The following is a 105,235-nucleotide window of genomic DNA, read 5'->3' on the forward strand; positions in this document are numbered from 1 at the left end:
GAGCTTTGAAACCAGAACAACTTCCTCTGACCAGGAAACTGATTCTGCTCCTGCAAAGATCTGCTGGGCCAATCAGATCATGTGGGCGGGGCTTAATGTGGTGATGGACAGAAGAGTAACCGTAGTCATACACGTCACCTGATTAGTTTAAATGTCTCTGACTGGTTGGAGGACGATCCACATGCTTTGAGGAGCCGTCGTGGCGTCCAGTGTTTCTACAGACTATGACCCAGACACACACAGGACAGGATAGAACAACACATGAACATTTACTTTAAAACATTAAACTAAGTTGTTAATGAAGAGTTCACGGTCTCTGTAGTAGTATTAGTATTATATATATTTACATATACACAGGTATCATGTGTTAGTCGTGGTATTAGTTGTCACCTTGTGCTCATCCAGTCCTCCATGCTTCCTCTCCTCAGCTGAAATCTGACCTCGGAGCTGGTGGTTAATTTTAACCTCCAGGTCACATGACACTGACCTGACAGTCACATGACTTCAGAGAGCTACAAATAAACCAGGTCACCTGATCAAACTCTAACAGATGAATAGAGTGTCTGTGTTTTACTGTAAATGACTCGTTTTGTGTCTTCAGCTTTATTCAGTTATTGTTTCACACGTTCCCAAAAATAGAACCCGACAGTGTTTTACAGTTTTTACATTTATTCTGTCACTAAAACACAAAGCAGGAAAAAAACAAAAAGAAACAAACACGTGACACAAACAGGAATATCCGACCGACACCATGTGACCTTTACCCAGCAGCCACCGGGACAACCAGGAAGTCCGGGAGGAAGAGAGAGAGACAGATCAGTCTGGACTGATGATCAATGTTCTGCTGGAGTTGACGGTCTGGTCCGTAAATTTAAACTCAGAGGACAGAACCAGTCTCATTAACTGATTTTGATTGGTTCAGGTTTTAGATTGGTCCATGCATATGACCCCAGATCAGAACCAGCTGGTCACCTTCAGGTTCTGTTGAAGGATCACAGCAGCAGCTTCAGGTTCATCCCAGACGGTTCTGATCCGGTCACATGAGTCAATGGACCCGACAGAACCAATGGGTTGGTTCTGATCTGAAGACAGAACGGGCCCAGTAGATCTGACCAAACAAACCGGATCAGGAGAACAGATAAAGGTGGTTCTGGACCTGGAAGATGAATCTGATCAATGTGAGGGATGATTGACCCGATCAATAAAGTGACTGACAGATACCAGCTGATCTGTGATGACTGATTAGTGTTCTGAAGCAGCAGCGTGGTCCATGAGACTCTAAACTCTAACCAATACTAATTAATACTAACCAATACTAATTAATACTAACCAATACTAACCAATACTAATTAATACTAACCAATACTAGTCAATACTAATGAATCCTGATCAATAACTGTGCCCCGTTGAGTGTAGTTGTCTAGTGAAGCTGGTTCTGTGACGGGTCAGCTGAAGGCCTGTGGGTCGGTTCTGGACCTCCATCGTCCACCAAAGAAAAAGTCAAACCAAACCAAGTTGAGTGTGTGGTCGTCATAGTAACAAGATAAACCTGGCTCAAAGGCAACGAGGAAGCAACAGGAAGTGGACAGGAAGGCCTCGAACAGAAAGACTGGGGGCGGAGCACCGTTGCCGTGGCGTCCTCCCGGGGCTGATGGGAAACCTCCTTACTTGAGGTCCAGCACCATGCTGGCTGGGTTCTCCAGGTAGTCCCTCCACAGGTTGGAGAAGCGACACATGGTGGCGCCGTCGATGATGCGGTGATCCGCCGACCAGCTCACGTTCATGATGTGAGCCCGGACCACCTGACCGTCGGCATCGAACCGCGGCAGAACCTGGAACCAGGAAGTCAGGGAGAGGTGTTAGTGGTGTTAGTAGACATGATGATGTGTTTTAATGGGCGGGGCTTAGCTGGAGGCACCACCCACACAGGATTTCGTTAGCTCTCACTCTCTGAAGTAAATGAAGCTACAGAAGGATCAGCGTAGTGTGTTATTTCCAACGTTAGCTAACTCTCTCGTGCAGTGATCCTCACTATTTTTTTCACAAGAGCCACATTGGCAGTGCAAAATCAAAAGGCGAGCCACTTTTACGACAACATACTAAGTCACCTTTGCAAGTGCATTTCTACATATAAATTGGACATCCCAGAAAAAAGAAATAACACGGCCAATACATTTTCATTTAAGACCAGATTTACTTTAATACTGGGATGAGCTGGCATGCATGTCCTTGACTTTCTTCATGTTGTATTTGTAGTTTGTAAGTCTCTCTATGGCTCTGCACTCCACTATTCGTTACAACACTGTGTCTGTCCGTCAGGTTTTTGAGCTCGTTTTTGTCCCTTTTTTATTAAAAACCGGTCCATTTTGTGTTTTACGCTAGCTAGCGGAGCTTACGTGGCCTGCCTGCAAACGTGCGCTGCGGTCAAGTTTTGTAAACAATGTCACATGCACACATTTGAAAAAATGTATTGGCTGTGTTACCACATAGTGTGTCCCATTTAGAAGTGGCCACTTTCATTCGCACTTTCCGTGATTCAGCTGCGTGAAATGTATTACTACTTATCGCCACGAGATGGCAGTTTAAGTCCGCTGTAGCATTGCCGGTAAAAAGTGGAGCGGATTGCATTCAAAGGCAAGTGGCAGTGTGATACTGTAAACTACCATGCGAGCCGCCAATTATAGCTTGACGAGCCGCGCAATGAGTAACTGTGCTCTAGAGGGAGCATCTAGAAGTTATCTAATCTAGTGACCGATCTTTAGAGGAGAAACCAAACCTACAAAAGACAAAACTTTATTTATTGTTGCTGCACACGCCAACATGTTTGATTTTTGACGAAGGCCTCGGTCCCATCCTTTGATTTTATTACATTTAACCACAGGTTTGGAGCTATTAACCTTACTCCTGTTATCAACACATCACCATGACATGTTGATAACAGGAGCCTCATATTCTGCTCTGTGGTTCCACGGTTCCTGCCTCATCAGATCTACCAGGACCAGGTATCAGACGCACTGATCTGATCATCACTGAAGACAGGAAGGAGTCTCTGAGGACTTCCTGTCTCCTGGTTGGACTCACCTGGATTTTGCCCAGCGCTCCGATGGCGACTTCAGGAGGAAGAATGACGGGTTTAGCGTACGTCCCTCCGATCTGGAGGAGAAGACTCAGGGGAGTCAGACTGAAGAGCTTCATGTTGTTGTATCATTGTTGTTTCAATGCTGTTGTGTGTTTGTGTTGCTGACGTGAGTGTCATAACGTTGTAGTGTGTTGTGTAGTTTTGTTATTGTGTTTTGCTTTGTGTCCCACCAGTCCCCTAGAACTGGATGACTGAGAACCTTCAGACATGTTGTTGTCATTGTTGTGTTGGTGCTGTCACGTAGTGTAGTTGTGGTTCTGATTGTGTAGTTGCAGACTGACCGATCCGATGTTGGACAGGGTGAAGGTTCCCCCGGTGAGCTCGTTGGTTCCCAGCTGACCAGCAGCTCCCAGCGCCTGCAGACGGTTCAGCTCCACAGCAATGTCAAAGACACTGAGCAACTGGACGTTCTTCACGTTGGGGACCAGGAGACCCTGAGACGTGTCCATCGCCAGGCCGATGTTGTGAGACGCCTGGGACACAACAAATACATACCGTCAATATTCAACACATCGGCCATCAACCATCTTAACCATCCACATCAAACAGCAACTACAGCAACCATAGCAACTACAGCAACCACAGCAACCATAGCAACCACAGCAACCACAGCAACCACAGCAACATCACCCATCCACAACCCCCTCACCTTGTATGTGATGTTCTGACATCCTTCGTCCAATGAGGCGTTCAGGATGGGAAAGTGGAGCAGACCAAGGGAAGCGGCCTGAGCCAATGAGAGCACAGCATCAGTGTCAGTACGAAGCATTCAGCCAATCAAAGGCAGTGCTGAGGCCTCACCTTGATGAAGAACGGCATGAAGCTGAGTTTGACCCCGCGACCCTCTGCTGTTGACCTCAGCTCCGACCTCAGGGACACCAGACGACTCAGGTCGACCTCGTCACAGTAACCGAAGTGAGGGATCTTCAGAGCAGCCGTCATTGTTCTCACCATCGACTTATGGAAACCTGGAGGACAGGGGACAGGGGACAGGGGACAGGGGACAGACATCTGTCAATATGAAGCCAACCAATCAATCAGCCCCATCGTGTTCACTCAGTGTGTGACCTCTGACCTTTGAGCGGCTCTGTCACGTCCTTGCCAGTGAAGACGGGTTTGGGTGTAGTGGGTAGAGGTTTCACGGCTGCCGGAGTGCTCACGGGCCTGGCAGCGGCAGCAGCAGGAGCTGGTGCCGGGGCTGGAGTCTGGATCTCCTGGAAGGGAGCCGGAGGCAAGATGGCTCCTGTTTGCTTGGCCAGGAAATTCAAGATGTCCTCCTTCAGGATCCGTCCATCTTTACCCGTCCCCACCACCTCACTGAGCTTAATCTGAGAGACACCAGACCAGAACCAGAACCAGAACCAGGTTAGACACTTCTACCATTGTGTTATGGTGGTACTACAGCTAATTAACACAACACAGCCATCTAGTAGTGACAGTTAGCTTAGCATTGATATGTAGCATGCCTTGGTGACTGGTTTCCCTGGGGAGTTCCATGTGTGAACAACATGGAGGAAATCTCCATCTTCTTCTGGATTGTATAATGATCACAATGGTAGAATGTGATGATGTCCAGGATAAATAAAATGTCCAAAGGTTGAATTGTGTGTACGTTGCCTCCTGTAGTGGAACCAGGAGGATTTTGTAGCCAGATTCACTTTCAAGAGGTAAGAACCCAACGTGGAACACTTTGGGTTCTTTGGTTCTCCACATGTCCAGATGGAGAGTGGGCCTGGTTCTATTGTTACTAGAACCTTTGTGGTATTTCTCTAAACTCTTGGTCCAGTTCTAGTCAAGGGGTTGCTGAATGAGTTCAGAATGATATCATTGCTATCAGGGTGTTTTCTACTCTCTGATCTAGAAGATGTTTTAGTTTATCACTAATTAATCAGACACAATGTTACTGACACTGAAGTCTGACCTATCATAGAGACCAGGGTCCATGGAGACCAGGGTCCATAGAGACCAGGGTCCATAGAGACCAGGGTCATAGAGACCAGGGTCCATAGAGACCAGGGTCATAGAGACCAGGCTCCATAGAGACCAGGCTCCATAGAGACCAGGGTCATAGAGACCAGGGTCCATAGAGACCAGGGTCCATGGAGACCAGGGTCATAGAGACCAGGGTCCATGGAGAGACCAGGGTCCATAGAGACCAGGGTCCATGGAGACCAGGGTCCATGGAGAGACCAGGATCCATAGAGAGACCAGGATCCATAGAGACCAGGGTCCATAGAGACCAGGGTCCATGGAGACCAGGGTCCATGGAGACCAGGGTCCATGGAGACCATGGTCATAGAGACCAGGGTCCACGGAGACCAGGGTCCACAGAGACCAGGGTCCATGGAGACCAGGGTCCACGGAGACCAGGGTCCGTAGAGACCAGGGTCCACGGAGACCAGGGTCATACAGACCAGGGTCCATGGAGACCAGGGTCCGTAGAGACCAGGGTCCACGGAGACCAGGGTCCAGAGAGACCAGGGTCCACAGAGACCAGGGTCCACAGAGACCAGGGTCCACAGAGACCAGGGACCACAGAGACCAGGGTCCATGGAGACCAGGGTCCGTAGGGACCAGGGACCACAGAGACCAGGGACCACAGAGACCAGGGACCACAGAGACCAGGGACCACGGAGACCAGGGTCCACAGAGACCAGGGACCACAGAGACCAGGGTCCATGGAGACCAGGGTCCGTAGGGACCAGGGACCACAGAGACCAGGGTCCGTAGAGACCAGGGTCCGTAGAGACCAGGGACCACAGAGACCAGGGACCACAGAGACCAGGGACCACGGAGACCAGGGTCCACAGAGACCAGGGTCCACAGAGACCAGGGACCACAGAGACCAGGGTCCACAGAGACCAGGGACCACAGAGACCAGGGACCACAGAGACCAGGGACCACAGAGACCAGGGTCAGGAACATGGACCTGGTTTATTTGGTCTGAACCATTTTCAGCAGCAGTCGGTGACTCACGTTGTTCTCTATGGCGAGGCGCCTGACGGCGGGCGTGGCCTGAGTCTTGTGACCTTTGATCTCCTGGTGGGTGTGCTCCTCTCGGGCCATGGCGGGCGTCTCCACTACGTCCTCCTCCTGGATCACCTCTGAACAGCAGCAGACGTTTGAGTCCAGCTTCATCACAGCTACAGGACACAGGTAGACGGGTGGACAGGTCGGCGGCGGTCTCACCTGAGCTCGACTCCGTCTCGATGTCCACCAGCGGTTTTCCCACAAGGGCGGTGGCGTCCACGTCGTAGTAGAGTCTCCTGATGACGCCGTCGTAGCGGCTGGTGATGGTGACGGAGGCTTTGTCACTCTGGACCTCACAGATGCTGTCGAACTGAGACACTTTGTCTCCCTCCTTCACGTACCTGAGGACGAGAGGCTCCTGAAGTCTGGGACTCTTTTATTTGTGTTCATGTTGTCGACCACGTACCACTCTTTAACCGTCACCTCCATGATGCCCTCCCCGATGTCGGACAGCTTGAACTGGACGATGGGTCCTCGGCGCGCTGAGGGGACACCAACACATGACAGACGTCACAAACCGGCCGGTCTGGATCCTCTGAGCCTCCAGGAGACACTCACCCTGTCTCACCCTGTCCTGGCAGGTTGCCACGGTAACTGCATCCTCTCCAGGACAAAACGACGAACAGACAGTTTTTTATTTTAATGGTTGAACTCACCGACAGCGACGTGCAGGGCTCTGCTGCCGAACATCTGGAGGGTCCGGTCACATCTGGAGACGAGCGGCTGCAGCGTTCTGACCGGAGCGTGAGGCCGGAAACACCGGCGCCGGTACTGATGACTCAGCTACCGGGAGGGGAGGGGAGACACTGATCAGAGGTCCGGTCCAAACAACAGACCCAGAGCCAGATGTCCTAAGACGACTAAACATCTGGACCTGGTCCAGCACAGTCAGTCATTAACATCCTCCAGCTGATGCTAAGCTAAGCTAACTGTTGCAGCATGCTAACAGAGCGGTTAGCTCATCCTCCTGTGTTTTCATTTCATTCAGAGTTAGCAATAGCATCCGAGGCTAGCCGGCTAAAGTAACGCGCTGCCCGGGCACGCGCAGAGATGACGCCCCGCTAGCATTAGCTAGCCGTTAGCAGTGAGAGCAGAACAAACGGAGCTGAAACTGAAACTTATCAAGTTTATTTTCTCACCAGCCGCCGGAAAACACTGAAGGAGCCTCTGGTCACCGCCGCCATCTTTACTCTCAGCTGCCCCTGCACGCCCCTCTCCTCAACCAATCAGCGAACAGAGTCTTCCTCTTCTGTCTCTGGCAGCTGTGAGGAACAGCGGCGCTACACTGCCACCCCGCGGCCACCAGGGGAACAGCAGCAGCAGCAGCATCAACCCTTCCCCCGTACAGGCATTTAACAGGAACCACATATGTTCTATCTTGTGTTTAATAACATAACTACAATGTTCTCAAATTCAATTCAGTACATTTTCATATTTGTTGATTAATATTATTCTAAAATACTGAAATCTGTAGCAGCGGAGAAGAAAAGATGAAATACGAAGAAGAAACTCTTCCGTTAACGTAGAGTTACAGATTACATCATGTCGTCTTTAATCCTTTAATTCCAACTGAAAACAGTAAAACATGAACATGTAAAGAATATACGTGACTAATGATCAATAACAGATTTATTTCCTCATGTTTTCACAGACAGAGCCCTGAGTCTTCACGCTGCATTCACTGCCCCTGGGTTTTATCATCATTCCACAGCCGGCTACATTTAAACCTGTCAGCGTGACATAATTGTAGATTTCTGTTTTCCCAGCAGGAGGTGAACGCAGCATTATAACAACCACTCACATAGAAGAAGAAGAAGAGGAAGAAAAAACAGAATGGTTGCCGTGGTTACTGTCCCTGACAGTGGGCGGGGCCTAGCAGAGGATTTTGTGGTAGGGGTGAAGGGGGAGGGACGAGGTGAATGCTCTGATGTCGCTGATGAGTGTGGCGTTCTGGAGCGACGGCGCCAAGGCCGGGAGGAACGTCAGCTCGCTCACCTCACCGTAGGCTGAGGACGGGGCGGGGCTTTGATCGGGGGGGTCGCTCTCCTCCACCCCAAACCCGACAACCTGACAGGAAACAGAATCATCAGAGGCGTGGCTCTCACAGGAAGTGGTTTGGTTCTGACGGTCAAACACTCACATGAACGCTGAGCTTCCTGTTGCTGGTTCTGAGGTCCATGAACCACCGGACCAGGTCCTCCTGACGGAACCGCTTCAGGGCCTCCACCTGCAGGAGACACAGATGGGTTACACACCTAGACCAGGACCGGGACCAGGATCAGAACTAGGACCAGGACCAGAACCAGGATCAGAACAAAGACTAGGACTAGGACTAGGACTAGGACCAGGACCAGGATCAGAACTAAGACTAGAACTAGGACCAGGACCAGGACCAGAACTAGGACCAGGACCGGGACCAGAATCAGAACTAAGACCAGGACAAGGACCAGGACCAGGATCAGAACTAGGACCAGGACCAGGACCAGAATCAGAACTAAGACCAGGACAAGGACCAGAACCAGAATCAGAACTAAGACTAGAACTAGTACCAAGACCAGAACTCGGACCAGGACCGGGACCAGAATCAGAACTAAGACCAGGACAAGGACCAGAACCAGGATCAGAACTAGGACCAGGACCAGGATCAGAACTAAGACTAGGACTAGGACCAGGACCAGGACCAGGATCAGAACTAAGACTAGAACTAGGACCACGACCAGGATCAGGACTAAGACCAGGATCAGAACTAAGACTAGGACTAGGACTAGGACCAGGACCAGGACCAGAACTAAGACTAGGACTAGGACCAGGACCAGAACTAAGACCAGGACTAGGACCAGGACCAGAACTAAGACCAGGACCAGGATCAGAACTAAGACTAGAACTAGGACCAGGACCAGAACTAGGACCAGGACCGGGACCAGAATCAGAACTAAGACCAGGACAAGGACCAGGACCAGGATCAGGATCAGAACTAGGACCAGGACCAGGACCAGAATCAGAACTAAGACCAGGACATGGACCAGAACCAGAACCAGAACTAAGGGCGTATTCACACCAGGAAGGTCCGTTAGTTCACTTGCTTTGGTCCGGACCAAATTTTTTTTTTTTAGTGCGGTTCGCTTTCACACTGTGATTAATTGCAACCGGACCAGAATTTATAAACAAAAACACATGTGCTAAGGTCGTTCAGCCATTGGCTGGTAAACGTATAGGCGGGGTAAAGAAGGAAGCCAAATGTCCCACGTAAATAGGCTACAATGGAGACTTTGCGTACTGTAGGTCTACTTGTTATTATGCTAGCAATATGGTTTATAAACTGAGCGCTGGAATCCCCTCTCTCTCATTTGTTTACTAAAAATCTTATATACTTCTGCATTTTTATGTGTTTTCTCCAGCATTTGAGATATCTGGACATCTGCCCAGATATCTAGGAGGCAGTGTCTCCTCAGAGCTCGGTTAAGCCACGGCTCATCTCTACCTAACCTACCTGCGTTTGTTTGCTTCACGTGTCTCTCTCTGTTGTGTGTGTCACTGGGCTATCCTACATTTCCCATAACTAGTGCAGTGCCCGTCGGAAGTATGTATTCCTATAGTGGGAGCTGAAGAAGATTTTTCAGTTGTGACCATTGTCGTGACCCATGTCTCCTCCCCACAAAGACACCTGCCCAGTTTCAAATCAGCGTGCCACAGACAGACAGACAGACACAAACTCACCAAATAAGTTAAAAGAAATTCTTGATTTATAGATAGATGATCAAATCACTCATGTTTTGTCTGTAAACTGTAAAATAACGTTGAGTCTCCGTTGCCATGGTTACCATCTAGCGTTTGAGCCAGCGCAATAATTTAGAACTGTCATCAGGAAACTGGAAATATTAGAGCGGAGAAAATCTATTTTACCGATATACATTTCTTATCCAAACAACGTCAAACTTAGCAGTGCACATCTTCGTGCCCGTAGCGAGACACCTGCCCAGTTTCAAATCAATCGGGCCAACGGTTCGCGACATATGCGTGCCACAGACAGACAGACACACACGAAAACTACGGGAGCTCGTCAAATCCAAAAAGGTAGATTTTTGCAACTTGGGTCGGATCGAGGTCGGGCTGCTTTCACACCATAAAGGAACCGCACCAGGGTTCGGTAGGAACCGCTCCGAGACCACCTCCTCAGCTGGGTCTCGGTCCGCTTGTTTGGTCCGCACCAGAGTTCGAGTGATTGTATTCACACCAGTCAAAAAGGTCCGAACCAAGCAAGGAAACGAACTTGAGTTCGTTTTAATCGAACTAAACAAGGCAGGTGTGAATACACCCTAAGACCAGGACAAGGACCAGAACCAGGATCAGAACTAGGACCAGGACCAGGACCAGGATCAGAACTAAGACTAGAACTAGGACCAGGACCAGGATCAGGACTAGGACCAGGATCAGAACTAGGACCACGACCAGGATCAGGACTAGGACCAGGATCAGAACTAGGACCAGGATCAGAACTAAAACTAGGACCAGGACCAGGACCAGGACCAGAACTAAGACCAGGACCATCTAAGGGCAGTTGTCGTCACCTCCTTGCTGAGCCGGTCGAAGACGTACTGCTGCGTGACGACCTCGAACCAGTTGCGGTCGACCTCCTCTCCCAGGTGAGCGTCCTCGCACTCCTTCAGCTTGATGAGCGCCGTCACCTGGGTCCTGAAGGCCTCGTCACTCAGAGCCGACAGACGCTCCCCGAAGCTGACCAGGAACTCCTCGATCTTCTCCTCCACAAACTCTGAGCTGGAGGAAGAACAAGAAGGTTCTGGAGTCTTTATCGTCATGGTAACAATGCAGCATCATTACAGTGACGCCAGGCGTGATTCTTGGTACTCGGTGCCAACTCAACTCCACAGACGCAAAACAGAATAAATAACAAAATAAAATAAAATATAGAGAATAGAGACAGAATAAAAACAGAACAGTGTGTGCGGCAGCCGGTTCAAGCCAGAAGAAGAAGCTTTTCACAGGTTTGTCTCATCGTCTCAGGTCGACTCACCTGAACTTGGTGGCTTGTGTTTCCACGGTGACGGAGAATCCCAGGACCCCCGAGGTGTTCCTGCAGGTCGGGTACACCTGGTACCTGGAGGTCAGAGGTCAGAGGTCAGAGGACTTAACTAATGACATGAAAACCTGAGAACATTTAGACATGGTTTAATGGTTCTGTTTGGTTCTGAAGAACTGAACAACATTTTAATGACGTTCATCGGGACCTCCTTTCTGGACTCGTTTGAACCTCGTTCAGACAACCCGGGTCAAACTGGACCACGGTCCGGTTCCGTTACAGTAAGAAGGAACAGATGAGGGTTCTCACCCCAGAGTCTCCTTGGTCCTGAGGAAGTCGAAGCAGGGCTCCTCCATGTGCATCTACCAACACAAACACTTCAGTATCATCTCACTCTGACTGATTCCTTCAGGTATTCTTTGTGTTGGTTACCATGGTTACCGGTGTGGGGCTAAGGCTCAGTGTCTGAGATCTGTTTATCAGTTCACAGGTGAAATGAAGGTCTCTGATTGGTCAAATCTGACTCATAGTTTGATGATTGGATGAACTCACCACCATCAGCTCCATCAGAGCGTGCTCCCCGAGCTGCTTCAGCCCCGACTGGAACACACAGTAACACACGTTAATACACAATAACACACAGTAACACACGTTAATACACAATAACACACAATAACACACGTTAATACACACGTTAACACACAATAACACACAATAATACACAATAACACACATTAATACACAAGAACACACAGTAACACACGTTAATACACAATAATACACAATAACACACATTAATACACAATAATACACAATAACACACATTAATACACATGTTAACACACAGTAACACACGTTAATACACAATAATACACAATAACACACATTAACACACAATAATACACAATAACACACATTAATACACAAGAACACACAGTAACACACGTTAATACACAATAATACACAATAACACACATTAATACACATGTTAACACACAGTAACACATGTTAATACACACAGTAACACACAGTAACACATGTTAATACACAATAACACACAATAATACACAATAACACACAGTAACACACGTTAATACACAATAACACACATCAACACACAGTAACACACGTTAATACACACATTAACACACAGTAATACACACGTTAATACACACGTTAACACACAGTAACACATGTTAACACACAGTAACACACGTTAATACACACGTTAACACACAGTAACACACATTAATACACACGTTAATACACAAGAACACACAGTAACACACGTTAATACACAATAACACACAATAATACACATGTTAACACACAGTAATACACAATAACACACATCAACACACAGTAACACACGTTAATACACATGTTAATACACAATAACACACAATAACACACATGAACACACAAGAACACAGTAACACACGTTAATACACACATGTTAATACACATGTTAATACACAATAATACACAATAATACACATTAACACACAGTAACACACGTTAATACACACGTTAATACACATGTTAATACACATTAACACACGTTAATACACGTTAATACACATTAATACACATTAACACACATTAACACACACATTAACACACGTTAATACACAATAACACACACATTAATATACATTAACACACACATTAATACACATTAACACACACATTAATACACATTAACACTCATTAACACACATTAACACACACATTAACACACATTAACACACACATTAACACACACATTAACACACACATTAACACATGTTAATACACAATAACACACAATAACACACATCAACACACAGTAACACATGTTAATACACATTAACACACATTAACACACATTAACACACACATTAACACACATTAACACACAGTAACACATGTTAATACACATTAACACACATTAACACACATTAACACACACATTAACACACATTAACACACAGTAACACATGTTAATACACATTAACACACATTAACACACATTAACACACACATTAACACACATTAACACACAGTAACACATGTTAATACACATTAACACACATTAACACACATTAACACACATTAACACACAGTAACACATGTTAATACACATTAACACACATTAATACACATTAACACACACATTAACACACATTAACACACACATTAACACACATTAACACACAGTAACACATGTTAATACACATTAACACACATTAATACACATTAACACACACATTAACACACATTAACACACAGTAACACATGTTAATACACATTAACACACATTAACACACATTAATACACACATTAACACACATTAACACACATTAATACACATTAATACACATTAACACACGTTAATACACATTAACACACATTAACACACATTAACACACACATTAACACACATTAATACACACATTAACACACACATTAACACACACATTAACACACATTAATACACATTAATACACACATTAACACACACATTAACACACACATTAACACACATTAACACACATTAACACACATTAATACACATTAACACACATTAATACACATTAACACACGTTAATACACATTAACACACATTAATACACATTAACACACATATTAACACACACATTAACACACATTAATACACACATTAACACACATTAACACACATTAATACATATTAACACACATTAACACACACATTAATACACACATTAATACACATTAACACACACATTAATACACACATTAATACACATTAACACACACATTAACACACACATTAATACACACATTAATACACACATTAATACACACATTAATACACACATTAACACACATTAATACACATTAACACACATATTAACACACACATTAACACACATTAACACACACATTAACACACATTAACACACATTAATACACATTAACACACATTAACACACACATTAACACACACATTAACACATTAACACACATTAACACACGTTAATACACATTAACACACATTAACACACATTAACACACATTAACACACACATTAATACTAGGGGTGTAACAGTAAACATAAGTCACGGTTCGGTACAACAGAAAAAAGCAACAACAACTCACTTCAGCTTCTTTCATTTAGTTTGAACAGACACCAATAAACTGAAAAACTAAAAACCACCTCCTGTTCTAAAGTTAAACACAAATGTATCAGGAAGGTTCTCACACAGTGAACCAACTCTCACATTATAACAGCAGACTGTCAAGAACCAAAACTGAAAATCTCTTGAAAATATTACAGAATAAATCATGAGTGTTTCAGTTCCTCCACCTCCACTTCCAGCTCCACCTCCAGCTCCAGCTCCACTTCCACCTCCACCTCCACCTCCACCTCCACCTCCACCAAACATCGTGGGCAGACAGTCTTTGTCCCGTCCACCACTCGTGTCCCATCACCGTTATGTTGCACCAGGAACCAAAGTGTTCCCACACAGGTGATTGAGATGAAGCTCCACACTTCTCTTAGTCCATCTATGATCCACACTCCCCTTTACTTTTCTTCTTCGTCTGTTTTTCTTCTTCTGTAGTCTAATAATGTTAGAGTCTCATTACCGCCACCTGGACTGAAGGGAGGACTCGACGTGACACCGCGGGACGAATACAAATACCGTTACACCCCTAGTTAATACACGGGAACACACACATTACAACACACTCAGTGTTTAGCTAACAAAACATGCTAGGTGTTAGGCACCGGTCAGGTTGGGCCACAGTGGCGGCGCGCGCGAGTGCAGCGGCTCAGGACCAACCCTCCATGTCTGACCATGCAATCTCGTTATATGATACTTGTATAATATAATGACAAATAAAGGCTCTTTTCTTTAACAGACTGAGATGTGTTCTAGAGACCAGCAGGAGCCTCCACAGTGTGAAACAGTGACACCTGGTCTCACCTGGTAATAGACGGTGACCTCAGAGTTGGCGTCTCCTTTGTTCAGAGACCTGACTTTACAGAGATGATGTTTCTGAGGAAGCTCCACCACCCTGAACAACACGGGGGCCTCTACAGGCAGCGGCTGGAACTGCAGCTTCCTGAACACACAGAGACACTTTACAAGCTCACCTGTCCTGGTTTACAGGTGTTCACATATCATATGACCTTCGTGGCTCCACCTACAGAAGAAACCTTGTTTTAGAGGTGATGTTGACTTAAAGAAAGAAAACTCACTCAGTGAAATACTGCAGAAACTCTCTGGACTCCTGTTGGAGGAAACAACATCAGTGAGATCTCAGTCAGACATGTTGGACATGAAGACTAATGACAATAATGAAATCTGGACGTAGTGACAGGTGGAGGTGGAGGTGGCGGGTGTAGAAACAGGTGGAGGGCGTAGTGACAGGTGGAGGGCGTAGTGACAGGTGGAGGGTGAAGTGACAGGTGGAGGTGGAGGTGGAGGGTGTAGTGACAGGTGGAGGTGGAGGGTGTAGAGACAGGTGGAGGGCGAAGTGACAGGTGGAGGTGGAGGGTGTAGTGACAGGTGGAGGTGGAGGGTGTAGAGACAGGTGGAGGACGAAGTGACAGGTGGAGGGTGAAGTGACAGGTGGAGGTGGAGGGTGTAGAGACAGGTGGAGGTGGAGGATGTAGAGACAGGTGGAGGGCGTAGTGACAGGTGGAGGGCGTAGTGACAGGTGGAGGGTGAAGTGACAGGTGGAGGTGGAGGGTGTAGTGACAGGTGGAGGTGGAGGGTGTAGAGACAGGTGGAGGCCGTAGAGACAGGTGGAGGGCGTAGTGACAGGTGGAGGGTGAAGTGACAGGTGGAGGTGGAGGGTGTAGTGACAGGTGGAGGTGGAGGGTGTAGAGACAGGTGGAGGGTGTAGTGACAGGTGGAGGGTGAAGTGACAGGTGGAGGTGGAGGGTGTAGTGACAGGTGGAGGGTGTAGAGACAGGTGGAGGGCGTAGTGACAGGTGGAGGGTGAAGTGACAGGTGGAGGTGGAGGGTGTAGAGACAGGTGGAGGGTGTAGAGACAGGTGGAGGGTGTAGTGACAGGTGGAGGGTGTAGTGACAGGTGGAGGGTGAAGTGACAGGTGGAGGTGGAGGGTGTAGTGACAGGTGGAGGGGGTAGAGACAGGTGGAGGTGGAGGGTGTAGAGACAGGTGGAGGGTGAAGTGACAGGTGGAGGGTGTAGAGACAGGTGGAGGTGGAGGGTGTAGTGACAGGTGGTGGTGGAGGGTGTAGAGACAGGTGGAAGGCGTAGTGACAGGTGGAGGGTGTAGTGACAGGTGGAGGTGGAGGAGGTGGAGGGTGTAGAGACAGGTGGAGGTGGAGGGTGTAGAGACAGGTGGAGGGCGTAGTGACAGGTGGAGGGTGAAGTGACAGGTGGAGGTGGAGGTGGAGGGTGTAGTGACAGGTGGAGGATGTAGTGACAGGTGGAGGGTGAAGTGACAGGTGGAGGTGGAGGTGGAGGGTGTAGTGACAGGTGGAGGATGTAGTGACAGGTGGAGGGTGAAGTGACAGGTGGAGGTGGAGGTGGAGGGTGTAGTGACAGGTGGAGGTGGAGGGTGTAAAGACAGGTGGAGGGCGTACTGACAGGTGGAGGGTGAAGTGACAGGTGGAGGTGGAGGGTGTAGAGACAGGTGGAGGGCGTAGTGACAGGTGGAGGGTGAAGTGACAGGTGGAGGTGGAGGTGGAGGGTGTAGTGACAGGTGGAGGATGTAGTGACAGGTGGAGGGTGAAGTGACAGGTGGAGGTGGAGGTGGAGGGTGTAGTGACAGGTGGAGGATGTAGTGACAGGTGGAGGTGGAGGGTGTAGAGACAGGTGGTGGAGGGTGTAGTGACAGGTGGAGGATGTCGTGACAGGTGGAGGTGGAGGGTGTAGTGACAGGTGGAGGATGTAGTGACAGGTGGAGGTGGAGGGTGTAGAGACAGGTGGAGGGCGTAGTGACAGGTGGAGGTAGTGACAGGTGGAGGGCGTAGTGACAGGTGGAGGGTGTAGAGACAGGTGGAGGGCGTAGTGACAGGTGGAGGGTGAAGTGACAGGTGGAGGTGGAGGGTGTAGAGACAGGTGGAGGTGGAGGGTGTAGAGACAGGTGGAGGGCGTAGAGACAGGTGGAGGGCGTGGTGACAGGTGGAGGTGGAGGTGGAGGGTGTAGAGACAGGTGGAGGGTGTAGTGACAGGTGGAGGGTGAAGTGACAGGTGGAGGTGGAGGGTGTAGTGACAGGTGGAGGGGGTAGAGACAGGTGGAGGTGGAGGGTGTAGAGACAGGTGGAGGGTGTAGTGACAGGTGGAGGGGGTAGAGACAGGTGGAGGTGGAGGGTGTAGAGACAGGTGGAGGGTGAAGTGACAGGTGGAGGGTGTAGAGACAGGTGGAGGTGGAGGGTGTAGTGACAGGTGGTGGTGGAGGGTGTAGAGACAGGTGGAAGGCGTAGTGACAGGTGGAGGGTGAAGTGACAGGTGGAGGTGGAGGTGGAGGTGGAGGGTGTAGTGACAGGTGGAGGTGGAGGAGGTGGAGGGTGTAGAGACAGGTGGAGGTGGAGGGTGTAGAGACAGGTGGAGGGCGTAGTGACAGGTGGAGGGTGAAGTGACAGGTGGAGGTGGAGGGTGTAGTGACAGGTGGAGGATGTAGTGACAGGTGGAGGTGGAGGTGGAGGGTGTAGTGACAGGTGGAGGATGTAGTGACAGGTGGAGGGTGAAGTGACAGGTGGAGGTGGAGGTGGAGGGTGTAGTGACAGGTGGAGGTGGAGGGTGTAAAGACAGGTGGAGGGCGTAGTGACAGGTGGAGGGTGAAGTGACAGGTGGAGGTGGAGGGTGTAGAGACAGGTGGAGGTGGAGGGTGTAGAGACAGGTGGAGGGTGTAGTGACAGGTGGAGGGTGAAGTGACAGGTGGAGGTGGAGGGTGTAGTGACAGGTGGAGGGAGTAGAGACAGGTGGAGGTGGAGGGTGTAGAGACAGGTGGAGGGTGAAGTGACAGGTGGAGGGTGTAGAGACAGGTGGAGGTGGAGGGTGTAGTGACAGGTGGTGGTGGAGGGTGTAGAGACAGGTGGAAGGCGTAGTGACAGGTGGAGGTTGAAGTGACAGGTGGAGGTGGAGGTGGAGGGTGTAGTGACAGGTGGAGGTGGAGGGTGTAGAGACAGGTGGAGGTGGAGGGTGTAGAGACAGGTGGAGGGCGTAGTGACAGGTGGAGGGTGAAGTGACAGGTGGAGGTGGAGGTGGAGGGTGTAGTGACAGGTGGAGGATGTAGTGACAGGTGGAGGGTGAAGTGACAGGTGGAGGTGGAGGTGGAGGGTGTAGTGACAGGTGGAGGATGTAGTGACAGGTGGAGGGTGAAGTGACAGGTGGAGGTGGAGGTGGAGGGTGTAGTGACAGGTGGAGGTGGAGGGTGTAAAGACAGGTGGAGGGCGTAGTGACAGGTGGAGGGTGAAGTGACAGGTGGAGGTGGAGGGTGTAGAGACAGGTGGAGGTGGAGGGTGTAGAGACAGGTGGAGGGTGTAGTGACAGGTGGAGGGTGAAGTGACAGGTGGAGGTGGAGGGTGTAGTGACAGGTGGAGGGGGTAGAGACAGGTGGAGGTGGAGGGTGTAGAGACAGGTGGAGGGTGAAGTGACAGGTGGAGGGTGTAGAGACAGGTGGAGGTGGAGGGTGTAGTGACAGGTGGTGGTGGAGGGTGTAGAGACAGGTGGAGGGCGTAGTGACAGGTGGAGGTTGAAGTGACAGGTGGAGGTGGAGGTGGAGGGTGTAGTGACAGGTGGAGGTGGAGGAGGTGGAGGGTGTAGAGACAGGTGGAGGTGGAGGGTGTAGAGACAGGTGGAGGGCGTAGTGACAGGTGGAGGGTGAAGTGACAGGTGGAGGTGGAGGTGGAGGGTGTAGTGACAGGTGGAGGATGTAGTGACAGTCGGAGGGTGAAGTGACAGGTGGAGGTGGAGGTGGAGGGTGTAGTGACAGGTGGAGGATGTAGTGACAGGTGGAGGGTGAAGTGACAGGTGGAGGTGGAGGTGGAGGGTGTAGTGACAGGTGGAGGTGGAGGGTGTAAAGACAGGTGGAGGGCGTAGTGACAGGTGGAGGGTGAAGTGACAGGTGGAGGTGGAGGGTGTAGAGACAGGTGGAGGGCGTAGTGACAGGTGGAGGGTGAAGTGACAGGTGGAGGTGGAGGTGGAGGGTGTAGTGACAGGTGGAGGATGTAGTGACAGGTGGAGGGTGAAGTGACAGGTGGAGGTGGAGGGTGTAGTGACAGGTGGAGGATGTAGTGACAGGTGGAGGTGGAGGGTGTAGAGACAGGTGGAGGTGGAGGGTGTAGTGACAGGTGGAGGATGTCGTGACAGGTGGAGGTGGAGGGTGTAGTGACAGGTGGAGGATGTCGTGACAGGTGGAGGTGGAGGATGTAGTGACAGGTGGAGGTGGAGGGTGTAGTGACAGGTGGAGGTAGTGACAGGTGGAGGGCATAGTGACAGGTGGAGGTGGAGGGTGTAGAGACAGGTGGAGGGCGTAGTGACAGGTGGAGGGTGAAGTGACAGGTGGAGGTGGAGGGTGTAGAGACAGGTGGAGGTGGAGGGTGTAGAGACAGGTGGAGGGCGTAGAGACAGGTGGAGGGCGTGGTGACAGGTGGAGGGCGTGGTGACAGGTGGAGGTGGAGGTGGAGGGTGTAGAGACAGGTGGAGGGTGTAGAGACAGGTGGAGGGCGTAGTGACAGGTGGAGGGTGAAGTGACAGGTGGAGGTGGAGGTGGAGAGTGTAGTGACAGGTGGAGGATGTAGTGACAGGTGGAGGGTGAAGTGACAGGTGGAGGTGGAGGGTGTAATGAAAGGTGGAGGATGTAGTGACAGGTGGAGGTGGAGGGTGTAGAGACAGGTGCAGGTGGAGGGTGTAGTGACAGGTGGAGGATGTCGTGACAGGTGGAGGTGGAGGGTGTAGTGACAGGTGGAGGATGTAGTGACAGGTGGAGGTGGAGGGTGTAGTGACAGGTGGAGGTAGTGACAGGTGGAGGGCGTAGTGACAGGTGGAGGTGGAGGGTGTAGAGACAGGTGGAGGGCGTAGTGACAGGTGGAGGGTGAAGTGACAGGTGGAGGTGGAGGTTGTAGAGACAGGTGGAGGTGGAGGGTGTACAGACAGGTGGAGGGCGTAGAGACAGGTGGAGGGCGTGGTGACAGGTGGAGGTGGAGGTGGAGGGTGTAGAGACAGGTGGCGGGTGTAGTGACAGGTGGAGGGTGAAGTGACAGGTGGAGGTGGAGGATGTAGTGACAGGTGGAGGTGGAGGGTGTAGAGACAGGTGGAGGGCGTAGTGACAGGTGGAGGGTGAAGTGACAGGTGGAGGTGGAGGGTGTAGAGACAGGTGGAGGGTGTAGTGACAGGTGGAGGGTGAAGTGACAGGTGGAGGTGGAGGGTGTAGTGACAGGTGGAGGGTGTAGAGACGGGGAGGTGGAGGGTGTAGAGACAGGTGGAGGGTGAAGTGACAGGTGGAGGGTGTAGAGACAGGTGGAGGGTGTAGTGACAGGTGGTGGTGGAGGGTGTAGAGACAGGTGGAAGGCGTAGTGACAGGTGGAGGGTGAAGTGACAGGTGGAGGTGGAGGTGGAGGGTGTAGTGACAGGTGGAGGAGGTGGAGGGTGTAGAGACAGGTGGAGGTGGAGGGTGTAGAGACAGGTGGAGGGCGTAGTGACAGGTGGAGGGTGGAGTGACAGGTGGAGGTGGAGGGTGTAGTGACAGGTGGAGGATGTAGTGACAGGTGGAGGGTGAAGTGACAGGTGGAGGTGGAGGTGGAGGGTGTAGTGACAGGTGGAGGATGTAGTGACAGGTGGAGGGTGAAGTGACAGGTGGAGGTGGAGGTGGAGGGTGTAGTGACAGGTGGAGGATGTAGTGACAGGTGGAGGTGGAGGTGGAGGGCGTAGTGACAGGTGGAGGGTGTAGAGACAGGTGGAGGTGGAGGGTGTAGAGACAGGTGGAGGTGGAGGGTGTAGAGACAGGTGGAGGGCGTAGAGACAGGTGGAGGGCGTAGTGACAGGTGGAGGTGGAGGTGGAGGGTGTAGTGACAGGTGGAGGTGGAGGGTGTAGAGACAGGTGAAGGGTGTAGTGACAGGTGGAGGGTGAAGTGACAGGTGGAGGTGGAGGGTGTAGTGACAGGTGGAGGTGGAGGGTGTAGAGACAGGTGGAGGGCGTAGTGACAGGTGGAGGGTGAAGTGACAGGTGGAGGTGGAGGGTGTAGAGACAGGTGGAGGTGGAGGGTGTAGAGACAGGTGGAGGGTGAAGTGACAGGTGGAGGTGGAGGGTGTAGTGACAGGTGGAGGGTGTAGAGACAGGTGGAGGGTGTAGAGACAGGTGGAGGGTGTAGTGACAGGTGGTGGTGGAGGGTGTAGAGACAGGTGGAAGGCGTAGTGACAGGTGGAGGGCGAAGTGACAGGTGGAGGTGGAGGTGGAGGGTGTAGTGACAGGTGGAGGTGGAGGAGGTGGAGGGTGTAGAGACAGGTGGAGGTGGAGGGTGTAGAGACAGGTGGAGGGCGTAGTGACAGGTGGAGGGTGAAGTGACAGGTGGAGGTGGAGGTGGAGGGTGTAGTGACAGGTGGAGGATGTAGTGACAGGTGGAGGGTGAAGTGACAGGTGGAGGTGGAGGTGGAGGGTGTAGTGACAGGTGGAGGATGTAGTGACAGGTGGAGGTGGAGGGTGTAGTGACAGGTGGAGGATGTCGTGACAGGTGGAGGTGGAGGATGTAGTGACAGGTGGAGGATGTAGTGACAGGTGGAGGGCGAAGTGACAGGTGGAGGGCGTAGTGACAGGTGGAGGTGGAGGGTGTAGAGACAGGTGGAGGGCGTAGTGACAGGTGGAGGTAGTGACAGGTGGAGGATGTAGAGACAGGTGGAGGTAGTGAAAGGTGGAGGGTGTAGTGACAGGTGGAGGGTGTAGAGACAGGTGGAGGGCGTCGTGACAGGTGGAGGTAGTGACAGGTGGAGGATGTAGAGACAGGTGGAGGTAGTGACAGGTGGAGGGTGTAGTGACAGGTGGAGGGTGTAGTGACAGGTGGAGGTGGAGGGTGTAGAGACAGGTGGAGGATGTAGTGACAGGTGGAGGTGGAGGGTGTAGTGACAGGTGGAGGTAGTGACAGGTGGAGGATGTAGAGACAGGTGGAGGTAGTGACAGGTGGAGGGTGTAGTGACAGGTGGAGGTGGAGGGTGTAGAGACAGGTGGAGGGCGTAGTGACAGGTGGAGGTAGTGACAGGTGGAGGATGTAGAGACAGGTGGAGGTAGTGACAGGTGGAGGGTGTAGTGACAGGTGGAGGTGGAGGTAGTGACAGGTGGAGGTAGTGACAGGTGGAGGGCGTAGTGACAGGTGGAGGTGGAGGGTGTAGAGACAGGTGGAGGGCATAGTGACAGGTGGAGGTGGAGGGTGTAGTGACAGGTGGAGGATTCAGTGACAGGTGGAGGGTGTAGTGACAGGTGGAGGATTCAGTGACAGGTGGAGGGTGTAGAGACAGGTGGAGGATTCAGTGACAGGTGGAGGATTCAGTGACAGGTGGAGGGTGTAGTGACAGGTGGAGGTAGTGACAGGTGGAGGATTCAGTGACAGGTGGAGGGTGTAGTGACAGGTGGAGGATTCAGTGACAGGTGGAGGGTGTAGAGACAGGTGGAGGGTGTAGAGACAGGTGGAGGGTGTAGTGACAGGTGGAGGATTCAGTGACAGGTGGAGGGTGTAGAGACAGGTGGAGGGTGTAGTGACAGGTGGAGGATTCAGTGACAGGTGGAGGGTGTAGTGACAGGTGGAGGATTCAGTGACAGGTGGAGGGTGTAGAGACAGGTGGAGGGTGTAGTGACAGGTGGAGGCGGGTACCGAGCTGGTGAAGTTCCCCTGGACCAGCCCCTCAGCGTACAGCTCCACCTTCAGCGCCGTGACGAAGCCGATCAGCTGGTGGACGGTCAGTCCTCTGCTGATCACCTGGTACTTGTGGACGACGGACCAGCGGCAGTGCTCCAGGATCAGCAGACGGACGTCTCTGCAGAGACAGAGGACATTAAACAAGAAGACGTGACGGCGGCGTGGGTCTCGGGCTCGTCCACATACTTGCCCAGTCTGTCCGGCTTGATGAGGATGTTGAAGTAGGTCTTCTTCAGCTGCTCTGAGAACATGGTGAAGACGCCCGGCTCTGCTCTGAAGTCCGTCAGGTGATCCACGATCAGCTTCAGCAGCAGCTGGAAGAGAAACAAGACCTGAAACTCACCTGGTGACTCCACTACCTGGGTCCCACTACCCAACCTTCGGACCCTTCGGACCCTCCGGACCCCCCGACCCTCCGGACCCCCCAACCCCCCGACCTTCGGACCCTTCGGACCCCCCGACCCTCCGGACCCCCCGACCCCCCAACCCCCCGACTCCCCGGACCCTCCGGACCCTCCGACCCTCCGGACCCCCCGACCCCCCAACCCCCCGACTCCTCGGACCCTCCGGACCCCCCGACCCTCCGGACCCCCCAACCCCCTGACCTTCGGACCCTTCGGACCCTCCGGACCCCCCGGACCCTCCGGACCCCCCGACCCCCCGACCTTCGGACGGTTCGGACCCTCCGGACCCCCCGACCCTCCGGACCCTCCGGACCCCCCGACACCCCGACCGTCCGGACCCCCCCCCCCGACCCTCCGGACCCCCCGACCCCCCGACCGTCCGGATCCTCCGGACCCTCCGGACCACCCGACCCCCCTCACCGGCAGCTTGTGGTTGAAGCCCTTCAGCCGGACCACCAGGCCGTGCTCTCCAGCCACCAGCTTGTACTCCAGCTGAGCCACGTCGGCTTCGTAGGCCGGCTCCGCCAAGTTATGAGCCAGGATGTTCACGAAGAGGTCGAAGAGGACCAGACTGACGAAGAGGAGAGAGACTCTTCATGGTGAGTACGACCTGAGACTCTGATTGGTTCATTGATTCATGGATCTGATGTAAACAGGTGTCATCTTACTTCTCAGGACTCTTCTGGATCATCGGGGAGATCAGGTGGAACCGGATGTAGCCTGAAACACATCAACGTCAAAGATGGCGTCACGACTTCAGAGACGTCCAGTGATTAAATAACAAACACCTTTATTCTCCTGATGACTGGAACGCACAAGAAATGATCTCAGCTCAACTATTAGAAACGGATGTTTTCAGGCTCTCAGGTTTCACCGCCCGAGGTTACACCTGGAGGTTACACCTGGAGGTTACACCTGGAGGTTACGCCTGAAGGTTACACCTGAAGGTTACACCTGGAGGTTACGCCTGGAGGTTACACCTGGAGGTTACACCTGGAGGTTACGCCTGGACGCTACACCTGGAGGTTACACCTGGACGTTACACCTGGACGTTACGCCTGGACGTTAAACCTGGAGGCTACACCTGGACGTTACACCTGGAGGTTACACCTGGACGCTACACCTGAAGGTTACACCTGGAGGTTACGCCTGGAGGTTACACCTGGAGGTTACACCTGGAGGTTACACCTGGACGCTACACCTGGAGGCTACGCCTGGAGGTTACACCTGGACGTTACGCCTGGACGTTAAACCTGGAGGCTACACCTGGACGTTACACCTGGAGGTTACACCTGGACGCTACACCTGGAGGCTACACCTGGACGTTACACCTGGACGTTACGCCTGGACGTTAAACCTGGAGGTTACACCTGGACGTTACACCTGGAGGTTACGCCTGGACGTTACGCCTGGACGTTACGCCTGGACGTTACACCTGGACGTTACGCCTGGACGTTAAACCTGGAGGTTACGCCTGGACGTTACACCTGGACGTTACGCCTGGACGTTACGCCTGGACGTTACACCTGGACGTTACGCCTGGACGTTACGCCTGGACGTTACACCTGGAGGCTACACCTGGACGTTACGCCTGGACGTTACACCTGGAGGTTACGCCTGGACGTTACACCTGGACGTTACACCTGGAGGTTACGCCTGGACGTTACACCTGGAGGTTACGCCTGGACGCTACGCCTGGACGCTACGCCTGGAGGTTACACCTGGACGTTACACCTGGAGGCTACACCTGGAGGCTACACCTGGAGGTTACACCTGGACGCTACACCTGGACGCTACGCCTGGAGGTTACACCTGGACGTTACACCTGGAGGTTACGCCTGGACGTTACACCTGGACGTTACACCTGGAGGCTACACCTGGAGGCTACACCTGGAGGTTACGCCTGGACGCTACGCCTGGACGCTACGCCTGGAGGTTACACCTGGACGTTACACCTGGAGGCTACACCTGGAGGTTACACCTGGAGGTTACACCTGAAGGTTACACCTGGAGGTTACGCCTGGAGGTTACGCCTGGACGCTACGCCTGGACGTTACACCTGGAGGCTACACCTGGAGGCTACACCTGGAGGTTACACCTGGACGCTACACCTGGACGCTACACCTGGAGGTTACACCTGGCAATACACTTGGAGGTTACACCTAGACGTTACACCTGGACGTTACACCTGGACGTTACACCTGAACGTTACACCAGAGGTTACACGCAGACATTACACCTGGATGTTACACCTGGAGGTTACGGTTGGGTGCTGACAGACTCACCTTTCGGGATCTTGAACTTGTTGTCCTTCTTGTACCACAGCCCGCCTCGCTTGTCGTTAACAATCCTGACAGGAAACTCAGAGTCTGGACAGTCCGACGGTTTCAGGGCAAAGTCTGTCGCTGCAGAAGAAGAAGAAATATAAACATTATAAATCTGGATCAATACAAAGACTAACTGTGAAACCTGGTCCAGCTCTGTCTGTCCACACCGACCAATGAACTGGTTCTCAGCAGGAAGGTAGAGGTCGGGGTTCAGGTCAAAGTCTCCCGTCCAACGTTGAGTCCACTCATCTGGGATATCTGATGAACAAAACGAACACACACACATATTAAAACAACTTCAGATTCTCCTGCTCTCCAGGATCAGAAAGCTGCACCTGAACGCACCACAAAGACTACAGCCATCAACCAGCTGATTCATAAGATCTACACCTTCAGACCAGCAGGGGGCAGTAGTGTGGATTCATCGCTCAAGAGAGGAAACAGGAAGAGGTACTGTTAGCAGGGAGGCTAGGAAGAGGTACCGTTAGCTGCGAGGCTAGGAAGAGGTACTGTTAGCTGCGAGGCTAGGAAGAGCTACTGTTAGCAGGGAGGCTAGGAAGAGGTACCGTTAGCTGCGAGGCTAGGAAGAGGTACTGTTAGCTGCGAGGCTAGGAAGAGGTACCGTTAGCTGCGAGGCTAGGAAGAGCTACTGTTAGCAGGGAGGCTAGGAAGAGGTACCGTTAGCTGCGAGGCTAGGAAGAGCTACTGTTAGCTGCGAGGCTAGGAAGGGTCGTACAGAACTAGCCTCTTCTAAATCAGCTGGTCAGCTGGTCTTCTTTCATGGTGGTTAGTGAGGAGTCGTACCTTCGCTGCTGTAGCTGGTACCGAACCATTTCTCTTTGAGTGAACAGCGACCTTCATTCTCTGGAGACAGCAGCAGTAGGTTAGCTCTGGTGGGCGTCAGTAGGGACAGAGCAGCGCTGATCACCTGAACACAACACAACACAAACGCTGAGCACCTGAACACAACACAAGCACTGAGCACCTGAACACAACACAACACAAACACTGATCACCTGAACACAACACAACACAAACACTGATCACCTGAACACAACACATCACACACGCTGAGCACCTGAACACAACACACACGCTGAGCACCTGAACACAACACAACACAAACACTGATCACCTGAACACAACACAACACAAGCACTGAGCACCTGAACACAACACAACACAAACACTGAGCACCAGGGGGGTATTCCAGAAAGCAGGTTTACTGGCTTAACTGGATATGTAAACCCAGAGTTAGCGGTAAACCTGGGATTTCGGTTCCAGAACGCTCAAATATGATCAGGCTATGTAAGTAACTATGGTAACATAGGCTCTGAACTTAACTGGGTATGTAAACCCAGAGTTAGCGGTAAACCTGGGATTTCGGTTCCAGAACGCTCAAAAATGATCAGGCTATGTAAGTAACTATAGTAACATAGGCTCTGAACTTAACCTGGTAGGGGTAGGTTTTGTTCAGGTTATGTTCGGGTATTTAAGTGCACGTTCAGCCAGACCGCTGTTTCCACACTTGTCACACAATGACGTTTCCTTTTGAGGAAGATCCAGTTGACATTGAAGCACAAATCATTCGGGCTATTCACCGTGAGAGGATATAAGACCACGACTTAATATCCTTTCTTTTCCTGATGAGTTTTTGCCAGAGCGCTACTGTTTTTCTGCGGAATCTTTAATATATTTAAACAACATTCTCCATCCCCACATTTCGAACGTTACGCATCGTGGATTCGCTCATCGTAATTGTTGCGCGCGCGTGCGGGCTCCACCACTCCACCTCCACCTACAACTGAGAAGTTCATAAATTGGTCATTTTCGAACTTGCAAGGCTACACAAATTAGACATAAGTGATTTAGGCGTAGGCCTATTAGGGAAAATGCATTGCACTTGTTAATTTTGCTCCTCCTGGGAGGTTGAGGGCTCCGATGACGTGCCCCCAGAAATCCCCTCCATCATCGGACGCCCTCGATTGATACTGATCGCCAACTCCTCCACAGGGGTGAGGGGGGACACCGCTGGCCCAGAACCGGTCTTCCTCTCTTCTGCTTTCTTCCTATTGGCTTTGAAATGAATGTAACTTGTTGCAATATGGCAATTCAAGAATATAATACTGGATAAGTGATGTCTAAGATGATGCACCCAGATATATCTTACCAACTTGGACAATGTTTTTATATTTTGTTTTGACCTGCGGCCACGTTCTCTTGAGGGCGGTCGGGTTACATCTAATTAAAAATAATACAATATATGACAAGGTAGTCTATAGTATAAGAAAGTCTCATACAAAGCAGTTAATATGTAGCCTAATATCTACTGAATTATTGTGCTTCTGACACATTAATGTGCTATAGCCTACTAAACTTACGCATTTACGCGGTCGGCAATTCTCTGCCAAGCAAGATCTCGTTCCTTGGCAGACGCGCAAGTATTGCTTTTTTTCGTGATTATCGCTCTTTCCTCCTCGTACGCCTCGAGCAGAACTTGCTGCTCCGCTTCAGAAAAATAGGCTGCTCTGCGCTTTGCCATTTTTACTCATGGTTTCGACTCTCAATAGATGATGCCTTTATAACTTCACCGTGATCGCGCACAACTCTGGGTTAAACAATCCGGGGTTGATTGAACTGATTGCTAACCGGTGTTTTGGAACCGACAGCTCGGGTTTAGTCGCCTCAGGTTCAGACAACCCAGAGGTTAAGTTTTATCTCAGTGTTTGTTAAACCTGCTTTCTGGAATACCCCCCTGAACACAACACAACACAAACACTGATCACCTGAACACAACACATCACACACGCTGATCACCTGAACACAACACATCACACACGCTGATCACCTGAACACAACACAACACACACGCTGAGCACCTGAACACAACACACACGCTGATCACCTGAACACAACACAACACAAACACTGATCACCTGAACACAACACAACACACACGCTGAGCACCTGAACACAACACACGCTGATCACCTGAACACAACACACACGCTGATCACCTGAACACAACACAACACAAACACTGATCACCTGAACACAACACACGCTGATCACCTGAACACAACACACACGCTGATCACCTGAACACAACACAACACAAACACTGATCACCTGAACACAACACATCACACACGCTGAGCACCTGAACACAACACACACGCTGAGCACCTGAACACAACACAACACAAACACTGATCACCTGAACACAACACAACACAAACACTGATCACCTGAACACAACACAACACACACGCTGAGCACCTGAACACAACACAACACACACACTGATCACCTGAACACAACACATCACACACGCTGAGCACCTGAACACAACACACACGCTGAGCACCTGAACACAACACAACACACACACTGATCACCTGAACACAACACAACACACACGCTGAGCACCTGAACACAACACAAACACTGATCACCTGAACACAACACAACACAAACACTGATCACCTGAACACAACACAACACACACGCTGAGCACCTGAACACAACACAACACACACACTGATCACCTGAACACAACACAACACAAACACTGATCACCTGAACACAACACATCACACACGCTGAGCACCTGAACACAACACACACGCTGAGCACCTGAACACAACACAACACAAACACTGATCACCTGAACACAACACAACACAAACACTGATCACCTGAACACAACACAACACACACGCTGAGCACCTGAACACAACACAACACACACACTGATCACCTGAACACAACACAACACACACGCTGAGCACCTGAACACAACACAACACACACGCTGAGCACCTGAACACAACACAACACACACACTGATCACCTGAACACAACACAACACACACGCTGATCACCTGAACACAACACAACACACACACTGAGCACCTGAACACAACACAACACACACGCTGAGCACCTGAACACAACACAACACAAACGCTGATCACCTGAACACAACACAACACACACGCTGAGCACCTGAACACAACACAAACACTGATCACCTGAACACAACACAACACACACGCTGATCACCTGAACACAACACAACACACACGCTGAGCACCTGAACACAACACAACACACACACTGAGCACCTGAACACAACACAACACACACGCTGAGCACCTGAACACAACACAACACAAACGTTGATCACCTGAACACAACACAACACACACGCTGAGCACCTGAACACAACACAAACACTGATCACCTGAACACAACACAACACAAACGCTGAGCACCTGAACACAACACAACACACACGCTGAGCACCTGAACACAACACAAACACTGATCACCTGAACACAACACAACACACACACTGAGCACCTGAACACAACACAACACACACGCTGAGCACCTGAACACAACACAACACAAACGTTGATCACCTGAACACAACACAACACACACGCTGAGCACCTGAACACAACACAAACACTGATCACCTGAACACAACACAACACAAACACTGATCACCTGAACACAACACAACACACACGCTGAGCACCTGAACACAACACAACACACACGCTGATCACCTGAACACAACACAACACAAGCACTGAGCACCTGAACACAACACAACACAAACGCTGAGCACCTGAACACAACACACACGCTGAGCACCTGAACACAACACAACACACACACTGAGCACCTGAACACAACACAACACACACGCTGAGCACCTGAACACAACACAACACAAACGCTGAGCACCTGAACACAACACACGCTGATCACCTGAACACAACACAACACACACGCTGAGCACCTGAACACAACACAAACACTGATCACCTGAACACAACACAACACAAACACTGATCACCTGAACACAACACATCACACACGCTGAGCACCTGAACACAACACAACACAAACGCTGATCACCTGAACACAACACATCACACACGCTGATCACCTGAACACAACACAAACACTGATCACCTGAACACAACACAAACACTGATCACCTGAACACAACACAACACACACGCTGATCACCTGAACACAACACAACACACACGCTGAGCACCTGAACACAACACAACACACACACTGAGCACCTGAACACAACACAACACACACGCTGAGCACCTGAACACAACACAACACAAACGTTGATCACCTGAACACAACACAACACACACGCTGAGCACCTGAACACAACACAAACACTGATCACCTGAACACAACACAACACAAACGCTGAGCACCTGAACACAACACAACACACACGCTGAGCACCTGAACACAACACAAACACTGATCACCTGAACACAACACAACACACACACTGAGCACCTGAACACAACACAACACACACGCTGAGCACCTGAACACAACACAACACAAACGTTGATCACCTGAACACAACACAACACACACGCTGAGCACCTGAACACAACACAAACACTGATCACCTGAACACAACACAACACAAACACTGATCACCTGAACACAACACAACACACACGCTGAGCACCTGAACACAACACAACACACACGCTGATCACCTGAACACAACACAACACAAGCACTGAGCACCTGAACACAACACAACACAAACGCTGAGCACCTGAACACAACACACACGCTGAGCACCTGAACACAACACAACACACACACTGAGCACCTGGGGGGTATTCCAGAAAGCAGGTTTACCGCTAACTCTGGGTATGTAAACCCAGAGTTAGCGGTAAACCTGGGATTTCGGTTCCAGAACGCTCAAATATGATCAGGCTATGTAAGTAACCATGGTAACATAGGCTCTGAACTTAACTGGGTATGTAAACCCAGAGTTAGCGGTAAACCTGGGATTTCGGTTCCAGAACGCTCAAAAATGATCAGGCTATGTAAGTAACCATGGTAACATAGGCTCTGAACTTAACCTGGTAGGGGTAGGTTTTGTTCAGGTTATGTTCGGGTATTTAAGTGCACGTTCAGCCAGACCGCTTTTTCCACACTTGTCACACAATGACGTTTCCTTTTGAGGAAGATCCAATTGACATTGAAGCACAAATCATTCGGGCTATTCACCGTGAGAGGGTATAAGACCACGACTTAATATCCTTTCTTTTCCTGATGAGTTTTTGCCAGAGCACTACTGTTTTTCTTCGGAATCTTTAATATATTTAAACAGCATTCTCCATCCCCACATTTCGAACGTTACGCATCGTGGATTCGCTCATCGTAATTGTTGCGCGTGCGATAGCCTATTGCACAACATTGCAACGTTGCGCAATGAATTAGTTCCTGCTATTGAGGAGCAGATAGGAACACATTCAGCAACTTGACATCAGAGATGGTCAAAGAATGCGTGATGAAATCTGTCACAATCACTTCAACCAAAAAAAATAAAATAAATGCACGTAAGACTGTTTCACACATTTATTTGCCCATTGCGTGTTTCATGGCCTGAAAAGAGAAAACACTTCATTATAGAGCAAATGTTCTGATCCAGTGTTCTCATGCACTGACAGAAAACATGAAGAAACTATGCTCTAGTCTCTGCACAGCATTTCTTTACCTCGATTCCTCCTTGACTGCTGATAATGTCTATTCATCCTCCTATTATTTATATGAACGGTAATATTGGCTATAAATTGGTCATTTTCGAACATGCAAGGCTACACAAATTAGACAGAAGTGGGCCTATTAGGGTAAATACATTGCACTTGTTCATTTTGCTCCTCCTGGGAGGTTGAGGGCTCCGATGACGTGCCCCCAGGAATCCCCTCCATCATCGGACGCCCTCGATTGATACTGATCGCCAACTCCTCCACAGGGGTGAGGGGGGACACCGCTGGCCCAGAACCGGTCTTCCTCTCCTCTGCTTTCTTCCTATTGGCTTTGAAATGAATGTAACTTGTTGCAATATGGCAATTCAAGAATATAATACTGGATAAGTGATGTCTAAGATGATGCACTCAGATATATCTTACCAACTTGGACAATGTTTTTATATTTTGTTTTGACCTGCGGCCACGTTCTCTTGAGGGCGGTCGGGTTACATCTAATTAAAAATAATACAATATATGACAAGGTATTCTATAGTATAAGAAAGTCTCATACAAAGAAGTTAATATGTAGCCTAATATCTACTGAATTATTGTGCTTCTGACACATTAGTGTGCTATATCCTACTAAACTTACGCATTTACGCGGTCGGCAATTCTCTGCCAAGCAAGATCTCGTTCCTTTTATTGCTTTTTTCGTTATTATCGCTCTTTCCTCCTCGTACGCCTCGAGCAGAACTTGCTGCTCCGCTTCAGAAAAATAGGCTGCTCTGCGCTTTGCCATTTTTAATCATGGTTTCGACTCTCAATAGATGATGCCTTTATAACTTCGCCGTGATCGCGCACAACTCTAGGTTAAACAATCCGGGGTTGATTGAACTGATTGCAAACCGGTGTTTTGGAACCGACAGCTCGGGTTTAGTCGCCTCAGGTTCAGACAAGCCAGAGGTTAAGTTTTATCTCAGTGTTTGTTAAACCTGCTTTCTGGAATACCCCCCTGAACACAACACAACACACACGCTGAGCACCTGAACACAACACAACACAAACGCTGAGCACCTGAACACAACACACGCTGATCACCTGAACACAACACAACACACACGCTGAGCACCTGAACACAACACAAACACTGATCACCTGAACACAACACAACACAAACACTGATCACCTGAACACAACACAAACACTGATCACCTGAACACAACACAACACAAACACTGATCACCTGAACACAACACAAACACTGATCACCTGAATCTGACTGAATGGATGTGACATGTTTTAAACAGAGTCTTCTATTCTATTTTAATCTGATAATAGTTTTTTAAACCCTACTCGTTACCTGCGGCTCGTACTCAAACATGAGTTGGTCTCCTGTCAGGAAGTCCTGTTTAGGGAACAGCTGCATGTTCTCACAGATGTTCTCCACAAACTCAATGGGATCCGTCTGTCAGGAACATGAGAACAGGAGGTTAAAGAGACAAATAAAGCTGACGGATGACATTCATTAACGATTATATTCATTAATGTGAATGTTCAGGTTGAATCAGTGTCTCTGAGATGTTTCAGTATAAATAAAAATGATTTCTCCTCTGACACGTGAAACCATACCTGCTCCTGATAGTGGAACTCGTTGGCTTCAATCTTCTGAATTTCCTCATAGATCCTTAAAGAACATAAATAGTTAAAGCAACAAGAACAGACAGAAGAGTCTTATATTAAATAACAATTAAAGGCGAACTAGCGCCCAGGGAACAGGTTTAAAAGGCTGAGCTAATGCTAATGCTAATGCTAACCTCTGCTGAGGACCTAGAGTCTGCAGCATCTTCAGGTACTGGAACACAAAGTGGACCACCTGCACACAACAGTCACAACTTGAGAGATGACCAACACGTCTCCACCAATCAGAGCTTCAGACCCGTTGCCATGGTTACAGATGGTGCTGAGACATGATATGAGACGGGCTGTGGGTACCTGGTAGAAGTTCTGGTAGCCCTGGTCGGTGAGGGTGATGGAGATGGAGAAGATGGAGTAGGTGGTGTTCTGGTCGAAGCCCGTCTCACTGTTCCCTCCAAACAGAGCCAGAGCCCAGCACCTGAGGCACCAAACAAGATCAGTCTCATCCATCAGTCTCATCTGATTCATCCATCAGTCTCATCCATCAGTCTCATCCATCAGTCTCATCTGATTCATCCATCAGTCTCATCCATCAGTCTCATCCATCAGTCTCATCTGATTCATCCATCAGTCTCATCTGATTCATCCATCAGTCTCATCCATCAGTCTCATCTGATCCATCAGTCTCATCTGATTCATCCATCAGTCTCATCTGATTCATCCATCAGTCTCATCCATCAGTCTCATCTGATTCATCCATCAGTCTCATCCATCAGTCTCATCCATCAGTCTCATCCATCAGTCTCATCTGATTCATCCATCAGTCTCATCTGATTCATCCATCAGTCTCATCTGATTCATCAGTCTCATCCATCAGTCTCATCCATCAGTCTCATCTGATTCATCCATCAGTCTCATCCATCAGTCTCATCCATCAGTCTCATCTGATTCATCCATCAGTCTCATCAGTCTCATCCATCAGTCTCATCTGATTCATCCATCAGTCTCATCTGATTCATCCATCAGTCTCATCAATCAGTCTCATCTGATTCATCCATCAGTCTCATCCATCAGTCTCATCAATCAGTCTCATCCATCAGTCTCATCAGTCTCATCCATCAGTCTCATCCATCAGTCTCATCTGATTCATCCATCAGTCTCATCTGATTCATCCATCAGTCTCATCCATCAGTCTCATCTGATTCATCCATCAGTCTCATCCATCAGTCTCATCTGATTCATCCATCAGTCTCATCCATCAGTCTCATCTGATTCATCCATCAGTCTCATCCATCAGTCTCATCCATCAGTCTCATCTGATTCATTCATCAGTCTCATCCATCAGTCTCATCTGATTCATCCATCAGTCTCATCCATCAGTCTCATCCATCAGTCTCATCTGATTCATCCATCAGTCTCATCCATCAGTCTCATCCATCAGTCTCATCTGATTCATTCATCAGTCTCATCCATCAGTCTCATCCATCAGTCTCATCTGATTCATCCATCAGTCTCATCCATCAGTCTCATCTGATTCATCCATCAGTCTCATCTGATCCATCAGTCTCATCTGATTCATCCATCAGTCTCATCTGATTCATCAGTCTCATCTGATCCATCAGTCTCATCTGATTCATCCATCAGTCTCATCTGATCCATCAGTCTCATCTGATTCATCCATCAGTCTCATCTGATCCATCAGTCTCATCTGATCCATCAGTCTCATCTGATTCATCCATCAGTCTCATCCATCAGTCTCATCTGATTCATCCATCAGTCTCATCCATCAGTCTCATCCATCAGTCTCATCCATCAGTCTCATCCATCAGTCTCATCTGATTCATCCATCAGTCTCATCTGATTCATCCATCAGTCTCATCTGATTCATCAGTCTCATCCATCAGTCTCATCCATCAGTCTCATCTGATTCATCCATCAGTCTCATCCATCAGTCTCATCCATCAGTCTCATCTGATTCATCCATCAGTCTCATCTGATTCATCCATCAGTCTCATCCATCAGTCTCATCTGATTCATCCATCAGTCTCATCTGATTCATCCATCAGTCTCATCTGATTCATCCATCAGTCTCATCCATCAGTCTCATCTGATTCATCCATCAGTCTCATCCATCAGTCTCATCAATCAGTCTCATCTGATTCATCCATCAGTCTCATCAATCAGTCTCATCCATCAGTCTCATCAGTCTCATCCATCAGTCTCATCCATCAGTCTCATCTGATTCATCCATCAGTCTCATCTGATTCATCCATCAGTCTCATCCATCAGTCTCATCTGATTCATCCATCAGTCTCATCCATCAGTCTCATCTGATTCATCCATCAGTCTCATCTGATCCATCAGTCTCATCTGATTCATCAGTCTCATCTGATCCATCAGTCTCATCTGATTCATCCATCAGTCTCATCCATCAGTCTCATCTGATTCATCCATCAGTCTCATCCATCAGTCTCATCAATCAGTCTCATCCATCAGTCTCATCTGATTCATCCATCAGTCTCATCTGATTCATCAGTCTCATCAGTCTCATCAATCAGTCTCATCAATCAGTCTCATCTGATCAATCAGTCTCATCTGATTCATCAGTCTCATCTGATCCATCAGTCTCATCTGATTCATCCATCAGTCTCATCCATCAGTCTCATCTGATTCATCCATCAGTCTCATCAATCAGTCTCATCTGATCAATCAGTCTCATCTGATTCATCCATCAGTCTCATCTGATTCATCCATCAGTCTCATCCATCAGTCTCATCTGATTCATCCATCAGTCTCATCCATCAGTCTCATCAGTCTCATCCATCAGTCTCATCTGATTCATCCATCAGTCTCATCCATCAGTCTCATCCATCAGTCTCATCTGATTCATCCATCAGTCTCATCTGATCCATCAGTCTCATCTGATTCATCAGTCTCATCTGATCCATCAGTCTCATCTGATTCATCCATCAGTCTCATCCATCAGTCTCATCTGATTCATCCATCAGTCTCATCCATCAGTCTCATCAATCAGTCTCATCCATCAGTCTCATCCATCAGTCTCATCCATCAGTCTCATCTGATTCATCCATCAGTCTCATCCATCAGTCTCATCTGATTCATCCATCAGTCTCATCCATCAGTCTCATCTGATTCATCCATCAGTCTCATCTGATTCATCAGTCTCATCAGTCTCATCAATCAGTCTCATCAATCAGTCTCATCTGATCAATCAGTCTCATCTGATTCATCAGTCTCATCTGATTCATCCATCAGTCTCATCTGATTCATCCATCAGTCTCATCTGATTCATCCATCAGTCTCATCCATCAGTCTCATCTGATTCATCCATCAGTCTCATCTGATTCATCCATCAGTCTCATCTGATTCATCAGTCTCATCTGATCCATCAGTCTCATCTGATTCATCAATCAGTCTCATCCATCAGTCTCATCTGATTCATCCATCAGTCTCATCTGATTCATCAGTCTCATCAGTCTCATCCATCAGTCTCATCTGATTCATCAGTCAGTCTCATCTGATTCATCAGTCAGTCTCATCTGATTCATCAGTCTCATCAGTCTCATCCATCAGTCTCATCTGATTCATCAGTCAGTCTCATCTGATTCATCAGTCTCATCAGTCTCATCCATCAGTCTCATCTGATTCATCAGTCAGTCTCATCTGATTCATCAGTCTCATCTGATCCATCAGTCTCATCTGATTCATCAGTCAGTCTCATCTGATTCATCAGTCAGTCTCATCTGATTCATCAGTCTCATCTGATTCATCAGTCTCATCTGATTCATCAGTCAGTCTCATCTGATTCATCAGTCTCATCTGATTCATCCATCAGTCTCATCTGATTCATCCATCAGTCTCATCTGATTCATCCATCAGTCTCATCTGATTCATCAGTCAGTCTCATCTGATTCATCAATGTACAAATTCATGTATTTTCATGACTCACTTCTTCCTGAGTAGAGACAGGATGCTGCCGGCTCCCTCATGTCCGATCAACCAGGAAATGTAATGAAGAGGTTTCACTCTGAAACAAGGTCAGAAACAGACTCACCTGCAGGTCAGAAACAGACTCACCTGCAGGTCAGAAACAGACTCACCTGTAGTATTTTCCCTGTGGAGGTACGGCCCAGCTGATGGTCAGAGCATGAACCTTTCTCACAGGAACGACTGAAACACATGAAGAGATTCACAGATGACCTGAATGATTCTTTAAAGTTTTAATCTCCTGACAGCCCTCACATAAAAACCTGATTAGAATATAAACGATTAATAATATTAATAATAATAATAATAATAATAATGATGGTGATGATGATGATGGTGATGATGATGATGACCTCTGTAGAGCTTGTTGAAGGCTGGCGTGTCAAACGGCTGCTGGAGGTGAGAGAAGTCTGGTCGAGGTTCACAACTGGAAACAACACAACATGTTCACTTCCTGGTGTCTTTCACTGTGTGTATGTGTATATGTGTATATACAGTATGTGTGTTGTGTTGTGTATATGTGTATATGTGTATATACAGTATGTGTGTTGTGTATATGTGTATATATAGTATGTGTGTTGTGTATATGTGTATATACAGTATGTGTGTTGTGTATATGTGTACAGTATGTGTGTTGTGTTGTGTATATGTGTATATACAGTATGTGTGTTGTGTGTATATGTGTATATACAGTATGTGTGTTGTGTATATGTGTATATACAGTATGTGTGTTGTGTGTATATGTGTATATACAGTATGTGTGTTGTGTGTATATGTGTATATGTGTATATACAGTATGTGTATATGTGTATATGTGTATATACAGTATGTGTGTTGTGTATATGTGTATATACAGTATGTGTGTTGTGTATGTGTGTATATGTGTATATACAGTATGTGTATATGTGTATATGTGTATATACAGTATGTGTGTTGTGTATATGTGTATATACAGTATGTGTGTTGTGTATATGTGTATATACAGTATGTGTGTTGTGTATGTGTGTATATACAGTATGTGTATGTGTGTATATGTGTATATACAGTATGTGTATATGTGTATATGTGTATATGTGTATATACAGTATGTGTGTTGTGTTTTCTCACTTGTTGGGGACCGTGATGAAGATGTCTCTGACCCACTGCTCCAGAGTGTCCAGAGTCTCTAAACAACAACAGTGTCAGGTTAACATTCACACATTAGCATACGGCGCTAACACGCTAATGTGTGAACTACAACGAGCAGCTGAGTAATATCTGGAGGTATTAAGAGTTTCACAGTTCTCATGAAGATGTTTCTGAGTCTCTACCTCTGGACTGAACGGCGAGCGTCATGTAGTGAGCAGAGTAATATCTCCTCCAGAAGTCTCTGAGCCGCTGGTACGTGTTGATCTGCTTCTCTCTGGGCTCGTGTTTTAATGTCTGAGCGTTTCCTGGAGGGAGAAACAGAGGCGGAGTCAGACCGTCATCATCATCAGTCCGGTCACATGTGTTGATTACTGCTGTCTGTGCCTTCTAAAGACCAGACCAGGTACACAGACCTGTCTGGTATACAGGTATATAGACGGGTCTGTATACCTGTATACCAGACAGGTATACAGACCCGTCTGGTATACAGGTATATAGACGGGTCTGTATACCAGACAGGTATACAGACCCGTCTATATACCTGTCTGGTATACAGGTATATAGACGGGTCTGTATACCAGACAGGTATACAGACCCGTCTATATACCTGTCTGGTATACAGGTATATAGACGGGTCTGTATACCTGTATACAGACCCGTCTATATACCTGTCTGGTATACAGGTATACAGACCCGTCTATATACCTGTATACAGGACAGGACAACCTGGATGGAATCAGACTGAACCAAGAGAAGAGGTTGGAAACACCTTGGACTTATCTCTCTGAGCTCCTCAGATTCAGTTCAGACTTCAGAGTCTCATCATGGATTCAGATTAACACAGCTCATTGTTTTCAACACATCTGTTAATCTGATCTGATTCGTTTAGTCGTATCAAAAACATGGAGGCCGGAGCAGAAATAAATAAACAGGTCATCTGAAGCCAAGCAGAGGTTAAAGAAGCTTTAGTTCAGACTGAGAACATTCAAAAATAAGAAATGATGAACATGCAGAGAGACAGCTTTGATTAAAGTTATTAACATTAATTCATTTAAACTGGTTCTGATGTCATGACCTCAGTCTGGCTGGAGGTCAGGAAACCAGGAAGTGATGAAAGAAAGGAACGAAAGAAGACGATGAAAGTGTGGTGAATAATTTTAGCCTGAAGGAGGCAGTAATAATGACCTAACCCTGTAGGGACTGAACTAACAGAAGAAGAAGAAGACAAGCAGAAACTTTTAAATGTGTTGTTTCACTAGAACTAACTTATCGACACTTACTGTGGTTACAAGGTTATTCTGAGCCGCATGTGTCTCAGTAATAATAACATGAATCTACATAAAGCAGCAGATTTGTTCATGATGATCAGAGAATTAAAAACCTGAGAAACATCCTTTAGAACAGATTAAAAAACCTTTCTTGAACAGTTTTTGGTTATACCATGACCTGGAGAACTGAGAACCTTCCCAGGCATCTACAGATTAAATATTAGAACCTATGGACGGAGACATGAGCACAGACTCTCTCCTCCTCCTGGTTATTTAGCAGGTCTATCAGGTCCAGGACGGAGACATGCAGACAGACTGGAAACCAGTTTGTCAAACACAACCTGCAGAAACAGACATTTACACCTATAATGAAACATAAATGTTCCTCCACCACAGATCTGCTGGAAAAGAAGAAGCTCAATGAATGGACAGTGTCACAGATGAGGATGACGATGATACCAGGACGCTGATCTGACAGGCCAATCAGAACATGTGGGAGGGGCTTAATGTGGTGATGGACAGAACATGCGATTAGTCTCTGATTGGCTGAAGGAGTTTGAGTCAGCGCCACCTAGAGGCTGAGAGATGAACCAGGTGATGCTACCTGGAGGATAGCAATAATAAAATGGACGTCTGGATTATTCTGGATTATTCTGGATTATTCTGGAGTCAGACAGACATCACAGTGGTTCAGTTATCAGGAGAACAAACAACCAATATCACGTCTGTTGTAAATTATATGAACAAGAAATGGATTTAAAGCAAAAACAGTTATTGAGGTTTTAGTGGAGAAGCAGACGTCACACGGTTCTTAGCTCTGATTGGTCGGAGGACTACCCAGGTGATGCAGAAGGATTTTAATTCTCTGGATCAAAATGATTCCAGATAGAGAGTTACCAGAGTTAAAATCAAATTAAGAAAGGTCAGGGGTCAGGGGTCAGGGGAAGGTCCTCACAGAGACAGTAGTGTGTTAGTGACTCACCCCAGCAGAACTTCCTCATGGGGTGTCCTTCTTTGGCCAGACTCCCAAACAGCATCTCCTTGCGATGGGAGTCCGACGGCCTCGCCAGCTGGTACTCTGAGGACAGATGGACAGGAAGTGACATCAGAGACCAGAGACGAGAACGGCAGCCGATGAAAAGAGAGGAAACGTTTACCGACCGCTGTCCACGGCCTCCACCTCTCTGTCGATGGCGTCCTCGATCATCAGAGGACAGATGAAGAACTGAGCCCACCTGGAACACAGAGACGGTTTAACTGTGACTAAAGATGGCCGCCGACCACGGACTCTTAATCAGGTTCAGTCAGAGTTCAGGTCAACAGGTCAACAGGAAGTTCAGGTGAAGGAGCTCACCTGTCCAGCGCCTCTCTGAAATACTTCCTCTGGACGTCGAACTGGAAGATGGTTCTCTCACAGTCCGTGGAGGCGTTGTCACTGCCGCCGTGTTTCTTCAGGAAGGCGTCGAAGCCGTTCTCCGCCGGGTATTTCTCACTGCCCATGAACACCACTGGAAACACACATTTAAAGTGATGTCATGTTATCGATCAGTGATGTCACTGATCATGTGATCAGTTCAGACTCACTGTGCTCCAGGAAGTGTGCGAGGCCCGGCAGGTCATCTGGATCACTGAAGCTACCGACGCTGATACACAGAGCAGCTGCTGCCTGGACACAGATAATAAACACGTCCAACTCTCATCTAGCTACACACACATATATTATATTATATTATATTATATTATATTATATTATATTATATTATATTAAATACACAGCCTGGCCAAAACAAAGGCTCCACCTGGATCTAACTAATCAAACAGGTATTCACCTCCTATTGGATAATTACTGCATGGGTGATTATCTTTCAGCTGACAACAAGTTATTTAAGCCCAACTGATGCAATGAGTAGCTTCTCATTTCTTCAACAACCATGTCTAAAGACACATCCTGTGGTCGTCTGTTTGAGAAGGGTCAAATCATTGGCATGCATCAAGCAGAGAAAACATCTAAGGAGATTGTAGAAACTACTAAAACTGGGTTAAGAACTGTCCAAGGCATTATTAAAAACTGGAAGGATAGTGGAGAAGCATCAGGGTAAGAAGAGAGGCAGATGAAGTGATGCACCCATCATGCCTAGTGTCTACTGTACAAGCCTGTGCTATGGGGCAGTGCTATGATCTGGGGTTGCTGCAGTTGCTCAGGTCTAGGTTCAGCAACATTATGAGGTCAGCTGACTACCTGAATATACTGAATGACCAGGTTATTCCATCAATGGATCATATTCCAAGATGACAATGCCAGGATTCATGGGGCTCAGATTGTGAAAGAGTGGTTCAGGGAGCATGAGACATCATGTTCACACATGGATTGGCCACCACAGAGTCCAGACCTGAACCCCATTGAGAATCTTTGGGATGTGCTGGAGAAGGCTTTGAGCAGTGGTCAGACTCTCCATCATCAATACAAGATCTTGGTGGAAAATGAATGAAACACTGGATGGAAATAAATCTGGAGACATTGGAGAAGATTATAGAAACAATGATACAGAGAATGAGCTGGAATCAGAGATAAAGGAGGTCCAACCAGATACTAGAGGGGGACCTTTGTTTTTGGCCAGGTAGTGTATAATAACATAATATAATATAATATAATATAATATATATATGATATAATATGTGTGTGTGTGTGTGTGTGTGTGTGTGTGTGTGTGTGTGTGTGTGGTTTTATTCAGTCGGGGTTAACGTCCACAGATCAGGACCAAACGTCTCCTTCACCTGTTTCTCTGAGCTCTTCTTCTTCTTCGCTGCGTCCTCCTCGTCCTCCTCCTCAAAGTCACTGTCCTGTTCCTCCTCCTCTTCATCCTCCTCGTCCTCCTCTGATCCCTCTCCTGAATCCTCCTCTTCCTCCTCCTCTTCCTCCTGCTCCTCCCCCCTCTGGTCCTCTGCGTTTTCCTCGTCTCCGTTCCCTTCAGTCCCGCTGAAGTCAGAGATGAGGAGCGCTCGGAGGCCGTTGTTCAGCTCGATGAACCTGCAGAGAGAGCGTGAGGCTGATTCTGTCCTGTCAGCTGACACCAACCTGAGCTCGGACGTCTTCTTCTCACCTGTAGGTCTTGGGGTCACTGGGGGATTTAACGATGTCTGAGTCTCCCTGGTCGTCTGCCGATGCTTTCCCCCCTCCGTCTCCAGCAGCCACCTGCAGCCTGGCCTCCGGCGGGGGCGGAGGCTCGCCCTGGTCCTGGGCAGACAGCTGACCCGGGACGCCACCTCCACCCACCGACTTGTTGGTCTGAGGCATGTCGACGGCGCTGCAAGACGTTTGAGCACGTACAGGAATCAACAGATATTTAGTTCATGGAGATAAAACATCATCAGAGCCATTTATTAACTTAATATAAAATCATCTCTAGGTAATGATGAGTGATCTGTCACTTTGTGTTGATTTATTTTGGATCATTTTTATGCCGAATTTAAGAGTGAAATTTACTGTCTATAAAAATCATCTCTTCATACATTTCATCACGTGTGAATTAACTGATAACAGAGCTAAGATTAAAATTAAGGTTTTATTGAAGCAGTCTGGTGACGCAGTCTGTCCGCGCGGTGACTGAACGAGCGGAATGAACGGAGAGCCTCACTAAGCGGAAGTCCGTGTTAATATCAACGGATTAAAGAGAAGGAGACGTTAGCTCGGCTGGAAAGAGACGACAGGAAGCTAGCGGTCTAACGGTTGGAGCTAACGTCAAATTATTCACAAGTAACGTTTCTATAAAGACATAAACGTTAAGAAAGGTCACTTTAAAGGAGTTAAACCGTTGAACCGGCGAGTAATTCGGAGGATTTAGCAACCAAGCGGCTAGCTGAGTGTTAGCTAATCCTCTTCAGACTGAAACCACCCGGACCGGACCGGACCAGGCCTGATGGGTTCGGCCGGTAGCTAGGGAGCTCCACCTGGACTCTGAGCCCTGCCTCCACCCGGTCTCCACCCGGTCTCACCCCGGTCCGTCGGTCTGAGGAGCAGCTCACCTGAGTTTGTTTTTAGCTGAGCGCGGCTGAAGTTTAAGGGAAGAAGAAGCCTGGTTACAGCCGAACAGCGGCGTCCAGTACGAGCCTCTGATTGGCTGAGAGCACGTCAACGACAGACAGACCGGCATTCTGATTGGTCGAATCTGTCACATGTAAAGTTTGTTTGAAAAACGCGTTTAAAAAAATCAAAATAACAACAAAGTCGACCGTAAATAAAGATATAAATAAAGATAATAATAAACCTGAATATATCTACATCAGATCAGAATCTTCTACATTTCTTCATAAAAATAACAAAACAAGTCCTGAAAGTAAACAAAGCGCCAGACACATGAAACCTGAACCTCTGATATGTAATATTGGTTCATTCTGGTCTCACGTTTCTGTCTCATGTGGTCTCCTGTCTTTGTCCACTTCCAGAATGTTTCTGAAGGAAGCGAAACAGAAACAGCTCTGTTTGTTATTCTACATTTTCCTTTTCTCTGAAATGTGTGGCTTTGGTTTTCATTACAAAGACTGTATGTTGAGTTCTGATGTGATTTATTGTTTGATTGTATTCCGTCATTAAATCCTCCAGATATAACAGGAGCAGGGCCGTGCACAGACATTTGTGAAGGCATATAAATACACACATATATATATATATATATATGTGTGTATTTATAAAGTATGTGTTTAGTATGCCTACATTAACCAATTCATGTAGCATATTGACTTTAAGCAATATATAATGCATGATTAAAAAGTTTTAAAAAAACAGTGTTGGTGAAGCTACTTTGAAAGTATAGCTTTCCAAACTACCATTACTTTATTACTGGAAGAAGTTAAACTACAGCAAAGCTGCTCTGGGGATAAATCTAGTTTGGTTAACTAAAGCCACTTAACTACTGACAATGAACATAAGAAATGGCCCGTTCATTACATTTCAGCTATAAGTGGAATTTCTTTCCTCACAGTTCATCCATAAATAAAATAAAAATATCTAAAAATGAAATAACATGTGTAAGGAGTGTTCATTCTCTTCCTTTAAAGATAACTAAAAGCAGCACTTCTCTCATTAAAACAAATAAACTGTATGTACATCTGTAACAATAAACAATATCCACAGCTTCTTTTAGTCATTTCTTTCATTTTCTTTTTAATTCATATTTTTATGTGATGTCTTTTCTGTTTGATTTGAATTCAGCATGAACCAGAAGATTTATTCAGTTTAAAAGGCTCCAAAGGAAACGAAGACGAGATGAATGTCCCGATTAAAGATTGTGGTTTTTATTGTACTAAATTCATCTATAATATACAAACATTCACAATATCTTTGTACAATCACTTTGTGCTTCTCCTGGACAGGAGTGAACTGTAAGACAACAAGTTTACAGAAACTCTGGTTTACACGCCATAAAAATAAACCCATGAACACATCATCATCTCTAACTCTATCATTTACAAAGTCACTTAGAAAATAATCATATGAAGACAATGTTCAGTATTATTGATCCTCGTCAACATGAAGACACACGGGGGAAGTTGGTCGCTATGGTAACGGCTTGGCAGGATATAGTTTTTATCTTCGTCATAATATTTAAGAATAAACACAAGTTTTTTTTCTCCTTGTTTCTCAGCTGACGTCACACACACACACACACACACACACACACACACAGTCATGTAGGAAACATGGCGGCTACGTGACAACAGCTGCTGAAGGAGAAGTGAGTGGCGTGGGAGAGTTGAACAGTGCAAAGCTGAACACCACCGTGAGGCAGGGCTGCAGCAGCCAATCAGAGGCCAGACTCAGTCCAATCACACCTGTCCAGATTAATGTCCAGGTGTGAACACTGATCTGATCTCTGACCACATGTGGAGGTGGTCTCATCAGGAGTTTACCTCTGATGGCGGCTGCAGCTCCACCTGGAGTTGTGCGTTGGTGGTGAAGCCCTGAAGCAGCAGTGAGAGGCCAGAGATGGTCAGACCGGTGGAGGATGGTCTGGAGGACAGCAGAGGTTCTGGTGTAGGATGTTCTGCTAGAGAACTGACCTTCAGGTCATGATAATCTGCTGAGATCTACACAACAACATGAGAGTCAACACCTTCATCATCTGACGTCGTCAACTCTTCTTCTTCTACATCTTCTCTGATCAATAACAACAAGGATTCTTCATCTCTGCAGAGTTCTGGGTCGACCCAAGTCTCTATCAGCTGGACAAGTCCATCTTTAGAACATCTCCAGACACTTCCAGCAGAAGGAGTCCAGACTCCTGACTCCCTCAGCTGAATCCCTCAGCAGGGAGGAGCTCTGAGGAGGACAGGAGCAGGAGACTCTCTGTGGTGGAAACACTTTAATCTGATTTTATTTTCTGTCTGGTCTCTGGAGCTGACGTCATTAGATGTTGGTATTTTAGATCAGTCTGACTTTATTTGTATCTATTTTATTTTCTTTCTGGACTCGACGCTGATGATCAGGTCTGAATCTGGTTCCGTCCGTCGTATAATGTTCTGGACATGATGTTCTGAAGCTGAGTAGATGTTTGAATATCTCCACTCCATTTAAAAGTAAATGATGTTATTCATCCTGATAAACTCATTCTCATTTAATAAACCGGTCTGAAAACAACTACAACAAACAAACCCTCAGACTGGAGCACACTGCCAGGTCTGACCTCTGACCTCTGACCTCTGATGCTGGGAGAAGGGATGGGGGTGAATGAGGTGAATGTCAGCTCACAGACAAGGACCGGACTGAAGCAGAGTGTGAGGAAAGTTTTGTTCTCGTGGACATGGCAACGATCAGCAGCACTTCTGAGGGAGCTGGGCCGGCTTGTCCGTCAGTCTGGTGGTCTTAGAGCCCGGAGCCGCCGGCATCTCCACGTCCACGCGCTCGGACATCTTCACGCAGATGATGTCCACCAGACGCTCGAAGACCTGCCGTACGTTGATGTTCTCCTTGGCGCTGGCCTCGTAGTACTCGAAGCCTGGAGGAGGACGGAGACACTAGTTGAACCGGTTTAAGGAAAACATGGAGGCACCATACTGACACTTCATGCTGACCCACAGACCCAAGGCTCTAGGCCAGGTCTGGGACAACCAATGAAGACCAGTGAGGGCCGAACCCAGTAACCAAGTATCACATCTGGACCTCTCTCACTGGAGACAGGATCAGAACAGGTTCCTTCAGGTCCAGGTGAGTATCAGATCATTAACAGACTCTAGACATGATGAGTCCAGATCTCTTTGATTCAGATTTGTTGGACGTCAGAGACTGACTCAGGGACGGATGTTCTGCTTTATGTCATCACGTAAGGAGGGAATGGTAAAAAGATGTCTGGTAACTTTCCATCTGGACCTAAGAGTGTGGATGTGTCGCTATGACAACCAGTCCGACGTCTACTGGTTAGCGTGGCAGCCGTGGCCTACTGGTTAGCGCTTTGGGCTTGTGACCGGAGGGTTGCCGGTTCGAACCCCCGACCGGTAGAAAGCGGCTGAAGTGCCCTTGAGCAAGGCACCTAACCCCTCACTGCTCCCCGAGTGCCGCTGTAGCATGGCAGCTCACTGCTCCGGGTTAGTGTGTGCTTCACCTCACTGTGTGCTTTGTGTGTTCACTAATTCACGGATGGGATAAATGCAGAGACCAAATTCCTTGTATACACAAGTATACTTGGCCGACAGACCTTAATCTTATCTTAATCTTAAAGTCTCGTCAGAACAAGATTCAATGAACAAGATTTAAATTTGAAGATTATTTAAACAAGGGTTGTTTGAACGAAGCAGCTCTGAGCTGAGCTGGGTGTGGTCTGATCTGTTGGAGCCTCTGCAGGTTGTTTGCTGTCTTCAGACTCTTCCCTCTTCACAAATATCTCAAAGCTGCTGAGAGGACAAGTCAGCTGTAATGTCTTTTCATGTCTTTAGCTGCTGCATATGTGCAGCAACAAACTCCACTCAGAGATAAAGTTTACAGTTTAATCAGAGATTCTGCCTCTGCAGCAACATTCACATTCACTCCAGGCAACGTCCTCTATCAGTCCGTCCTCTATCAGTCCGTCCTCTGTCAGTCCGTCCTCTGGCAGTCCGTTCTCTAGCCGTTAATAATCAATCATCAGTCATCAACCATCAGTAACTGCAGTGTACCTCCTGGAGGTTGTCTCTAGTTGTCTCTGGTTGTCTCTGGTTGTGTCCAGTTGTCTCTAGTTGTCTTTAGTTCTGTCTAGTTGTGTCTCGTTGTCCCTAGTTATCTCTAGTTGTGTCCAGTTATCTCTGATTGTGTCCCGTTGTCTCTAGTTGTGTCTAGTTGTCTCTATTGTGTCTAGCTGTGTCTAGTTGTGTCCAGTTGTCTCTTGTTGTGTCCCATTGTCTCTAGTTGTCTCCAGTTGTCTCTAGCTGTCTCTAGTTGTCTCTAGCTGTGTCTAGTTTTCTCTGGTTGTGTCCCATTGTCTCTAGTTGTGTCTAGTTTTCTCTGGTTGTGTCCCGTTGTCTCTAGTTGTCTCTAGCTGTGTCTTGTTGTCTCTAGCTGTGTCTAGTTTTCTCTGGTTGTGTCCCGTTGTCTCTAGTTGTCTCTAGGTGTCCCTAGTTGTCCCTAGTTGTGTCCAGTTAACTCTAGGTGTCTCTAGTTGTCCCTAGTTGTCCCTAGTCGTCTCTAGTTGTGTCTAGGTGTCTCTAGTTGTCCCTAGTTGTCCCTAGTTGTCTCAAGTTGTGTCTAGTTGTCTCTGGTTGTCTCTAGTTGTCTCTAGTTGTCCCTAGTTGCCTCTAGTTGTCTCACCTAGCTGGTCGGCCAGGTGTTTTCCTTTCTCAGGGGGTACCACTCTCTCCTCGTCCATGTCACACTTGTTTCCAACCATGATGACCTGGGCGTTGTCCCACGAGTATGTCTTGATCTGTGTTGCCCTGGAAACGAACACATGAAGCATCAGTTTCAGCTCCGTCTGATCACAGGTGAAGGTCCCGGCCAATCACGTACCAGTCCTGGACGGCGTTGAAGGACTCCTCGTTGGTGATGTCGTACATGAGGATGAAGCCCATGGCGCCGCGGTAGTAGGCCGTGGTGATGGTGCGGTAACGCTCCTGACCCGCCGTGTCCTGAAAACAAACGCACCCCTGCTGTAATTAAACCAGGAACCTTCCACCGACCCACAGCTTTTCAAAATAAAAGCAATGACAGGAACAGTGCAGGAGGTGGTGGGGACCAAAACCAGAGGCTCAAGAGAAGGTCCTTCAAACACCAGGTCTCAGATTAAAGCTAATGTAGCTCTGTAGCTGTTAGCTAGGAGGCTAATTATCCTCTAACAGCTCTTTGGTCACTTCCTGTAGCTGGAATGTCCAGATGTTTCCTAAACACCTCACGTGCCGACCAGCACCTCTGTGGACATCGAAACCTCTTGACCCTCGGGACCACCTACCACCTCCTCTTCCTCCTCCTCCTCCTCCTACACCTGCTAAGCCTCATCACTTTCCCTCCCGTCATCCTCCTCCCTCCATCTGTCCTCCCTCCCTCCTTCCTCCCTCCTCCTCCCTCCCTCCTCCTCTACAGCTGCTCTGACTGCAGTTCTTCTAAATTTAGCTCTGACTCAACAATCCCTGTTGTTTCTCAGTCAGACTCTGTTTTTCTGTTTCTTTAAAGATAATAGTAAACACATCACTGGACTAAACAACAAGACCAAAAGTGTCTGATCACCTGATCACCTGATCACCTGACCACCTGATCACCTGATCACCTGACAACCTGACCATCTGATCACCTGATCACTTGACCACCTGACCATCTGATCACTTGACCACCTGATCACCTGACCACCTGACCATCTGATCACCTGATCACTTGACCACCTGACCATCTGATCACCTGATCACCTGATCACTTGACCATCCTGATTTCCTCTCAGAGTCTCTGCTGTTTCCTCCTCATTTTGTGCGTTTAGGTTGATAATGGCCTGCAGCCAATCACAGCGCAGATTGAGAGTGGGCGGGTTCATCTTAAATACTGTACCTTGGAGAACTAACGACTACAACTCCCATGATGCTTTGCTAGCAGCAGAATTCCTCTGTTTATGTGTCGAGTCTGTTTTTACTCTCCCCTCCTCCCCCTCCTCCGTCTCCTCCCCCCTCCTCCCCCTCCTCCGTCTCCTCCCCCTCCTCCGTCTCCTCCCCCCTCCTCCCCCTCCTCCGTCTCCTCCCCCTCCTCCGTCTCCTCCCCCTCCTCCGTCTCCTGCCAGGTCTCAACCTCTTCGCCCCAAGAGGTCCTTTAATGGCCGCCGAAGACAGCGCTGTTAGTGTGTGTGTGAAGCGCTGCTGCCATGGCAACAACATCACCAGTGATGAAAGGAGCTGCAGCTCAGAGCAGAACATCCAGTCTCTGTTACTGACAGACTGGGTTCACATCCCATTACATTTATTAATAGAACCAATAGAACCGGGGTTCATTCAGCTTCTGGGTTTCTTCTCAAGAAAATAACCAACAATTAACTCTTCACTATCACAGGGAAACATTCATTCATTCATTCATTCATTCATCTTCTGTGACCGCTTGTTCCTGTGAAGGGTCGTGGGTGGTGCTGGAGCCTATCCCAGCTCTGGTCCCAGCTGTGGTCCCAGCTCTGGTCCCAGCTCTGGTCCCAGCTCTGGTCCCAGCTGTCACTGGGCGCAGTGAAAACAGATTTCTACAAATAAATGTCAATTAATTAAAACCCCTAATTCAACAGAAGTCCAGCCTGGTGGCGCTAGTGGTCTCACGATGGAGGACAAAGAGACACTCTGGAGACAAAGAGACATTCAGTCTGGACTAGAGACACATGGGACACTCTAAAGTCAACTGAAGAAGGTTCTTTGGTCTGCAGAGACCAACATCATCATCATCATCATCATCATCATCACCAACATCACCATCATCATCATCATCCCCATCATCATCATCATCATCATCACCATCATCACCATCATCATCATCATCACCATCATCATCACCTTCATCATCATCACCATCATCTTCATCATCACTATCATCATCATTACTTCCAGTTAGCCCCTCCCTCCCACCTCCCTCTCCCCTCCCTCTCTCCTCCCTCTCTCCCCCCTCCCTCTCTCCTCCCTCTCTCCCCCCTCTCTCCCCCCTCCCTCTCTCCTCCCTCTCTCCTCCCTCCCCCCTCCCTCTCTCCTCCCCCCTCCCTCTCCCCTTCCTCCCCCCTCCCTCTCTCCTCCCTCCCTCCCCCCTCCCTCTCTCCTCCCTCCACTCACCCAGATCTGTAGCTTGATCCTCTTGTCGTTGCGATAAACCGTCTTCACCTTGAAGTCGATGCCGACGGTGCTGACAAAGGAGTTGCTGAAGGAGTCGTCGGCGTAGCGGAACAGGAAGGACGTCTTCCCCACGCTGCTGTTACCGATGATCAGCAGCTTGAACATGTAGTCGAAGTTCTGGTCGGAGCTGTCCCTCTGACCGAAGCGCTGGTCTGCCTTCGCCATCTGAGGACAGATGAGAGACAGAGTCAGAGACAGATGTCCTGGAAACATGGAATCATTCAACCACCTCATGACGGGTCTACGAGGAGGTCTATGAAGAGGTCTATGAGGAGGTCTATAGAGGTCTATGAGGAGGTCTTTGAAGAGTTCTATGAGGAGGTCTATAGAGGTCTATGAGGAGGTCTATATAGAGGTCTATGAGGAGGTCTATAGAGGTCTATGAGGAGGTCTTTGAAGAGTTCTATGAGGAGGTCTATATAGAGGTCTATGAGGAGGTCTATAGAGGTCTATGAGGAGGTATTTGAAGAGGTCTATGAGGAGGTCTATAGAGGTCTATGAGGAGGTCTATGAAGAGGTCTATGAGGAGGTCTATAGAGGTCTATGAGGAGGTCTATGAGGAGGTCTATGAAGAGGTCTATATAGAGGTTTATGAGGAGGTCTATGAGGAGGTCTTTGAAGAGGTCTATGAGGAGGTCTATATAAAGGTCTATGAGGAGGTCTTTGAGGAGGTCTATATAGAGGTCTATGAGGAAGTCTATATAGAGGTCTATGAGGAGGTCTATATAGAGGTCTATGAGGAGGTCTATGAAGAGGTCTATGAGGAGGTCTCTCTATGAGGAGGTCTATGAGGAGGTCTCTCTATGAGGAGGTCTATATAGAGGTCTATGAGGAGGTCTTTGAAGAGGTCTATGAGGAGGTCTATAGAGGTCTATGAGGAGGTCTATATAGAGGTCTATGAGGAGGTCTATAAAGAGGTCTATGCGGAGGTCTATAAAGAGGACTATGAGGAGGTCTATGAGGAGGTCTATGAAGAGGTCTATGAAGAGGTCTATATAGAGGTCTATGAGGAGGTCTATGAGGTCTATGAAGAGGTCTATATAGAGGTCTATGAGGAGGTCTATAGAGGTCTATGAGGAGGTCTATGAGGAGGTCTATATAGAGGTCTATGAGGAGGTCTTTGAAGAGGTCTATGAGGAGGTCTATATAGAGGTCTATGAGGAGGTCTCTCTATGAGGAGGTCTATATAGAGGTCTATGAGGAGGTCTCTCTATGAGGAGGTCTATATAGAGGTCTATGAGGAGGTCTTTGAAGAGGTCTATGAGGAGGTCTATAGAGGTCTATGAGGAGGTCTATATAGAGGTCTATGAGGAGGTCTATAAAGAGGTCTATGCGGAGGTCTATAAAGAGGACTATGAGGAGGTCTATGAGGAGGTCTATGGGGGCCTAACGCAACACAACACACAACACCTCAGCCTCAGAACGAGTCTCCATCAATAACTGATCGATCAGAAACAACTGACTGAGAGAGTCGATAGAAGAACACACACACACTGTAACACACTGTAACACGCTGTAACACACACACACTGTAACACACTGTAACACGCTGTAACACACACACACTGTAACACACTGTAACACACACTGTAGCACACACTGTAACACACTGTAACACGCTGTAACACACACTGTAACACACACTGTAACACACTGTAACACACACACACTGTAACACGCTGTAACACACACACACTGTAACACACTGTAACACACACTGACACACACACTGTAACACACACTAACACACTGTAACACACTGTAACACACACACACTGTAACACACTGTAACACACTGTAACACACACACTAACACACTGTAACACACACACTAACACACTGTAACACACTGTAACACACTGTAACACACACACTAACACACTGTAACACACTGTAACACACACACACATGCACCTCACAGCTGATGAAGAAGAGCACGTGATGAAGATGATATAAATATATATAAATATAATGAGCTCAGGTGTGAACGGTGTTTCTGGATCTACTGTCTGTGTGTGTTGTTATAATGTGTATTATTGTGTGTAGTGTGTATTAGTCTGTATTGTGTGTGTATTGTTGCGTGTCAGTGTGTACCTCTGCTGGGCGGGTCTTCTGTCGGCGTCTCCTCAAACTGATCCAGAAGATCCAGATGTCTGTGGTCAGGAGATCAATGAACCGATGGATCAATCACCGGATCGGTTCCTCTGCGGGGGGGTTAACGGGCTCTGGTCGTCTCTGCTCCGGCCGCTTCACGCTGTCATGCTGCGTTAGTTGAAGGTGGAGCAGATCACCGAGCACCGAGCACCGAGAGGAGTCTCTCAATGAACCCAGCCGTCTCCTGCAGGAGGCCGAGGCAGCCAATCACAGAGCAGCTCTCTGCGGCCCAGGCAGCCAATCAGAGAGCAGCTCTGAGCAGCCGCTGCGTCCTATGAGTCATAGCAGAGAATCAAACATGGAGATCAGTCAGGATGACAGCGGCTTCTTTAGTTTCTGTTAGCTGTGCGCATGCGCCGTGGGAGCAGTTTATTTTAAAAATTATTATTATTATTATTATTATTATTATTGAACATGGACTGTTTCTTATTATTAGTATCATTGTTGTTATTATTTAATGTTATGGAACTGATCAGCTGATCCTGGAGCAGGTGAATTGATGGATGTCGCCATCTAGTGGAGTTGAGAGTACCTGCATGCTGGTTGTCATGGTAACACGCTGTCGTTTTCCCGGAAGTACTGTTTCTTGATGTGATTTATTCAGAGCTGAGTGATGGACTCGTTATTTATTTACTCATGACTAGATTCATGTTCATGTTCTAGATGCAGTCATGAAGGACACGTTCTCACCGGTCCTCAGATCGTTGAACATTTAGAAGCTTTTAAAAGAAGCCAGGTCTGATTGAACATAACAGAAATCGTAACAGAAAACACGACAGAGAACCTCACAGAGAACATAACAGAACGTCACAGAGACCATGAAAGAGAACAGGGCAGAGAACCTCACAGAGAACATAACAGAACGTCACAGAGACCATGAAAGAGAACAGGGCAGAGAACCTCACAGAGAACCTCACAGAGAACAAAACAGAACGTCACAGAGACCATGAAAGAGAACAGGGCAGAGAACCTCACAGAGAACGTCCAAACTCATGTTTTACTTTATCCAGCGACTTTAATCTGACACTGATGTACAGAGCAGCTTCGTTAAAATCATTACAGGAAGTTAAAGTCGTGCAGAGGATGAAGCCCAGCCTCAGTGAGGGTGAGCTGGAGATGAACACATGAAGCTGTGAGTCTCTGCTGAGCAGCTGGTGGAGATCCATCTTCTGGGGTTTTCAACCAGGACGCAGCCTGAGGCCTCGTCAGACCGAGGGTCACTCAGCGGCGCCTCCTTCAGTCTGGAGAACGATGGAGAGCGCCCGTCAGGCCACGCCCATCGGCCTGGACCTCCAGACAGACCTGAGGAAGAACAGGAAGAAGGAGGAGGAGGAGGAGAAGAAGTCACACAAACTGAGAATGGAAGTCACCAACCTGATGTAAAAACTGACGTGTCGAGGTCTGAGACAGAAAACAACAGCGACACAGAGAAAAGAGTTTGTGAGTTAACAGATGATTAAACTACTAAATTAGATCAGTCTGAATAAATGAAGCTTTCTCCCACCGATCCAAAATGGCTTCTTCCCAGCGAACCTCCAGAGCCAGTTGACGTCTCTTCTGGACGACACGCTGCTCAGACTGCTGTTAAAGCTGCAACCATGAAAACATCATCATCCACAGTCTGAGGTAACTTACAGTTTTTTCCAGTTGCTAACACACTAAAATGACATGGATAGCACAAATATTTAAACTGACACGTAGGGAGCAAAACCTCGTCTCAAATCTCCAAAACTTTAAACACATTTTCTGCTTTACACACATTTTGCAATTCTAAATGACACTTTTTAAGTGTACTGAACGCGGTTCTCGGCATAAGACACAACAATCTGACATAAAGTCACATGTTTGCGATTTCAAAACACTGCCATTTAAAATGACACTACATGAGCTCATTGGCCACTATATGTGCCACCTGGCCAAACAGGTGTTATGTAATTGTTAACACTTCAATCAGGAAGTAAGCAATTAAAGACCACAGGTGAGCATCTTTTTTTCTTTTACAACAATGGAAGACATTGCTGAGAGAGGAAGAGGAAGAGGAAGAGGAAGAGGGAGGGTGAGAATGTGACGTGGACGAGGCGTTGTGGTCAGACCCAGCTGTCCGGCAGGATGCTGTCTAATTATTTTGCTTTCCTCTTTATTTATTTATTTATTTATTTCTATCTGCACATTTTTTCTGCACATGTTTTCTGCACATTGTATTTTTCAGCTTACTGTGTTGTGAGCATATTTTAGCTCACTCCAATGTAAATATATCTGCTGTGCATATGTTGCACTGACTTTGGTGAAAAATAAAAAAATAAATATTTCAATAGCACGTGTGTGTATCTGTAAATATTTCTGTGCATGTGAACAATCTGGAGAATTCTCTACAGTTTGAACTATGTTAGTATTATAGCAAAGCATATAAAGATGAGAGTGCTTTTCATTGTGCCCAACAGTGTGTAGTTGGTTAGACAAAAATGTGTCAAGACAAAAATAGTGTGTGCCATCTGGTGCAAAAGTTTGATTTTGGTTGAAGTGCTTCATTTTGCGGGATATATGAGGTATTTTGCAGTTTGGGTGAGTGGTTTGGTGAATTGTGTTAGTATTTTGATAAAACCAGCCTAGTTTGCAAAATTGTATTTAAGCAATTGGAAAAAACTGTAAAGGTCCACAACTGTCTGAGCAGCAGCGCCCCCTGCTGTGTGGACAGAGTCATTAACAAACTACTAATAGGGTAAATGAGAAGGGTCGGAGAAGATGAAAAAATATTTATTTCACCTCAAATAGTCATTTCATGTCAGAACAAGAAGAAAACTGACTCGTGTAGAGTTTATATAGAGTCATGTAGAGTCATGTAGAGTCATATATAGTCATGTAGAGTCATATAGAGTCATGTAGAGTCATATAGAGTCGTGTAGAGTCATATATAGTCATGCAGAGTCATGTAGAGTCATGTAGAGTCATATAGAGTCATATAGAGTCGTGTAGAGTCATGTAGAGTCATACAGAGTCATGTAGAGTCATGTAGAGTCATACAGAGTCATACAGAGTCATGTAGAGTCATGTAGAGTCATACAGAGTCATACAGAGTCATGTAGAGTCATATAGAGTCATGTAGAGTCATACAGAGTCATACAGAGTCATGTAGAGTCATATAGAGTCATACAGAGTCATATAGAGTCATATAGAGTCAAGTAGAGTCATGTAGAGTCATGTACAGTTTATATAGAGTCATGTAGAGTCATACAGAGTCATGTAGAGTCATACAGAGTCATGTAGAGTCATGTAGAGTCATGTAGAGTTTATATAGAGTCATGTAGAGTCATACAGAGTCATACAGAGTCATGTAGAGTCATGTAGAGTCATATAGAGTCATGTAGAGTCATGCAGAGTCATGTAGAGTTTATATAGAGTCATGTAGAGTCATACAGAGTCACGTAGAGTCACGTAGAGTCATGTAGAGTCATACAGAGTCATATAGAGTCATGTAGAGTCATATAGAGTCATACAGAGTCATGTAGAGTCATGTAGAGTCATGTAGAGTCACGTAGAGTCATGTAGAGTCATGTAGAGTCATATAGAGTTTATATAGAGTCATACAGAGTCATGTAGAGTCATACAGGGTCATGTAGAGTCATACAGGGTCATGTAGAGTCATGTAGAGTCATATAGAGTCATATAGAGTCATACAGAGTCATGTAGAGTCATACAGGGTCATGTAGAGTCATGTAGAGTCATGTAGAGTCATATAGAGTTTATATAGAGTCATACAGAGTCATGTAGAGTCACACAGGGTCATGTAGAGTCATGTAGAGTCATATAGAGTTTATATAGAGTCATATAGAGTCACATAGAGTCATGTAGAGTCATGTAGAGTCATATAGAGTCATGTAGAGTCATACAGAGTCATGTAGAGTCATGTAGAGTCATATAGAGTCATGTAGAGTCATGTAGAGTCATATAGAGTCATACAGAGTCATGTAGAGTCACGTAGAGTCACGTAGAGTCATACAGAGTCATGTAGAGTCATACAGGGTCACGTAGAGTCACGTAGAGTCATACAGAGTCATGTAGAGTCATGTCGAGTCATACAGGGTCATGTAGAGTCATGTAGAGTCATACAGAGTAATGTAGAGTCATACAGGGTCATGTAGAGTCATACAGAGTCATGTAGAGTCATACAGAGTCATGTCGAGTCATACAGGGTCATGTAGAGTCATGTAGAGTCATATAGAGTCATATAGAGTCATACAGAGTCATGTAGAGTCATGTAGAGTCATGTAGAGTCATATAGAGTCATGTAGAGTCATACAGAGTCATGTAGAGTCATGTAGAGTCATATAGAGTCATATAGAGTCATGTAGGGTCATGTAGGGTCATGTAGAGTCATGTCGAGTCATGTCGAGTCATACAGAGTCATGTAGAGTCATGTAGAGTCATATAGAGTCATACAGAGTCATACAGAGTCATGTAGAGTCATACAGAGTCATGTAGAGTCATGTAGAGTTATATAGAGTTTATATAGAGTCATGTAGAGTCATGTAGAGTCATATAGAGTCATGTAGAGTCATGTAGAGTCATGTAGAGTCATATAGAGTCATGTAGAGTCATGTAGAGTCATGTAGAGTCATATAGAGTCATACAGAGTCATGTAGAGTCACGTAGAGTCATGTAGAGTCATACAGAGTCATGTAGAGTCATACAGAGTCATGTAGAGTCATGTCGAGTCATACAGGGTCATGTAGAGTCATGTAGAGTCATACAGAGTCATGTAGAGTCATGTAGAGTCATATAGAGTCATGTAGAGTCATATAGAGTCATATAGAGTCATGTAGAGTCATATAGAGTCATACAGAGTCATGTAGAGTCAGACAGAGTCATGTAGAGTCATACAGGGTCATGTAGAGTCATACAGAGTCATGTAGAGTCATGTAGAGTCATGCAGAGTCATGTAGAGTCATATAGAGTCATACAGAGTCATACAGAGTCATATAGAGTCATACAGAGTCATGTAGAGTCATATAGAGTCATGTAGAGTCATACAGAGTCATGTAGAGTCATACAGAGTCATGTAGAGTCATGTAGAGTCATGTGGAGTCATGTGGAGTCATGTAGAGTCATGTAGAGTCATACAGAGCCATGTAGAGTCATACAGGGTCATTTAGAGTCATATAGATTCATATAGAGTCATGTAGAGTCATGTGGAGTCATGTGGAGTCATGTAGAGTCATACAGAGTCATATAGAGTCATGTAGAGTCATACAGAGTCATGTAGAGTCATACAGAGTCATGTAGAGTCATGTAGAGTCATACAGAGTCATGTAGAGTCATACAGAGCCACGTAGAGTCATGTAGAGTCATGTGGAGTCATGTAGAGTCATGTAGAGTCATACAGAGTCATATAGAGTCATACAGAGCCATGTAGAGTCATACAGGGTCATTTAGAGTCATATAGATTCATATAGAGTCATGTAGAGTCATGTGGAGTCATGTAGAGTCATGTAGAGTCATACAGAGTCATGTAGAGTCATGTAGAGTCATGTAGAGTCATATAGAGTCATACAGAGTCATATAGAGTCATACAGAGTCATACAGAGTCATGTCGAGTCATGTAGAGTCATATAGAGTCATACAGGGTCATGTAGAGTCATATAGAGTCATACAGAGTCATATAGAGTCATACAGAGTCATACAGAGTCATGTCGAGTCATACAGAGTCATACAGAGTCATACAGAGTCACATCTTTCAAACTCTGGTCACATGCAGGGAGGCCTAGACAAGGGTCTTTGTTTGAGCATAAAAAACTTACAAATGCAAAATATAAATATGCACTTCGTTATATAAAAAGATATGAGAACAAAATGAGAGCTGATTCCCTCGCCAGGAAGTTGAGGGTTAATAATCCCAATGATTTCTGGAAAGAGGTCAGAATTATGAACAACTGTAAAACTTCCCTACCATCTAATATAGAGGGTGCTTGTGAACCTGCCATGATAGCTGAGCTCTGGCGTGAACACTATTGTAATTTATTTAACTGTGTTAAAAGTAATGTATTGATGGTAGAAAATGTTGACCCTTCTGAGAACATGATTATTAGACCTGACAATGTATATGAAGTCATTGGAATGTTAGAAAGCAACAAGGCTTGTGGTATAGATCTTATAACAGCTGAGCACTTAAAAAATGCCAGCTATAGGCTTAGCCCTCTGCTCGCAATGTGCTTCACAGGTTTCATGATCCATGGGGTTCTCCCAGATTCTCTCACCTCTGTTCTGCTAGTGCCTGTCATTAAGGACAAGATTGGGAAACTAAACTGCATGGATAACTATAGACCTATTGCCCTTGCTAGTATTTTATCTAAAGTGCTAGAAAGGATCTTATTAACAAGAATAGAAATGTTCATTCTAACCATGGATAATCAATTTGGTTTTAAAAGAAAACATAGTACAGACATGTGCATTTATGCTCTTAAGGAAATCGTTTCATAGATGCGTCTAAGGCATTTGACAGAGTCAATCATGAAAAATTATTTTTGAAACTGTCAGCCAGAGGTATTCCAAAGTTCATACTTAGAATACTTGTATTCTGGTATGCCAACCAAACAGTGAGGATTAAATGGGGTAATGTTGTGTCGGCCCCGTTTCATGTAAAAAATGGTGTTCGCCAAGGTGGCATTTTGTCTCCTATTTTGTTTAATGTCTACATGGATGACCTGTCAAGACAGCTGAACACATGTAACACAGGCTGTCTTGTTGGAAATACTGTTGTAAAGCATTTAATGTATGCTGATGACCTGGTTATTTTTAGTCCGTACAGTGCTGGTCTACAAAGTTTGCTAAAGGTATGTTCACAGTATGGAAAGGATTATGACATTAAATTTAATGTCAAGAAGAGTAATGTAATGATAGTCAGGAGCAAAGAGGACAAGAGACTAGTGTTTCCTTTGTTTATTCTAGATGATAATCCGCTCATGATATGTCAGGAGACAAAGTATCTTGGGCATTTTCTTACTGATGATTGGCAGGATGATAGAGATATTTATAGGCAGTGTTCGAAGCAATATGCACAAGCTAATATGCTCCTTCGTAGGTTTAGTATGTGCTCAGTTGATGTTAAATGTTCCCTTTTCAGAGCTTTCTGTACCCCTATGTATACAGCTCACCTCTGGTGTAGCTATAGGAAAAGCAGTATGCGGCGGCTCATAGTGGCCTATAATGATGGACTGAGGTTGTTGCTTCAGGTGCCCAGGTGGCACAGTGCTAGCCAACTCTCTGTTTATTTAAATGTACCCAACTGTGAAGCACTTCTAAGAAATTTAATGTATCGTTTTATGTGCCGCCTGGATAACTCGGGGAACAGCATTATTGTGGCTTTGACTAGCCCAAATAGGAGCTGCTATAGGTATTCATCCAGGCTTAGAAAACATTGGTGGGATAGCCTGCTTATGAATTATGTGGAGCGTTGATTCTCTGTCTGTGTGTCTGTCTTTTTATCTCTCTGTTTATTTTGTTTGTTGTCGTTGCTATGGACCGCTTATTGTGTCTGGAATAAAGATTAAATAAAAAAAATATATATACAAAGTCATACAAAGTCATACAGAGTCATATAGAGTCACGTAGAGTCACATAGAGTCACATAGAGTCATACAGAGTCATGTTGAGTCATGTTGAGTCATGTAGAGTCATGAGGACGTCTGGACTCACAGCAGAGAGCAGCTTCTCTCTGCGCTGCTCCAACTGGCTTCAGATGAACTGAGGAAGAAACAGGAGGAGCTGTGGAGAGTCCATCCATCAGGACACCAGCTGCTGACTGACGTCTGGGAGACAAGACCACAACACAATGACAACACAACAACTACACAACAACACAATGACTACACAACAACAACACAATGACAACACAACAACTACACAACAACACAATGACAACACCACGACTACACAACAACACCACGACTACACAACAACACAATGACAACACCACGACTACACAACAACACAATGACTACACAACAACAACACAATGACAACACCACGACTACACAACAACACAATGACTACACAATGACAACACCACGACTACACAACAACACAATGACTACACAACAACAACACAATGACAACACAACAACTACACAACAACACAATGACTACACAACAACAACACAATGACAACACAACAACACCACGACTACACAACAACACAATGACTACACAACAACAACACAATGACAACACAACAACACCACGACTACACAACAACACCACGACTACACAACAACACAATGACTACACAATGACAACACCACGACTACACAACAAAACAATGCCTACACAACACAACACAATGACAACACCACGACTACACAACAACACAATGACTACACAACAACAACACAATGACAACACCACGACTACACAACAACACAATGACAACACAACAACAACACAATGACAACACCACGACTACACAACAACACAATGACAACACAATGACAACACCACGACTACACAACAACAACACAATGACAACACAATGACAACACAATGACAACACCACGACTACACAACAACAACACAATGACAACACAATGACAACACCACGACTACACAACAACAATAACACAACAACACCACGACTACACAACAACAACACCACGACTACACAACAACAACAACACAACAACCCAACAATAACACAACGATATGCAATGATATGACTGTTAGTGTGTGTGTGTGTGTGTGTGTGTGTGTGTGTACCTTGCGCTGGCGAAGCTCCTGCCGTCTCCTCATTGGCTGATCCTTCTGAAGAGACTCTCTGACTCCGAGTTCCTCCAGGAGGCGACCATGAGACTGAGTCCTGTCAGACTGACCCGGCTGCAGCTCCTCCAGACGGAGAGGAGTCAGACTGTGGAACTGATGGAGAAGGAGACATGAGTAGGGAGTGGAGAGAGGGAGGGAGGAGCAGCGGTTTAGAGGAGCAATGTGTAGACATGTCTTACCGTCCAAACCTTCTCCTCAGACGACGTCTCAGCCGACAGACGCACCTGAACAAGATCAAGACACATCAACCATCCATGATCCAGCAACATCAGTGATCAGTGAGTCCATCACACACACCTCTAGTCCTCCACGTCTCCCTCCAGAGCTGGTCCAGGTCTTGGTCCCAGTCTTGGTCCAGGTCTTGGTCCCTTCGTCCCTGGAGCTGGAGGCTTCCTGATCCTGATGTTCTCCACGTCCATCGTCCAAGTAGGACTGACGGTCGGGGACGTCTCCTCTGGACGGGGGAGGCTGGTTCTCCCACAGCAGCTCCGCCTCGATGTCTGTGACCGGGTCCTCCTCCTCTGGACGGGGGTCCTGGAGGCGAGGAGGAGGAAGAGGAGGTCGCTGGTCGACCTTCAGATCGTCAGGGTCACATCGTCCTGAGAGACGGAAAAACAACATTTATCATCTTCGACGTTGCGTTTTATCTTTTAAGATTTTGAGCTGAACATCAGGAGCTGAGTCCACGATAAACTCAATAATAAACTTTTACTAAATAAAGACAGGTCAGCAGTGAGCAGGTCAGTTAATCATCAGCTCAGTCTGAGCCCAAACCCGTCTCCCCAGCAACCACACCATCAGCTGGGTAATATCAGCAGTCACCTCCTCGGGGGTCGATGATCTCCACGGTCGCTGAGCTCCTCTGTCCCAGGACGGCGTTGCGTGGATTTTTCAGGGTGACAGTGAATGTCTCATGGTTTTCCTCCAGGCCGTCGTCCGCCAGGTAAATATTCCAAGTCTTAATGTTCACACCTGAAACAGGAGCAGAAACCTGAGAACTGAGAAACTAAACTAAGGATGAAGAATAACTAAAGATCTGAGAGTCAGACGGGAACTCTTCTTCAGGGTTTGACGTCTCTGAATCTCTACAGATAAACACAAACCAAACCCGACAATTGGAAAGAATGTGAATGAAGATAAATCAGATCAGAGATGAGAATTGATCTGAATCAGTCCAGTTTAAACCTCGGTCATATCCAGAACCAGTTCTATCAGAACCAGAGTCTCCTGGACAGTCCTCCAACCAATCAGAGACAAACTAATCAGATGACATGTATGACTACTGTTACTCTTCTGTCCATCACCACATTTTGTTGGAGACTGTCAGATGACGTCGACCTGCCGCCCAGTGTTTACCTGAGATAAACAGATCAGATGTTGAGTAAAGGTGAGTCAGACCTGGGTCAAACTGGATCAGACTGGCTGAGCTGTGAGTGAAGTCTCTGCCGGGTTTAGCCGATCCTCCGTCCACCTGCAGGAACAGGACGTCAGAAACGTTGTTACTGAACAGCAGCTTCTTCTTCTTCATGTTTAAACATCCGCTCTGACGTTCAGCTCAGTGTGGACGTTGACCTCCAACACACGAGTTTAACAAGAAACCTTTCAGGAAGCGTCACCTGGATGGCAACGTATGCCGGGTCCACACTTCTGCCACTGCGCTGGATCTGGATCTGAAGAGTTCCCGCCGTCTCACAGGTTCTGTAGCAGGTTGCCGACAGCTCCACTCGAGACCAGGACAGCTCCAGTCTGCAGAGACACCGGCTCAGTCCAACATTCACTCTACATTTAGTTCATCATGAACAAGAACAGCAGTGATGGTACAACACAGAACAGGTTCCTCCAGGTCCAGGTCCAGGTCCAGGTCAGCATCAGGTCGTTACCAGACTCTAGTCATGTGACCTTCAGGTGGTAAAAACCTAAACTCTCCACCATCATTTAGAGCTGAAACGTCTTCTAGTCCAGATAAGTTTGTCTCAGATTAGTGTCAGATGAACCAGAAACCTACATCTGAGGCAGCATCGTGTTTCCTGCCGGGTCGCTGAGGAGGAACTCGAAGCTGTCGGCCGTCACCTCCATGTCTGTCGGGAGGATGAACAGCACGGTGCGCTGGTCCACGTCCCGCTGAGTGAAACGACCTCTGATGTAGGCGCCTAAAATAGAGTCAAAGCTTAAAGATCAAAACTTCAATTAAAAGTCAGAATAATCTCTGATTAAGACACATTTCTGACACAGTGATGCTACAGAATAAAGGCCACGCCCACATATGGCCTCACGTCTTCCCGTTAATCGTACCCGTGACCTTAACCCTTACCTGTGGCAGCGTTCTCCAGGTATCCGAAGCGTGGAGGTCTGCTGATGGAGAACTCCAGCTCCTCCGTGGGACTGTCTGGGTCGGAGGCCTGCAGATGTTTGTTGGTGATAAAGACGCCGTAACGTCCACCGCCCAGATCCACCACGGTGCTGGGACTCCACCTGGAGGTCAGAGTGGGAGGAGTCCGGTCCACCCGGTCCACCTGAACGCAGCAGAGACAGTGTGAGAGGACAATGAGACAGACAAGACCGCCCACTGATGCCTGGAGGAAGTCAGTGACACCAGGATGATTCACAGTTCAATGGCCACTTTATTAGGAACACCTGCAGTCGTCCGGTCCGGGTGTGTTTACGTCAGAGCTTTATAGAAACATATCAAGAACTAGACCACATGAAATGAGACAGGAAGTGATCTCAGAATGAGCTTCAAGCCCAGAAACTGGTCTCAGATGAATTTTAGTTGAGTTTAACTTTGGTTTAATGAAAGTTGTTCAAGTTTAAAAGGTTATAAGACCGGCCTTTCAGACATCTGTATGTTTACTTTAGTTTCTGGAATCTTTTAATTTGAAGGTCTTTATATTTTCTAAGAGTAAATGAACGACGTTTGACTGCGATGATGTTTATTTATGAACTGTTTATTATAATAGAGTTAATCTGTGAACAGTTAAACGTTAAACCTGCAGTTCAGTCAGCGGCCACCAGGAGTCACTACCGTCACATGAGACACATGATCCAAAGAGTTCAGCTCATCAGTGGAGTCATCAAATAAAACTAAGACACGAATCACCAGCTGTATATATATTCATTCTCTAGAAGGAAACTAAAATCAGTCTGATTCTCAGGAGCTTTTATTGTGAAAGTCAGGGATATCAGATCAGTGAGATGTATCACTCTGATCTTTATTCATCTGTCCTTTGTCTTTATTGATGTAGAACAAGTTCATGTTTTTATTGACTTTAAGATAAAACAGTGTCTCAGCGTCTCAGGACATTCATGTTGGACACCTGTCCTCAGCTTCAAATTATTTATTTATGTACTTCAACAGTCTGAGTCTATGACTCTCTGTGACTCTCTATGTCTCTATATGGCCCTCTATGACTCTCTGTGACTCTCTATGACTCTATATGACTTTCTCAGACTCTATATGGCTCTCTATAACTCTATATATGACTCTCTGAGACTTTCTGGGACTCTCTAAGACTGTGCCACATTTATGTGAATGAACCAACTGATCTGGTCAGCTCAGTGTCTTCAGATGAGACTCACCTGTATGTTGAACACAGCAGGCTCCTCCCTCAGCTGTCCAAACTCCAGGTATCCTCTGTTGTGTCCGTCACTGGGCAGGAAGTAGAACCGGTCGATCTGGGCCAGGCTGCCCGGGTGGTGGCGGTAAGTCAAGTTCAGCTGGTCCACATCGGTCTGGGAGAAGCGGGGAGGAGAGGGCAGCTCGGCTCCTCTCAGCAGCAGCCGGCCATGGCGTGGAAGCTGCGTGACGACGTAGCTGAGGTCGGCGGCGGCGGTGTCGGGGTCGGTGAGTTGCAGAAGGTCGGCGGTGATAGTCGCCATGGAGCCGTCCCGCAGGCGTAGGCCGGCGTTTCGGCCGAGGGTGGGCGGGATGCGATCGCCATGCTCGATAGTGAAGTGGAGGACGCCGCTGAGAGACGAGTCCCCGTTAGAGACGACAAAACTGAGGAGACAGAACTAAAAGGTTCAGATCAGACGTCTAGAAACAGATTTAACAGGTTGAGACGGAGAAACTGAATCTGAACGCAGAGAGAAACAAGTTAAAAACAATGGAAATGACTGATCATTATCATTATTAGACTTGATCCAGTTGTTATATATTTTGTACTTTTTTAATTTATGAAGTCTTGTATATAAAATCCATTTATTATTCATCCTGAAACAGTCAGAGACACTGATGGCAGAGCGCTGGATGTGAGACGAAGCCTCTTTTGTCCTCTCAGCTTCGTGCCAACAACACAATCTGCCTCTGGGCCCTACAGCTGACGACGGGCCCCGGGGCCCAGGGGCCCCCACACTGGCCAGCAGAGTCCTGGTGGAACATCTGTCCGTGGTGTCCTCCCTGTTTGCCCAGGGCCCAGGCTCTGCTCGGTCCAGAGCTACCGTTACTCTCTGATGACGCCCATTCATCATCTGTTGTCACGGAAACACAACTCACGTGAGTGATGGACAGGTGTGACGTCCAGATGAGGACACCTGAGCCAGCATGGCCACCTAAAGGCTTGATACTACACAGAGGATTCCTCTTCAATCAGAGGACCTCGAACGCATCACGTCTGATGAGGAACGCTAGGACTGGCCGCTAGTCTCTGGTCTTGGCTGTGATTGGCTGCTAGCCGCTGCTAGTCTCTGGTCTTGGCTGTGATTGGCCGCTAGTCGCTGGTCTTGGCTGTGATTGGCCGCTAGTCGCTGGACTTGGCTGTGATTGGCCGCTAGCCGCTGGACTTGGCTGTGATTGGCCGCTAGTCTCTGGTCTTGGCTGTGATTGGCCGCTAGTCTCTGGTCTTGGCTGTGATTGGCCGCTAGTCTCTGGTCTTGGCTGTGATTGGCCGCTAGTCGCTGGTCTTGGCTGTGATTGGCCGCTAGTCGCTGGTCTTGGCTGTGATTGGCCGCTAGTCGCTGGTCTTGGCTGTGATTGGCCGCTAGTCGCTGGACTTGGCTGTGATTGGCCGCTAGTCGCTGGACTTGGCTGTGATTGGCCGCTAGCCGCTGGACTTGGCTGTGATTGGCCGCTAGTCGCTGGTCTTGGCTGTGATTGGCCGCTAGTCTCTGGTCTTGGCTTTGATTGGCCGCTAGTCTCTGGTCTTGGCTGTGAAGTGCTGGGTCTTCTTGAGCCAGATAACCAGCTGGTTGGGGCAGCAGAGGTCTGGGTGATAAACCTGGGGTCTGCTGAAACTAACATACCCCCCCCCCCCAAAACAGCAGCCGCTGCCAAATTGGCTGAAGAGCAGATGAACATGCTGCAGCAGAGAAAGGCCGAGTCGTCTCTCTGCCCAGTTTTCTGTCTCTGCCAAATGTTGTTGTTGTTTGTGACATAAATATGTGACGATGTTCAGCAGATCATTAACGTTTATTCTCCTGATGGAGGCGACACCACGCTGCAGCCTCGTCCTGCTTCACGACGCTCACACTGTTAGTAGTACTACTACTGTTACTAGGGCTATGATTACTATTGTTATAATATTTCTAATAATAAAAATATTAACTATTTATGCAACATATTATTTTGTTATTACTTATAATATTCATAAGTATAATAATAATAATAATGATGTGCCACTAGTTTTCTAAATAATTCGACTTATATTAATAACCTGTATCAACATTATTTTTATATATTATTACTGGCTTATTTTATTTTTATTTTTATTTTGGGACGCTCTGTGTTTTGATGAATCTTTATAAAAACTCTTAATAAAAATGTTGAGAGACTTCCTGTCTCTAATCAGGTCAGGTGTTGAACTTCTCCTGATACCTTCGTCGTTGTGTCTGTGTTCACCTGAAGAAGTCGTCCCGGGCCTCGTGGCCGTTGTCGTGGGTGTAGCAGATCCTCTGAGCCGCCACGTCCAGCTGGGTGAAGTTGCTCAGCGGGACCCCCGGCCGTCGGACGGCGTGGACGACGCCGTGTCGCGGCTGCACCGTCACCGTGTAGACCAGCTCCTCCGGACGGCTCGCCGAGTCCGAGGCCAGCAGGACGTCGGTGTTGAGGACGACCCGCTGGCCCTCGCTCAGGTGAACGGGCCGGCTCTGCAGAACCACGTCACCTGGAGGAGAACGGGGTCAGAGCTGGAGTGAGTGTTTGTTGGAGGAGACCAGCTGCTTCACCTCCCCTCCATTAATTATTCACCACCTGAGGAGGACGGTGTGTCTCACCTACGCCCCTCCAGATTCAGAGGGCCCGGAGCCAGAAGGGCCGAGGCCCCGCGGCTCCGTGTTCACCCGACTGTTAACTGGAAGGAAGGCGGCGATCAATAATGAATGAACCAGAGGGACCGGAGGGTGTTATCACTGCTCTTCATGAAAACAGCTCAGAGGAGGAGTTTGATTTAAATGCTGATGAGTCTGACCTTTCTGCAGCGTGTGGACCGACACGAAGAAGCTCTGAGCCGGACTCTGGTTGTCCACGTCACTGAGGGTGAAGCGGAAGCTGTCGTGACCTTTGAAGCCGGCGGCGTTGGCGGCGGCCGTGTGTCGGTACCACAGTCGGTTCATGTCCACGTCGTCCTGAGTGAAGTTCTGACCGGCCGACAGCTCGGTCCACCCCGACCCAGTCTGGAGGTTCAGAGAGAGACAACAGAGTAGATGGAGCCCCCACACAACAGGGGGCGGTACTGTCAGTCTGAACTTTGAGGACTTGGTAGTTTGGACCTTGGAGGACGCTGGATGGTCCTTCTGTAACAGCAGGTAACTGAAATGCATGCTGATGTCATCCAGGTGTATGGACAGAGAATGATGACATTTCTCAAGAACCCACGCAGCCAAATGGCTTGAGTTTCTAATAAAAATGCCATCCAGATGCATCATGGGAAATGCAGGAGTCTGTGTTTGTCATATCAGCTGTTTTTCCAGATGAACCTCCTGCTGAAACAATCAGCTGATCAGTGATGAAGAGGAATGACGTTACCTTTAGTTGCAGCTTCCCGAAGCGTGGAGCAGCATTCAGGAAGTAGAACACCTGGTCTGGAGGCGTGTCCAAGTCCTCGGCCTCCAGAGCAACGCTGGAGATCACCCTGAGCTCACCTGAGTCCACCTGCAGCCCAGCGTTCCTGCAACACAATGGAAGGTTAGAACACGTTTGACTTGTCCTCCTGCTGTAGTCGACAGACCAGACCAGGCTAAACCCAGACCAAAACCAGACCAGACCAGGCTAAACCCAGACCAAAACCAGACCAGACCAGGCTAAACCCAGACCAAAACCAGACCAAGCCAGGCTGAACTGGACCAAACCAGTCGGTCTAACACCACCTGGCTCTGGGATGTTTTTTCTCTTTACTTAGTTTGAAGTCATCTGAGAAATAAAAACTCTTCCTGGTTCTTGTTCATGTGAAGACATAAGGGACGAGTCCAGGACAGACGTGGTCCATTAAAGAGCTGTAAGAGGAAGTTGGTGAGGGCAGGTTGTCCAGAGGGAGGGTGGAGCTGGTGGAGTGGAGGAGGAGGAACATCAGGAAGCGTCTGTCTGCTTCTTGACTCGGAAATAAAAGCCACGCAGGACAGAAGCTGCCACGTCCGTCCTGCAGGAGACGCAGGAACATGGAGGACAGCATCTGCCAAGTCTCTATGTTACTTCTGCCTCGGCGGTCTTTACAGTACCAGTTCAGTCTGAGCCAACTCCCCCCCCCCCCCCCCCCCCCCCCCCCGCCTCCACCCACACACACACGGCACAGGGGAGGAGGGGGGGGGGCCCAGTCAAGGATGCAAATTACCTATCAGTTGTTCAAATGAAAACATTATGGGTGGGGGAGGAGAAGCTCCCTTCTCTCCCCGCTGACTCCCCCAGCCTCGACTCGTCCTGGTGATCAGTTTAAAAAGGATCTGAACGTCTTCACCAACCGAATAACAAACACGACGGTCTGAGGCTGAAGCTCTGTGCTCCTCAGGTTGTGTTGAACCAGATTATGTTGAACCAGATTATGTTGAACCAGATTATGTTGAACCAGGTTGTGTTGAACCAGGTTGTGTATATACTGTAATCATAGTGTGTGTTTGTACTTGATCAGCTGTGGTTTGTTGTCGTTGACCGGCAGCACGGTAACCTGAGCCGTCCCCTCCACCGAGTGGACGCCATCTGTCAGGTGCAGAGACACAGCGTCCTCCAGAGTTTCTGTGTCATCGTGCAGGTACACGATCTTCAGGCCTGCAGGGAGGAGGACGGGGGAGGATGGGGGAGGACGGGGGAGGACGGGGGAGGAAGTAGAAGATATAGAGCCGTTAAAGACACGTCTGTTCATTTGAAACATTTCTCTGTTTGACGTCTTTCTCCTGGAGTGATCTTTGTTGGTGGACCACTCCTGTGGAGGGGAACAGTCGTCTTCAATCTGTCTGACTGTGGATTATTTGTGGGTTCCAAACTCTTTAGAGATGGTTCTGGAACCTTTTCCAGCCTGATGAGCAACAACAACTCTTTCTCTGAGCTCCTCAGAAAGCTCCTTTGTCCACAAACATGTGTTGTGAAGATCAGACTGAGACAAATCCCTGATTTATTGAAACTAAACCAGGAACTGAACCACACCTGAGTCTCATTACATTGATGGAAACACTTCTGAACACATGGACTCTGATTGGATCCTAGAGGAGCTCCTCTCTGATATGTAATATTGGTTTATTTTAGTCTCATATCTTATGTTCTCTTTGTCGACTTTCAGGACGTTTTGACTCGTTTTTATGAAGAAATGTAGAAAACTTTGAAGCAGCTGTATTTATATCCTCATTCTCTCTGCAGGTTCTCTGGTTGTGTCCTCCTCCTCTATGTCCTCCTCTATGTCCTCCTCTATGTCCTCCTCTATGTCCTCCTCTCTGTCTCCTCCTCTATGTCCTCCTCTATGTCCTCCTCTATGTCCTCCTCCTCTATGTCCTCTTCCATGTCCTCCTCCTCCATGTCTCCTCCTCTATGTCCTCCTCTCTGTCTCCTCCTCTATGTCTCCTCCTCTATGTCTCCTCCTCTATGTCCTCTTCCATGTCCTCCTCCTCTATGTCCTCCTCTATGTCCTCCTCTCTGTCTCCTCCTCTATGTCCTCTTCCATGTCCTCCTCCTCTATGTCCTCCTCTCTGTCTCCTCCTCTATGTCCTCTTCCATGTCCTCCTCCTCTATGTCCTCCTCTCTGTCTCATCCTCTATGTCCTCCTCTATGTCCTCCTCCTCTATGTCCTCCTCTCTGTCTCCTCCTCTATGTCCTCCTACTCTCTGTCTCCTCCTTTATGTCCTCCTCCTCTATGTCCTCCTCTATGTCCTCCTCTTCTCCTCCTACTCTCTGTCTCCTCTTCTATGTCCTCCTCTTCTCCTCCTACTCTCTGTCTCCTCCTTTATGTCCTCCTCTATGTCCTCCTCCTCTATGTCCTCCTCCATGTCCTCCTCCTCTATGTCCTCCTTTTCTATGTCCTCCTCTATGTCCTCCTCTATGTCCTCCTCTTCTCCTCCTACTCTCTGTCTCCTCCTCTATGTCCTCCTACTCTCTGTCTCCTCCTCTATGTCCTCCTCCTCTATGTCCTCCTCTATGTCCTCCTCCTTTATGTCCTCCTCTATGTCCTCCTCCTCTATGTCCTCCTCTATGTCCTCCTCCTCTATGTCCTCCTTTTCTATGTCCTCCTTTTCTATGTCCTCCTCTCTGTCTCATCCTCTATGTCCTCCTCTATGTCCTCCTCTCTGTCTCCTCCTCTATGTCCTCCTACTCTCTGTCTCCTCCTTTATGTCCTCCTCCTCTATGTCCTCCTCTATGTCCTCCTCTTCTCCTCCTACTCTCTGTCTCCTCTTCTATGTCCTCCTCTTCTCCTCCTACTCTCTGTCTCCTCCTTTATGTCCTCCTCTATGTCCTCCTCCTCTATGTCCTCCTCTATGTCCTCCTCCTCTATGTCCTCCTTTTCTATGTCCTCCTCTATGTCCTCCTCTATGTCCTCCTCTTCTCCTCCTACTCTCTGTCTCCTCCTCTATGTCCTCCTCCTCTATGTCCTCCTCTATGTCCTCCTCCTCTATGTCCTCCTCTTCTGTGTCCTCCTCTATGTCCTCCTCTATGTCCTCCTCCTCTATGTCCTCCTCTATGTCCTCCTCCTCTATGTCCTCCTTTTCTATGTCCTCCTCTATGTCCTCCTCTATGTCCTCCTCCTCTATGTCTTCCTCTATGTCCTCCTCTTCTATGTCCTCCTCTTCTCCTCCTCCTCTATGTCCTCCTCTATGTCCTCCTCCTCTATGTCCTCCTCTTCTATGTCCTCCTCTATGTCCTACTCTCTGTCTCCTCCTTTATGTCCTCCTACTCCGTGGCCTCTGTCCCTCAGGGTGTCCTCCTCTCACCTTGTCGGAGCTCCTGCAGGGTGAAGGAGGTGATGTGGAGGCTCGTCAGCAGGAGGTCAGCTCCTGTCTCCTGGTAGCGCCTCCTCTCGGCGCCGTAGACAGCGTTGATGAGGGATCCATGGGTCGGCGCCCGCCACACTGTGAAGGTGAGGACGTCCAGCGGGGCGTCCAGGTCAAAGGCGTCCAGTAAAGACGGAGACAGTTCCCTCATCCCACCCTCCTCCACCTGCAGGACGACAGCAGCAGAAACTGAACAGCGCCCCCTGTGGTCTTCATCTTCCTGCTTGGTTACCACGGTTACTAAAACAGAGCTCTGATTGGACCGGGATGCTGAGGCGACTCACAGTGAAGTTGGCGAGCAGCAGCGACGGTGGCTCGTCATTGGTTGGACTGATGATGATGTAGACGGGGACAGGGGCGGAGCTATGCAGCCCGTCACTCACACTAACGGACAACTGGTCCACCGTTGGCTCCGCCCCTCTGTGCTCTGATTGGACGTAGTTGATGAAGCCGGAGGTCAGGTGGACGAGACTGAAGGATTCTGGGTAAAGATAGAGTCCACAGTTGGACACACACAGGAAGTACACACAGGAAGTACACACAGGAAGTACACACACACATACACACACACACCCACACACACACACACACACACACACACACTGACCGACTCGGACTCCAGCGCTGCTTTTCTCGGAGCCGTCCGGGGGCAGCGTGTTTTCCAGGAAGCCATGAAGAGGCGGAGTCTCCAGGTGAAATGTCAGCTGATCGGGGGGGCTGTCTGGGTCTGAAGCTCCGAGGACCCCCCCACACAGACAGACTGAGGAGCCCTCCTCCACCACCAGCATGGACTCACCTGGACAACAGAAACACCTGAACTCATCACCTGAACCTGAACTGATGTCACTGAACTCATAGACGACACGTCTCCACCTTGACTGTCAAACATTTACTGCACATAAACATTTAGTCATAAAGACTAAAAGTAAAGAAGCCAGTGAACCCCCCCCCCCCCCCCAGCCCCCCCAGCCCTGGCTGCAGATGAGCAGTGTGAAGCTGGCAGCCTCCTGCAGTCAGACTGGATGTGTGAATGAGTGTGAACGTGTTAATGAGGGCTAGTCCTGGATGTTGCTGATAAACCCGCATCGAGGTAAAGCTGCATCTCTGCGTCTTTAATCAGCGTTAATTAATTAGACCAACGAACACCAACAAACCCTGAACCAGTGAATGAGGGATTAGAGTCCGTCTGCTGCTAGCCAGCCGCTAATCCAGCTAGCGAGGCGGCTAGCACCTGACGCCTGTTGTGGAGAAGAGCTTCACTTCTTTTGTTTGGCTGATGTCTGGTGTCCACACGCTCATTATAATCTACCCAGCAGACAATAGAGCCACGACAATAGAACCTCGTTAGCCGCCACAACAGCTTCAGGTTCAACTCTGGAATTAAATGGACTAATTAAATATTAGATGCTTATAAAAACCTGGAAGAATTCACTTTCACTTTGTTGAGAAACAAACTCAACGTCAGGACAGGAAGACTTCCTACGAGTCTTGTTAGATGGAGGGTCGTAACCGTGGTAACCAGTTTTATTCTGGAATATAACAAGTTACTGGACTCGACTATTCCAGACTAAACTGTGTGGTGACTTCCATGGACATAAAGCAACCCTAAACCTGAAACCAAGTCTGAACAGGTTCTGACCTGTGAACCTCAGTGAAGGTTGAGTTGGATCAGTCGGACTGAGACTCATTTATAAATCAACAGATCGACCTTCACAATTACACGATAATAACTGAACCTGAGTCCTACCCAGACGGATGGAGGGAACTTTGTTGTTGACAGGGAGAACCATAACGTTCAGGTCGTAAACAGGAAGTGTGCCATGGAGGGGAACGGGTGGGGGCCGAGCATCTCCGTGGCAACAGCTGTCCTCTGCTCCAACCTCGCCGTCGGAGATGATCAGGGTGACGATGTCGAACACCGGCTCGGGTCCGATCTCTCCACCTGAACAAAAGATGACGAGACAGAGGTGATAGTGTCTGACACAGAGAGAACATTAACCCCCCCCCCCCCCCCCCCCCCCAGTGGTGTGGTTCAAGAAGAATGCTGAACGTGAGTCTCTCCTAAAAAGACCAAATAAATCAGGACCATCTCCAGAATCATCAGGTCCATGTTCCTGACCCTGGTCTCTATGGACCCTGGTCTCTATGGACCCTGGTCTCTATGGACCCTGGTCTCTGTGGACCCTGGTCTCTGTGGACCCTGGTCTCTATGGACCCTGGTCTCTATGGACCCTGGTCTCTATGGACCCTGGTCTCTATGACCCTGGTCTCTATGATAGGTCAGACTTCAGTGTCAGTAACATTGTGTCTGATTAATTAGTGATAAACTAAAACGTCTTCTAGATCAGAGAGTAGAAAACACCCTGATAGCAATGATATCATTCTGAACTCATTCAGCAACCCCTTGACTAGAACTGGACCAAGACTTTAGAGAAATACCACAAAGGTTCTAGTAACAATAGAACCAGGCCCACTCTCCATCTGGACATGTGGAGAACCAAAGAACCCAACGTGTTCCACGTTGGGTTCTTACCTCTTGAAAGTGAATCTGGCTACAAAATCCTCCTGATTCCACTACAGGAGGCAACGTACACACAATTCAACCTTTGGACATTGTATTTATCCTGGACATCATCACATTCTACCATTGTGATCATTATACAATCCAGAAGAAGATGGAGATTTCCTCCATGTTGTTCACACATGGAACTCCCCAGGGAAACCAGTCACCAAGGCATGCTACATATCAATGCTAAGCTAACTGTCACTGCTAGATGGCTGTGTTGTGTTAATTAGCTGTAGTACCACCATTAGACCACTAGATGGAGGTAAAGAAACATGAATGAACCTGACACAGGGCTCAGATTCTATCAGTCAATTCACCATGTGGTTCATAGCTGATGTAGAATCATGTGGATAGACTCTAAAGGACAGAAGATAATAAAACTAGATGTTTTGGATTTGATGAAATATTGAGACAGAAGAAGAAATTCTGACATGATGACTGAAAAATAAAAAGTTTGTCTGTGTGTTTCAGTTCAATTAAATTCAAAATACTTTATTTGTACCTGATGGGCAATTAAAAGGCACAGAGCGCAACAACATGGACAGACACACAGGATCTAAAAACACAACGTGCAAATTGTAAACTGTCAGCGACAAAATGCTACATGCAGTCAGGTTTTCTCTGTCAGCTGATGCTAGCTGGTTAGCTCCAGCTATGTGAAAGACAACACCCAGTATGGCAGAGTGGAGTAATGTTATTGCTACATTTTGACTGTTGATCAAACAGTATTTACAGGGCTATGCTTATAAAATACACTTGAACTGTTGTTTTATAGGTTGAAAGCCTGATATTTTAGAGACATTAGTAAAACACAATTGGCTTTTAGTCAGTTACATTACCTGGTACCCGGTTCGTCAGGTGGACTTGTTCGTCCACTGTCGTTTATTACAGACAGCAGACGAAAATGAGGGGAAAGACAGTCCAAAGCTTCACCCACATTTTTCCCAGGTACCCTGAACTCACCGTGGGGTCTTACCTGTGTGGACGTAGTAGACGTGTCCCTGCAGCAGGTCCTGCTGGGAGAACTTGTCCACGATCAACCCGGCTCTCTGCAGCTCCCCTCGGCCTGGACGCCGGGCCAGCATATACATCAGCCCAGAGTCATCGCTGTCCCGGTCCGTGGCCGACAGGTAGTCCACCGTCACCTGGACACGCCCCCCCTCCTCACAGCTCAGCTCCCTCCGTAGACCTCCGCCCAGCTGAGGGGGTTCATCGTTCATCGGTAGGACCTGAGGAGGAGGAAGTTTTTGGACGTTGCTCTGATTGGTCATCAGTCAGTAACAATCAGACGTCGGTAGATTCACCTGAATGAGCAGCACGACGTTGGCAGAGTTCAAACCGTCCGTCACCTTCAGACCAACCTCGTCCTTGATGGTCTCAGAGTCGTCATGAATGTACCTGAAACAAATATGTGTATCTGAGATGATCAACCTACAACCTGCTTAGAGGAGGAACAGGTAGTCGGACACATTTATTATTGTTCCTGGAGAATAAAGGTCAAAGAAATGAAATGAAAACTCAAAGAGAATAAACTTTAAATAGAAGTTATGAAATAGCTTTAGGTTTAAATGAAATCCTCCACGAGGAGCTAGACTCTCCTCAGAGGTCCAGACCAGAACTGACACGATGTCCAGTCTGGGTTCAGTCTTGGTCCAGTCAGGATCCAGGTCTCACCTGAGCCGGAGTCCTCTGAGGTCTTGCAGGGTGAAGGTGTCCCCTTGCAGCAGCGTTCGTCCCTGCAGCTCCAGTCGACCGTGGCGAGACATCATCTGGATCTCCACCGTCAACGCTTCCTCCCGAGTGTCCCGGTCCCGGACCAGGAGGTGCTCCTCAGTCACAAAGGAGCCTCCGCCCTCCTCCACCCGCAGCAGGTTGGTGAAGGCCTGAGAACCACATAGAGGATCCACCAAGACTCTCAATCTGGGTCTAAAACCACCATCAACATGAAACCAGTATGACCGCTGACCTCTGGAGCCTGGTCGTCCACCGGTGTGATGGTGATGTTGAAGTCGAGGCCGGAGACGGTGCCACCGTGGTGGTCGCTGACGGAGAAGACGAACTGGACGAAGAGTGGCTCAAGGCCGATGTCCTCCACAGGAGGCATGAAGGCCACTTTCATGTGGTTGACAGCGTTCTAGAGGACAGAGGACACGTCAGATCAACGTCTACCGAACACCTGACATCTGCCGCCCCCTACAGGACCGTGGTGATCTGCAGACCTGAGTGAAGGACTTCAGCACCGGAACCATGTGGTCTTTCTTCATGGTGTTGGTGCTGTCGGTGTAGAACAGGCGTCCGGCGTCCATCAGTCTGAAAGTTCAGATGAAAACATTCAGTCTCACAAAGTCTTGGTGGTAAGCTAAAGCTGTGCTTCCTTACCCAGGATGCACTGGGCTGAAGCAGGGCTGCGTAACGGCGTAGGTCAGGTCGGCGTCAGGATGTTCTGTGTCTGTGAAGTGGAGGTGAGTCTGGGTGATGTACACCACCTCGGTCTCCTTCACCGTCAGAGAGCGCACGGCGCCAGGAACCTCTACCGGCAGCTGGTCCTTCACCGGAAAGACATGGACCACCACCGTCTGCACACAGGGACGAGAGGACGCATTCAAAGACGGCTCGTAACCCTCACACTCATCTCTGGTCCTGTGTGGCTCACATATGTCTGGGAGAGGTTGGGCGGATGGTGGCTGTCGGACAGCGTCACGTCAAAGGAGTCCTCGAACTGCTCCTCCCCTGAGTGCTGGTAGTAGATCTGACCCTGGATCAGGTCTCTCTGCAGGAAACTGTCCACAGGAAGTCCTGCAAACAGACGCTGGGTGAGAAAACCTGAGAGAGTGATGACGGTTCTAACTTTAAATCCAGCTCCATCATGGATTCACACAGCTCCATGCTAACTCCACACAGAGCTAACGTAGCTAGCTAGCTAATGACAGTCTCTCTCTGAACTAAAGTTTAACTTGAGGTCGGTTAGTTTACAGCACAACTTCTCATTTAGTAGCTTTCACACAGGCAGAGGCTAAGTTACACGTTGTCATGGCAACTGTCAATCTTCATGGCGTCACTTCCTGTTTCTATAGTGTCAAATAACTTGCATCAACATATGCAACAACAACATACATCAGCGTTATATTAACTACCTAAAATGTATGTGACGTGAACTTTAGTCCCGCCCACTAACATGTGGTTCTGACCCAGCCTCACCCTTGTCCTGGACGGAGGTCTTCTTGACCAGCTGCCCGGCCCTGGGGGCAGAGACGGTCCGGTACAGGATGTAGTCGTCGCTGGAGTCCAGGTCGGCAGCCAGCAGCATGTACTCCTCGAGCCGCACGGCCCCGCCCTCCTGCACCTCCACCGCCACGTTGTTGATGAGGAACGGCGGCGAGTCGTCTTTAGGGAGGACGTTGATGGGGAACTTGTGGCGGACGCTGTGGCGACCGTCACTGATGCGGAAGACGATGTGGTCGCGGGTGGAGTCGCTGTCAGAGTGATGGTAGACGACCACACCCTCCTTCAGGTCACGGACCCGAAACATGAACGCCCTCCCACCTGGAGACGACAAACATGGACGACGGGTAAGGGTTAGGGTTAGGACGGAGGACTAAGGCTGAATTTCTAAAATAAACCTCGATCAAGAGTGACACAGATCCTGAAACACCTGGAACACACCTGGATCTGCCAGCAATTCCTCCAAAGAGTTGCCTCAAAAAGTCAGTGACTCTTTATCGATTCGTCTGCAGATCTTTATTTTAACCATGTCTTCAGAGACCAACAGATCTGACAAACAAGAGCATGTTGGACCCAGACGCAGGAAACAAACCAACTTTAATTATAGGACAAATCTGCAGTCTCAGGTCTGGATAGTCCAAACTTAAGTATCGAACCAGAAAACCGAATAAATCCAGGTCGAGGTCATTAAAGATAGGACGGTCTTAAAGTGTTGTTCCTCCTCCTGCTAGAAACCTGATGATGATGGTCAGAGAAACAGATCAGCTTAGAGGTCAACTCTATTTAATTCTTTCAGGCTTTAATCTAATCTTTAATCTCTTTATCTTTACTCTAGATGAAAGACTTCAGTATTTTCATTTAAATCACTGACATGACTCCAACATGTCTCTGATCTCCTACAACCAGGTCCCTCAGGTCTAATGTCCTGATGTCTTCTGGTTTCACAGCTGTAGCTTCAGACTCTGGATCAGTTTTCCTCGATGCATGAGGCCGTCCCAGACCCTGCCTGTCCTTAAATCCCTTCATTCCTTTTTATTTTTCGTTGAGAACTGATCTCTTTATTGTGATTTTATTGTTGTCAAAGTTGTCAAATTCATGGAGAGATTTCAGAAAGATGTGGCCCCAGATATTCTTCAACGGGTCAATCATTTCTTTATCAGTCTCTGTTTATAAAAAGAATTATTATTGTTTTAAACTACGGTGGCAGACAAAGCTCAAACTACTACATCACCAGCAAACACAAAGAGTCAGAATAAATGTTTAAATATTATTAATCTGATTATTAATGTGTATTTCATCAGATGATCTGAAGCATAATATCAAACACGATGTGAACAGGACGTTAAAATAGAAAACTTATTTCTACTGACAGGTCCGTCCCGTCATCATTTGCTGTGTCGTCAGATTAATGAAGACGTTTTCTTTCTATTTTCTAGAGTTGCGTTGGGGGGGGGGGGGGCTTCACTTTGTGTCTAACTAGTTTGAGGTCTTGTGGTTTTACAGGATGAATAAATCTCGTGGCCGTCACAGCGTCAGTGTGTGTCCTACATTGGTGAGATGTGGGCCATGTCCATCTGTCGCTGCTTCCTGTCCAACACGCTAGCGCTAACAGGCGAGCGTCATGTGACTGTGTTGTTGTGGACGACGGTTTCCAGCCAGAACCTTTCGCACTTTGATTCAATTACCGACTCCGACACGTGCGCTGTTTTCCTCCATTGTCGCTGGGAAATAACAAGTTGTGTTGGCGCCTGGAGGCAGAGCGCGGCGCTGGCTGCGAACACCGGTGGGGTAAAACATGGCGTCCTTCCCGGCGGCCGCTCGGCTGCCAGGACGGGGGCTTCCTGTCTCCCTGCGAGCGCCAGAGAGACAGAAGGCCAAGGTCAGCAGACAGATTGAGAGACGAGCGGTCGAACCTCATTAGCAACTTTACCGAGGGGAACCGGCGCCCGGTCCAAGCCACGGAAACAACTCGGTAATTGGGCCCAAAGGTGGCGTTGGGCAACCGGCCCATAAAGGACGAGCCGGGACGTGGGACGGTGTGTGCGGGACAGGCAGCCGTCCATTTGGCTGAAGGCGCTGGAGCCAGAGTCCCCCCCCCCCCCCCCCCCCAACCCCCTCTTGAGAATCAGCGTCCACCCGAGACCGGACGACATGAAACGATGGTGGAGCAGGTGGAGGAGGGAGGAGCTGCTGCTGGGACTAAAGTTTCATCTGTCTCCAACAAACTCAGTGTCCTGATAAACTGAGACAAGAACCCGAGACAAAGAGACAAAGAGACAGACACAACCTGATCAGCTGATCACATGAGATAAGGCCAGGACGGTAAAGAAGATCAGCTGCTCAGTGGAGGGACAGACTTCCTGTTTTGTGGTGAACAGGTTTGTTTGACGGAGGGAGCAGGGACCGTCTCAGTTCACCTGTTAAATCTCAGCCTTCGGGCCCCGGGGCCCCGGCCTCCACCGAGCTGGTAGCTAGAGACCGGTCTGGGGACGGAGCATCTGCTCCATGTTCACCACTCCATGAAACGACAGAAGTCTCAACAATCTGCTCCGACCGCTCGTCTCTGACAAACACGACGTTTCTGAGGTCGCCGGGCTGGAAGGGACAGACGAGGACGGAGCCCCAGGGGCCTCAGGGGCCCCCAGGGTTAGAGGCCCCGCCCCAATTTCACCCCTGATTAACAAACACATGCTGGACAACCAGACATATGTCCCTGATGGAGGAAGAGGAAGAGGAAGAGGAGAAGGAAGACAGGGAAGAGGAAGGAAAATAGGAGGAGGAGCAAGAGAAGAAGAAGAAGAGGAGGAGGAGGAGGAGGAGGAGGAGGAGGAGGAGGAGTCTGTAAGGAGTTCAGTTTTCCTTTTTTCTAGTGAAAATAATTAACGGATGGTTCTGATCATTTAAATTCTGACCTCTGACCTCTGACCCTGTCTGGAGATGAACACAGTGTTTCTGGACGATAACTTTTTATAGGAAAATATTTTTAAAAAGAAATGATTTTATTATTAAAGGTGAGTCCCTGACCTCTGACCTCTGACCTCTGACCTCTGAGGGAGCCTTCAGGCTGCTCTGGAGGTTTCAGGCCGGGTCTTGTAAAGTGTCTTGAGACAGTTTCTATTGTTATTGACGCTATAGAAATAAAACTGAATTGAACTGATCTCTGATGTGAGTTAGTGGTTTATAAATAATGACCTCTGACCTCTGACACTGAGGCGTCCGTGCAGCGGTCCGTCCACCGCCACCAGCTGAACGGCGTCGATGCTGTCATTGTCGACGACTTGCAGCTCCTCCCATGTGATTGGTCGGGACTGACCCTCCAGCAGGTCCAGACCTGAGACAGGACATGGGTTCTGACCCGGTTCTGACCCGGTTCACAATGAACATGATGACCTTAAAGAACACACATACCCATGTTCCACGAGACCCTGGGAGCATTTGTTTCAGATGCCCTGATGGAGATGTGGACCACGATGGGGGGGCTGGTCATGAAGGACCCGTCAATGGCCCGGACCTCCACCTCACATTAGAGACAGGGACAAGAGGACAGAGGACAAACAGGGACAGGACAGAGGACACGTTGTGTTCACGTAGATGAGTTAAACTATATATTTATCTAATTATACAACTCCTGCTGCCTGAGGAAGGCCCAGGTGATGCTCAAGGACACAACCTGGACACTCACTTGTTGAACTGCTACCGTCTGGTGGACGGTTCAGAGACACTGAAGGCCCGTACTAAGAGACTGGACCGTTACCGTCTGGTGGACGGTTCAGAGACACTGAAGGCCCGTACTAAGAGACTGGACCGTTACCGTCTGGTGGACGGTTCAGAGACACTGAAGGCCCGTACTAAGAGACTGGACCGTTACCGTCTGGTGGACGGTTCAGAGACACTGAAGGCCCGTACTAAGAGACTGGACCGTTACCGTCTGGTGGACGGTTCAGAGACACTGAAGGCCCGTACTAAGAGACTGAGGAACGGCTTCTATACAAGAGCCATGATCAGACTGAACAACTTGAACATTAAAGAAATCTCATGTGAATTGTGCAATAACTCATACAATAATTCCATATGTGCAATACTTTCTCACAAACAAGTGTAATAATTTCAAGTGATGTGCAATAACAGTGACTTCTAATTATGTGTGAATGGTTCTTAGTGTTTATTGTTTTGTACATTTTACTCTAGTTTTTTACATTTCTTCATTCATTCATTCATCTTGTGTAACCTCTTGTCCTGTGAAGGGTCATGGGGGGGCTGGAGCCTATCCCAGCTGTCATTGGTCTAGAGGGGGGGTCCACCCTGGACAGGTCTCCAGTCTATCACAGGGCTAACACAGAGAGACACTCACACCTACGGCCAATTTAGAATCACCAATGAACCTAACCAGCATGTCTTTGAACGGTGGGAGGAAGCTGGAGAACCTGGAGAGAACCCACGCAGACACAGGGAGAACATGCAGACTACACACAGAAAGGAACCAGTTGGCCTGGATTAGAACCCAGAACCTTCTGGCTGGGAGGCATCAGTGATGACCACCTCGCCACTGTGACGCCCTTTTTACATTTCTTTTACTTTTTATTATTTTTTTTTTTCCATTACTTGTACGGCACCTAAGGGGGACCTCATGTCACTTTAATGTCATTGTACAGGTACAGTGACATTAAAGACATTTTTCTATTCTATTCTATTCTATTCTATTCTAATTTTGCCACTCATCTCTTTTATCTTTTTTTTTTTAATTCTACTTTATTCTACTCTATTTTATTTATTGTATTTTGCTTCTGTGAAGTCGAGTCGGCCCCATGCTCCAAGAGTTGCAGTCCTGGTAATGAAGCTTTATTCTTAGAGAGTAATAAAGAGTAGCTGAAGCTAGTTAGCTAGTTAGCTAATGGATTAACGTGTAGCTTGGGTTCAGGTTAAGTCAGTGAAGACAGAACCAGGTCTGATGTCAGAGTGTAGTTGGTGAAGGTTTGTTTGATCCAATTTTATCATTTTATTTTAAATCAGTTAGCATTAGCATAGCACCCAGTACCTCGTAGTTCCTGCGGTGAGCCCGGCTGCTGTTGGGCGGCTGGTAGGCCACCTTCATGTCATTGAGGTCCAGCCAGGTGAAGGACCAGATGGGCTTGGTGTGGTCGTCCAGGTGGGTGACGTAGCCCTCTGCAGGCGGAACGGTCATGTTAAAGATCAGCCTCTCCTGCGGCGTCTCGTGGTCCTTGGCGTCCAGGGCGGCGGTGGTGAGCGGCGTGAGGATGAACTGGTCCACCTCCAGGATGAAGGAGGCCATGAAGGCAGCCTGTGGAGGCTGGTTCTGCATGGCTCCGTGGATCAGAACCGGCAACCACACGGCCTCCGACTGGGAGAGGGTGAAAAACAAACAGAGACCTGTCACTGCTTCAGTTCCTGTTTGGGACGCGTCCAGGTTTAAATCAACACGTGTGTCGATCAGACGTGTTAGAAGTGACAGGTCTCTGGAAGGAAGATGCTGTTAACACAAAGCTTTGAAGGGTTTCTGCTGAACCTCCACATCCTTCCACCTCCACCAGCTCACAGCGCTACATGGAAGTGGGATGTCACCTCGTAGCTGCCAATAAAACTATCACATCCGACTGGGATGTGTCAGAATCTGCACTTTATCAACTTTGTTCCGTCAAAGCTTTTCTTTTCTCTGTTCGACTCTTTATCTCGACTTTCTGTTGAGCATGTTTGATATTCTGGTCATGTACCTCCAGCAGGGCCCTGGAGGCCTGGTCCCTCAGCTCCACCCTGATGGGGATGTAGTCGATCTCTGGGGACGGAGGGCTGAGGTGCTGGTACTTCAGGCCGGAGCTCAGGAAGTCGTGGCAGCTGGTTTTCAGGAAGCGAACCTCCTTGGTGTTGTGAAGACAGGGTTTGTTTCCAGGACAGAGAGCTGCTGCCTGTCGGCCTGAAGGAAGGGATTCCTTTATGTTAGTTTATACTCTCCCTGGCCACTTCATTAGGTACACCAGAGACTCTAGTCTCCATGAAGGGTCTGGTGTTCAGCTTTAGTTTCTACTAACTGAGAGAGATGTTGATTCTACTGTGTTTTCATTGTGTAGATCTATTACACCACTACACGGATCACTGCGCGAGTGAACGCTGGCACAACTTGCTGCCGCTGCTCGCCAGTAACCTTTTAACTTTTTAACTTTCCAGACTCTTCTGAATCCTTTTCTGGTTTTATGACCTAACCGGCGAGTGAATTTGCCTTCATTTGGAATACTGAAATGATCTGTCGGCACTACTGTTTGTGTGAGCCTTCACTGCTAGCTCACCTGTTCCCCGGTCTGAGCCTCACCTGGCGTTTCTAGCCGTCGATGCTGCCTAAGTCCTCATCCACAATGCGGGCCGGTAGGATATACACCCTGTTTGTCTGCGCCTGGCTGTTTCTACTGCCTGTTCACCAGCTAGTGACGGGTATGCTTCAGTACTCGGCCACCGACCTGCTACGGCTGCGCTGCCACCTGCCTGGACCTGCGCCGGAGGCTCTCCACCTTCACCCAGACATCGCCTTCCAGCCTCGCCGGAGATATATCCACCGAGGATCCCGCCGGCATTTCCTCCACAACAGTTCAACAGCTATAAAGTCCATCTGGTCCAGCTCTCGTCGCCCTCCACGCTCCACCAGCCGGGCTGTTGACCATAGCGTGCTAGCCCACCTAGCTCGGTCGGCTCGCACCACCACCAGCTGTGACAACACCTCACTCAACTTCGCTCTGCTCAACATCCGTTCACTGACAAGCAAGGGACATCTCATCCAGGACCTCATTGATGACCGTAAGCTTGACTTTCTCTGTTTAACCGAGACATGGCAACAGCCCAATGACTTCTCTCAGCTGAATGAATCCACTCCTAGTGGGTTTGTTTACAACTGTCAACCTCGTGGCTCTGGCCGGGGCGGAGGTCTCGCGATAATTTACCGCGAGAAGTGGAAAGTCTCGCCGGTATCTGTGCCCGTCTCCAGCTCGTTCGAATCTGCTGTCTGCGAGCTGTCTGGTCCCACTCCAACCATTATTGCTACTGTTTATCGCCCCCCTAAACCGAACAGTGAATTTTTAAATGACTTTGCTGCTTTTCTCACCCATTTGTCCTCTCTCTCACCAAACATAATACTTCTGGGAGATTTTAACATCCACATGGACAATATCAATTTGCCTCTCACCAAAGACTTTATTTCCTGTTTAGATAGTTTTGGATGTCAGCAACATACCACTTTTCCCACACACTCCAAAGGACACATCCTGGATTTAATCTGCTGTTCTGGTGTCACCCCTCTGGACCTTACAGCCGATGAACTCCCCATAACTGATCACTTTCTCCTCTCATTTACAGTGAAACTCACCCTCTCCATCTCCAAAAAAACACGCCTTATTACTTTTCGGAATATAAAGAATATCGACCCTGCCACTCTCACCTTAAGTATTCATTCCTCCTGCCTCCCTGACATCCACAATCTATCCACTCCTGATGCTCTGGTCTCTCATTACAACACCGGTCTCCATAATATCCTTAATTCCCTCGCTCCATTAAAAACCAGATCTTTTTCTTTTTCTGTTTCCGCCCCTTGGTTCACATCCGACCTTCGTCTCATGAAAGCCAAAGGTCGCCAACTTGAACGTCTCTTCAGAAAAACAGGTCTCACTATTCACAAAGAAATGTACAATAACCACATCTTATGTTATAAGGATTCCATTACCCGCACCAAAACCCACTACTACTCCAGTATAATCTCTGCCAACAAAGGCAACTCTAAGTCACTGTTCTCCCTACTTAACAATATCACCCAACCTCAAGACTCTCTCCCCCCTCACTTGTACACTACCTCCTTCTGTAACTCCATAATGTCATTCTTCATCGAAAAAATTCAGAATATTCATCAGCACCTTGGCACAATTCCTCACTCTAGTATCCCAGCCGACTCCCACCCATTCACACACTCATTCTCCTCCTTCCAGCTCCCCACTCTTTCAGAAATCACAGAACTTATTCGGAAATCCAAGCCATCCACCTGTCAACTTGACCCCCTCCCCACACAACTTGTTAAAACCTGCCTCCCCTCCCTTGCCCCTCTCATCTCTGCCATCATCCACTCCTCTCTCACCACTGGAACTGTCCCTACATCCTTCAAGATTGCTGCCATTACCCCAATTTTGAAAAAACCTGGTGCAGACCCCTCTAACTTCAACAATTTCCGTCCTATATCTAATCTACCCTTCATCTCCAAAATCCTCGAAAAAACAGTTGCCTCCCAACTCCATTCTCACCTATCCCATAATAACCTGTATGAACAGTTCCAGTCTGGTTTCCGCCCACTCCACAGCACTGAAACAGCACTTATCAAAATTACCAACGACCTCCTTATGGCAGCTGATTCTGGACTCCTCACCATCCTCATCCTCCTCGACCTGAGTGCAGCCTTTGATACCATCTGTCATACCACCCTCCTCAACAGACTGTCTTCCATTGGCATCACCCACACTTCTTTAGACTGGTTCACATCTTACCTTTCTGGCCGCACTCAGTTCATTCAACTTAAGTCCCTTAAATCCATCCCCTCCTCCGTCACTTCAGGTGTGCCCCAGGGCTCTGTCCTGGGGCCCCTACTCTTCATCATCTACCTCCTCCCCCTCGGCAATATATTCCGCAAATTTAATATCCACTTCCACTGTTATGCAGATGACACCCAGCTCTACCTTTCCAGCAAACCTTCGTCCGCTCTCCCACCCACCTCCCTTACTGATTGCATCTCCGAAATAAAAACCTGGTTCACCCATAACTTCCTTAAACTTAACAGTAACAAAACTGAGGTCCTCCTCATTGGCACCAAATCCACTCTATCCAAAACCGACAGCTTTTCTCTTAGCATCGACAACTCCTCCGTTTCACCCTCCCCCCAGGTTAAGAGTCTGGGTGTCATCCTTGACAGCACACTATCCTTTCAATCCCATATCAATAACATTACTCGGTCTGCTTACTTCCACCTACGTAACATTAATCGCCTCCGCCCCTCCCTCACCCCCCACACTGCCGCCATCCTGGTTCACAGTCTCGTCACTTCCCGTCTGGATTATTGCAACTCTCTCCTCTTTGGCCTTCCACACAAATCTCTCCATAAACTTCAACTAGTCCAGAATTCAGCTGCCCGCATCATAACTCGAACCCCCTCCATTCACCACATCACTCCTGTCCTTCAAGAACTTCATTGGCTCCCAGTTCAATCTCGCATCCAATTTAAAGTCCTCCTGCTTACTTTCAAGGCCATTCACAACCTCACTCCCCCATATTTGTCTGATCTCCTCCATGTTCCCACTCCCTCCCGCTCTCTACGATCATCTTCCTCCGTACATCTGTCTGTCCCTACTGCCCGTCTTACCACCATGGGGAGCAGAGCATTCAGCCGCTCTGCTCCCCGTCTCTGGAATTCACTACCACCCCAACTCAGAAATATTGATTCATTTCCCCATTTCAAATCTCAACTCAAAACATATCTGTTTAAAACTGCCTACGCCACTTGATGACAATTACTCTGCCCCCCCCCCCCCATATTTTATTCTCTGCTGTTTCTTTTATGAATTGCTGTTTCGTTTTATGAATTGCTGTTTCTTTTATGAATTACTGTTTCTTTTTATGAATTGCTGTTTCTTTTATGAATGTATGTACGGTGTCCTTGAGTGCCAAGAAAGGCGCCTATAAATAAAATGCATTATTATTATTATTGAACTGTAGCTGGTTCTAAAATATGGATCATCTCCTCAAATCAATCCAGTTTAACTCCATCCTCCACAATCATCATCAGGTCAATCACCACCTTTCTGACGCTGCTTCGACATCAACTCAATGCTATTTAGGTTAGAATGACTTCAGTAGTGTACCTAATGAAGTGGCCAGGGCTGACGTACCCTTCCTCTGAGCTGGGTCGTCCTCCCGGACCAGCTGACCCACAGCAGGGACGCTGGTGTCGGAGGTCATCAGTCTGACTGTGCAGAGCAGGTCGGTGGTGGTTCTGATGTTCAGGACGCTGCCGTCGATGGTGTTGGATAAACCGAAGAACTGAGGAACCACCAGAGGAACGCTGCCCAGCTCCACCACAGCAGAGTCCGAGTCCACCACCCGCACCGTCAGGACCACCGTCTCCACCCGAGTGTCCCGAGACGTGAACCTCCACACAGACACAGCCAGGAAGTGTTAGAGTTTAAAGGTTCTGATGGTTCAGGAGACGTATTCACATGAAATAGTTGATTTTAAACTCTAAAATAAAAACTCAATAAATAAGAGTTTATTTGAATTTAGATTTAAAAGGCAGAACAGGCAAATTCACTTTTGTCTATAAAAGCTGAAACAAGCCTGAAGAACGAGTCCAGTTGTCCTTGTTTCAGTTTTTATGGACGATGTCCTGGACGACTCGTCACTGACCTGTAGACTCTCAGCATCAGCGTGTCCTCGTCCAGCAGAGGACTGCCGTCGTGGACATATTTGACCTCGTCCTCCAGGAAGCTGCAGTCAAACACCTGCACACCCAGATACAGTCAGTGAAGAGCTGGACTCGGTCGAGTGGACCGACCCAAACTGTCCTCACCTGTGGACTCAGCCTCCCCACTCTCTGAGTCATGGGCTCGTTCATCACCACCTCCACCTTACAGTCGGAGCTCGGCTCCACGCTGATTTGCAGCTCCGCCTCTGTGATGTAGACCCAGCGACCTCTGGTGACCTCCAAGCCGGCCACAGTCCCACCGCAGACGGACGCCATCGCCAACAGCAGCAGCGCCACCACGCTGATGGCAGCCATGTTGGATCGGCGGTTCAGGTGACGAGCTTTAGAGCCTCCAGTCAGTCTGAGCACATCGTCCTCTGAATGAGGTCAGAGAAGAAGAAGAAGAAGAAGAAGAAGAAGGAGGTGGAGACACAGAGGACCAGTCAATGTGCTGCCAAACCCAAAACAAGGAGCTAAAAGAGGATAAAACTGTGTGAATCTGTAACTCAGATCAGTTCAGCTTGTTTGCTGCATTAAAACGCCGCAACGCTGTCTCTTCTTCTTCTCTGGTTTCTGTGTCTGTCTGGAGGACAAGTGTAGAACAAGTAGAACAACAGTTGGTTCTAAATCTCGAAAACAGCTGTTCAACGAATCCTGAGCAGCTTCTGCAGTGACTCCTCCACATCTGAACTAAACTGAACTAAAAAAAAAACTCCCAGCATGCAGCTGTGCAGCAGCTTCTTCCCCCGCTGCTCCTCGCTAGCGCACGGAAAATGCTTTCACCCTCCATTTCACTTCAAACTAGAGCCCAGTGCAGGAAACAGGGGGGTTAATGTGCGTGACCCCTCAGAGGTGCTGGAAATGACGGGGGAGGGTGGACCGGGGGAGGAGGGGGGAGGAGGGGGGAGGTTTGTTTTCAGGATCAAAGGGGACACCAACTGGAGCGTGGGTTGGAGGCTGGAGGAGACTTTGAAGACAAATGACTAAAGCTTGTTACATACTCCACGACAAGCCAGAAGTTTGTTCTCTCAGCCCTAGGAGAGAGAACAAACTTCTGCAACAAAGATCAGGCCAACTCATTTATACGTCACCAGAAACCTCAAGAGCCGAACGCCAGGGAAGTCCTCACAGATAAGCATTGTGGGAGACACAGATGACAAGAGGCACTTTTCTTATTATTCTGGGATGTCGACTGGTTGTTTTGACGACCAGGTCCGTCAGATCACGCCGTTCATTCAGCACCCACGACCAGTATGAGCTCTAGTCAGGAGATTAGGGCTCACACATAATAATAATAATAATAATTTAACCTTTGATTGTCCCACAGTGGGGAAATTTCAGTTCTTGCTGTTTGACCGATCCATTTGTTCTCACAGTAGTGTGGACAGTTGGAGCAGTGGGCTGCAGCCTCTAAGGACTGACCCCAGGGAGCCATGGGGGTTAGATGCTTGATCAGAGCATCTCAGCTGTGGACCTCTAACCACAACTCCACAGCTCTACATCTTCACATATAGCACATATTAGCATCTGGGAGCTCACAGAGTGGCTTTTCCACATTAACCACGCCCACTTCCAATTTCTGACCAATCACAGAATAGCTGCCAGACACCACACGAGGAAAAAGTTCTGCCCGGACGATGTGTCAAGAACAAATTTCTGTCTGTAACAGCCTTAACATATAACTGTTGGTTACCACCACAGCACCACCAGCCAATCACGTCTCAGAACACAGCACCAGGTTTAATGACACCAACATCATATAAAGAGTCTGTTCAGACCAAATCCCATCATCCACACTGATCTGGTTTCTAGAGTCCAGGTTAAACAGGTCCAGGTGTGAAGACTGAGCTGGTCTCTAGTGTCCAGGTTAAACAGGTCCAGGTGTGAACACTGATCTGGTCTCTAGAGTCCAGGTTAAACAGGTCCAGGTGTGAAGACTGAGCTGGTCTCTAGTGTCCAGGTTAAACAGGTCCAGGTGTGAACACTGATCTGGTCTCTAGAGTCCAGGTTACACAGGTCCAGGTGTGAACACTGATCTGGTCTCTAGAGTCCAGGTTAAACAGGTCCAGGTGTGAACACTGATCTGGTCTCTAGTGTCCAGGTTAAACAGGTCCAGGTGTGAACACTGATCTGGTCTCTAGTGTCCTGGTTAAACAGGTCCAGGTGTGAACGCTGATCTGGTCTCTAGAGTCCAGGTTAAACAGGTCCAGGTGTGAACGCTGATCTGGTCTCTAGTGTCCTGGTTAAACAGGTCCAGGTGTGAACACTGATCTGGTCTCTAGAGTCCAGGTTAAACAGGTCCAGGTGTGAACACTGATCTGGTCTCTAGTGTCCAGGTTAAACAGGTCCAGGTGTGAACACTGATCTGGTCTCTAGTGTCCTGGTTAAACAGGTCCAGGTGTGAACGCTGATCTGGTCTCTAGTGTCCAGGTTAAACAGGTCCAGGTGTGAACGCTGATCTGGTCTCTAGTGTCCTGGTTAAACAGGTCCAGGTGTGAACACTGATCTGGTCTCTAGTGTCCTGGTTAAACAGGTCCAGGTGTGAACACTGATCTGGTCTCTAGAGTCCAGGTTAAACAGGTCCAGGTGTGAACACTGATCTGGTGTCAGTCCACATGTGGAGGTGGTCTGGGACACATGTGACCTCCTTCCTTTGGTAGTGTGAACACACAATGAGTCCTGGGTCACATTAAAGACCACCAACTCAACAGGGCTGATCTGAGGAAGAGGAGTTTAACTCATTCATTCAACCACTAGTAGAAATGATCACATGAATCAGTGATGTCTGTTCATTAGTAATGAGAGCCTTTTAAAAGATTCTGGCCTTGGAGCTGAGAACCAAACTAAACCAGCAGCTGTTGATGGTTCTGATCCAGCGGTAGGTAGAGATCCATTAGAGACAGCAGCTGCTACAATATTCTACTGACCACATGATGGCGCTGCTGATTTACAGACACACACACTGAGATCAGATCTCAAGTGCTGGCTGGGGACGCATGTGGAGACACATTTATATTAAGACCAGGTGGAGACACAGAGACTTAGAGATGGACAGGTGAGACCAGGTGTTGTGTCCTGGTATGGACTGTGTTACTGTCTGTGTTGATATTTCTGTTCCTCTCTTGTATCCTGTTTTTATAATCTTCTTCTTTGGTGTTTCTTGTTTCTTGTCTCTTCGTGTGACGCCATGTTCTCTACTGGATCTATGTCCACATGTGGAGTATTTAGTATTTGACCTTACAGCTCAGTTTCAGCCTCAACAGCTGCCTCTGAAATCTGAAATGAAAATGATTAAATACAGAAAAATAAAGTTTTAAGTATGTAGTGAACTACTCTGTTTATAGATTGTTGAATTCTTGCAAAATATTTTTAGTTACACTTTTTTCATTACAATTACACCTGCAGCCTCCTCAGGACCTTCACCCCCTCACCCTATCACCTTCTCACCCCTGACCCTCTCACCTTCTCACCCCCACACCCAATTCAAATTCAAAATTCAAATTCAAAATGGGCTTTATTGGCATGAAAGTTTCTTAAAAAAACAATATTGCCAAAGCAGAGCATTAAAGTACAATACAATAAATCAAAGATATATACATTATGAACATTCTATCAGTTATATACAGTGTGTGTGTGTGTGTGTGTGTGTGTGCCTCGATCACTCACTGTCCCTCAGGGTGTGGCATGTTAACACATACTGGGCAGCAAGGTGTGCCCGCTCTCCTTCTCCGAGGAGTATTTTTAATTTGGAGAGGTCGTCCAGCTCTTTGAAACCTGGAACCAAAGAGCTGAACTTGTTCCAATAAATTTTTCTAGTGTCATTTAATTTTGTACATTGTAGGAGAAAGTGCATCTCCGTCTCAACCTCACCTGTCGAACAGTGACCACATTTTCTGTTTTCTTTTGGTTGCCATGATTTTTTGTGTCTTCCTGTTTGGATTGCCAGTTTGTGGTCACTGAGCCTGTACTTGGTTAGGATCTGTCTCTGCTTTCTATCTCTGACAGTAGAGAGATATTCTGCTAATTCATAATCTCTTTTAAGGGCAAGATAACATTCCAATCTACTTTGGCTTTTAGTTGTTTCTTCCCAATGGTCGTCCAGATAGCTTTCTTTACATTGTGCTATAATTTGATTTACCCTGATTACTTTTTGTAGAGCAGTGTTGTTGTGAGGCTGGTCAGACTGTGTCTGAGAGGGGGCAGTTAGCCTCAGTACCAACTGACATAGGGGACTCTTCTCTGGGCTCAGCTCTTGGGTTTGGAGGGCTTTGGAGTGGAGGGTGTCTCTGGGGCTGGATTTCAGGTGGTTAAAGAAGTTGAGCGTTCTCTTCTGAATGTTGATTATCAGTGGGTATCTGCCTAATTCTGCTCTACATGCATTTGTTGGTGTGTTTCTGTGTACGTGTAAAATGTATCTGCAGAATTCACCCCCTCACCCTCTCACCCTCTCACCTTCTCACCCCCTCACCCCCTCACCTGAGAGTCTATGAAAAACGAACATTGTTGATAGGACGCTGGTTGGTCATGTGACTCACACTAAACAAAGAGCACCATGGGAAAGGAGCAGCACTAAAACAGTGACTAACATCTGACTCTAACATCAGGAGGTGAGCCAGTGAGGCTCTACTGAGCATGCTCAGTGGGTGAAAACCTCAGGTTCTCTTTAAGAACGAGAAGTAAATAAAAGATGAACAAGATCAGATCACATGACATGTTCAGAGGACGGTCACTCTGCTTTAGCATTTAGCTCCAAGTTGACAAGAGTTCAGAGACAGAAATGTGTCCAGAGGACAGAGAGGACAGAGAGGACAGATCTGTGGACGTCTCCACTGGAATAAAACCTGATCATGAAGCTGAGGCTGGACCAACGACTTTGAATTCATGAATACTTTTTCAAAGTTTGTCCTGAGCTCAGTTGAACGAGGACTTCATGGGTTTCTTTGAATGCGTCTCTGAGTTTACGAGGTCCACCTACCTCCAGCTGCTGATCCGTCCTCTTCACCTTCTGCACGCGCTCAGATCGAGACCAACGCTGGGACGCCAACCTCACACTCACATCCACGACTCACCTCGACACGTCTGGCATCCTACACCGAGAGAGAGGGGGAGGAATGCGGGGGAGGAGAGAGAGAGGGAGGACAAGGGGAGGAATGAGGGGGAGGAGGTGGTGTGGGGGGGGGGAGTGTTTTTCAGCAGCTGTTTAACTGATCAGAGTTAAAGCAGAGCTTCATGTCGTCTGACCGATCAGCAACATGTTTATTTATCGTTGGGACACGATGAGACTCATGAGGAACATTAAAAACATTAAAAACATTAAAAACATTAAAAACTTTAAAACTTTAAAAACATTAAAAACTTTAAAAACATTAAAAACTTTAAAAACTAAAAACTTTAAAACTTTAAAAACATTAAAAACTTTAAAAACATTAAAAACTTTAAAAACTAAAAACTTTAAAACTTTAAAAACTTTAAAAACATTAAAAACATTAAGAACTTTAAAAACTAAAAACTTTAAAAACATTAAGATCATTTTGAGTTTTCATCTCTTTCATGTTCACTCTGATCAATATTTCTAGTCACTTTCTATTTTTTATATAGTTTTTGTTTTGTATGTTCAATGTATGTTACTGCTACTGGATGCTTGAATTTCCTTCGGGATCAATAAAGTATCTGTCTATCTGTCTATCTATATGTTCATCCAGGACCTGATCGTCTCTCCTGTTGTGTCCTGGACACGTCCTCTGTCCTCTGTCCTCTGTCCTTAGATGGACTCTACTGCTCAGACGTCTCATATCTGTCGTTCTCATCAACATTAAACTCTGAAGCTGATTGTTTCTACAGGAACTGAAGGAATCCTCAATGACGACCTGCAACTGTCCTCATGTCCTCTTGTCCTCATGTCCTCTTGTCCTCATGTCCTCATGCCCTCTTGTCCTCTTGTCCTCTTGTCCTCATGTCCTCTTGTCCTCTTGTCCTCATGTCCTCTTGTCCTCATGTCCTCATGTCTTCCCAATAGATCAGTAAAGGAGGAGACTAGAACACCTGCAGGTTCATCCTCAGATCATGTTGATTTATTTCAGACGAACCAAAAAAATCTGAAAAGAAAAATAAAGGTTTGAACTTTTTAAGGGTTAAGATCAGACGACCAGAGTGATTCACCACATGACCCCCCAGGACCACAGCCAGGAAATCTGGTCAACACTGGAAACACACAGGAAGTCATTTTACATGGAGACTTACAAAATAAGACGCTGTGGACACGCAGACCAATGGAAACACGACAAAATAAAAAACGTTAAAACAAAATGGAAGAAAGAAATAAACTTTGATTCAGATGTGTTTCATCTGATTCAAGTGTTCATTCACGTATGTTGTAATGGGACACGTGAACACGTATGTTGTGATGGGACGTCTGAACACGTATGTTGTGATGGGACGTCTGAACACGTATGTTGTGATGGGACGTCTGAACACGTATGCTGTGATGGGACGTCTGAACAATTATGTTGTGATGGGACACGTGAACACGTATGTTGTGATGGGACACGTGAACACGTATGTTGTGATGGGACGTCTGAACACGTATGTTGTGATGGGACGTCTGAACACGTATGTTGTGATGGGACACGTGAACACGTATGTTGTGATGGGACACGTGAACATGTATGTTGTGATGGGACACGTGAACACGTATGTTGTGATGGGATGTCTGAACACGTATGTTGTGATGGGACACCTGAACATGTATGTTGTGATGGGACGTCTGAACACGTATGTTGTGATGGGACACGTTAACACGTATGTTGTGATGGGACGTCTGAACAATTATGTTGTGATGGTACACGTGAACACGTATGTTGTGATGGGACACGTGAACATGTATGTTGTGATGGGACACGTGAACACGTATGTTGTGATGGGATGTCTGAACACGTATGTTGTGATGGAACACCTGAACATGTATGTTGTGATGGGACGTCTGAACACGTATGTTGTGATGGGACACGTGAACACGTATGTTGAGATGGGACATGTGAACACGTATGTTGTGATGGGACACCTGAACACGTATGTTGTGATGGGACGTCGAAACACGTATGTTCTGATGGGACATCTGAACACGTATGTTGTGATGGGACACGTGAACACATATGTTGTGATGGGACACCTGAACACGTATGTTGTGATGGGACACCTGAACACGTATGTTGTGATGGGACATCTGAACATGTATGTTGTGATGGGACACCTGAACACATATGTTGTGATGGGACGTCTGAACACGTACGTTGTGATGGGACACCTGAACACATATGTTGTGATGGGACACCTGAACACATATGTTGTGATGGGACGTCTGAACACGTATGTTGAGATGGGACATGTGAACACGTATGTTGTGATGGGACACCTGAACACGTATGTTGTGATGGGACGTCGAAACACGTATGTTCTGATGGGACATCTGAACACGTATGTTGTGATGGGACACGTGAACACATATGTTGTGATGGGACACCTGAACACGTATGTTGTGATGGGACACCTGAACACGTATGTTGTGATGGGACATCTGAACATGTATGTTGTGATGGGACACCTGAACACATATGTTGTGATGGGACACGTGAACACGTATGTTGTGATGGGACACCTGAACACGTATGTTGTGATAACACCTGAACACGTATGTTGCGATAACACCTGAACACATATGTTGTGATGGGACACGTGAACACGTATGTTGTGATGGGACACCTGAACACATATGTTGTGATGGGACACCTGAACATGTATGCTGTGATGGGACACGTGAACACGTATGTTGTGATAACACCTGAACACATATGTTGTGATGGGACGTCTGAACACGTACGTTGTGATGGGACACGTGAACACGTATGTTGTGATAACACCTGAACACATATGTTGTGATGGGACACGTGAACACGTATGTTGTGATGGGACACCTGAACACATATGTTGTGATGGGACACCTGAACATGTATGCTGTGATGGGACACGTGAACACGTATGTTGTGATAACACCTAAACACATATGTTGTGATGGGACACGTGAACACGTATGTTGTGATAACACCTGAACACGTACGTTGTGATGGGACACCTGAACAAGTATGTTGTGATGGGATATCTGAACACATGTTGTGATAACACCTGAACACATATGTTGTGATGGGACACGTGAACACGTATGTTGTAATGGGACATCTGAACACGTATGTTGTGATAACACCTGAACACGTATGTTGTGATGGGACACGTGAACATGTATGTTGTGATGGGACACGTGAACACGTATGTTAGGATGGGACATCTGAACACATGTTGTGATAACACCTGAACACATATGTTGTGATGGGACACGTGAACACGTATGTTGTGATGGGACACGTGAACACGTATGTTGTGATGGGACACGTGAACATGTATGTTGTGATGGGACACCTGAACACGTATGTTGTGATGGGACATCTGAACACGTATGTTGTGATGGGACACGTGAACACGTATGTTGTGATGGGACACGTGAACACGTATGTTGTGATGGGAAATCTGAACACGTATGTTGTGATGGGACACGTGAACACGTATGTTGTGATGGGACACGTGAACACGTATGTTGTGATGGGACACGTGAACATGTATGTTGTGATGGGACACCTGAACACGTATGTTGTGATGGGACGTCTGAACACATATGTTGTGATGGGACACGTGAACACGTATGTTGTGATAACACCTGAACACGTATGTTGTGATGGGACATCTGAACACGTATGTTGTGATGGGACACGTGAACACGTATGTTGTGATGGGACACCTGAACACGTATGTTGTGATGGGACACCTGAACACGTATGTTGTGATGGGACATCTGAACATGTATGTTGTGATGGGACACCTGAACACATATGTTGTGATGGGACGTCTGAACACGTACGTTGTGATGGGACATCTGAACACGTATGTTGTGATAACACCTGAACACGTATGTTGTGATGGGACACGTGAACACGTATGTTGTGATGGGACATCTGAACACGTATGTTGTGATAACACCTGAACACGTATGTTGCGATGGGACACGTGAACACGTATGTTGTGATGGGACATCTGAACACGTATGTTGTGATAACACCTGAACACGTATGTTGCGATGGGACACGTGAACATGTATGTTGTGATGGGACACCTGAACACGTATGTTGTGATGGGACACGTGAACATGTATGTTGTGATGGGACACCTGAACACGTATGTTGTGATGGGACGTCTGAACACATATGTTGTGATAACACCTGAACACGTATGTTGTGATGGGACATCTGAACACGTATGTTGTGATGGGACACGTGGACACGTATGTTGTGATGGGACACCTGAACACGTATGTTGTGATGGGACATCTGAACATGTATGTTGTGATGGGACGTCTGAACACGTACGTTGTGATGGGACGTCTGAACACGTATGTTGTGATAACACCTGAACACGTATGTTGCGATAACACCTGAACACATATGTTGTGATGGGACACGTGAACACGTATGTTGTGATAACACCTGAACACGTATGTTGTGATGGGACACGTGAACACGTATGTTGTGATGTGACATCTGAACACGTATGTTGTGATGGGACACGTGAACACGTATGTTGTGATGGGACATCTGAACACGTATGTTGTGATGGGACATCTGAACACGTATGTTGTGATGGGACACGTGAACACGTATGTTGTGATGGGACATCTGAACACGTATGTTGTGATGGGACATCTGAACACGTATGTTGTGATGGGACACGTGAACATGTATGTTGTGATGGGACACGTGAACACGTATGTTGTGATGGGACACGTGAACACGTATGTTGTGATGGGACATCTGAACACGTATGTTGTGATGGGACACGTGAACACGTATGTTGTGATGGGACACGTGAACACGTACGTTGTGATGGGACACGTGAACACGTATGTTGTGATGGGACGTCTGAACACATATGTTGTGATAACACCTGAACACGTATGTTGTGATGGGACACCTGAACACGTATCTTGTGTCGTCCTTGCCGTGGCCTCATAAACTTGAGCAGAAGTTGAAGCGTGTCTGTCACATGTGTTCTCGTCCGTCCCGAGCATCGCTGCCAGGGTCCAGTCGGCCGCTCGCCGCTCTCTGATCCTTTCTGACTGCTACCCTTTCCGTGGTGACTTTACAGCTCGCCACGGCGTTTGGCCCCGCGCCCGGTTCTCCTCGGCCCCGGGGCCCTGTCAGCCTGACGCTGGGACTCCTCCACCGCCTGAAATTAATTTCCCTTCCTCACTGACCCATAATTAAATCCTGGAACAGCAACCGTTGACGAGCGGAGGAAGAAAGAAAGGAAGATTCTTGTGAGTTACTCTGTCGCCAATAAAGGTTCAGACTGGAGCTTTTATCTCAGTGGATGTTAGTGTCAGTGTGTGTGTTGGTGTGTAGTTGTGTTAGTGTGTGTATCAATGTGTGTTGGTGACCAGTGTGTAGTATTGTCTATCAGTGTGTATTAGTGTGTGTGGTACTGGTGACCAGTGTCACTCAGGGAACCTGTCAGCTTTAATGAGTGAGAATGGACTGAAATGGATGAGATGATGGGGGGAGGGGGGGGGGGGGTATCACCTCCTGAGGAATATAGTGGTGTGGGGGGGGGGCTGCATCTTACCCTCAGATTATGCTAATGAATTGTTGTTTTGATCCAAAACGAGCTGGACTGGCTGCTAATGTGTCTCCAGTCGTGAAAGGGCGAGGGTCCCTGGGAGAAATACCAGGAGAGAGAGGAGGGGTGGGAGGGGGGTGAAATGGTGGGGAGGAGTGGAGGAGTTGGGGTAATAAGCGGGGGAGTCGGGGCGTCTCCCCCAGCGTTATACATTATCATATTTCCACGTAATTAGTTGGTTTTTCCACTTGAAATGAGGAAGCGACTCGACGGTGCATTCACTGCCGCAAGGACAGACGACTACTCCTCCTCCTCTGTTACTGAGGGGTGACCTTTGACCTTTACCACACACACACACACACACAGTGAGTGATGTGATTAATCTGTGAACTTGGGTCATTAAAGAAACAACAAATTAACAGGGCCCTTGGGGGCCTCGGGGGCCTCGGGGGCCCTCAAGGGTCCAAGGAAGTCTGATTTCAGTATCACAGTCACAACCAGAGACACTCATGATACTAATGAGGTCTGGAGCTGGAGATGCAGAATATACACATTTCCTACACCCCTAGCCTGCACCTGAAGTAGCCAAATAACAACCTGCCCTCGAACGCATCATCAGTGAGATGGCCAAAAGATGATCAGTAGGATGATGATGGATGATGGATGATGGATGGATGGTGAATGGATGGATGGTGAATGGATGGATGATGGATGATGGATGGATGGTGGATGGTGGATGGATGGATGATGGATGGATGGTGAATGGATGGATGATGGATGATGGATGGATGGTGGATGGTGGATGGATGGATGATGGATGATGGATGATGGATGATGGATGGTGGATGGATGGATGGATGGATGATGGATGGATGATGGATGATGGATGGATGATGGATGATGGATGATGATGGATGATGGATGATGGATGGTGGATGATGGATGATGGATGGATGGTGGATGGTGGATGGTGGATGGATGGATGATGGATTGATGGATGATGGATGGTGGATGGTGGATGGATGGATGATGGATGGATGGATGATGGATGATGGATGGATGATGGATGATGGATGGATGGATGATGGATGATGGATGATGGATGATGGATGGATGATGGATGATGGATGGATGGTGGATGGATGGATGATGGATGATGGATGGATGGTGGATGGTGGATGGTGGATGGATGGATGATGGATGGATGGATGATGGATGATGGATGGATGATGGATGGATGGATGGTGGATGGATGGATGATGGATGATGGATGATGGATGGATGGTGGATGGTGGATGGATGGATGATGGATGGATGGATGATGGATGATGGATGATGGATGGATGATGGATGATGGATGATGGATGATGGATGATGGATGGATGATGGATGATGGATGATGGATGGATGATAGATGGATGGATGATGGATGATGGATGATGGATGATGGATGGATGATGGATGATAGATGGATGATGATGGATGATGATGGATGATGATGGATGATGGATGGATGATGGATGATGGATGGATGATGGATGATGGATGGATGATGGATGATGGATGATGGATGAAGGATGGATGGATGATGGATGATGGATGATGGATGGATGATGGATGATGGATGGATGATGGATGGATGGATGATGGATGGATGATGGATGATGGATGGATGATGGATGGATGATGGATGATGGATGGATGGATGGATGATGGATGGATGGATGGATGATGGATGATGGATGGATGATGGATGATGGATGATGGATGGATGGATGATGGATGATGGATGATGGATGGATGATGGATGGATGATGGATGATGGATGGATGATGGATGATGGATGGATGATGGATGGATGATGGATGGATGGATGGATGGATGATGGATGGATGGATGGATGGATGATGGATGATGGATGGATGATGGATGGATGATGGATGGATGGATGGATGATGGATGGATGGATGGATGGATGATGGATGATGGATGATGGATGGATGATGGATGGATGATGGATGATGGATGATGGATGATGGATGGATGATGGATGGATGATGGATGATGGATGATGGATGGATGATGGATGATGGATTATGGATGGATGGATGGATGGATGATGGATGATGGATGATGGATGGATGATGGATGGATGATGGATGGATGATGGATGATGGATGATGGATGATGGATGGATGGTGAATGGATGGATGATGGATGATGGATGGATGATGGATGGATGATGGATGATGGATGATGGATGGATGATGATGATGGATTATGGATGATGGATGGATGGATGGATGGATGATGGATGATAGATGGATGATGGATGGATGGATGGATGGATGATGGATGATAGATGATGGATGATGGATGATGGATGGATGATGAATGATGGATGGATGGATGGATGATGGATGGATGGATGGATGATGGATGATGGATGATGGATGGATGATGGATGGATGATGGATGATGGATGATGGATGATGGATGATGGATGGATGATGATGATGGATGATGGATGGATGATGGATGGATGATGGATGATGGATGATGGATGATGGATGGATGATGATGATGGATTATGGATGATGGATGGATGGATGGATGGATGATGGATGATGGATGATGGATGATGGATGGATGATGGATGATGGATGGATGGATGATGGATGGATGATGGATGATGGATGATGGATGGATGGATGGATGGATGGATGATGGATGGATGGATGATGGATGGATGATGGATGGATGATGGATGATGGATGATGATGGATTATGGATGATGGATGGATGGATGGATGGATGATGGATGATAGATGATGGATGATGGATGGATGGATGATGGATGATGGATGATGATGGATGATGGATGATGGATGATGGATGGATGATGGATGGATGGATGATGGATGATAGATGGATGATGGATGATAGATGGATGATGGATGATGGATGATGGATGATGGATGGATGGATGGATGGATGATGGATGATTGATGATGGATGATGGATGATGGATGATGAATGATGGATGGATGATGGATGATGGATGGATGGATGATGAATGATGGATGATGGATGGATGATGGATGATGGATGGATGATGGATGATAGATGATAGATGATAGATGATGGATGATGGATGGATGATGGATGGATGATGGATGATGGATGGATGATAGATGATAGATGATAGATGATAGATGATGAATGATGGATGATGGATGATGGATGATGGATGGATGATGGATGATAGATGATAGATGATGGATGATGGATGGATGATGGATGATGGATGATGGATGATGGATGATAGATGATGGATGGATGATGGATGATGGATGATAGATGATGGATGATGGATGATGGATGGATGATGGATGATGGATGATAGATGATGGATGATGGATGATGGATGGATGATGGATGATGGATGATAGATGATGGATGATGGATGATGGATGGATGATGGATGATAGATGATGAATGATGGATGATGGATGATGGATGATGGATGGATGATGGATGATGGATGATGGATGATAGATGATGGATGATGAATGATGGATGATGGATGGATGATGGATGGATGGATGATGGATGATGGATGGATGATAGATGATAGATGATAGATGATAGATGATGAATGATGGATGGATGATGGATGATGGATGATGGATGGATGGATGATGGATGGATGATAGATGATAGATGATAGATGATAGATGATGAATGATGGATGGATGATGGATGATGGATGATGGATGGATGGATGATGGATGATGGATGATGGATGGATGATGGATGATAGATGATGAATGATGGATGATGGATGATGGATGGATGATGGATGATGGATGATGGATGATAGATGATGGATGGATGATGGATGATGGATGATAGATGATGAATGATGTATGATGGATGATGGATGATGGATGATGGATGGATGATGGATGATGGATGATAGATGATAGATGATGAATGATGGATGATGAATGATGGATGGATGATGGATGATAGATGATAGATGATGAATGATGGATGATGGATGATGGATGGATGATAGATGATAGATGATGGATGATGAATGATGGATGATGGATGATGGATGGATGATAGATGATAGATGATAGATGATAGATGATGAATGATGGATGGATGATGGATGATGGATGATGGATGATGGATGGATGGATGATGGATGATGGATGATGGATGGATGATGGATGATAGATGATGAATGATGGATGATGGATGATGGATGGATGATGGATGATGGATGATGGATGATAGATGATGGATGGATGATGGATGATGGATGATAGATGATGAATGATGTATGATGGATGATGGATGATGGATGATGGATGGATGATGGATGATGGATGATAGATGATGGATGATGGATGATGGATGGATGATGGATGATAGATGATGAATGATGGATGATGGATGATGGATGATGGATGGATGATGGATGATGGATGATGGATGATAGATGATGGATGATGAATGATGGATGATGGATGGATGATGGATGGATGGATGATGGATGATGGATGGATGATAGATGATAGATGATAGATGATAGATGATGAATGATGGATGGATGATGGATGATGGATGATGGATGATGGATGGATGGATGATGGATGGATGATAGATGATAGATGATAGATGATAGATGATGAATGATGGATGGATGATGGATGATGGATGATGGATGGATGGATGATGGATGATGGATGATGGATGGATGATGGATGATAGATGATGAATGATGGATGATGGATGATGGATGGATGATGGATGATGGATGATGGATGATAGATGATGGATGGATGATGGATGATGGATGATAGATGATGAATGATGTATGATGGATGATGGATGATGGATGATGGATGGATGATGGATGATGGATGATGGATGATAGATGATGGATGATGGATGATGGATGGATGATGGATGATAGATGATGAATGATGGATGATGGATGATGGATGGAGGATGGATGATGGATGATGGATGATAGATGATGGATGATGAATGATGGATGATGGATGGATGATGGATGGATGGATGATGGATGATGGATGGATGATGGATGATGGATGGATGATGGATGATGGATGATGGATGATGGATGATGGATGGATGATGGATGGATGGATGATGGATGATGG

General features: G+C 47.4%; 4 protein-coding genes across 5 annotated transcripts; all 4 read right to left on the bottom strand.

Moving 5' to 3' along the window:
- Positions 1-352: 352 nt before the first annotated feature.
- dbt (dihydrolipoamide branched chain transacylase E2) lies at positions 353-7,376 on the bottom strand. Its single transcript, XM_084547683.1, has 11 exons — positions 7,309-7,376; positions 6,826-6,952; positions 6,576-6,651; positions 6,329-6,510; positions 6,116-6,243; positions 4,215-4,467; positions 3,941-4,107; positions 3,789-3,866; positions 3,421-3,612; positions 3,082-3,153; positions 353-1,832 (listed from the first exon to the last, which is right to left on the bottom strand). Exons 1-11 carry the CDS (start codon positions 7,351-7,353, stop codon positions 1,665-1,667), a joined length of 1,488 nt encoding a protein of 495 aa, XP_084403809.1. The 5' UTR covers positions 7,354-7,376; the 3' UTR covers positions 353-1,664.
- Positions 7,377-7,545: 169 nt separating this feature from the next.
- Positions 7,546-44,764, bottom strand: nrd1b (nardilysin b (N-arginine dibasic convertase)). Of its 2 annotated transcripts, XM_084548877.1 has the most exons (31): positions 44,398-44,763; positions 43,476-43,679; positions 43,150-43,402; positions 41,959-42,040; positions 41,729-41,882; positions 41,536-41,609; positions 41,357-41,452; positions 39,289-39,411; positions 39,086-39,143; positions 38,332-38,405; positions 38,092-38,161; positions 37,941-38,018; positions 34,328-34,448; positions 34,150-34,208; positions 33,965-34,019; positions 33,696-33,800; positions 26,595-26,718; positions 25,962-26,048; positions 25,749-25,868; positions 24,132-24,183; positions 23,884-24,034; positions 23,246-23,373; positions 23,015-23,177; positions 15,436-15,467; positions 15,161-15,299; positions 11,760-11,807; positions 11,517-11,569; positions 11,202-11,285; positions 10,738-10,945; positions 8,310-8,396; positions 7,546-8,236 (listed from the first exon to the last, which is right to left on the bottom strand). In XM_084548877.1, exons 1-31 carry the CDS (start codon positions 44,523-44,525, stop codon positions 8,042-8,044), a joined length of 3,405 nt encoding a protein of 1,134 aa, XP_084405003.1. In that variant the 5' UTR covers positions 44,526-44,763; the 3' UTR covers positions 7,546-8,041. The 2 variants fall into 2 exon arrangements, with proteins under 2 accessions (XP_084405003.1, XP_084405002.1); XM_084548876.1 differs by having other exon boundaries at positions 25,749-26,048; positions 44,398-44,764.
- A 712-nt stretch (positions 44,765-45,476) lies between these two features.
- Positions 45,477-52,044, bottom strand: rab3b (RAB3B, member RAS oncogene family). The gene is made up of 4 exons (XM_084547964.1): positions 51,616-52,044; positions 49,346-49,464; positions 49,148-49,272; positions 45,477-47,366 (listed from the first exon to the last, which is right to left on the bottom strand). The coding sequence occupies exons 1-4, from the start codon at positions 51,907-51,909 to the stop codon at positions 47,182-47,184; spliced, it is 723 nt and encodes a 240-aa protein (XP_084404090.1). The 5' UTR covers positions 51,910-52,044; the 3' UTR covers positions 45,477-47,181.
- An 864-nt stretch (positions 52,045-52,908) lies between these two features.
- frem1b (Fras1 related extracellular matrix 1b) lies at positions 52,909-89,633 on the bottom strand (the record flags this gene model as incomplete). Its single annotated transcript, XM_084548963.1, has 35 exons — positions 52,909-55,131; positions 55,334-55,419; positions 61,519-61,631; positions 62,575-62,730; positions 62,817-62,861; positions 62,935-63,236; positions 63,460-63,609; positions 64,036-64,108; positions 64,254-64,383; positions 64,643-64,787; positions 64,949-65,150; positions 66,214-66,634; positions 68,471-68,735; positions 69,039-69,243; positions 69,596-69,737; positions 70,684-70,828; positions 72,976-73,201; positions 73,320-73,516; positions 73,643-73,831; positions 74,783-74,977; positions 76,578-76,830; positions 76,906-76,999; positions 77,276-77,484; positions 77,568-77,735; positions 77,821-77,911; positions 77,981-78,177; positions 78,255-78,397; positions 78,800-79,144; positions 82,023-82,154; positions 82,232-82,340; positions 83,859-84,182; positions 84,553-84,752; positions 88,747-89,006; positions 89,261-89,355; positions 89,424-89,633. The coding sequence occupies 35 exons, from the start codon at positions 89,631-89,633 to the stop codon at positions 54,926-54,928; spliced, it is 6,423 nt and encodes a 2,140-aa protein (XP_084405089.1). The 3' UTR covers positions 52,909-54,925.
- Between the last annotated feature and the right edge of the window lie 15,602 nt (positions 89,634-105,235).

This window comes from Chelon labrosus, assembly GCF_963514085.1.
Source record: "Chelon labrosus genome assembly, chromosome: 7".
NCBI lineage: Eukaryota > Metazoa > Chordata > Actinopteri > Mugiliformes > Mugilidae > Chelon > Chelon labrosus.

What these genes read in the sequence shown, in the direction of transcription:
- dbt (XM_084547683.1), bottom strand. Translation starts at nt 7,353, where the DNA reads ATGGCGGCGGTGACCAGAGGCTCCTTCAGTGTTTTCCGGCGGCTG. An exon ending in TCAGTGTTTTCCGGCGGCTG is followed by an intron (nt 6,953 to 7,308) that starts GTGAGAAAATAA and finishes CCCTCCCGGTAG; the next exon opens with CTGAGTCATCAGTACCGGCG. An exon ending in CCCTGTCCAACATCGGATCG is followed by an intron (nt 3,154 to 3,420) that starts GTCAGTCTGCAA and finishes CTTCTCCTCCAG; the next exon opens with ATCGGAGGGACGTACGCTAA.
- nrd1b (XM_084548876.1), bottom strand. Translation starts at nt 44,525, where the DNA reads ATGCCGGTCTGTCTGTCGTTGACGTGCTCTCAGCCAATCAGAGGCTCG. An exon ending in GCTCGCCGTTCAGTCCAGAG is followed by an intron (nt 39,144 to 39,288) that starts GTAGAGACTCAG and finishes GTTGTTGTTTAG; the next exon opens with AGACTCTGGACACTCTGGAG. An exon ending in CTGTCTCTACTCAGGAAGAA is followed by an intron (nt 34,449 to 37,940) that starts GTGAGTCATGAA and finishes TTGGTGCCTCAG; the next exon opens with GTGCTGGGCTCTGGCTCTGT.
- rab3b (XM_084547964.1), bottom strand. Translation starts at nt 51,909, where the DNA reads ATGAGGTGGTTGAATGATTCCATGTTTCCAGGACATCTGTCTCTGACT. An exon ending in TTCAACGCCGTCCAGGACTG is followed by an intron (nt 49,273 to 49,345) that starts GTACGTGATTGG and finishes GTTCGTTTCCAG; the next exon opens with GGCAACACAGATCAAGACAT. An exon ending in ACACCTGGCCGACCAGCTAG is followed by an intron (nt 47,367 to 49,147) that starts GTGAGACAACTA and finishes GTCCTCCTCCAG; the next exon opens with GCTTCGAGTACTACGAGGCC.